A 140,410-nucleotide genomic window follows, 5' to 3' on the forward strand; every position below is an offset into this window, starting at 1 on the left:
GGGGGTTGAACTGAATAGATTCCAGTGAGTTCACAGCGGCTGAAACAACTTGTTGACAGTTATTCTTTAATCTACACCACTTCGTCTATGAGCTTCTTGTAGAACATAATGATTTTTTCCCCTTTAAAGCAACAGGTTGTCCAGCACAGAAAACACTCGATTTATGTCAGTTCCTCATCACACACCAGAGAAACAGGTAATATGCTTCATTTGCTGAATTCAACTTTTTATCCTTATAGTGAAACTTGGTTGCAGTATACTTAGAAGCAGTATTATCAGTATTATCTGATCCATTCAGACTTTCCATTTTGAGTCTTTACTTTATAGTGTAATATACTATCGTTACATTTTAGATGATTATATTTAAATTTTACACTACATATATGTTGTTTCTTGTGTGTTTGAAGAAGTATTCTACATTAAAATAAACATTTCACAGTTATACATTAATAAACATTAAACCTGTAGATTGGATCCTTTTTGGCATCACACAAAACAACGGGACCTGTTTCCTGTTTTCTCTGTGAGCTGTTAGCAGTTGATTTTAAGATCAGTTGAACAAAGAAAAACGACTGAAAATATACATTTGTTTGTTGGAGGTTCTTTTCATTATTTTTCTCTTTTTTTCCCTTCCCCATCAATAGGTTCATCTCAGATATATGTTGTGAGGCATTGGAGGGGGCTCCTCCTCGAGGTTGAGGACCACTGGAATGAGTGGTAATGTATTATAATAATTGTATATTAGTAGTAGTAGATGCAAGGTCACATCTACTGACAAATTGATATTGTGGAATATATTAGAGTTCATTTATAATGAGTTCTTCTACTATTCAATCCACCATTGTATGAAAACTGCTAAAGCCTTAGTTGCTTCTTAATGCTGCCAGTCCTCAGATGTCTCATCTCTGGCAGTAAAATAATAACTTGTGACTTATGACCAACAAAGTTCAGACTATTATTACAGTAATGGCTTTCCAGATGTATGTCTACTGTTCATCATACTTTGATAACAATTACATTACATAGCTGATATTCACACTATTACAGAATGTGTTAGATTAATGACTTCTGGCTCTGCAGTGTAATATAAGACTAATAGGAAATCACATTGTGAGATATCTAACAAGGAATTTGAGCTTCCATACATTTTTAATAATACATGAAAAAGAACCATATTGTTAGAAAAGCATTGTTAACACAAGGTTAGTGTAGTTGCTCTACAGGAGCTTTCAAACCTATAATATGATCTTTTACTGGTTCTTCATGCTGCCTGCACTTTAATGTTAAACATGTTCACCAACCTGTTCAGTTTACATCTTTATATCTTTTTTTACAGTTTTTATTTTCAATGTTAAGTCAAGCAATGTCATTCATCTCTATGGTATCTTTCTGGATCATACAACATATGTTAAATGTATACCCATTATAGAAGTTATGGTGAAGAAATAAAACTGAGATAAAACCATGTGCAGGTGATGAACAGGATTGAAAACAAGCACAAGGTGACGTCAATGTTCAAATAGAGTGTGTTTGAACTTGCTGAAGTTTGACACACACATTTATAAATAACACCTTGAGTCCTCTTGACTTCCGGATTCTATGTTAATAAAGTTCGGCAAAGACAGCAATTTAGAATCACAGCAGCTTAACTGCACTCATTAAGAAAACCTAATTAAAAGACTTTGTAATCAAATCCACGGCTTTTAGAGCGTGGCAGTTTGAAAAGGTTGCTAACTTGAGAGAGAGAGGGCAGCGGTGGTGCAGGTCTGTGAGCGGAGAGAGTGCATCAAATGAAGTTACTCTGGTAAATGGATATGACACAGAGATGGGACATGAGACATCCAGCACCATCACACGACCGTCTCTTAAAAGCAGCCCAACTGTCTGGCACGGTGTCACGTGACTTGTCGTCTGACTGAAGCTGGGAAATGTTGAAACGCAGATGGTTGGTCCGATAACTTTCTGTTTCTGCTCACCTCATTCACTGAAACAATGAGTTTACATGTGGATGATGTATTTCTCTTAATTTTCATTCTTCACATTCCTCCTCATTCAACATGTCTTCTCATTGCCAGAGCTGGTGCAGAGTAAACAACCAGTTGTGGAGAAAGGTTGGTTGCTCAGTGGGGGGTCCCCAGGGGCCAAAAGCAACATAACAACAAACCATATAGCACTGGCCTTCTCCAACATACAATCCTGTCAATCTGCATTGGCACACGCAGGCAGAAGAACATCAGACTGACAGGAGCCTCCATCACATGCCCTGGTGCCTGATGGAGCACGTCGACTCCAATCACACACGGACATGTGCATGTTGGCCCTGCACACAGTCTCTGCTGACAGGCAAACAGACACGGCTATGACACAGGATTATTATTTCTAAACTGGTGACTGGTTTCATTTGAAGCACCTTTGAAAATGTTTTATTGCGGAATATTTTCTATGTATTTTATTGGCCCAGTATGTTTGTTGTAATTTGCATTCAGCAGTCGCTTCAATGAAATAGAACATTTGAAATGTTTTATTTCTGTTTCAAACTCAGTATAAAAGTGTATATATACATTTGATCTAATAAAAATATAATATGTAATAATAATACAATATAATAATGACCTGCTCATGAATGACCCCCTGCTGACACGTGATGGCATCACATTGATAATCGTGTTTTTTTGCTGAATGTTGACTTGTAAATAAATGCTGTTGTTTATGAGCCTTGAACAGACAAATACACAAGCACATATAAATAATGTTGATTTTCTTTTCACCAAACAACTGATGGGAAGCTGGTGAGGGGCTCTGGCGCTGCTGCTTACTCAGGCAGAAGCCTGGTGTGGCATTTAACAAGACATGTTATTACTTCAGATTATCTGCAAAGCTATGAGTCATCCCACTGAGGGAATCCTAGAATGAAAAGAATGACTGTCAGGAAAAAAGGAACAGAGGAGGAAAGAAGGGACCGAGGCACAGATGTTATAATGAAGCCACTGAAGAAAGACGCTCCGTCCTCTCAGATAGACACTGCTAATAGCCTGCTGCTTTGTATTTTAAAGTCATATTTAAAAAATCTCTAAAAATCTCAAATCACAACTGAATGTTTGATTAGGCTAGTAACTTTTTTCACTGTTTTCTGGTTTATTTATTTGTTTATGAGGTTATGCAAAAACTAATAGACACATTTTCACCACACTTGATGTGGGATGGGACCTGAGTCTGAGCAGAGGAGAACCCATTACTTTTTGGTGCAGGCGCAGACAAAGAACTGTATTTTTTGACACATTTTATGACAAATAATTATTACATTTCTCAGAGCACTTCCTTTTTTCTTTTGCATTTCACCTATAATACCTTTTTGAAAATAGGAGAAACTCAAACTCAGTCCCCATCTTAAATACCCACAATCTATTTTGACCAACTAACGTGATGTATCATAAGTTATCAGCAATCCTAAATATAAACATATCACAGTAAATGTCATCATTAATATCTACAATAACTGAATTATTATAGCCAGACAATCAATATATATATGTCAAATAATTCTACACAGGGCCGGCTCTGGCAATGTTGGCACCCTAGGCGAGATTTCAAATTGGCGCCCCCCCACATACACACGCAAACTGTCATGCATCCACAATAACTTTTGGACTGTATACAGATGCACACACAGACAGACAAAATTGTAAGCTATAAAAAAAACAATAAAAATATATAACAAAAAATATAAAGAGTCTGAAATCACTTGTACTGATAGCATATTATGTCATGTCAACAAAAATAAACATTAAGTATGTCCACAATCGGGGTGATTCTTACCTCTATAATTCTTTCTTCTCCTCCTCTACTTTGCGGTCTTTCTGAATTGTGCACCTGATAATTTAATCTTTTTTTGAGTCATCTTTGACTCTAACCGCAGTCTGTCACCGCAGCGTGGCTGTTCACACCGGGAGCCCATCCAGGAGGATGTTTTAGATGCTGGCTTGCCTGTCCACGGAGCTACGGTTGGTGACATCAGCAAATGTCCCTACTATGCTGCCGAAATGAGTAGGTTTTTATACTTCTCTTTGTATGCATAGTGCTGCTATGAGGAACTGTTGTGAGGTTGTTGTTGTCAAGGTTTGTTTTTCTCTTTTTGTGCATCCAGCGGCGTCGAGTGGAACGGCATATGCCAGTCAACTCGCCATGGCCGACCTCCAACACCCAACGGGACAGGTTTTGTTTGCAGCTTGGACTGCTGCTCTGGCTGGATTCCCTGCATCTGATGTGATCCCACCTCCAGCATACTGCATGTGACTATGCAGTATTCTTTCATTAGCAAAGCTCATTCAGGACAACAGCTGGAGTGCAGCTGTTTGGTCACAGCCATGGAAACCTAAGTAATGATACTGATGTGTTATGCTTTCTCGTTTCTCAGGTTCCTGCTTCAGAAAGATGGCAATATAGTATGTTGGGCATGGACTGCCTGATATACCCCTGTAGTGTCCATGTTTAATTCATTTTCATGCCAGTTTTTTTTTTTTTTTTAAATGCTAAAAGTGTTTTTGGAAATACAGAAGGGACACATACTTGAATTCCATTGACGCAGGTTGAGTAAAACTTAGTGTTACGTGGGGAGGACTAATTTGTGTTTTGATTTTGAATTCTCTTGGATTTTCATTAACCTCAGTTCTTATATCCCTTTGTGTGTCTAACTGAACAGAGCTTTTTTAGTAACTGAAGAGATTAACCTTCATGGTATGAGAAGGAAAAAAATCCAGTAGTATGTCCTGCTGCCAACGGTGAAATGAAACTCCCTTCTTTTTTTTCTGTTCATGCTGAAATAAAGTGGATTCACTTGGTCTGACGTTTTCGACCACAGCTTTATAAAACACCTCATTAGCTTCACACTACAAACCCTGTGGGGGGGGAAATGTTTTTTTGAGAGAGGATTCCAGATTCATTCACTAGACTGGCACTCAGTAGAGCTCAACAGAGCCGTACAGGTTCATCTCTGATCCATGCAGCTTCCTTCTACCAAGTTTTGTGGTAATTGGTCCAGTAGTTGATTACATAATCCTGTTGACTGACAAAACAGAGGTGAAAACATAACCTTAGCAGAGGTAATAAAACCTCCACACATTTATCAAGGAAATGTCACTAACAATATTAATAAATAGAAACACAGCAGGAAATTAAAAGTAGAATTAAATGTTTCTAGAATATCTAAATAGTTGACGGGTAATTTTCTGTTGGTCGACTTATCAATTAATTTATTAAAAGCTCATTTTCCCCTGCTACTTAGTCTATAGGGTTTTTATATTGTGTTTTATTTACATTGTATATATTGGTTTATTTTTGTCGTGCCCTGGTTGCTGGTTGTACATCAAATTGCCCTTGAAGGATAATAAAGACTTTCTTTTATGGACAGCTTTAGTTAACCACAAGCTGCACAAACCAAGCAAGAGCAGCAGAGGAACCCAGCAGCCAGCAGGGGGCAGCAGCAGCAGACTGTGATTCTTGTAAGGCGTCAGAAGACATGTTTGGAAACTACTAATGTTAAATCCTCCAGTATCTAAAATCCAAGTGTGTATAAATAAATATATTTAAAAAGCAGCATAGAATGACACCGACACCGACACACACACGATAATTTGTCAATGTGTGCTTAGTTCCTCATGGGAGTCAGCAGGCGGTTTGGCCTAGTAGGTAGAGTAGTCGTTCTTCAACACAAAGGTCTCTGGTTAGATCCCCAATCTTTCTTATCTTCGTGCCTGAACTCTTAAAATTGGCAGGATTTCAATCACCTATTAATTGCAAAATATATTACACTATGTAAATTTAAATTAATTAAAGATAAAAAAATTAAAAAATTACATTAAATTAAATGAATAAAAGAAAAAAAAAGAAAAGAAAAACAACTTACCCATCAGTTCGGACCCAGCTCCTGTGTCCACTGGTGTCCTGGTTCCACCCATGGCAGCGTAGTGGCGTGGGGCTGGCTCATCCCTGCGGCCCTGGGAGCGCATTTCTCAGCTGGTTCAGGGGTAAATGATGCTGGTCTTCACAGGTGACTGACCTACGCAAGCCTGTAGCCGCCCCCCACCCCCCACAGGAGATAATGTGCTTGTGTGTGTGTGTGTGTGTGTGTGTGTGTGTGTGTGTGTGTGTGTGTGTGTGTGTGTGTGTGTGTGTGTGTGTGTGTGTGTGTGTGTGTGTGTGTGTGTGTGTGTGGCCGCGGCGCTTCCCGGTTCTTCCCGGCATTACGCTGCCGGTACGAACATGGGCGAGGAAATGAGGCGGACCGCTTTTCGCGACGCTTCTACCTCCGGTGCGTCCCGGGGTTAGAGGATGATGGTGTGACGTTAATATATTATTTTACATTGCATGTGTCACGTCATGATAATTCAGTCTCTTGTGCCGCCCTCTCGGCATTTTTCACCGCCTATGTCGCCTGTACCAGGAGCCGCCCCTGATTCTACACATGGTCTTAATGTGTGATTCTGAGATTTAAAGTGTTTAGGACAAGAATCAAGAATCATATCTGGACAGCTTGAGAATTTCACCGGTATTAAAAGGGAGACACGATGAGAGTTTTATGGAGCCTGCTCCTCTCAGTCTGTCATCTTGTGTTATCACTCGCTCCACCTGATCTACCTGACAGCTCCGTCCTCCAGGCAGAGCTGGACTTACAGCCCCAGGACTCTGGTGCACTGAAGCCTCCCGACTTACTCCAGCTGACTCACACTGTGTTTTTCTTGAACATGATCACACTAATATGCTGCACACAAGTGTGAAAACTTGTTTCCATATTTCTATATAAAACCCTAGAAATTATAATCCGTATGGACACATTGATTGTTTTTGTGTCTAGGGCATTAGGCAATAAAAAATTACAAGTTATCTGTGTTTATTAGGGGTAAAGTTTTAATCATGTGTGCCATAAAAGAAAATGGTTAAATCTTATCGTAGATTTATAATTTTGCGCTTTTATACAGTTTTCTTCAAAGGTGCTGAACTTAACTCAGCTCATCCCATCCCATCCCATCTTATCTTAACTCATCTCATCTTATATTATCTTATCTTAACCAAATGGAAGGTCAGAAAAAAACAAAATAAATTTTAAGTTACTGTATTTGCAGATACCTCATCTGGCAGGCCGAAAGGTGTCTCTGCATCTTGACCACAAGGTGGCGTGAAGACAAAACATTTCCATGTCAGGGAAATTCAACTCCAACTCTGACATCCACCTCTTCTGAGCACATGCTTGTTTTCAGCTCAACAATATAAACATACGTATTTCCATAGAATGATTTCATTGGAAAAATAACACACCAAGTTATTATATACTGTACATCTATACATATACATGAAATATACATCAGTGTTGTTCTTAATAGCATAATGTAATAGCAGCGTATATGTGTGGATATAGCATTGTAGTAAGAAATATATTTAGCAAAGAAAGAGAAAGTGTGTGCTCGCGCGTGTGTGTCTGTGTGTGTGTCTGTGTGTGTCTGCGTGTGTGTGACTGTGTTTATGTGTGCGTGTGTGTCTGTGTGTGTGTCTTTAAGGGGCGGGTGTAAAGCGGAGGTGTAGTCGTGAGCCACATCTCTGCGAACAAGCGCCACTCAGCTGATGGGAGGGGACCTGCTCACAGGCTGGAGACAGGATCCATGGCAACAATCATGGCAGGTGGGAACAAAAACACACATTTAAAAACCTGTATATCTGTAAATGTCTGTTGTGTCGTGGTGATCAGACGGAGTCAGAATGTTAAAAGCTGTACGTGCCTGTGTTCCAGAGGCAGAGACTCGTCAGAAGCTGCTGCGCACCGTCAAGAAGGAGGTGGGTGTTTCTATCGACTTGGAAAAACAAACACTTTGCTTCATGTGAACCAGCGCGGTTCTACGTGCACGCGCACAGGCTAGTTCCACATGAGCCATAACATGTGCGAGTGCTGATCTTTACCACAAAGACCAGAACACAAGGTTGCACTAGATACAAGAAGAACAGCAGAGATCCAGTGCGGCTGAGTGTGTTAGAGTCATATGTTAGAATGTGTTTAACATGTTCTTTGTGGTCAGTGCGTGTGTTGGTGCAGCAGCTCAGTGATGATGGTGGAGAAGGAAACAGATTGTGTGTGTTGGTGGTGTTTATGGCACCGGAGCAAACCACCATCATCTCTCTGCCAACACACAGACTGTGTGCGGCTCAGGTTTTACTCATGTTATAGGGACCTGAACCTGTTTACACAGTCACATTATGGGGTCCTGTCTTTCTGATGTGGACTAAAAGCATGTCCCAATAATGCAAATCATCAAGGTGGATACATGCTGGGGGGTTAGGGTTGTTTAGATTTGGGTTATGTTTGGTTACATTAGGGTTAGGTTTAGGTTAGGCTTTGGTTAAGGTTATGTTATGGTGTTAACTACGGTTAGAGTAAGTCGCCATGAAATCAATGTAAGTCAAAGTAATGTCCTCTGAAGTCATGGAGACATGATTGTGTGTGTGTGCGTGTGTTTCTGTATTTCTTTGTGAGGACCATTTAAAGCAAAGACCCTGCAGAGTGAGGACAATTTTGTAAACTAAAGACATCTTGACCTGTCCTCACTTTATCAATGGGCTGTTTGAGGGTTAGATTTGGTTTTAGGGTTAGGTTAGGTTACAATTATGGTTGGGCATGTTAAGGTTTGGGTAAGGGGCTAGGAAATGTGTTATGTCAATAGGGTTAGGGTCCTCACTAAGATATAATTACAAACGTGTATGTTTGTGTGCGCGTTTGTGTGTGTGTTTGTGTGGATCAGCTCTGGAGGTTTGTTTATTTGTGTTTTCAACACTTCATTATTTAAAGTGACACACACGAGATGACCTGAGTTCAGCAGAGATCAAATCCTACATCACTGCCTTTAATGAAGAGCTGTTCATCCCTGTGGACGAAGAGCTTTTTACGGGAGGTGTTCATGGTCCGCTGTTTGCTAAATGACACACAATTAGTGACAAAGATCTCTGACACATCACTGACTGTTTGGAAAGGTCACATAAGCCTGTCATCGTTTCACATGAAGGAAAATGGGGCTGATGCTAAGATCTGATACAGGGAAGGAGATTGACTGAGGAGTAATTTGTTAACTTCTAATGTCTGATTGGATTTGGATTTGTAAAGAAAAGCAACATAAAATCCAACATTTAGACAAATGCAATTAATTCACATAACATTATAGGAGCTATACACAGTTTGAATCGTGAATAAAACGTGAATACAGACAACAACTCCCATGATCCTTTGCTGCTTCACGACATCATCACTCTAGGTTTTTTTGTAATTGTTTTGATCGAGAGACTCTTAGCGGCCGGAGTTACATATTGTACATGTGATGAACACAAGGTAACTAGTCAGGTTTAGTTTGATTCTTATGGTTTATGTTTGCAGCGATATGGTTGGAACTTATAGCTGGTGCTGTAAAACACAATTAAGTTTCCATAGTGATTAAGATATTGAGTATTTATAGTTAAAGCAATATATTAGATAGTTCATTCATTGTGAAAGGAAAGCTGAAGACCAGACTCCATTGTTTCTCCATTGTTCTACAGTGACGTAAAGCTTTTCTGTTTCTCACTGTTTGTTCAAGGAAGGTTTTCTCAATATCACCAACACTTCATTTAACATTTACATTCACAGTATCACAGCTTTCCTCTTCCACTGCTGTTGGTCTGAGTCAAAAGCTCATTGAAGCAGAGCAACATCAATATTAGTTTAACTGGCTCAGACAAGGTTATACTCCTTTTCTTTTCCCCTCACTTTTCTAGCTTGTTCTGCTTTTTAAAAAAAATTAGTTTCACCTCCGATTGCCTCGTAAATAACAGGACTTTAATTCTGTCAAGCAAACACGTAAAAATCACATACTGGATCTTGTGAAAAGAGGAAAGTAGAGACTTTGTTCTGATTTGTTTTTCCTCTGAGTCATGTTTGCAGTCTTATCAGCAGAGACCAGACCCTTCCCATGATTAAACCTGCTTCCTGTGTGCTGGTACGGCCTCGCTGAGATTCATTCACCGGTGACTGTTTCACTGTTTTCCACAAATGCAGCCTGATGATGGACTCTGCAGATGGACTCACTTGGTCCGCAGATAGCGCTTCTTGAAAATCAACATTTTATATGAATTTTTTTTTTTTTTTTAGATATACCGAAGAGATATAGAGAAAGATGTTGTTTGAGCTGGTTTCCCGTTAATTTATGATTATTATAACTTTGCGTGGGTTCCAGCATATGGCGTCTCGATGCTGTGTGTTCTCACACTCTCCTGGTCCAGCTGGTTATGTGCCACCTGTCTGCTCAAATAGACTTGGATATAGGTCAGTATCCCGAGAGAGCGGAAGGCCTGTGGCAGCAGAATTACCTTCTGGTTTGGAGGAAATTTCCTATTTACCTCGGCTTTGATACAGAACCCATCTCCGTCTGCCTCTCTCTCTTTCTCTCGCTTTGATTGTGCGCCTCCCTCTGTCTTTGTGTATATCACTCACGCACTCGAACGCAAATACACATCTGTGTTTGCCAAAGGAGAGGAGGTGGGGGTAGGAAACACAAAGGCCACAGGGATCAGAAGCATTTACTTTCCAGTCTCACAAGGTTTCAGACAGAGGAGACGGAGATAATCCTCCAGTCTTGTTCTGTGTTTTCTGGTTTATAGGTGTCATAATTCATGGTCATTCCTAGAAAACAGGGTGGATGCACATTGCAGGATAAGGCTGCAGAGAGATCATTGTTCTGTGAGTGAAATAAAACTTCACAAACTCAAGCGTTAAAAAAAATACATTTCTGTCCGACACTGGCATTGGGTGAGAGATGGGAGACACACTAGACAGTTCGTCAACAAACAGAGTAAAACATCAATTCACACAATTTAGAGTCTCCGGTTATCTTAACTCCAACATCTGCATTTCTTTGGGCTGTGGAAGGAAGCAGGAGTACCTGGAGAAAACCTACAGGGAGAACATTTATCTCCAGAAAGACCCCAGCCGAACTAGGATTCAAACCGAGAACCCTCTTGCTGTGAGGCATATCGCAGAAAAAGAGAAGCCACACCCCTTGCACCCATAAAGTTATAATAAAACAATCATCTGCAGCCTGGACAAACAATAACCAACAAGGGCTAAATACTACTTTGGCTCGTACAACAAGAATTCCATAAAGCACTCAGAGATACTGTTAATTTTGAACATCTGCATTTCCGTGACAAACGGGCGACTTCTTGTGCAGCCGAAGATAATGTGATAACGATCAAAAGCTCCAGAAGAGCGCCTGAATAGACCCTGTGGGGAGACTGTGTAGTGGTTGCATTGATTTTGTGCTTCTTGCCGTGTAATAGTCTGCTCGTTCATTATTAAATCATCATTCAAACAATGGAACCGTAATTCAAATAGATAGCCTCACATCAGAGCTGAAGCTCCATGTGTGCGCCTGGATTCACATGAATAACAGTGATGAAGATTTCGCTTCTTTTTTTCCGCGCTGTGTCTTCCTCCCTTCATTCATCAGTGGCCACACAGACGATGAATAATGAAGGGTGGGTGTTAATGGATGTGGCTTTCTCTCTGCCTCTTATTTCTTGCCTCTGCTGTTGCAGGAGTTAATTGGAAATACTCTGAAGATCTTTTATCACCCTGTGATGCCTCCAAGCTGCATTGGTTAGTTAGAGTAGATTCAACATTAATGACTGTTGTCACGTCACGCACATCGATAAAGTCCAGTGAAAATGTATTGACCATTATGGATTTATATCTTTTTGCAAATGAACAATACCATATTAACACATTAAGTCTCTATATGAAGCTGGAGATGGAAATGATGGAGTTGGTGGAGTTAAAGAAGCCGCAGTTCTTTTTGTTTGTTTCCGAGATGAATGAATATTGTTGTCGCATCCTCTTAGGCGGAAGTGATCCACTGTGCGACACGTGCCGTCTCCATGGAAACACACAGGTTGTCAGTGCTCAGACACCTCACCATATGAATTCCTCAGAGACCTGATCTGTCACTGAGAGGAAAAAATATCAGTAGTCTGCAGCTTCAAGTTGGCAATCAGTTCTTTCTGCGTCAGGTGCACGCAGAGAGAAAAGCAGTGGATATTCATCCCCTGTACGGCTTTTCCATAGGTCTGTTCATGTGCCTGTGTGCCACGTTTGTTAATAACAGTCGGAATGAGGGAAGATGATGTTGTATTTATTGTGTAATAATACAATTTATACTGAGGTATAACATCTCTCATTTCAAGATCTCTGGTTCTACGAGGTTTTAATGTGAAATTGAGGAACTCTTTCTTTCGATTATTATCCAGAAACAGATCTTCACAGCTGTTTTTTTGGGGGGGATGGGGGGGATTATTGATTAAACTTATTGGTAAAGAAGGTCAAACTAATCTTATTACTTACATTGAAATGCAGCTTAGCAGTGCATCAATACAAATCTAATCTTGTGTGACACTGTGAAAGAGCCCATCCCTCTGAATAATGATTACTTTAACATTTTAAAAGACATTGTGATTCTAATGCCCCTGTTATGAATGGATGCTTTAACTCATTTATTTATCACTGTTACCCTTCCGTTGAAATGTACACGTATTATAATCCATCTGTGACCAGCCAGTAAACCAGATATCAAAATGATTGGTCCATAAAATTGAGCCGTAGTGGGAAATTAGATCTTATTTTAATTTATCTCTTGGAAAATTTTATGATGAAGCTGTAAATATTAAACTGTGAAAACTGATATTGCTTGACAGCTGGTGCATCATGAACACTGAGCTGGATCACAGGGAAAAGGCTGAACTTGGCCGTGTGGTGTGGCCACAGTGGAGAGACACATCTCAGCAGGAAATTAGAGACGTCTGCACAACTCTGTCGGAGGTTGATAGTCCCCATGCAGATCGCAGAGCGGTGCCCACACATGGGGTGTCTCCATAGCTACAGGAAGGATTGATTAATCAGTCATCTTTAACTATTGGTTTTGTCGCTGCTGTCAGGTCACAGTGAAGAAGCCTTGACAACCTCACCCCCCCCCCCACACCCCAAGCACCCTCAAATGTAAAACCTCCATTTCCCAGAAGAGCTGGTGACTCATCCAGCAACTCAACATGCACGCTCCCCCCCCACTCTGGTGTGTTCTTCTGCCTCTTAACTTTTCCCCCCCCAGTCCATCCCTGATTCCCAGACGTGCTTTAATTAAATAACTCTCAGAATGAATCCGTCAATCACATGTATCACTCTGTCACCAACAGAGTCATCACAGATGATGTGTTTGAGTGTGTGTGTGTGTGTGTGTGTGTGTGTGTGTGTGTGTGTGTGTGTGTGTGTGTGTGTGTGTGTGTGTGTGTGTGTGTGTGTGTGTGTGTCAGTGTGAGACAGACAGTCGCATATTAATGAGTGACTCATCCAGCATCTGCTCCGACATTGACAGGTGAAGCAGATTATGGAAGAAGCCGTGACCAGGAAATTTGTCCACGAAGACAGCAGCCATATTGTATCTTTTTGTGGTGAGTCATCAAAAACACAAATGGATCCCTCATTCATTTGAATTTTCAAATTCAACAACTCTGCAACACCCTTGTTGTCTCTTTTACCTGATGAGCGCTACTGTTACTGTGATATTTTCTTTTCTAATACATGCCCATATCAGGAGTCAAAGGAAATGTTTGATGTTTCAGCCATATTCTGATTTAACCTTATCAAGACAATAGTCTTGACAATAAACTAAAAAGCATGTATACATTTTCAATCGCATTCTAAAGACCTTTTGGAGTTTTCACAGCATTTTGGCAAAATCAACATGTGCAGCAGTTACCAACTGCTCGCTGTCACAATCAGACTATATGTGCTCTGTAACATGTAAACAGGAAAATAAATTGCTACATATTATAGTATATATATATTATATGTCATTTGGCGGACGCTTTTATCCAAAGCGACTTACAGTTAGTGTATTCCACATCTATGAGGGGCCATTTCGGGGTTCAGTATCTTGCCCAAGGCCACGTCGGCATGCATCTTGTTCAGACTAAAGTGAATAATCAGAATATTGGTGTCCACTGTTTATTTCAACAGTACCACAAACAAAGAATTACAGCTAATTATTCACAATTTTATACATTTATACAAATAGAAACACTGGCAACAGTAAGAGGTACTGGGTATTCAGTATATCTCCTTACGAAATAAAGTTGGTGGTCCATATTATTGGTCCTTTTTTCGTTTCATAGTGATCTTTGTCCAACATCAATAATATATTTTAAAACCTCTTTAATCAGGAAGGAAGTCAAGATTTACGCTGTTACAATAAAACAGGGAGTTTTCTACTGTGGTGTCAAGAGCTCCATCATCGGCATAAAGTGTAAAATTGAATTTATGGGTTTTCAAAGATAAATATTTCACCCAACGTTACTTTTTTCATCTCTTAATGGCACTTATAGAGTGCAGCGTGACTATTGTGAGAAACAATGTGATTATTTTGAGAAACACAATAATCACATGCAGACGCTCACACTGGTCAGATGTGACGAGCTGTAATCGGCGGTTCTAAGATTTATTTCAGACTCGCATGAGGTCAATAAAGGCAAAAGACAATAAGAGCAGATACTTCTGCTAAAGTCCAACAGTCTCATCAAATTCAATCAAGTTGCGCATAATTCAACACACTCATAGATATCAGGTCCCTGTGTCAGATTTTTTTCTTGGGAAAACTGATATATTAAAGAAAGTAAGAAAGAAATCCTGGATCCACGCCAAAATATAATGGGTCCTAATTATTTTTGTTTGATTGTCCTCACAGACAAACTGCAATCAAAACATCTTTTGGGGGATTAACAAAACAAAATATTGTGAAGAGAATAAAATGTCCCAGTCAATATAATGTACATAACACGGCCTATGTGTTGTGCTTCACAGAAGTAAGATCACAATCTCCTCATCTGCTTCTCACAGTGTGCAGAGAATTTGCAGCGCAGCTTGAAAACCTTATTAAACCAGTGAAAGAGAACGACGTTGCACATCCATCCCACCCAATAATCAGCTTAGTCCAAACCTCTCTTTATTCTTTTGTTTTTCTCTGTGAGGGTTATGAAAATAATTTGTCACAGAACACAGACTTTATTTCTTATTACAGTGTGATACTGGGCCATATCATTTCCTCTTCTGCTGTCGTACCTCCCAGTGGACACGTAGCAGCTCCGCTCAGGAGGACCCTCTCCTCTCTTTGCTCTGTCGAACGGCCGCAGCTTCCTCCTCCTCCTGACTCTCCCTGTGATCCCTGCAGTGGCTCTTGTTACTCCACGTCCTCTTGCGGCTGTGGTCTGTTCACAGCCCAGACTGACTGAGTGATTGAGAGAGTGGAGGATGGGGGATGAGCTCGGCCGGCTCACCAGGGAGCAATTAGCCTCCACCATCTTGGCTACTTTGATAAGCTGCTCGGGCAGAGTAAATGAGAAATTGCAGACGCTGTGGAGAGGAAATCAGATCGCCGCTGTCAAATTTTGTTGTGAATCAATGAGAAGTAGCTCAGCACATACATGTGAGATACAGCTGTATTGGTGAAGCTCTGTTTAATGAATTTCTAGCCCTCGCTTCTTATGCTATATGAGCCGTGTCACATCACAACAATTCTCCTGAACGGCCTCTGTAGGAGCAAACACAGGAAGGTTGAATAATAAGAAATAAGATGATTATAGATTAATACACTTAATAAAAGTTTCTAAGAATGATTTCTAAGTATTTATATTATCAATAACTGATCAATCTAGTGATTGCTTTTGGCAATTAAGTGATATTTCTTTCTATGAAATGTCAAATAATTTACTCTATCTCAGGACACCCGAGTATAATTAAAGGCAAAAAAAAACGTTTTTATTTATCCAACTAAATTAGAACATAGCAGAAGCTGTATGATTTAAATAATACAAATGCTGAATTGATCAGTAACTTATTGACTTATTGATGGATCCTTTCAGAAGTGTCCATGTTAAGACCTTGTGTTGGTGCCTCTTTGCGGCTCTCAGTGGAGTGAGGCGACTGTGGCTTTGTGTTAATGCACTCAGTTGCCACAGATACAGGATGATTAGAGATAATTTACTGTTTTTACCAGGAGCGACAGCACAAAGGGCTGATCCCGCTGATATGAGGCACATTTTCCTCACAGAACATTTACACACTCGCTGGCTGCTGTTTGCGACAGATAAAACATTGAATCTTAATATGTTGATGGTCTCGTATGTGGAAGACTCCGGCCCCTCGTCTCTCACACCTTCAAGTTTTTATCTATACGTTCCCCATGGCGACTAAACAAATTTATATAATAATTATTATTTTGAGACGACCACTGATGCTGCTGTTCATTTCGTTTGAAGGTTCTTTGTGCAGACACTGTGGCACACTGGGAATTAAAGTTGTTATCTGTGTCTTAGAGCCGAGACATTAGCTGTGAAAAAGGTGTGAAGGTTTGGGAGCAGATTTCTCTGCATCTTCCTCGGCCATCTGAGACTAGTTAGTGGTAACGATGACAGAGCAATGGTGATGAGCTATATCTGAGACCTTGTAACGTTACGCTTTGTTCTGACATTAAGCTTCCTGCTCTTACATCATGTGGAGAAAACAGGCAAAAAAACTCTGTGAGGGAGAGGGAGGATGACGAAGGAAACGAGGAACTGTAAAGGAGAAAAGATTTAATTAAATAAAATGAAAACCACACCTGAAAGATGATGGTTTGGATGACACTTTTATTGTCTAGCTTGAGGTAAAACCGAGATGATAGTGAGAGCGGTGACAGGTTTACAGAGCGATGATGGTGGCAGGAGAGAAGGGAAGCAGTGTTTAAGGGAGTATGGATGATGGAAAGAGATTGTGATGCTGATGAGTCGTCGCCATCCCTCCCTCCGCTCAGCTCTCCCAGAGCTCGAGCTCTCCATCAACGGGGGTTGCCATGGTAACCCCAGCCTTCCCCCTGACCCCATGTGAGCAGAGCCGCAGGATTAGCCCTGAAAGAGAACTCAAATGTCAACACAGCTCCAGGCCCTGCCACGTAGGCCTGAGAGCGAGCAGAGCAGAGGGGCGACTGTTTTTCTGCTCAGTAAGATGATTGTGCAAATGTGTGTTTTCCTGTCACAGACTTACTGGATAATCTAAGCTCATGCTAAAATGATTACGTGAAGATATGACTTCATTAAAAAGTGGCTATCATGCACATTGAAACACAATTCAGAAAATTTGATACAAAAAATAATTAAATGGATAAAATATGAAAATAAAAAATTGTGAAAATACTGTATCCCAGAAAAGTGAAGTTAACATTCATCGTTAACTCCCTGTATATTGTCACTGAGTTGACTGTGCTAAATTTAATTGTTAATTTTTTCTTTATTTGATTAGATGTAAATGTTATGCAACTTATGCAGGTTTACCTCAAGTGATACAAATAAAAGCGGTTCATATTATGTGTATATATAAATTTCCTTCAAACAACAGCTGAAATGACCACAAAAGGTCTATGGAATGCTTTTGTGTTTGAGCAATTCTTTTTTCCTGATGGAAACTGAGCTAAAACAAATGTTTGCTAATAGTCCCCTTTGGTGGATGTTTAAGTAAACGGATGTTTACTTAAATGTTAGCAAAATGTCAGTGTTGTGTTTGCTCCCAGGTGGCCAAAATATTTGTTATTTCTATTTTAATTTGTAGTAATATAGAAATTATATGTTTTAATTACACAAAGGTGTTATGGCAAGAAAACAATTTTTTTTTTGTTCATTTTGTTTTTCAAAAGGATTTTTGCTTGTTTCCAAACAGCTGCGGTGGAGGCATGTGTTCTGCACGGGCTGAGGCGACGAGTAGCTGGTTTTCTGCGCAGCAACAAGATAGCGGCACTCTTCATGAAGGTGGGGAAAAGCTTTGCTCCTGCTGAGGAGCTGTGTAGGAAGGCCCAGGAGCTCGAGCAGATCATCGAGACAAAGTGAGGGACGCACACACATCCCAGTTCCTTCTCACACATTGCACCAGACTTCAAAGCCCACATCAAAGCTTGTTTGATTGTACCAGTGAAAAGCACTGAAAACAAACGGCCGTCCACGTGTACCCGAAGGACTTTTTTTTATTGTGAAATGCTTCTAAATAATTCATGTTTATAATCTTTTATGAGTCACGTTGCCATTAGCTTCAAGCACATGCAGTTTTACTTAATGGAAATTTAAAAAAAACATGCTGAGTTTTTCTCTGTCGCTCTGCAGACGAAGTCAAAGCTTGCAGAGTCAGGACAGCATTCGTAAGATGCCCCGGCTGCCCGGCCTCGGCCCACAGGGAGCCAAGAACCTGTGGATCCGGGCGGCTCTTTTTGAAAAAGTGCTGGACAAGATCGTTCTCTACTTGGTGGAGAACAGCAGGTAGAGTGAGAGGAGCCAATGATCTTCTGTCCAGCTGTTTGTCTTGTCAGAACACTATGTCCTCTCAAATTTCCCCCTCTCACGTTTGTCTTCCAGTAAATACTACGAGAAAGAGGCTGTTCTAATGGACAATGTAGATGGACCTATCCTTGCCTCTTTGTTAGGTAATTATGTGCCACATTAAGCAAGTATCTGTGGGATTTATTGCAATCATCGAGCATTGAGCTACATACTGGTTTGGGCTCAAAATGTGAGATTGTGTTTTTTCAGGACACACTCTCACCTGTACAAGGACATTATTCTGCTCTGTACTTTCTTACAGGGCAATTTGGTTCCTCTGCCCTTTGTCCACTCAAGAAATATGTGCCACCAAAAAATATGCTTTCAATCAAGAGTCTTTTTCTTGGTATATTTTTTGCGTTATTGGTTGACTTGAAAGGAAAAAGTTCTAACAGGCTCAGAAACAGGAACAAGTGATCCCTCACTGGCTTCCCACCATTGGAAAGTGACAGTTAGTTTCAGCGGAGCTAAGCCAGGACTGGGTCTGAGGTTTGTGAGACCCAGATGTCTGCATCAGAAACCGTTTATTGATGCTGGATGCATAGAGAAAGAGAAGGATGAGCAATACAATTCAACCTTGAGTTATTCCGCCCATTTCTGCAGGCTTTCCATCATAGGAAGAACTAAACTCAACTATCCTGCCATGCGAGAGACTTGCACTTTTTATATCAATTTCCTCTATCCCTAATCTAGGTCCTCCTAATTTTGGGTGCAGAAGTGAACTATAGGCAAGATACTGAAACCCAAATTGCCCCTGAACGGCTGTGTGTGATGTGTGATAGCGAAAGTGCTGCACATAGATGCACTGTTTGAATATGTGTGTGAACGGGAGAATGAGTGTAAAGCACTCTGGGTGGTCAACTGGACTAGAAAACCGCCACATGAATAAAGACCATTTACCATAATCAAGACAAGAAAGCAGGTTCTACCTTTTTCTATCCTTCTCTTTTCATTTTGATTGTGAGGAGAATCAAGTGCCCATCATTGGTTAGCAAAGCCATCAGCTGATGTCTGCAGAACCTGACTGTGTTCTTCCCTTCCGACAGTCGGACCTTGTGCTTTGGAGTACACCAAGATGAAGACCGCTGACCACTTCTGGACCGACCCGTCCGCTGACGAGCTGGTGCAGAGACATCGCATCCACGGTGGCAACTGCCGGCAGGACTCTCCCACCAAGAGGCCGGCACTGTGTGTAAGTCATGATCCGGTCACACAGTGCTCCACCATGCACGCTCTGTTTATTTCACCCCCTTGTGTATGTGTAGTACACGATTACTAGCACATGTGCAGCGTTTTAGTCGTGTATCTGTTTAATTTCCATTCTCCTGTGGGTCTGATGAAAGTGGACCTGCTGATATTACCACATGAAGTGAAGCACAATGTGTCCCAGGAGACACAATGAGTGTACAGAGTCTTCTTGTTCAGTCCTCAAGTGAACAATGAAATAGGTCAACAAACCACAGTAGTTCTTACAGTTGTGTATTAACTCACAAAACGAAGAAGAAGAGAGGATGCATTGGTGCTTATGAATGAATTTCATATCTCTTCTTCAGTCTTATGAAAGATGAATTTGCTTTTTTCCTGTAAAATATTCTGTGTTGTGATTAGCCAGCTGTTATTCATAGTGCAGTGCATTCACCAGTTGACCGCTGGCTCACGATGTTGGTGATCTGATATGATGTGTTGTGTGTCTGCGTTTGGGGAAGTTCCAGAAGCGGCACTCTAGCAGCAGCATGGACGAACGCCCTTCCCCCTCGCCGTCTGCTCGGGAATATGTGGAGTCACTGCATCAGAACAACAGGGCGACCTTACTGTTCGGCAAAAACAACGTGCTCGTGCAACCGGTAACTGGCCTCACTTCTCTTAAACACTCACACATACATAACATGACTTTCAATTTAAACCATGTACAGAAGGTACAAATATGATTGTTCTACCAATGTCAGCACACAACTACTTAACTAATATCCATGACATTTTGTGGAGGGGTGCGGCATGAACCAAGAAATAACCTTTTGTTTGGTGCGGATCCACATCGGGGGGAAAATCTTGGGGAAAAAATGACTTGCTTAATGGGATGTTTTTTTTAAAATGTTCATTGATTTATCTGATTATAATTAATGGATCTCAATGAAAGGGAAAATAGGATAATATGAATCCAATTTGGTGCAGATCCAAATGAAAAATCCAGGTCTGGTGAATTTAAATGTGGTTTCATAAGTAGACTGTTGGGCCTTGGCAAACCAAGCCCTCTCCTGAGTGCCATCCTAGTTGTGTATGTGCAAGCAAGTATATTAACCTGTTGAAACTGCCTCCCATGTCTGTTTGACTCATTTAAATTCATGTCAAAAAAAGCTAATAAGAAATCTGGCACATCCCAGACATCCCATGCCTGCTCTAAAATAGCAATACAGAGACAGGCTAATCCAAAAACCTTATTTTCTTCTTTTTTTTACTACAAAAAAGTGATATCCTTGTTCATTTGTGTTGGTACACGCTCCTTTGTGCTTCAGGCTTACAAATACTGACTTTTACTGTTCATTGCATCTAATGAAAAACATCCATCCTCGTTGTTGTTGTTTCAGAGGGACGACATGGAGGCTGTCCCTGGTTACCTCTCCCTGCACCAGACTGCCGACATCATGACCCTGAAGTGGACTCCCAACCAGCTCATGAACGGTTCTGTTGGAGACCTGGACTACGAGCGCAGGTGCAGAATTATTATGATTGCTGTGGTTGCTGCGGCGGCGGAGCCTGCACTTGATAATATCAGTAATCCTCCTCATGCCAAGAATATCTAACATGTGATGTGCTTCCTCAAACGCAAAGAAAACACTTGTGTAACACTCGGGTATTACTGAATAATTCAGTGTGTTTGTGTGTGTGGCCCAGGGGCTCGGTGTGTGTGTGTAGAGGAAATGCTGTTGATCTGATGAGGCTTCTTTTGAGCAGCAGCAGCAGCAGCAGCAGGAGGTTTATTGACGGAGACACTGTCAGACATCTCTCCGCCATGTCATGCTCCTGTGATCGTGCACGGTTTATCTCACCAAATAAAATGGAGAGTCACAGTAAGCAACTCCGCGCCTGCTAATCTGTGTGCACGCTCTCCTGTACTTTATTTTATTAGCCATGAACTTAGTGTTACTTAAGATTTTGATTCATTAAGATAATACATAAACATTCCCAATGGATTTGTTTCTTACTTTTGGGTGTTGATCCTATGGGTTGTTATTACCTCCACCGAGGAGGTTATATTTTCACCATGTCAGGTTTTTTTTGTCTGAAAATATTTCCACAAAACTTGCTGGAAGGAGGCAGTAAGGACTTCATTCAAATTTGGTACGGATCCGGATAATTTTTTTCGTTGATTTCTCAGAGAATAATTCATGGATCTTGATGAAAAAGAAAATATATCTTTAAATAATGTTACAGCAACAAGAGGGCAGTCAAAGATTGAAGACAGTGAAGTAATAATCAATAAACAATAAACATGGAATACAAATACAAAGCCAGATCTAGTTAATTTAACTATGGTTTCATAAGGGAACTGTTGACAGAGGTAAGTACTCTACTGAGAGCCATTCTAATTCTACCGACTGATTTAGATTTTATGTCTTTTAGTGTGTTTTGGGACTATGCCATGACGATTCCTCTCGAGGAGATAGTTTACTTGCACTGTCATCAACAAGGTGGGTCCACTCCAGCCTTTATTCTGAAATCCAGCATTTTACACACAAATGTAATTATTGTCCAGCAATACGTCATCATGAATAGTTTGATTATAAAGGCTTCATTTCCTGTGCACTTCCTGTAGTGGACAGTGGGGGGACGGTGGTGCTGGTCAGTCAGGATGGAATCCAGAGACCTCCGCTGCGCTTCCCCAGGGGAGGACACCTGCTCCAGTTCCTCTCCTGCCTGGAGAACGGCCTCCTTCCCCACGGCCAGCTGGACCCTCCGCTCTGGTCCCAGAGGGGAAAGGTCAGAGCAGGAGGTCTTTGTTATGGCTTCACATCCAGAGCACAATGAAATCAATAAATCAATTTAAAAACTACATTTCTATTTGAACATAAATGCACTGACTCGTTGCAATATGGGTCCGAGGGATGCTGATGAATATGCGGCTTAATGTTCTCTATGCTCCACCACACAAAGTGTCTATTTAAACGAATGGATGTTTTTGTCCGACTGTTAATAGCTGTGAATCTGCAGCTAGGCTGAATAATTAAAACCACCCACACACGCTCAGCCAATATTAATAGGCTCCAGCCTACAGACACTTATCATCTTTAATTCACAAGGATGGTTTAGCCGGGGTAGAAGGGTTTAGCAATTTTTTCTTGTTGGCATTATTTTAGTAACTCATTATTCTCTTGCTGCAGGGGAAGGTGTTTCCGAAGCTGCGAAATAGAGTTCCTCAGGGATCCTCAGAATCGGTCTCGGATAAGGAGGAGGACGAGGCCACGGACTATGTCTTCCGCATCCTCTTTCCAAACAGCCAGTCAGAGTTTGGTGAGTTTCGCTCCACATAAAAGCCAGTTAACACCTGTAGCACCCATGGGTATGGAGGCTGAGCCATCTCACACAAGTGCGTTAATGGAAAACACAAATGCAGAAACTACATCACAACTGCAACAGACACAACAGAAACACAATCTCAACGGAAGTGAGTGACAACGGATGTTGACAATGAAACAAGCTCAGTTGCTTTCTGTGCTCCAGTCGTGGCTGCATGAGGCAATTGAGCCATCCGTTGTCATTCACATCCATTGAGTTTTTGTCTCGGCCACCGTACATGGCCCTCTCCAGATTGTTATGTGTTCATGAAAATGTTGCTCATTGTTTGTTACAGTGACTGTAACTCATCCTCCTCACCTGACTTCCTCCCACTCCCTTCAACCGAGTGGACAGCCACCCTCCAAAGTGGGGACCCTGGTGGTCCCCAAGAGGTCCTGCAGCTGCCCTGAAGAATCCCCCTCACTCACAGGAAGCAGCTGTAACACTGTCACACCTCGGCTCGTCTGTCGGCTTGCGTTGCTTTAATTCCCTTGCATCTAATACGCCCTGCACCTCCGGAAACGTTTATCGACGTGTCCCCTTCTTAAAGCCCCCCCTCGCTCCCTGCCACCTTCTGCCTATTTTTACTGCAGTACAACACAGTAACCTTTTAATGGGCGATGGGCGGACAGCTGAGTGATTGAATGTGGCTACTGAACCAAGAGAGGCTATTGTTCACTTGATCCTTCCCTCTGTAATTCTGTAATTGAATGATGACTTTGTGCTGTCAGATTGTGCATTAATTCCATATTGCATCAATGTCTTTTATGTGCTTCATCTTTGCTCTAGCAGAAATCTCGCTCATACAAATTGAAGCACTTTCAGCATAATTCTGCTCACGCATTAGTGTTTCCCACTGACTTCAAATCATCTAACTGCAAATGTAATTGTTTTTTGAAAGCCTGCGCAGCCTAATGACTTAAGATGATAATGCTGGTGTGTGTGTGTGTTTGTGTGTGTGTGTGCCGGTGCTGCAGTGACTCCTCCAGACTTGATGGATCAGGGAGCTACGATGTGGCATCCCACTCTCAGGAAGGCCTCGTGTTCCTCTTGTTCTCAGGGGAGCTTCTCCGAGGGAGGGACACCCAAGGGCTGTAACCATGAGAGGTGAGAGATAAACACGCTAACTGGACTGAGCTGTGTTGGATCATGACGGGTAAACTGCTGAAGCCTGCAGAGACGCGCCCACTCGCTCTTTACCCCTTAATGCCAAAACCAGAGATCCTCAACAGTAACGAGGAAACCGTAGCAAAGATGCAAGAAGCTAGCAATTACCCAGAAGACAATTATTTGACATTTACCTCACTGGCATGAGATTGTGTGGAAACAATGAGGTGATGAGACAGATAATGTGGGTGAAGGCTATTAAAAAGGCAGGTTAAAATTTGAATAATAAAAGGTTAGCCCCAGCACTATTGTTAAGTCTACATTGGAGAGATGTCTGTGTCTCATATACTCAACACAATATGAATAACAAGAATCATGAACTAGATTTTTTGTTTAATAATAGTAGCACAGTAGAATTATGTGTGCTCTCTCTTCCTGCAGGGCTCCTCTGAAGCTGCTGTGCGACAGCATGAAGTATCAGATCATCTCTCGGGCATTTTACGGCTGTACGTGATTTCTCCCTGAAAAGTCTTAAATATCAGAATTTGATGATCTTCTGCAGAGACACTAATGAATGAACTGTTCTGTGAACTAGGGTTGGCCTACTGCCGTCACCTGTCCACTGTGCGCACACATCTCTCTGCCCTCGTCAATCACACCATCGTGGCGCCCGACACGCCGTGCGATGCCTACAAAGGGCTCACCGCCGAAGTGTGGCAGACGTTCCTTCAGGACTGCACAGTAAGCATCAGCGCGGACAACGCACTGCAACACTTCACAATATGGTCCTAGTGTGTCTCTTTCAATCCTGCACTGTCTCATCCATATTCATCGCCTGCTAATCAAGTGACTCACACCATTAGTTTCACAACAGTTTGCATGAAGTGCAACTTATGACCCGTCAAAGTCCACATCCACAGTTTATATGGACATTAAATCACATTAACCCGGAGTCACATAGATTTTCACAACCAAATATTCTATATTTACTGTGGTAGCTTAAAAAATGTAATACATCTCTCTCGTCCACTTATGGGTAATGTTCAGTTGCCATTGAGAGGGCTCTGTTGACATTACATGTACTAAAGCAAAAAAGACAAGTGGTTAATTAGGAGGACCCTTTTAATTGTTGTAAACAACTATGCTAATCATTTATGAAGAGAGGAGAGGTGGGTGTAAAAGAGGGGAGAGAAGAGAGAGAGGAGGTGGGGATGAGAGGAGGAAAGAGAGACGGGGAACACTTCGGTGTCATATTTAAGAGTCAGACTGGTTGTTATAATAGTGATATTTATCCCCTCCCCCTTTTGGTGGAAGTAAAAATCCAAAGATTGGTCAGAAAGCAGCTACATGTGGAACCTGTCTTGTGCCTTCAGGCCTACAAGGAGCAGGAGCTGCTGCGTCTGGTCTACTTCGGTGGGGTGGAGCCCTGTCTGCGTAAAGAGGTGTGGCCTTTCCTGCTGGGTCACTACCAGTTTGGGATGTCAGAAGCTGAGAGGAAGGAGGTTTGTCCTTTCTATGATTCTGTTTTTTAGCTTTGCCTCCAGAGGCATTTTCCCCGGAACCACTGACCCCTTGATGGTTGACCCCCTCCCCCAACCACTCACCCCCCCCCCCCCCTCAGGTGGACAAACAGGTCCGAGAGTGTTACCAACAGACCATGCGTGAGTGGCTCGGCTGCGAGGAGATCGTCCGCCAGCGGGAGAAGGAGCAGCACGCCGCAGCTTTGGCCAAGTGCTCCTCTGTAGCGAGCGACAGTTCCATTCAGAAGATGATCCATCACGACTCCACTGTGAGCAATGAGGTGAAGCAGTGATAAGTAATGTTTCCCTATTACAAATAAAGAGATTTACTATAGCCAATGTTTGCATTTTTGGAACCTGACCCATCATAGGGACTTTGAGTCTGGACTATTGACTATATAAAGATGGACGACATGATGGCTCCCCAAAAGTGAACACCCGCCTCCTCCATGTTAGCAGATGAGACATCAAGTTCATTTTTTTCTGTGAAATTCGGGTGTTTCATTTTTTATATTTTGGTTTCATTTCTGGACAGTAGGAGGTACTGGAGACACGTTATCTATCTTTATAAAGAGTCTTGGTCTGAAGTGCAAATAGTGTCTCTTTAATAGGAATAATTAATATGTTGGAATGATTGTGTTTTATAATCCAGTCCCAGTCCTCCCAGAGCTCAGACCGACAGAGTCTGGCTCGCCTGCAGAGCGACTCAAGCAGCAGCACACAGGTATCAACATCTCACCTTCAAACACTTTGTGTAGAAAAAAATATTTTCCACAACCGATCAGCTCTGTCACTCCTTAAATCATCATCCTTCGCGCAACAGTTTCTCAACACATGGGAAAGTGTAATCCATGTGATGACAATATTCTGCATCCCTGCATTCTCTCCCTTGCTAGTTCTTCACACCCTTCCACCTCTTCCCCTGGAGTAGTCTGCTTCCCTTTGGCTTGTTCTTTCAGGTGTTTGAGTCCGTAGAGGAGGTGGACCAGATCGAGACGGAGCCCAAGACCGAAGAGGCCAAGCAGGTGCCGAAGATGCCCAACGGAGCTCTGCAGAACGGGACCTGCTCTCCCGACTCTGGACACCCTTCCTCCCGCAACTTCTCAGTCACCTCTGGCCTGTCCGACACTTCCCTCAGCACAGACGACACCGCCGCACCTGACGCAGCCCCGAGATCTGCTGCTGTCCCCCCGGCATCACAGAGCTCGGTCAAACCTGCAGGGGTAGAGGGTGAAGGTTTAACAGAGGAAACGATCAGCCAGGAGAGAACCGAAGTGAAGGACGAAGAGGAGACGCTCGGTGTGACCAAAACTGCAGAAGATACCAAGATTGAGGTGAAGGATAATGACGTGATTCAGCCACTGGAAGAGGAGCAGGTGATGACCGACAAAGAGACGTGTTTGCAAACTAAAAGCCAGGAACATGTGGAAGAGCCAGAATCTACTAAAACAGAGGGAACCAAGTCTGAAGATACAGACATTCAAGGAATTCCATCTTTAAATTCAGGAGAAATAGAAAGAGATGTGTCCGATCAGGATACTGTGAAGGTATCAGCAGCTGCTACAGAATCCAAAGAAGAAATCGTGGAACAGAGTCTCCAGAAAGACGTAGAAGTCAGAGACGAGGAAACGACAAAGCTCGAGGAAAGGATTGTGGAAAAGATGAAGGAAATGGACCAATCAAACACAAGTGAACCGCAAGAAATTAGTTTGAATGAGGGGACAGAAAAAATGGTCCAACCTCATGTGGCTGCTGACATTGAGACCAACCTCCTATTCTCAACAGACACCAGGGTGTCGAGAACGAGAGAAACTTACTGCGCCCCTCAGAAAGAGGAGCCTCAGGTCATGACTGAATCTGACGAGTCTCCCTCAGCCATAGAGATGGAGGAGATCCCCAAAGCCAAGGTTTCCATGGTGCCTCGGAGCAGGAAGGGACGATGCGAGCCCTCGTCTTCCTTTGAGGACTCGGCCCCTCACGCGGAGGAGGAGCAAGGAAAGCACACTCCGGTGGGCCCAGAGTCCGTCCCGTCCGAGGAGCCGCAGATGGAGAGTCTGTACCCTCACTTTGATTCTCTGCCCGGGTCTGGAGACACCAAGAGCAAAGCGACCTCTCAAGGATCTGCTGGGAGTACCTTCTCTGTAAGCTCCCATGTATCTATATATTCATGTACGTTCATGCAAGTCATCTCTGCTATGAGCTTGCTTTATTCATTGTCATCACTTTGTTTGTTTTAGCAAGAGCTGCTGGATTTGTACACGTTAAATCTGCACCGCATTGAAAAGGACGTCCAGCGCTGCGACAGGAACTACTGGTACTTCACTCCTGCCAACCTGGAGAAACTGCGCAACATCATGTGCAGGTAAAACACTGACGGCAGCAGGAAGAAAATGAGTTGTATTAACAAGCAAAACATTCACAGCTTTTTGTATCAATAGAAAATGATTCATCTGCTTTTGGAGGTTGATGGTGTGGGTTTGTTAGTTTAGATAAGAAGACATTAATCACAGGGCTGACACACCGAGACAAACAACCAATCACATTCCTACCTTCTGTCACTAGAGTCCTGAGAGATCCAATCACAAGGTCAGCGTTCACTTTGTCTGCTCACGCCAGGAATTCAAATGATTCGCGAATGTGTCTACTGGGACCACCCGTGATCGAATCTCACTTCCTTGCTCTGTATGCAAATAATCAAAAACGTAATTTGTGTTCGCAAAGACCAAATAATGTCGTTTTTAGCCGGTCTCAGTTTCCGATGACGTTATCTTGTGCAGACAAGATCATTTCCTTGTGGGGACAAGTTAATTTTATGTGCAGCAAATGATTCCCGCTGATGACAATCAGGAACAGCCAGAATTCCATTGTATCACATTACAAGGTGAGATTAAAACTTGATGAGCTGAGTTCTCTCCATCTCGGTGGCTGTGTGCATCTGAAGTCGTTAGAGACGCATATTCATTATTTTTAATTGTCTTTTGCGCTCAAGATAATTTACCTAAATGAATAAAGGGCGTAAATATCACTGCTTTGGATTTTAGTGTTTCTGATGATACTATGATCACAAACAAATCAACATATTCATATTCTGAGAAGCGTAAAAAATATGTTTGATTCATTGTTAAACTGTAGTGGGTCAGAGGACATCGGCTGTCCATGGCCCATGACAGATTAGCGTTAACACAGAGATTTGGATACGTGATCCGATCTCAGGACACATTGAGGAACATTGCCGTGCGTTAGGACCTGTACTTGTTGCTGACCACGTGTGATTGAATAACTCAGGATGGATGTTTATTACCTGAACACTATCACAGAGTCTCTAGTTAACCGAACCCCAAAGCTGCAAGTCTCCACACAGAAAGGTTTTTGGGATTCAAATCGAGAATTTCCGTGGTGTGAGGCAACAGTGCAAATCTCTGTGCCACACTTATACCTAAGAGAGAAGTTATTATAACCTCATTAATTATATAATGCCATGTTTCAAAACCCATACCTTCTGCATTAAAGAAAAATGTGGATTTCCCTCTCGCAGATGCCAGATATAAACCTCGCTCTCTCTGTTTGCAGCTATATCTGGAGGCACCTTGACATCGGCTACGTTCAGGGCATGTGTGATCTGCTGGCTCCGCTCCTAGTCATCCTGGACGATGGTGACTCAACACACTGATGACTCACTTCCTGTTCTCCCCTCTCCCCTGACACGTGGTGTATTTGTACAGATATTGACGGAATGACAGAAAAGAGTTTTCCCACTCACTTGCTCTCTCTGCTTGCTGCTTTCAGAGGCCATGGCCTTCAGCTGCTTCACTGAGCTCATGAAGAGGATGAATCAAAACTTTCCCCACGGAGGCGCTATGGACACTCACTTTGCCAACATGCGCTCTCTAATCCAGGTGACGCAGCCACAGTAAAGTCTCTACACACACTGTAGCGACCCAGTAAATCCATTTGTTTCTCACTTTTCTCCCAACACCAGACTCTTTATTTATTTTCCTGAATCTCCTCTGATCCCCTCTCTGAGTAGATCCTGGATTCTGAGCTGTTTGAGCTTATGCACCAAAACGGAGACTACACCCACTTCTACTTCTGCTACCGCTGGTTTCTCCTGGACTTCAAGCGAGGTAAACTGGCAGAAACGCTGTGACAGACTTGGTGCCAATTAAACGAAGCGAAGAGATACTCTCTTTGCCAAACCAATCTGGAAAATCTGGCCTTGAGAGTTGATGATTATATAATTGTCATAAACTGTTTTTATATTGCTAAAGACTGACATAGGATATCCCTGTTTTGTCTCACAGCCTTTCTTAATATATCTTCTTCTTTTTTGTTCTTATTCTTGAAGAGCTGGTGTACGAGGACGTGTTCACGGTCTGGGAAACCATCTGGGCGGCTAAGTATGCCTCCTCTAGTCACTTTGTCCTCTTCATTGCTCTGGCGCTGGTAGAGATCTACAGGGACATCATCCTGGAGAACAACATGGACTTCACTGACATCATCAAGTTCTTCAATGGTAAAAGGGACTACTTCACATTCTTATACTCTAACAGTGAACACTTTTTTGGAAATTTAGGGGCATTTTCTCATGTAAATTCTATCGAGATGTTTGTATACAAGCTTTTAGAACTGAATTCATTTTTTTTTTAATAGCTGAATGTATTTTTGAGTCTTCCTCTGTCTTTCAGAAATGGCTGAGCACCACAACATAAAACAGATTTTGACCCTGGCCAGAGATCTCGTGTACAAGGTGCAGATGCTGATTGAAAACAAGTGATGGCGCTGTTGTTCCTCTTTTCCATCCATGTAAAGCGTGAGCAGCTGTAGCATCACAAGAGTTACACACACACACACACACACACACACACACACACACACACACACACACACACACACACACACACACACACACACACACACACACACACACACACACACACACACACACACACACACACACACACACACACACACACACACACACACACACACACACTCTCTCTCTCTCTCTAACACTATACAAAGCCTTTACAATCACAGTTTGCTGCTTTGAGCCTTACTGACTGTATCCACGATGTTATTTGTGTTGTCAACAGTTGTATGGGAATATTACGCTTAATATTTGTCAGTATGTTGGACTGAAAACAAACGTAACAGAAAATAGCCGTCATTTCGAAATATTTTTGTCCGACATCCCCCAAGTGTTGATCTAATTCCGAGTGCACTTAATATTTCAACGAAATATGGAGAGTTTAATTGCACATTTCAAACCAAATGCAGAGCTGAATTCAACCAGAGACTATATTTATGAGAAAAGTATGTTGTGATAATAATTTATAATATGAATTATTTTAACAAAGCCTACAAGTTTACATTTTTAGATATATTCCCAACCTTTAAGATGGAAAGAATGTACACCGGGTCTTAATTTCATTAAGTAGCACACACAAGTCAAATTATTCTCCACTGATAACTACAGTTACGTTTAACACACAACATTAAGAATATTTTAGCTTTCAGCACCATGCCAGTGATTTAGCATCTAACAGTGTTTTCAATGTTCGGAAACTGCCTTGTCTACCAAATAGTATGTCTTAATTTGTTACGTGTGAATTGTACTGTACTCAGAGAAAACTGTGTTAGATTGTTGTTGTATTATGAGGATTATATTCTGTTAAACCGTTGTTGACTCATAATCTGATTATCTTAGTGATTTATGGAGGTGTGGGCAGAGGTTTATATATGAGGAAACATGCCTGATTTCATAGTCCGTTTGAATTATTTTATTCAGTGAACCACTGTATCTTTATTTTGTAAATTGTGCAGTTTACTCCCCTTGATTTTTGTATTGTCTTGTACTGTCTGGCGCTTATTTGTTGAATCCAATGTTAATTTCAGCTTGAATATGACTTTGACTTTGAAGATCTGACGAGGCGGTGGTAAAATGTAATCGCAGGGATCAAATGACAAGTTTTCTCGTTCCACATGTTATTTTAGGGTGAGAGTGTCTTATCCAGAGGCGTGACAATGAAAGGTTAGGTAGGAAAGATTTTAAATATAAGACCGTTTAAATGTTTTGGCGCATTTAAGGACGTACAAAATACATGTTTTAACCCCTTAAATGAATACTTATATTGGTCTCAGTGACTGATATTCATGCTTGTGATCCTTTGAAACGTCACTCAGTTGTACTTCAAGTGTTGCTTCATGAATGTGGTACGGTGAATTGCATTTAATTTTGTTGTTATTTTTTTTGTCAACACTAACTGCTGTAGAAAACGTCTTTATTTTAATTTGTTGTAACGTTTATTTTCCAAAGTATTTATTTATTTATGGATTTATTTATACATGGCTTTTTTTCTTCTTCCAAATGCTGCCTTGTTTGTAGCTAATATTTTTATTTTGTGGCCAGGTCAACATGTGTATTGTAAAACAATCAAATTCTATACTAAGAGTTCAATATATATATAAATATACATATATACATACATATATATGGTATATGTTCTTATAATAAAAATTAAAATGGAATTATAATTATTTTTCCAAAAAGATATTGTAGTGTGAGTTTTACTGGACTGAATCATACGGTGGTGAGAGTTTTCAGATATGATCGGGGAAGAAGCAGAGAAGACAAAAGTACAGCAGATGACTGTACATTAGTTTGACAAAGACTATGCACATCTGGTCTGGTGTTTGTATTTAGATAATTGATACATCAGAATCAGAATTCTTTTATTTGTCAAGTATATTTGCACATAGAAGAAATTGCCTTGGTGTGGTTGGTGTACTATACATAAAACATAACACAACAATTGGACATAAAACAACAATTTATACAGTAAGACAACAATTTGTGCAGTAATCTGCAGTTAAAGTAATTCAGGTCGTTTGCAAGTTTGAGGTCTTCCACGGAGTGGGGGGGATTTGGTTTTGCAGCCGGTGAACACCTGAGGGCCTTTCCAGATTGAGGAGGAGTCGTTGGCTGCAAATTGTTGTTCCAGCTTTTTGGAATACTGTCGTTTGGCCTCCTTAATCTCCTTGCCAAACGAGTATTTAGCCAGTCTGAACCTATCCATGTCCCCGCTCTTGAAAGCCACCTTTCTCCAAATGGATTTACATACAGTAAATCCAAAGCCTGGGGGAAAAAAAGGTATAGAATAGAATTTTTAAAAATCCACATCACACCTCAAGTAAAACAGATCTGGATAAATCATACAAAAATAAACATTTACTAGCTGTTGTTTTGCAGCAGGGGTGATGGGTGGTGATGCTGAAGGAACTGGACAGCTGGAGGTACTTGGGTGGACAAGGGAAGAGCTAGCAGGAAGGGCTGCTGGTCCGGGGTTATATCTGTGCGCTGTTACGCAATCTACAAATAAAATGGCATTCAATTTTTGCCTTTTTCACACTTTCATGTATTTATTCCTCAGATTTGTATTAATTGCCTTTTATATGAGGCTGTATCTTGTGAAAATACATTTTCACAACATAGTTTACCTTAAAAGTGTGAGCAATTTTAACTAAATAATATAAAAACAGTTCAAATTTACAGTCAGCGACCGCAACGTAAAAGACGAAGAGCAGACTTCCTGATTGGCTGTCAAAGACGGAGAACGGACCCACGGATTGGCTGTATGAAACTGATCCTGGTGCCTGTCAGATGTTGTAGGATGCATTTGTTATTGTATTAATTAGAGTAATATGACCAAAATGACACTTTGCTGGAGTATGGCATAAACAGCTGTGGATACAAAGGTTGCTTGATCAATTCCCGTCAGCAACATCTGTCTATTTACCCAAACTGTTACCTATTATTATGAATCTCTTAAATGTCTCTTAGTTACTTTATATTGGTCAAATGTTCAAACATTGGGTTTGTAATGCTTGTAATACTTGCATAGAGCATTGGGAGAAATAAACAATATAGTGCTGTACAAAAAAGTATATATATTTATTATAAAAAACACTGGGTATCTTGACAGAGAACCACAAACAACAGTAACAATGAATGAATGAATGAATGAAATAAATGGACCAACAAACAGACTGGAGGGGAAAATTACCTCTTTGTTGGAGGTAAAAAAAAATATTTAAATACAAAGGATCAAAGAAATCCTCATGTATTGGCCAAATAACATAAAAAACAACTCAAGCCACCAAAGCATTAGAAGATAAAAAATACTGAACTATTGCAGCAACACTTTCTTTTAAAACTATATACATACATTATTTACACTATTTACAGAATGAAATCATTTCTTTGCTGCCCTCTTCCTCCTCATGTCCTCCAGCCACTGGTCATGTGGTATGTCAGTTTTAAAAGGACAGTATATATAGCCATAATATTGACGATGGCCAGTTTCCTGTACCCGGGGCTTGTGACACTGACCACATTTGTTTTTGTCTCCTGTCCTGTACCGTCTTCGGGCAGGAGTTTGGATGGGGAGGGGGCCAGCGGGAGCAAGCAACCTGAATGCAGGGACTTGTGGCGGCAAAAAAACAAATGGGCCACTGAAAGGGATGGGTGGGGGGACAACGGGCATAGGGGCAGAGGTAAGTGGACGTGTCTGCTGTCTGACCAACTGCCTCACAGAAGGCAATCCGGGGCAGATAGCCTTTGGAGGATGAGGGTGTACGGGTGGAGGAACAGACTTCCTCTTGCCCACTGCCTTTTCAGGCAACACCCTGTTCGGAAAATCCAAAGCCTGGGAAACAAAAAGAAATCGAATAGAAATAAAAATCCTTAGCATACCACAAGTATAACAGGTTGTGTGGTAAAACGTACCAAAGAAACACTCACCCGCCGCTCTACAGCAGGAGTGACTGGTGGGGATGCTGATGGATCAGCCTTTACAGCAAGAGAAACAGCTGCTGAAAGCCTGATGGAACTCGGGAGTAGAGAACCAGCAGGAGGGGCTGATGGGCAAGTGGGCATTTCTGTGTCCTCAGTCTTAATCTAGAGATAAAATGGCATTTAAGCAGAGTGTATTATGCTTTTATAAATTTGTTCATTCTCCAGATTTGTATTTATTGCATTTCATTTTTGTCGGTTTCTTGATTGCACAGCTACATTTTTTACTGTAAGTGTATTCATAACACGATAAAAGACATTTGAATAGAATATTACCAGATGATGCTCAGAAGCTGCTGCACTGGAGCTACATCCAGGCCCAGGAGGAGCAGCAGTAGGGTGGAGAGAAGAGGGAGCTGAAAAGCTGGTAGGTGACGGATCTGAGGACAGGTCCAGCCGCTCAATGGTCGGGTCCAAGACAGCATCCTCAAAGCCCTCATCTTCCAGCTGTTCTTCAGCGCAGACATCCTCCAGCATCTGGTCGGTCTCCTCAGAGTCAGGACGTACATCCTGCAGGGGCCTTCCGGTCTGACGGTACAGGTAATCAATACCTATTAGCTCCCCTGGGACAGACAAAAGAAGAGGAAAATTGGCTTTCAGAAATTTAATCAAAGAGGTTATTATATTTCATCGATATAAAATATATCACCTCATCCTGATGGAAAGGTTAAACTCACCAGTGTAAACAGCAGGGGGCTGAAAAGAGGGCACAACTTTCCTTCCTTGCACCTTGACACTGTTGGTGTTGACACAGTGAGGGAGTTCCCCTGAGGATCTGGGAGTCTTGCCTGCCAGGGATGCAGCTTGACGGTCCTGGTTCCACCGATTAAGCCCTTCCAGGAGGTACAGCTGGAAATTAAGGCTGTTGGCACTCGTCCCTTAAGAGAGAGACAATGTGAGAAATAATGTTCAGTGTAGTTTTGTCAGTGTTAGTACTGTACAGGATAATAGTAATAATAATAATAAAACGTTGAACCCTATATATTTAATCTCATCAATGTATAGGGATTCATACAGACCTGGAATGAACCTGTTCAGGTGTAAGTGGAAGGACTCAACTGATGTGGACCCTCGAGCACACCTGTAGTTTGGCAGAACAATGCCCGCTTTGGTTGTGGTGTCCGTCTGGGTATAGAGAAGCACGCCCGGTACATCCTGAATGCACTTTACATGCCTCCTCTGGACATGCCAAATGTGCTGCATCCTCTCCTTGTCCAACAGAGGGACACCAAGAGAGTCTTTGCCCTTCACCCCCATCAGCTCATTGAGCAGGCATTCAATAGAGGTGATTGTCTTCTGCTCTCCTCTTGTCTGCCTTCTGCAGTGCATGGCCAGTTCCCCCTTGGTGATCTGAAGGTCTACCATTTTGTCAGTAATGCCCGGTACACCTTCACGTACCAGCTGTGCACGCTTGGCTCGCCGCAGCAAGGCAACATCTCCGCTGTCCCACTTAAAGATGCAGCTGGACAATTTGGCCATGAAGGTGGGGTGGAGAGGATGAGCATCCTTTGTACAGCCAGATGCCAGTCGCTTCATGAAGTGGTAAATGTCTAACCTCACAATGAGGTCTGGCCACCCTCCAAATCGTTGTTTTAGTTTGGTCTGTACCGTGCCCTCACGACAACATTCAGTGTTGACATACAGTAGCTGAGGAGGGGCCACACCAGCATTGCTGTGTCTCCGGATGAGATCAGCTGCCATGATGTCCACAGCTGGACCCTCCTGAGCAGTCAGCACACTGATGAGGATTTGGCCCACCTCATTGCTCACAGATGTAAGCCACAAGGCCGTCCCCTCTGCCAAGCCTGACAGCTTCTTGGTGATCTGTGATGCAAATAAAGGACAGTGAGTAATTAAATATGTTGTATATGTGTGATGCTAGTATAATTCAATTAGGTTTCTTTTCTTGAACAAAGCATTGTTATATTTCACGTCTGTACTACTAATGTTATAATTTCGACAAAGTGAGGTTATAATGTAGAATATTACAGTGTTTACAGTCAAAAATATTTACCTTTTTGGTGGAGTCCATTTTTAGGACACTTCCAAAGGTGCATGTAATTTTTGCTTTGATGAGGTCCAGCCTGTTCAAAATGTCTCTGCCATACACAGTTAGCATCCACCTGTGAGAGAGGATAGCTACTGGCTCAGGCGGCTCCTGGAACTTGACAGGGAGCAGGCATTGTCGGTCAGCAAAGTCTGTGCATGCAGCAAAGTACCGGTAGAGGAACTTAATCCACTCCTCACTGTGGTCTTCCCTCAGCTGCCTGACCAATCGGGAGGGGCTGGTACCCAGGGCCCTCTTCTTCAAAGAGCGAATCACCCGTATGTCACAAGCATATCTATAAAGAAAACAAGGGACATGGGAGACAAAAATAAAACCAAGAATTTTGAAGTGTGTCTCAATGACAAACAAAGACGTTGCATAAGCAAAATAATCTCAGTATAATAACCTTTGAGTCAGGATCAGTCTGAACTCCAGCCTGTGTGGCATATCTAGTTGGTCCAATATTGGCTTGCTGGTGGAAATGTAACTGGTGTCGCATGCACTGCACCACAGGGTCTCAGTTATCAACAGGTAAAAAGTGTCCACATCCAGAACCTGGCGGGCTCTCTCGTGGGCTTTATAGCCTGTGAGCTGTTCGCTACAAACAGGACAGGACAGCCTCACCTTCCACAGGTGGTAGGGCATCCATAGGAGAAGCCGGTGGGTAAAAAAGCGCTCTGGAGTGGGGACCTGATGATAAATGAGCGCTGGTGATGGTGGCTCATACCACAGCTTCAGGTCAGAGCGCAAACGATGGTGCTTCCACAGAGCTGCTGAAATCCATTTCTGGTCCTGAGCTGGTATAGTTTCCCTCAGCTTTGCAGGCAGCCAGCCAGGCTCTGAACCTACATCAGCAGCATCAGACACCTGATGTCCGGCCAGTGACTCAGGGTCAGGGCTAGGATGGGCTGAGGGACCAGCCACAGATGTTGCAGCAGAGGAGACACATTCATCAGAGGCAGAGTCCACAGGGGCAGGAGGAGCAGAGGAGGTATCCAAGGAGGTGGCAGTTGACACTCTCTAATTTATAAATCACAAAAAGGCAAATACATAGACATGATTATAAGCTACTCATGAAGGAGGCTTGTTTCAAGTTTAATAAAATATCGGTGTGAAGAAAACAACTTGAAGGAGGAGTTTCTCACAGCTCCAGTAGCAGCCGATGTGACTAAAGAAGAGGAGGTGGTTGAGGACACAGTAGAGGGGGGAAGAGACAGAGGAGAAACAGTCTGAATATAGTGCCTGGAACTGTGGCCAGGTGACGGGGGGGCCAGTTGTGAACTAATTGAAGAAGAGGACAGTTTACACAAAAATAAATAAAGTATTGTGTCATAATTAGTTATAACACAAAGATATTAGAAGACTAGACCATTTCATCATATCTGTAACAAAAGAAAAGGATACTACGTTTACTAAGCTGCTGTCCTTATAATACCTTGAATCCCTGCTTCCCAGCCAAAGACAAGTTTGGCTGTGCATAGAAAAAGTAACTGTATGTGTAGCCGTTTAAAATGTAAACATATGATAAATATAAATATTAGCTTCAGTATATCCTCAATACTTACTGATGCCAAAGTCAAAGTGGGCTTGTGTGGTGGCTGCCCAGGGGTTATGGAGGAGGATGCAGATGAGGGTCCTGGTTGTGGTTTCACCGAAGATGACACAGAGACTGATGGCTACAGGTTCCAGGAAATGAAAATGAAATTCAATAATATGTAATACAACACCAATGACATCTTAATATTATGAAAGACTTCTGATACCTTCTTTATATGGAAACCACAGTTACATGTCGGTGTCCCTCCAGACAGAGACCATTGACCCCTGAGCTGCATTGGGCATTTCTTAATCTGCAATATTGATAGTGAATTATAATATTATTACTTTGCTTTATGGGCAATGATTGTACACAGATCACTTCCTTCAAGTCTACCTTCAGAAACAGAGCGTGCCACTCTTTCTGGCGTGGCGCTGGCCGGTTTCCTGCCTCAGCGGGCCAGACCCCTTCACCAGCAAACCTACACAGACGGGACATCCACTCCTCATCATCCATAGCTCTGTGTTTTTTGCCTTTGGAAGCCATCTGACAACAACAGACACATTCAGTTCAGACAAGTATATATACATGTGAGAGAGACAAAAGAATCAGCAAACTTATCAGCAAATTGTAACATATTTCAGCTCATTGTATAATATAGAAGTATTCAATAACTGCTTGTATTACAGTTTGGTTACATACACGTTTATACAACTTTATTATTACTTGATGGACATGCAAACGTTAAACCTTGTGTTAAATTATAATGATGTTATACTCTACTGTAAATTTAATGGATTATTTCAAATCCAATCAGCAAAACCATATTCAATCTTTCTATTTAAAATGTATAAAAATGTACAGCATTATGAGGCAGAGCTAAAATTGGCTGCGTGAAAAGCGCCAAATGCGGACCTACAGCGGGAGTATGAAAAGTTCCAAGTTTGAACGGTGAGTTTACAAACGCGAATGTTGAACCCGGTGTCATGGCCGTTTCTCGGTGTAATAAATTAGCTTACTAGCTAGCAGTCTGACTAAGTGAAAAGACATCGGCGGCATCTTACCTTTCCGGTGTAAATCCTCAAAGTGACGGAATTCAGACGGTGGAATTTAAAGTAAACATCCGCAGGGAGGGGGGAGGGTTCCTGTGGCTGCGGCGAAAGTGGACGACAGGCCATGGTCATTGGCTGAACGGTTGGCTTCGAACGTGCGTCACTGTCGGGCGACGTCGCTTGAAAGGTGGACTCACTGATTGGCTGTGAGTGACCGGAGAACAGACCTATAGCGTCACCCAACGACGGAGAGCGGACTCACTGATTGGCTGTGGGTGATAAAGATCAGACCCACTGATTGGTTGTCCCCAAATGATTGAAACGGTGCGACGTGATCTGGCAGCGTTTTATTTTATTTACCAAAGTATTTATTTATACATTAATTTATTTATACATGCATCTTTTTTTCTTCTTCCAAATGCTGCCTCGTGTGTGGCTAATATTTTTATTTTGGGCCGGCTCAACATTGTAAAACAATCTAATTCTAATCAAAGGGTTAAAAATAAACAAAAACAATAGGGCCAAGCATATGGCACCAGTAAAGCCACCATCATCAACATATATACCAACATCATATATCGAAGCCTTCTCAGCAGCTGCGACTGAAACGGGTTTGAAGTCAAGCTTCCTTTGTTTTTGGACCATGAATCCTTTGATGCTGATAATACAGGAGTGGCTCAGTATCAAAGGATTCAACGTCCATCCATGTACCCAAAATACACAGAACCTCGTGTTTTGATAGCGTGTAGTCAAACCAAGCTACGGTCACGACGTGTGGGGACAGTTCCATCGGTAAGGAAGAGAGAATACAGCAGGTGATTGTGCACTAGTTCTTTACAAATACAATAAATCACATATGAACATATGTATAATCAACCGCACCTTGTTGCTCCGGTGATTGTCTGTAGTGACCCTGATTCAAACAGGAAAAATAACACGGAAAATTTAAAAAGTGAGCTTTTCGCCCGAACAGGGACTTGAACCCTGGACCCTCAGATTAAAAGTCTGATGCTCTACCGACTGAGCTATCCGGGCGCTCTGAAACGTGTTGGTGCAGAAGTTCATTTTAAAGAAACAGTATTGCATGAGAAAATGGAAGGTGACATTTCTCTGTTATTACATAGACGTGTCTACGCGGACGACGGCATTCGACATATGCATTGGCGGTTCATTATATCACAATATTTGTTCAGTAAACGTGCTCTTTACGAATATCTGCCAATATATGTATCTCATAATCTACGTGGTTATGTGGCTTCATTTTCAAGAAACGCTCTTTGTATACAACTAAAGCCCTGAACTGAGCTTAAACGAAGGAGGAAGTACGTGGAGGTTACATCTCTTGTTTCTCTTAGGCTAGCTAGCACCGGGTCGTTAGCATCCGAGATTATAAGCTGGTTAAACCTGCCTGGTTAGGTTAGTGAAGACTGAGGAAATGTGAGATCGTTTTCTGTACATCTCCAACGCAATCGTGAAGGGAACAGTGTTGAACATGTCAGTGTTGAGCCTCGCTGCAACGCGCACATGTCGTGGTTTGTCACTGAGAAACATCAGGCCTCCACTGAAGCTAGCAAGCCCAACTGAAGCAACAAAGTATGGACACTTGAACCTGCAGATCTCCACTGGAACACGCGGGTTCAGCTCTGCACCACACAACCCAAAGGTTAGTCCGTGCTAGTTTGTTAGACAAGGTCCAGTTTGTAGGGTTTATGTGAAAGAGATATATTGGCAGAGTTGAATATAATATAATTCCAGTGATGTTCTCAATAGTGTGAGATCATCTCAATCCAAATTGTTGTTTATTTACTTAAATTACTTAAATACCTTATATTTATGTTGGAGCGGGTCCTCTCTATGGGTTTTTTACAGTCAATAACAACTAAAGGCTCCCATAAGTGTTCATGTTTAGAAGGGGAGGTGAGTTAAGGGATATTCAGGAGCCACATGCAACTTCAGGTCAAATCAAATTTTATTGTAAAGCCCATATTCACAAATCATAAATTATTTAATAAGCTCAACAAGGTGCAAAATCCACTGCCCTTTACCCTCAACAAGAGTAAGGAAGACCTACCAAAGCTTTAACGGGACAAAAACGTAGAAACCTCAGAGAGAGCCCCGTGTGAGGGATCCCTCTCCCAGGCCGGACAGATGTGCAATAGATGCAAGAGTAACTGAGAACATCAGCAAATTAACAATATTTACACCATTGATGAGAAAAAACAGTGTGTAGAATAATATAGAAGTGTGTCTAGCCGAAAAAGTTTAAGTATTTTTACATAAGAAAATGTCTGGAAGAGATGAAGGGAGCAGCTTTGACAAATGATTTGAGGAGTTATTGCCAGTAATGGTACAATCATGATCATGATCCATCACCACTAGATGTCACTTAATACTACACATTGAACCTCCAGTTCAGGACATTGATTCACTGTTGGTCTTGTTTCCTGGTTGTTCGTCTCTGCTCCAGGTGCCTGAGTTTGCAACATGGGAACCAGTGCCAGAGGACCAACTACCCCCGGTAATGTGCTCATTACTTGGTGCTTGTGATGAGTATGAAATTCATGCCTGTTTAGTTTGAAATCCCAGGTTCTGCTTTCTGTTATCAGCCATTTTCACACAGGTATGTAAATGTAATGTAAAATATAAATTTAAATATAAGTTTATCTGTAGCCAACATGAGACAATGTGTTATACTAACTGCATGGAAGCCCATGTCTGCCACTTTGTTAAAAGGTCCCGCAAGTTATTAAAATGAGAAATTCTCAAAAAATAATGACTTAGTTACTAAACATCATGTCTCAATTTCACGTGTTAGAAACTCATAATCACACATTCATAAAATGAATGAACATGTAATAAACCAGCAGATTACCAAAGGTCAGACAGGCTGGGTCATGAGTCATGGAAGTGTTTGGTGATTAGACATTAGTAATGGATTTAGCAGTTTTATTCATGGATTAAGTGATGGTGTATTGTACACATTTCTCACCAACCCCTCTTTCATTTTGCAGCCCACACAAATCCCTGCAGACCTCGTGGACAAACTGGAGCGACTGGCCTTGGTGGATTTCCGGACCAAACAGGGTCTGGCCTGTTTGGAGAAAGCAATACGGTTTGCAGATCAGCTTCATGTGGTTGACACGTCGGGGATTGAGCCCATGGATTCAGTCCTGGAGGACAGGTATGGTACACTTCTGACAAGGCCTGCACATACCAAACGTTTTCTGTGATGTCGGCCATCTCATTGTTTTATCCAAATTGCATAATTAATGAGCAACAACCACAGCTCAATTTAACCTCTTGTGAAGCCCACTGTATGATTGTGTTTATGTTTTATCCATGAACAATTCAGGGCTCTATACCTGAGGAATGACACAGTGATGGAAGGGGACTGTGCTGAAGAACTGCTTCAGCTCTCCAAAAACAAAGTGGAAGAATATTTTGTGGCACCACCAGGTGAGAATACACCTGAAAACATTAGCGTTGATTCAGTGATTTCTTGTAAATTATTGAGATGATAATTCAAGTAATTTAAAGATAATGTGTCATCAATGTTTTTGCTTGTTATTGGGAGAATTAAGGAAAATTTTCTTCCCACAGGAAATATTCCTTTACCAACGCGAGAAGAGAGGGCCGCGTTACTGAAACACTCAGAGTTCTGATGTCTGTGGTCTTTTCCTGGATTTCATTGACATTGTTTTTTTTTAAAAATGGATTTGTCTTCCAAGAATTGCAATATATGATCAGTCGACTAAGAAAAAGACTTGGTCAGTGTGCTGCTTATCTGCAGCCAATAACAGCTATCAAACAGCTTTATCAGATATATATAGTACAGTGCATGTTCTGGAACAAGAAAAATAAAAAGCTGCTGGTCATTTACTTTCATTTTACACTATTTTTAAGTTTCACTATCCTTTCATCAAAATGGTGAGTGAGCAGTACGTGTGGCCAAAGAGTATAATAAGGATATTAATTCATTTGATTATATTTATTAGTAATGATTGATTTATATTATATGTGTGATGTTTTTCTCTGTATTGTTTACCTTTAATAAAAAACTTTTTATCGATCCCTGTTGCTGCATAAACATTTAAACAAATTATTAATATGATCAGATTGCACAGTCAAATGTTGTCAAAAGTTGGGTGAACATTCCTATGGCAATTGTTTGCTTATAAACAAGGAAACCCCCTCCTATGATTTCTTCAGCCCCACCCATTTAAAACGTCATAGTCAGGTGGTAAAAACTTAAACTTGCCCTGAGGCTTGTGACGATGGCATCAAAACAACCAATGAACTGTGTCCCTGCTATGCTGGAGGCGGAAGTTTCTAGACATTTCTAGAACCCTGAGGTGTACTCCACCCAAATACTTCTCTCTGTGTTCCAATTCAAAGGTCAATGAGAGTTTTGTGTTGGACAATTTGTGTGATTAGCAGAATTAGCTCAATTAACCACAACCTCAGAAACGACGTTTGACCTCATTAGGACCCGTCTTAGGTTCCCTTGAGGTCCGCTGGTCGTGATACGGTCAGTGTATATGCTAGAAAAGGTCCTAGAAGTAACCAAAACAAACACCCACACACACAGTGGAAGTCCCTGCATCACCTCCAAACATCCATGGGAGGAGAATTGAAACGGAAAGTTAGAGATGGAGAGAGGAAAACGAATCTTACCTATAGGGGAGGGAGCTGACGCGCTGGGCCAGCCTCTATATAAAGTGATGAGTGGAGTCTTCAGCTGTTAGTGTTGTTTTTGCTCCTGAACATCACCGACTTATCTGCAGTTTACTGAAGATCAACTTTTCCTGCGACGCTTCGTCTTTGAATCAAGAGGTGAGGGAACTGTTTTATTCTTGCACTATTCTAAACGTGAATATTTATGCCAAAGAGTTTATTACAGACTTGTTTTAACATGTTTTAATTGTGTTTCAGACATGGAATTAATCATCACTATGCTGACCGGGAAGTCCGTCACCCTGACGGTGAACCCCCAGGAGACGGTGGGCAGCCTGAAGCAGATGATCCAGCAGAAACTGCACGTACCGGTTCAGAAGCAGAGGCTGCTGTTCGTCAACGGCCAGAACACCGACCTGAGCGACGACCTGCGGCCCGTGGACTCCTACGGGCTGCACTCCGGCTGCAGGCTGTCTCTGCTGGTGGTCGAGCCGGCCCCTGTCCAGGTGTTCCTGAAGAATTTGAAGGATATTGCGCCCAACACCTATGACATCACACCCGACGAGACCTTGAGCGACTTCAAGCGCAAGGTCCAGGAAAGGGAGGGAGTGCCGGTGTCTCAGCAGAGGCTGTTGTACCAGGGCAAGCAGATGGACAACGACCAAGCCAAACTGTCCGACTACAACGTGGTGGCCCAGGGCACCATCGAACTGTGTATGCGTCTGAGAGGAGGAAACTGACCATCATCTGATCATCATCTGATCATCACATAGCCTTAAACACAGTGCTTCCTAGTTATTTTTTTATCTTAATAACACATTCCAACTTTTACATGAGAATCCATACATTCTTTTTAGGTGGGGAACTTTTTCTGTAAATCTGCTCTGATCTTATGTGATTATTATGACTTGTATTTTTTTCTAAATGTTCTGTTTTGTTCATTTCATTAAGAAGCCTGTTGTAAATATTTAAATAAAGTGAGCTTCAATGTGAATTTACATGTCTCTTCATTTCCTGTTGTGTTTCTAATGCTGCAAGTTTCAGTGCTCAGGGGTTGCAGAACCCCCTACTGGCAAAGCGCTGTAACTGTAAAGGCTCCAGTATGCTTCTACGAATCCGTTTCGCGGAGAGGGACGCACGGAAACCAGAGAGTCTTTTTGATTTTTACTTGTCCGACGACTGTACGTTTGAAATCAATTCACCGCCAAACCCATAGGTGGCCCAACGGAAGACGAGCTCAGAGAAGCCTACCCCATTCTGGGAAGAGGAAGTCCACGTGTGTCTATTTACCTCTGTCGGCTTGCCTCCCACACACTGAACCATGGCAACTAACAGAACCAGTGGCGATTTTAGCCTGAAATTTCTGGTGGGGCAATTTTGTATGACGTCATGTCACCGTCACAAAAATAGAGGTAGCTGATTATTATAAGCAGTAGGCCTATATAGACCAGTGAGATATACCATGGGCTACATTTTGAGTGCCAGCAGGGAGCAGAAATCCTATTTCAAATACATTTCACATGCTTTAGCGCTCAGCCCGACACAAAGATGTTGCCTATAATACAGCATTAAAGTAAAATGATTGCAACAAAGTAAAAAGATTAGACAGACACATAGCTCAAATAACTTGCATCATTTATTATTATCAACATGAGGCAACATGCACCAGCTTCATCTGCACAACACTTTGTGTTTTCCTCCCCAACTAAAGAAGGCCTGCAACTGTTTAGAGTTGGCAGTCATTGCTAAGTGTCATGGATAAAAGAGTTTATTTCTAATTTCATTATATATTATATATTCAAATGAACACTTATTAGAACAATGTTTATCTTTTGCTTCTTGATTTGATACACTTTAGATAAGAACCCAGTGTTTTCTTTTTCTTCTTTGCCATAAGAGACAGAAAACGGTCAGCACAGCTGTGTCCTTCAGGCTCGTCCATCCCTAATAAAATGATAGGAAACATAAAATATGGCATTATTGTAAATGGCATTATTTTCTGTGGATATTCAACTACTGATTTTGAATATGGTTTTGGATTAAACTCTGCACTACCAAGACAATGCATGTACTGTGTGGAGTTCTTCCACATTATTAGTATTGCATAGCTTATTCTCCAAACACACTCATCCTCATAAACTAACGCTTCTCTCTGCTGGGTGGCCCGGATCATGTGGCTTCATGTCGGTCAAAATCTCCGTAGGCTATGGTCCCGTTAGCATCGCTATTACTGCTGCTGGCATGTCTGCGGGCATGAACAATTCAGGGCTCTATACCTGAGGAATGACACAGTGATGGAAGGGGACTGTGCTGAGGAACTGCTTCAGCTCTCCAAAAACACAGTGGAAGAATATTTTGTGGCACCACCAGGTGAGAATACACCTGAAAACATTAGCGTTGATTCAGTGATTTCTTGTAAATTATTGAGATGATAATTCAAGTCATTTAAAGATAATGTGTCATCAATGTTTTTGCTTGTTATTGTGAGAATTAAGGAACATTTTCTTCCCACAGGAAATATTCCTTTACCAACGCGAGAAGAGAGGGCCGCGTTACTGAAACACTCAGAGTTCTGATGTCTGTGGTCTTTTCCTGGATTTCATTGACATTGTTTGTTTAATTTGGAGAATGGATGTGTCTTCCAAGTATTGCAATATATGATCAATAACAGCTATCGAAAAGCTTTTTCAGATATATATAGTACAGTGCATGTTCTGGAACAGGAAAAATAAAAAGCTGCTGGTCATAGATTAAAAGTCTGATGCTCTACCGACTGAGCTATCCGGGCGCTCTGAAACGTGTTGGTGCAGAAGTTCATTTTAAAGAAACAGTATTGCATGAGAAAATGGAAGGTGACATTTCTCTGTTATTACATAGACGTGTCTACGCGGACGACGGCATTCGACATATGCATTGGCGGTTCATTATATCACAATATTTGTTCAGTAAACGTGCTCTTTACGAATATCTGCTAATATATGTATCTCATAATCTACGTGGTTATGTGGCTTCATTTTCACATGTCGTGGTTTGTCACTGAGAAACATCAGGCCTCCACTGAAGCTAGCAAGCCCAACAGAAGCAACAAAGTATGGACACTTGAACCTGCAGATCTCCACTGGAACACGCGGGTTCAGCTCTGCACCACACAACCCAAAGGTTAGTCCGTGCTAGTTTGTTAAACAAGGTCCAGTGTGTAGGGTTTATGTGAATGAGATATATTGGCAGAGTTGAATATAATATAATTCCAGTGATGTTCTCAATAGTGTGAGATCATCTCAATCCAAATTGTTGTTTTATTTACTTAAATTACTTAAATACTTTATATTTATGTTGGAGCGGGTCCTCTCCATGGAGGCCGCCATGTTTTTTACAGTCAATAACAACTAAAGGCTCCCATAAGTGTTCATGTTTAGAAGGGGAGGGAGAGTTAAGGGATATTCAGGAGCCACATGCAACTTCAGGTCAAATCGAAATGTTATTGTAAAGCCCATATTCACAAATCATAAATTATTTAATAAGCTCAATAAGGTGCAAAATCCACTGCCCTTTACCCTCAACAAGAGTAAGGAAGACCTACCAAAGCTTTAACAGGGGACAAAAACGTAGAAACCTCAGAAAGAGACCCGTGTGAGGGATCCCTCTCCCAGGCCGGACAGATGTGCAATAGATGCAAGAGTAACTGAGAACATCAGCAAATTAACAATATTTACACCATTGATGAGAAAAAACAGTGTGTAGAATAATGGAGAAGTGTGTCTAGCCGAAAAAGTTTAAGTATTTTTTAAATAAGAAAATGTCTGGAAGAGATGAAGGGAGCAGCTTTGAAAAATTATTTGAGGAGTTATTGCCAGTAATGGTACAATCATGATCATGATCCATCACCACTAGATGTCACTTAATACTACACATTGAACCTCCAGTTCAGGACATTGATTCACTGTTGGTCTTGTTTCCTGGTTGTTCGTCTCTGCTCCAGGTGCCTGAGTTTGCAACATGGGAACCAGTGCCAGAGGACCAACTACCCCCGGTAATGTGCTCATTACTTGGTGCTTGTGATGAGTATGAAATTCATGCCTGTTTAGTTTGAAATCCCAGGTTCTGCTTTCTGTTATCAGCCATTTTCACACAGGTATGTAAATGTAATGTAAATATAAATTTAAATATAAGTTATAGGAGTAAACCTGTTGTCAAGATGCACAAACATGTATTCAGCAGTTTATCGGTAGCCAACATGAGACAATGTGTTATACAAACTGCATGGAAGCCCATTTCTGCCACTTTGTTAAAAGGTCCAGTAAGTTATTAAAATGAGAAATTCTCAAAAAATAATGACGTAGTTTCTCAACATCATGTCTCGATATCACGTGTTAGAAACTCATAATCACACATTCATAAAATGAATGAACATGTAATAAACCAGCAGATTACCAAAGGTCAGACAGGCTGGGTCATGAGTCATGGAAGTGTTTAGTGATTAGACATTATTAATGGATTTAGCAGTTTTATTGATGAGTTATTTAAAGCTTAAGGTTTTTTTAAGTGATGGTGAATTGTACACATTTCTCAACAACCCCTCTTTCATTTTGCAGCCCACACAAATCCCTGCAGACCTTGTGGACAAACTGGAGCGACTGGCCTTGGTGGATTTCCGGACCAAACAGGGTCTGGCCTGTTTGGAGAAAGCAATATGGTTTGCAGATCAGCTTCATGTGGTTGACACATCGGGGATTGAGCCCATGGATTCAGTCCTGGAGGACAGGTATGGTACACTTCTGACAAGGCCTGCATATACCAAAAGTTTTCTGTGATGTCGGCCATGTCATTGTTTCATCCAAATTGCATAATTAAAGAGCAACAACCACAGCTCAATTTAACCTCTTGTGAAGCCCACTGTATGATTGTATTTATGTTTTATCCATGAACAATTCAGGGCTCTATACCTGAGGAATGACACAGTGATGGAAGGGGACTGTGCTGAGGAACTACTTCAGCTCTCCAAAAACACAGTGGAAGAATATTTTGTGGCACCACCAGGTGAGAATACACCTGAAAACATTAGCGTGGATTCAGTGCTTTCTTGTAAATTATGAGATGATAATTCAAGTTATTTAAAGATAATTTGTCATCAATGTTTTTGCTTGTTATTGTGAGAATTAAGGAACATTTTCTTCCCACAGGAAATATTCCTTTACCAACGCGAGAAGAGAGGGCCGCGTTACTGAAACACTCAGAGTTCTGATGTCTCTGGTCTTTTCCTGGATTTCATTGACATTGTTTTTTTAATTTGGAAAATGGATTTGTCTTCCAAGAATTGCAATATATGATCAGTCGACTAAGAAAAATACTTGGTCAGTGTGCTGCTTCTCTGCAGCCAATAACAGCTATCAAACAGCTTTATCATATATATATATATATATATATATATATATAAATTACAGTGCATGTTCTGGAACAGGAAAAATAAAAAGCTGCTGGTCATTTACTTTCATTTTACACTATTTTTAAGTTTCACTATCCTTTCATCAAAATGGTGAGTGAGCAGTACGTATGGCCAAAGAGTATAATAAGTATATTCATTCATTTGATTCTATTTATTAGTAATGATTGATTTATATTTATGTTATATGTGTGATGTTTTTCTCTGTATTGTTGTTTACCTTTAATAAAAAACTTTTTATCGATCCCTGCTGTATAAACATTTAAACAAATGATTAATGTGATCAGATTGTACAGTCAAATCTTGTCAAAAGTTGGGTGAACATTCCTATGGCAATTGTTTGCTTATAAACAAGGAAACCCCCTCCTATGATTTCTTCAGCCCCACCCATTTAAAACGTCATAGTCAGGTGGTCAAAACTTAAACTTGCCCTAGGGCTTGTGATGATGGCATCATAACAACCAATGAACTATGTCCCTGCTCTGCTGGAGGCGGATGTTTCTAGACATTTCTAGAACCCTGAGGTTTACTCCACCCAAATACTTCTCTCTGTGTTCCAATTCAAAGGTCAATCAGAGTTTCGTGTTGGACAATTTGTGTGATTAGCAGAATTAGCTCAATATCAGGTCCAATAAAGATGGAATGACAAGCACAAGCTGTAATTTGAATGGTTGTGCAGAAAGAAGAAATGAGATGTATTTATTTTATATAATAAGAATTATTTTAGGATTCAATTTTTAACACACACACATTTTGCACAGCTATACTACTATTGGGACTTTGTATTAACTTCCATTCATTGTGGACAGCCTACACTTAACCACAACCTCAGAAACGACGTTTGGCCTCATTAGGACCCGTCTTAGGTCCCCATGAGGTCCGCTGGTCGTGATACGGTCAGTGTATATGCTGGAAAAGGTCCTAGAAGTAACCAAAACAAACACCCACACACACATACAGTGGAAGTCAGTGCATCACCTCCAAACATCCATGGGAGGAGAATCGAAACTGAAAGTTAGAGACGGAGAGAGGAAAACGAATCTTACTTAGAGGGGAGGGAGCTGATGCGCTGGGCCAGCCTCTATATAAAGTGATGAGTGGCGTCGTCAGCTGTTAGTGTTGTTTTTGCTCCTGAACATCACTGACTTATCTGCAGTTTACTGAAGATCAACTTTTCCTGCGACGCTTCGTCTTTGAATCAAGAGGTGAGGGAACCGTTTATACTTGCACTATTCTAAACGTGAATGTTTATGCCAAAGAGTTTATTACAGACTTGTTTTAACATGTTTTAATTGTGTTTCAGACATGGAATTAATCATCACTATGCTGACCGGGAAGTCCGTCACCCTGACGGTGAACCCCCAGGAGACGGTGGGCAGCCTGAAGCAGATGATCCAGCAGAAACTGCACGTACCGGTTCAGAAGCAGAGGCTGCTGTTCGTCAACGGCCAGAACACCGACCTGAGCGACGACCTGCGGCCCGTGGACTCCTACGGGCTGCACTCCGGCTGCAGGCTGTCTCTGCTGGTGGTCGAGCCGGCCCCCGTCCAGGTGTTTCTGAGGAATGAGAAGAACGTGATGTCCACCTACGACATCACACCCGACGAGACCGTGAGCGACTTCAAGCGCAGGGTTCAGGCCAGGGAGGGAGTGCCGGAGTCGCAGCAGAGGCTGTTGTACCAGAGCAGGGAGATGACTGGAGGCAAACTGTCCGACTACAACGTGGCGGCCCTGGGCACCATCGAACTGTTAATGCGTCTGAGGGGAGGAAACTGACCATCATCTGATCATCATCTGATCATCACAGTGCTTCCTAGTGTTTTTTTTATCTTAATAACACATTCCAACTTTTACATGAGAATCCATACATTCTTTTTCGGTGGGAAACTGTTTCTGTAAATCTGCTCTGATCTTATGTGATTATTATGACTTGGCTGAAAAGTCAAGACTAAGATTTGTGTTAGAGGGATCTACTGGCAAACGTTTCATGATGATGTTTTCATATGACCTGAATGTATGAAGAGTTTACGATAATTGTAAGTGTCACTAAAAACCGAACAATTAATTTATTATTTTCCTTGTGACAATTTTATTTTTTGCTAAATGTTCTGTCTTTGTTCATTTCATTAAGAAGCCTGTTGTAAATATTTAAATAAAGTGAGTTTCATAGTGAATTTACATGTCTCTTCATTTCCTGTTGTGTTTCTAATGCTGGAAGTATCAGTGCTCAGGGGTTGCAGAACCCCCTACTGGCAAAGCGCCTTAACTGCAAGGCTAATACAAAGTTGATTAAACAAATCCAATAAAAAAATCAACCCTTTGGAGTACCACTTCGAGAGTAGCATAGCAGGAGGCCTAACATTTTTAACTTCATAATTTCTTTAAATATCTGATTGTTACCAAGAGTATTCAGTGTATATATCTGATGATAGTGGTGGTAATGGTGGCTCATATATTTTTAAAGATTTCCATTGATATGAAATGTTGGCTGCGGCACTGATAAGATTTTATTAAATGGACCTTTTCTCAGCACCCCCTGCATCCTTGGAACAAACCACAAGACACTGGCAACGCATAGTTAAAACTGACTTTGATACAATTGCTCCTTTGTAAGAATCCGGTCTGTTTTTGCAAGTCTGTATTATCAGCACCTGTTCCAGCTCACAACTGTCTTCCTATCAGGTTGACCTTCTTGTAAACTCACCTCCCTACCGACTCTTCCTTTCACTGTCTGACCTTGAGTGGATACACTCCCACCACACACTCATACAACACTAAGTTTATGATCTTCATTTAAATTTTTCACGAAACTGACATTATATATATATATCAAAACTTACTATGACGTCTGTATATACACACTTAAATACATTTCCCATATTATAACACTCCTTCTTACCAGAAGTGCCTGTTGAGTACTTAAAGCTTTATGTACTAATATCTAGATTTTTGCTGATGCTGACAGGGCTTTGTAAAATTGTACATTGATTTAAATGTTCAGATAATATATTATTATTTTAAACTCTGAGAAGAAAAAAAGATGAAGGATTTGCCAGATTTGAACATTGCTGTTTATCTGAAGAGAAAAAGAAAAAACAGATCAAATAGTCCTGATTTATACTTATTCGGCATCTATTACTATTGATGTAATGTCAGCAACAGTTAATAAAAATGATGAGTGGGCAGTGTGTTGGGACAGAGGATGAAAGTCACTGTAATGGCAGTAAATTGTTTCTTTTACGTGATTCACATAATTATTTGTCACGTGTCCTGTTTCCACTATAGCGTTTATCTGTAATAAAAAAAAGTATTTCTTTGTTTCATTTTTGTTTCTCGAAAAATTGTAAGAAGTTCAAATGAGACTCGGACGTGTGACTCACAAAGGTGTATCTAATCTCGGCCACACCTGTTTGTTAAGCCTGGATCACCATCTGGTTCATTCCAAACATGCCTCAACATGTTATTGTCTCATCTGAGTGATGTGCGGAGAATAGAAACTGAAAGTAATCAAGTCAAGAAAACGGAAAATGACATAATAGGGGTGGATGTTGATTCGCTGAGTCAGCATGAGCATAAACTGTGATGAGTTGAAAATATATCGGACATCAGCCCAACTACAAACCAATCAGATGACTGGGAATGACAAGCATAATAGATCCATGAACCAGTCATCATTCTACAGGACCCTGACAGGGACATGCTTGAAAGGAAAGTCCCAACACAAATGGACATGTCTCTCCCATAGACTGTATATAAAGCTGAGCTATAACACATTCTTTTATTGAATTTGTATTGTTATTTCAAAAAATCAGTGCTTTATTTAAGCAATCAATATCAGTATTGCTATTAAAACAGACAGCTCTGGTATGATATTTGTATTCTAATTTATACAAAAACAATTGTTGCAATTCGAAACTAATACAACATAGTACATTCCATTAACTGGGCACTGTGAAGAGTGAAATGAATAGGAATTGACATCTCTCTGATATTCCCTGAACCTTTCTTGCACAGACCACAACAAGAAACAAGAAAGGCCAAATTAAGGATTTCATATTTAAAACTCATAATCAAACAACCTTTCTGATCATACAATTACAGATACTATAACATTTTACAAGATAGGGTCTTCAGTCCTCTGTAAAATAATAAATTAATTATAAAAAACATTTAGTTTTTTCTGTTTTCAAAATATCACAGACGCCTGTAATAGATTAAATTGATCATTGCCCAGGTTTGTTACGAGTTCCTCAGAAGATCTTCAGTATGTGAAAATTATAATCCAGATTAGGATCAGGTTTACAGTCATATATAAAGCAGCCTGGTTAAATTGTTTTAGTTCTTTGAAAACCACAGAGTCTCTGTGAAGAAGCCGTTTCCTCCTGCTTTGTGTTCCGGTGGTGTAATCTTCAGAAGCATCATTTCCTCACTGATGCGAGGTAGGCGTACCAAAATAAGGCGATGAAGTTGGAAAACAGCACTCTGAACTGAGAGCAGAAACAGACACAGGAGCACAATCCGCAGAGGAAAAAGAAGAACATTGTGGTGTCAGTGTGAAACCTGTCGTGTCTTCAACGACAGGATTTTGAGTCAAACCTTTACAATTCTGACAATAACAAGTGAGTAAACCACCATAAAAAGGTACCGGTCTTAATGGCCCTGGTGAAATACAGACCTGAACAGGCACAAAGTTGATATTGATGAACTGAAAGGGAGTCCACACTTTCCAGTTCATCTTCAGAGCCGTCCAGTAACTTCCCCGCATCTTCTTTTCAAATTCATTCAACCCTTTAGCCTGAAAACAGAGTGGAAGATACCATATAATGATGTCCTTTTGGAAATTTGCATACCCCATCTCAACCCATGATCTCAAGAGCCCAGCCAGAGTCATCTTGGTCACCTTTCTCAGATTTCAAAATTTCTGGCGGCCAGCTCTAGGAAGATTCCTGGTTTTTCATTCCACAGTTATGGAGGCCTCTGCACCCTTTGGAACCTTCAATACATGCTCTGCAAGCTGTTTCTTCTTCCTTAATGCTAGCTTATTGACGTCTTAGACTCAGTGTCAATAGCTTTTATTAACGAACACTACAGTGTTAATACAGAACCTCCACAAATCATATTATCTGCTCATCTTGATGAGACCGTTAAGCATGTCTGACATTGTCAAGACATATATTGAATACGTCTTGATAATGTTGATAAAACTAAAGATTTTGCTTAATATCTTTCATGCTTTAAAATTAACCATTCAAAATAATATGTTGTAAAATGTTTTTTTCCCCAGCAGACCCTCATGACTTTTAGATAACTGGATTTAATTACTTTATAAACAGTTTTTATACTGTTGACTTATACTAGGGGGGCAAAAGTCCCGATATCTCTTCCTCTGTTGCAGCAATTTTGCTATTTTTTGTCTGTCCCATGCATGGGATTTTACTTTATGGAAGTGTACAATCACATTTCTGGGGTCCAGCTTCAGTGAGAGGATTAGGTTTTTGAGATGACTCACCTCAAGGATGTTCATAACAAAGTAGAAAATGAGGAGGAAGCCGGGGGCGAATATAAGGCGATCCACTAGCAGCCGTTTGACTATACAGTACGGGTCGGTGGCGGGCATCCACAGCTCCATCAGCTGGTAGAAGTAATGGCTCACGGGTCCTGTAATAATCAACCTGCAGAGTGCATAAGAATTTCATAAAGTTTACAAAATATATGGTGATGAGGGCAGAGTGAATTTTAAGAAAGAAAATTTACATTTTATTTAATTTGACAGTAAACTATTCATCAAAAAATATATTGTTACATAACTGGTAAGACACGATCCACACATAAATACACAGAGATTTGTATCTTATCTACATATTTAATTTGTACACGATCATTCTCAGAAGTTTAACGAGTGAGAGGCATGCTGAGGAAAGTCTTATTGACCTCTGATGTGTGCTGATGATGTCATCCCTTGTCACCTTGTCTCTTTATAGCTCTGGCTTACAGCAAATTCTCAGAGTATATCTAAGTTATGGCGTGCAGTACGACATTCAATTTAAACCTTAAAAAGTGTGTTGTCATGACTGTTGAAACTAAGGAGGATCAGCGGCAATTTTCGACTGAAAGCGGATTTACAATCGATGATAAAGGAGTTGAATGGAATAAGAGAAACGGATATGAATATAGATTTGAAGATAAAGGTCACTCTTATATCTGTGCATTCTGGACTACAAATTCCGTAACTTTGTTTGTGAATACTCATTTAACACCACATGATCATGTTGCACAATGGCTGACATATTTTTGATGTCGGTCTGTATAAAGTCTCACCCATAAATGGCGTAGCGAGCAGCTCCAGCTGTGTCAATCTCACCGAGCGGGCCTCCATGCTTCAACTTCTTTCTTGCCTCCAAAATCTGAGACAGGAGATTTCCTAACGCTGAGAGGATGCCACTGAAAATATCAAAACACACACACACACACACACACACACACACACACACACACACACACACACACACACACACACACACACACACACACACACACACACACACACACACACACACACACACACACACACAAACACACACACACACACACACACACACACACACACACACAATCACACACACACACCTGTTAGTGTGTAACAGGTGTACGCAGAACATGGCGCTGAGATGAAATATGAATGAATCATGGGTCATTATAAGGGGAGGATCTCCGGGCAGATGCTGATTGGCTGAAGCCAGAGTTCAGACACACATGAGCAGTGTAAACAAAGTGATCCACACAAGTGAGAGTAAACTAAACCGCACTGGTTTAACTTTGTAAGTCCTTCAGTAAATGAGATTCTTGAATGTTTAAGAGTAACACAGAGGAAACTGGGCAGAGAACCAGCAGCAGGCAGCTCTGCAGAGAGACACAACCCGACCGACAGAGCCACAGACCTGGTCACAGACTTGGTGAGGATGGGGTATTTCTTCAAGAGAACCAGATACTGCTGGAGGAGGCGGAAGTGTAGGAACGCGTCCCGGACGGGTCGACTTTCCACAGGCATGATCACTTCTTCTTCTTCTCTCCCGGAGCAAAGCGAGCAAACATCCCCAGACAAACAAACGGTTCAGGGGCGAAGTTGAAGAGGGACGCCCATTCGGGCTTCCTGGCTGCGTCATGGCGTCACCACGCCCACACGGCGACGTCCCTTACAGTTACGGTTTGTTTCTGTTTTTTTAATGAAACCATTTTAAGTATAAAAACCCTTTACTGCTTCACAACCAGTTTAACAGTTTTATATGTGGAACAGCATCGATATGAGCAGTAACAGAGGAGATCATATACGCAAGGCTGATCAGAATAATAATTGTGTCAAACTGTTATGTTGGCCTGCACATTAACTCTTATAGCTCTGTGAGGATGATGCTGCTATGCTCAGGATTAGTAAAACTCATGGTTGTATAAATGTGTTCTAAGGTCGTGCACTTGATTACCTGTGACAAAAATCATAACTCAATATCAAGTAGAGGATATTAATTATTGTGAAAAAGTTACATGTTATGTTCACTCTTATTTTTACAGTATCGCTCCCACTTATTCTAATTTTTTTGTTTGTTTGTTTGGTGCTCGCAAATCCACCAAGCCGATGACGAAATTACTGTGTAGACAACACCTGCAGAATGATGGACATCTAAGGAAGTTACCATCTTTCAGATTCAACCTCAATGGGCAAATTCAAAGACATTACAACACTACTTTGAGTTTAAGAACAAGTTTAATGGAACCAACACAGTTATAAAAAGCAAACTTGAATGGCTGAACTAAAAAAAACATAAGTGTACACATACATATTTACAACGTAGGAACTGACAAATGCAGATGACACAACTATGTACCACAGCAAGAACAATGAAGAAAAGTCGGGGTACAGATCAAACAAACTCTTTCATTGAAAAAGAAACATAGTTTTGCTGACACATGAAAATTTGGAAGCTTATGTGTTTGTTTTTGATTGTAGTTAATGGTAACACATGTTAGTAAAACGGGCATACACATGCATAACAACTTAAAGTGCCTTCCAGTCTATCGGAGTCTTCCCAGATTTCGCCAGCAGCTCGTTGGCCTTTGAGAAATGCTTACACCCGAAGAATCCCCGATGAGCAGACAAGGGAGAGGGATGCACGGCCTGCAGCACATGGTGGCGTTTCTGTAACAACAGTGTGAAAATTAGATGCGTGAACAAAATGAAAAGCTTCCGTTTAAATTGTTGTAAGAAAACTACAGTGTCCACCCACCCTGTTAATAGCAGCTCCTTTCTTGTGAGCGTATGACCCCCACAGCATGAAGACGACGCCCTCCATGTTATTGCTGAGCCACTTCACCACAGCGTCAGTGAAAGTCTCCCAGCCTTTGTCTTTGTGAGAGTTGGCCTGATGCGCTTTGACGGTCAACACAGCGTTGAGCAACAAAACACCTGAGGATTGAGGTCACAGAGGGAAAATATGGCAGCTCTATCAATCAATGAATAACAGCTCTCTTGTTGTGTAACTGTGTGTAAACATTAAGGCTGCTCTGGGGGTTTTAAGTACCTTGTTTGGCCCATCCAGTCAGGTCTCCGTGTCCTGGGTGCTCAAAGCCGTCAATGTCTGAAATCAGCTCTTTATACATGTTCGCCAAACTGGAAATGAGAAATTTAACAAAACATGAAATCTAGAAAATGTCCCAACCCAATTTTCTGGACATCTCCTGTTATCTTTCACATATGAAGAATGCAAGAGGCAGGACATGTCATAAATTGTACTGTGGACATCATGTGTTGACACCAGCGTCTCCCCCCACTCCAAAACCTCTCAAATCTCATTAACTTTCCAATTTACCATCTTTTTCTGCCTCTTTGACATGTGAAGATCCTCATGTGAAGAACCTGATGTTTGTATTAGATTAGTTTTTCAGTTTTGCATCTGTCCCGTGTTAGCAACGTCATCGACACACCACTCCGCTGGGAATTGTGCGGCAATCTTACTACTGTACTCTCACATTAGCCCCACATGGACACTACTCATGACAGAGCTGAGAGACTCTGAGGAAGCGTCTCACCTGGGTGGAGGAGGAACTGGTTTCTTGACACTGAAGCTCAGTCCGTGGGCTTGGTTTGCACCATGATACGGATCCTGGCCAAGAATCACCACTTTGACCTGGAGTGAGAAACAGATATTTTTTAGGATATTTAATATCCACACAGAAATAAACAGTCTAGTATAAATCTGATGGTTTTCTAAGGAATGTTGCGAAGGTCACCCATCTTGGATGTACTTTCTTACTGTCCCAAGCAGCCACTGGTTCCTGTTAATTTCTGTACTGTGTCAAAATCTGTTAGCACTCAACTTTAGTAAGTGGTGTAATCCAGCAGTCATCTCTTTGACAGTTTAAACGCAGATTTATATATCTGAGGTCCCCACAGCCTTAATCAATGAAAATAATGTAACTCAAAAGTCTAAAGAAATGCAGACAAATGTACACTGCACCAATTATCCAGCTGTTTCTATTAATTATACATTTCCATACAATATAGAAGTGTATGGATACCTTAGTAGTTATGATCTGATATATATATATGTATACCTCTATGATGTATACACATATACTTGCTTTGATAATTTCCTCTTGCCTTGGCAGTTGTGTTATGAGTCATTTTAGCCTAATTTATAAAGCTGACCAGAATAAAGTGTTTTATACTCTAATGTCAGGGCACGTTTCCCAGGCCAGTGTTTCACTCACATCTCGGATGTCACACGTCTGAGTCCAGGCGAAGACTTGCTCATCAGGGGGAAACACCGTGTGACGTTTCCTCTCCCCAGAGACAAAGTCCATCAGCTGTGACAGACATGTGAGGGGATGTTAAACTACAGACAGCAACAACACAGTGTGCAGCGGTGTGTGGTGACATCATCATCCTCTCACTTGTTTGAAGTACTCTTTTCCAAACTCCGGGGCCAGCTCCTCTCTCCAGCTCTCCCCGAAACCAGGAAGCGTGTGGGCCGAGGCCAGTCTCTCCAGCGCGACCCTCTTGTTGCGGGCGATCCGGTCCTGCTGCTCCGGGGACAGAGGGGTCTGAGCCGGGGAGGCTGCAGCAGATGAAGGAGGACTGGGAGAGTCGGAATCCACCGCGGAGGCTTTCCTCTTCCTCTGCATGGTTGTGATATGTTGAGTGAAACACAGAGCGGGTAAGGGCAGCTTCAGGATCCTTCCACAGCGGAGTAAACACATCGTCACGCAGGGGGAAGCCTCCGCGTTTGCAGCGGAGAGGTTGTGAACGCGGCCCGGATGACGCGGTTCGTGTCAAGGGAAACTAAACGCTGCAGTAAGGTACCGTTACATCAACTTTACATGTAAACATCACGAAGTTTTCACTGTGCGAACCTCCCGCATGCGTGCTGTCATGTTAGCTACAGAACCGGAAGCGTCACTCACCGCGTCATTAGCTTCATCTTCGGTTTGACTTAAATCCTTGGAAATACGCTTTTTGGAGACGGGCGAAAAGAACGAATGGATCGTTTTCTGTCCAATCATCTTGTTGAGGTGCAGTAAAATGATGAAATGTCCCTGAGTGGTGAACAGGAAAGATCAGCAGCTGCAGGCTCCTCTGGAAAGACCTAAACTTCAAGTGAATGGGAGCTCGGTATTTCGCGCCAACACAGAGGTACGTCACTCGGGTTATGATAATGAGCAGGGCTCCGTTCAAGAACAACTGCTGTGAAGGATGTTCACCACTGTTCTGAGTCAGCTGCTGCATTTAGCATGGAGATAAATGTACAACTAACACGGTGGTTTTACGGTTATACAGACGCGCTGTTGTGATTGTGTTCAAGTCTTTGTTGTTGACTCTGTTATGTGGATGATGGGCGATTATTTGAGTGATTAGTCAACAGTTAATTTGATCATCCTTTGACAATTTTTTCAAGCAAAAACATGGGCCGGTTTTTATTTGTTCCTGATTCTTAACTATAAAAATGTGAATGTTTTATTTAGTCTCATGTGATTTTGAATTGAAACAGTTCATAACGTTGGCCTCTGTGACAGGTATTTTCACGATTCTATACAGATAGATACCAAATAACACTAATCATCCAAATAGTTAAACTGACTGATTGTTAAAGGAAACAGTTAGCTGTGCTGGGTTACTGGGTTCATTTTTAACAATTTTTAGAGAATATATATGAGGCACCATCGATACGATACCACCATCTTGCCCATTTGGAGCCAGAGTTTTCGCAGTAGTGATGGTGTCAAGGTCTCCCAATACACTGAGACCCATACTTAGTCATGAGTCAGTCTCAGCTGTCAAGCCTGACACTTCACCCTGATGTCATAGCATCAAATTACTAATACAACCAAAGTTCCTGGGGACAAGAACCCTTGAACATATGTGATTTGGTCCATGTCCCAACTGAGGAAGCAGGGTTTATGAGCCATACTGCAGCCAGCCACCAGGTGGTGATTGAGAGGCTTTGGCTTCACTTTTGCGTGGTCGTCACGTTGTCTATCCTAATATGCAGTCTGTGACGCTAACCAACACTGAAGATGCTTTTGTCACATTAGATCTGGAAATCTGTGTTAATGTTTGATTCTTCTTTGTCTCTTCCAGATCTCAACAAGTAAAATCCAGCTCCTCAGACACGAAACGGGTTCCTACAATGGATACGTTTGTGGCTCAGACACAGAATAAACGCTCATGCACCAGTGATGCCGTAACAAGAAGAAGTCCAAGGAAGAAGATCAAACTGTTGGAAGAGGCGAGGGTGAAGGAAGAGGAGGAGGATGAGGAGGAAGAAGATGAAGATGCAGCTTTAGCAGGGTTCTCTCATCCTGTTCCGTGGCAGAAAATAGAGGCAGAGGGACTAGACTGTGATTATGCTTTACTCTTCTCCAGAGAGGAAGCCGACCAGCTGTTTGAACAGTTGGAGGAGGAGGTGGAGTACTCTACAGGTACAACATCAACAGCACTATTTTTGTAATGTTATTGAAGTTGCTGTTGAGCGGATGTGGCTGTTTCTTTTCCAGGGGAAGAAGCAAAGGTCCACGTGTTTGGAAAGCTGTACAATATACCCAGAAAGCAGGCGACACACGGAGATGCAGGTTTAACCTACACTTATTCTGGGGTGAAACGTTCAGCCTGCCCCTGGACTCCAACCTTGGAATCCATCCGGGACGCTGTCACAAAAACAACAGGACAGACCTTTAACTTTGTCTTGGTAAACAGGTGAGAAATGACTGAGCAAATGTTGTAAAGGTCACAGTTTGATGCATCCCCCTGATGAGAGTGCTCTTCGCTCCACCAGGTACAAAGACGGGCAGGATCACATGGGTGAGCATCGGGACGATGAGAAGGAGCTGGACCCACTTTGTCCCATCGCCTCCGTCTCTCTGGGAGCAGCACGAGACTTCATCTTCAGGCACAGAGACGCTCGGGGGAAACAGAGCAGCCGGCAGATAGAACCTGTGAAGCTGGAGCTCACTCATGGGAGCCTGCTCCTCATGAACCCACCCACCAACACTTTCTGGTACCACAGCCTTCCTGTGCGCAAGAGGGTCCTTCTGCCTCGCATCAACCTCACCTTCAGACGCATCGGACTGGACAGCAAGAAATGAGAGGGAGCCATAGAGCGTATAAGACAAATATCACAGATCTAAAACGTGTTTCTCAATATTGTAGCTGAACCTGAGTGACAGAACGGAATCACACGGTGAATGCGAGGAGGCTCAGCTGGGACTCTGATTGAATCTGTGGTCAAATTTCTGTCTCATTCAAGTTCAAACTCCCACTGAAACTATGAGTTATATTTTTTATAGTACCTGGCAATGTTTACAATGAGTCAACAATGATAAACACTTCAATCCTCTTGAATAATCCCGGGATCTCATTGATTAGAGCAGGCCGGCTGTATTTTGACAGAGCAGTGAACTAATGGTGCCCTGATTTTAGATTAGTCCTTTAACATATGTGGGGGTAAAAGGAAAGATGACTATTATTCCAGATATAGGTTAATTGATCAGACTCCAAATTTAAATGTGATAACAACGAAGTGAAGAGAGTGACGTTAATCTGATCTGACATTTAAGGATTTCAAAAGGTTTCTGGAGCATCTGAGATCATTTTGGACCTTGGAAATAGATGTTTGACCTAATAAAGAGAAACAAAAAGCCTTTTTAAAAACATTTTCACAATTGAGGGGGAAAAACTGGAGATTTAGGAAATTTATGCGCGTGTGAAATGTGGTGCATCTTGATTGGTTTGTTCATGACTGAATGTCATTCTAGTTATAATCTGTCTGCCTATGTCACGTTTACCCTGTGAAATTATGTATTTATTTATTCTTTTGAAAACTACTGCTCGTTTGTTTCTTCTGTGCATATTTGGTCAATATAAAGAATATTCTCTGACTTGTTGGAGATTCAGTGTTGTCTTCAAAGATACTTGAGAAAATGTGGTTCTTGATTCTAGGCATTTCTGATCAATTCTGTATCTGGTGTTTCAAGCTATCATATATTTATGTTGCTTCAATGAATCTAGAGAATGCACATTAGTTTTGTTTTTAATACCTGAAAACAATCACCTTTACAGATTGCACACAGATACACACAATCTCACATGAATATACATTTGTGCAAATCGCAAACACTAACCAGGAGCGTTTTTCTCACGGACTGGTCAGAGCAAACAAGGCAGTTATAAGTTACACAGAATACAAAATTATTCAGGATAACTCACCCAAAACACCTGTGGTTTTCCTCTGGGTTTATGAACCAAAAGCAGATCATTATGAATTTGTTAGAGCGCGGGTACATCCTGTTTCCATTAAGAGATCTTATGTTATGTTCACATCAGCTGCAGCAGACGTGGTTTGAATCCACGTCCAAATCCTGTGCAATAAAGACCACATGGCACTTGAACCTCAACTGTGCAGCACTGCAAAACAGGACAGTGTAAGGATTACTGGAAACATAGAAAAATATCAAATTCAACAGCTTATGAACTGAGTCGATCCATTTCAGACTACGTACACTGCTGGGAATGATTAGGCAGATAAGATTAGACAGTGGAGAACCAGAGTTATGCCAGAATATGCAACAAGTAGCATCTCTATGAAGTCCTGATGAGTTACCTCTGGTGAGCTGAGTCCACGCCTCTGACAATCTCAACAGAAATAACACTATGGACTTCACACATGAACATTGTGATGCAGGAATCTCACCATAGAAACCACAATATTGTCATGTGTTGCTGTTTTCTTGTCCTGTAGAAGCCACATTGACAGAAACTGTGACACGTTTCAAACGTCCGACAGGTCTATCATCATTTGGATTTAGAGCATCCTACTATCAGAGCAGATGCAAAAGTTTCCGCTCATGGAATTCATGTCAGAAAACGTTATCAGTGATATTCCACACGTTGCTGTGATCCAGGAAGTAAAATCACCTCTTTTACAACTGCATGATTGCTTTCCTCTCGGCTCTCTAAGTCCTAAACTGCCCGTCGATAACAATGTTGTAACTGGCACATGCAGCTGTGACATTTTAGTCGGAAAGCCTGAAGTGACTCAGGCTTCGAAGTGGCAAGCGTCCAGTTACTCCTCGGAGCGCAGAGCGAGGTCCAGCCTTCGCACTCTCTCGTAGAAGAGCATGTAAGCGTTGGAAGACAGCACCTCGTGCAGGCTGGCTTTTCGCACCGAGTCGTCCGACACCCAGAGCCACTGGGAGCTGAGGGGGGAGGAGGGGCTGCGAGGCGGGGAGGGGCTGCGGCGGTACGTGACGAAATGTCCTGAGTGCATGTCCCCGTGGTGAACCAGCACGGCCGTGAGCTGGAAAAGGTATTCTGTAGAACTGGAGGAGAGAGTGTGGTCACCAACATACACAGACTGGTTACAAATTTGAGTAAAAAGCAACACAAATAGTAAAGCGTTGAGCTAACATAGGGCCAGCAGTCGACTGCAGGTGACTGTGAAGGCGGATCCTTTTCAGAAACGATTCTTCTATCACACCAAGCATACTTTGGCTATATTTTAATTGATCTGGTTCTCTCTCAACATTGTGCTATGCTTAATCAAAACTGATTATGGATTATTCAGAACCAGCTCGGCACATTATAAGCTGAAGCCGCAAAGAACATTAACGTAAAAGTCACATCTTTCTGAAAAATCACTTAAACAGACAGATGAAGGCAGCAATGGTCCTTATTCCGAGTCTGAAAAAGGCTTTTGATCACCCCCACCACACTGAGTAAACTGATATGTGTGAGTTCCTTCTATTGTTGCACCGTGATCGTTTGCTTTCGTCGAGGTTACCTGTAGTCATACCTGAGGCCGAGCTGTGGGTTCACACCAGGGGAGTGAAGAAATAAAGATGAACAGGTTCCATTGGAAAAAGGTTTGTTGTTGTTGTGATGTTCTGCATCTGGAAATCAAATTACACCAAATATGATGCACTATAAAAAGATCATATAAAGTAGAATGGTATTACAGAGACATATTCAACATACCTGTGCCGTTGGTGGTGACATCATCTGTATTTTCTGCTTTCTTGGGCTTTGGTGCACATGTGAGCCGCTTACTTCCCTGCATGGGAACTTTGTGTTTGTAGCGGTCCATCCTTAGATACTCTGAGAACTGCACATGCTCCTGTCTTTTGATGGGGCTTCCTTCACTGGACCATGTCAGTCTTTGTAAATGGATGCAGAGACACTGGGGGAGCTGGAGGAGGGAGGGACACATCAGACACAGACAAGTTTCCAAAACAGACAAAACATTAATACATAAATAAATAATATAAAGTGACAGTTACCTTTCCCAATTTTAGCTGTTTAACAAATGATGTTTTCTGACTTTCCAGAACTTGTGCGATGGCTGCTGACTCTTGTTGAAGCTGAGGACAAATGATCCAAAACCACAAATAAACAAAATCAGCAAAATAAACAAGTCACATGAATGTAAATGTACTTACCATAATATTCCTGTCTATGGTTTTCAGTGAATTACTTATTTAATGAAATGTTTTATCAGAATTTGCCTCGGACACTGTGGTGAATGTACCTTTGTGCAGTTTTCACACACCACTTCTCTGATGGTTTCTGAAGAGATGAAATGCTGAAGACACTGATCGAGAGAGACAGGTTGACCCTGAGGACACACACAGATAAAATTATGAGAATCAGTGCAACAACCAAAACAATGTGATAAGTGATGGTGTAATAACACTCTGATGTTTTTGCTCACCCACTGAGGTAAAGGGATGGACAGGGAGAGACTCTCAAATGAGTCATAACGCAGCGGACTCTGTAAAAAAACCCAGAGGAGAGTTACAAATCAGCTCAAGAAGGTAAAAAGTCAAATAACACAAACTTACGTGTTATTCACTTGACTGGCTACAAACAAACAAACTCACCTGTTGCTCACATCGCTTGCAAGACATGTTGCTCGTTAAACGGCCATGGAAAGGATGACGGCACTTCCAAGGACTTGGTATTGGATGAAGTGGGGCTGCAAAACAAGAAATTAAAAAAGGTAAAATTATTATTACGTGTGGTTTAATAGGCTATTATTAGGGCCCAAGCACCGATTTTTACTTTGACGTATTTGTCATCACAACAAGATGGAGATAAAAACTGATTGAAAGACCGATTTTTCATCACATCCTGTGACCGTGGCTTGGCGTCAGAGTTTGATTAAAAGCCATCAAAACACAAGGTTCTGAATATCGGACATACATCGTCCAATCGAGTCCAAACTAGACATGTAAGACAAGAGTCCCGGCCTGATGACATCTATACAGAAAGTATGACTTGAAATCACAGCGCCCCCTGGTGGCTACAGGAAGTGTCAATTCATTGGATCATGGTCAAGATTGTGACATTTCCTCAAAGCGTGTAAACATTGATGTGCAGTGAAGGATAGTCCTTCGCCAAAGGACACCATGTTGTCATAACTCCACTCTGCATTGTCCTATCACTACCAAACTTCTGTCTCCTGATTAGCGTCCAAGCCTGAACAGCTCTATGTGTCAATATTTCCTAGTGTCATAGAGCCACCTACTGATTCGCCATGAAACAAGAAGTACTTTGTTAATCCACTCTGCATTATCTAACTGGCTCAGAACTACTGACCTATGATCACAATCCTGATCTGAACAGCTCCATATATAAGTATTAGTTCAGGGCCATAGCGCCACCTACTGATCAGTGTGAAAATTAAGTTGTGCAATTGACACAAAATTGCTCACGCTTCATCAGAGCGCCTACTTGAACAGATCTATATTTCTGTACGTAATAATAGTGATAGCGCAACCTACTTGCAACAGGAAGTAAGCTTAGTTTTACAACTATCATTCTATTTATATACAATTTTCACAGTGTGATGTGCAATTGATAGCGTTTATCCTTGCCGCAGTGGACAAAACGCATGCAAAGCGGAGACGTGCACTTGGTCATTGATCGCTTGATTGATCTCCACCGACCACAACAGGCTTCAACGTGCGGGTGCTCGGGCCCTAGTTAATAATTGCTTTATTGTCTTACCTCGACTTCTGCAGGTCATAGAATTATCATCTTGATCAGGGAGACTCTGATAAGAAATGAAGGCATACACACAGAACAGTTAGGAGGGCTGTACCAGATTTGTCATAACTCTCTAACACTGGCTATGGTTCACATTAAGAGACAGAGAGATATAGAATGCAGATTTAGTGTTAAAATGATGTAACTACCCACCTCAAGACCACACATGTACTTCAAAGTGATGAACTGAACTATAAAACCTATGGGATTCATGTGACACACAGGAGATGATAACTTGCCTCGAGGGACTGCATGTCAAACAAGTTGGTGACTTTGGGTTGACGATCCCGTTCCTCCTCCAGAGACGCTGTGAGGACATGAAAGAGTTCATGTGCATCCTTGAAGGAATAAAGCAACACAACCAGAGAAGATGTTAATGTCATGGCAATTTTTACAATCCCACTCTACCAACGAGGATCGAGACACAATTCTCTTACAGTATTGTCACACCTTAATGCTCAGAGCATGGTGCATACAACAAAGGTTAGTTTGTAAGATGCACACCGATGGGAAACAGTTCTTTGTCTTTATACATTTGGCCATCAGGCCACGATTCATTCAGTAGTACAGGATACAGCATGATCAAGGTTACATTGTATGAGATTCAGTCATGATCAATCAAAGGGGAAATAAACATGATCATATTGTGCTCAAATGTTACATTTCCCTTACATTAATTAAACATTTCATAATATATTTTGCACAGAAATATAAAGCCAGATACCAATCAACAGCAAGATGACCGACCTGCTCTTCAAATGACCTAATGTGCCAGCGGTACAGTCTGAGAACATCCAGGAGGCATCCGGCATCGAGTACGTCTTCCTCCCCAGGTTCCTCACAGGACAGAGCTGTTGGTGCACAAAGGTCAGAAATATGAATGAACCATTCCTCTCTAAAGATTAATCTGACAGACTGCGTTCACATACCTTTGAGTAGCTGAAGCAGCGTGTTAGACAGACGGTTGTCTTTGCACGACTGGATCATAGGCGAATTCGAAAACTTCTCCAGCCATCTAAGGAAAGACGGACATGCCGCCAAACCCTGAAGCAATGAGTTGAGGAAGCAGGTGTTGCCCAAGTTCAACAGACCGGGTACCATACCTGAGAGAAAAAACAAGTTATTGTTTGCTACTACTGTAATAAAGCAAATCTATGTATTCATGAAGGCAAACCAAATCTCACCTTTCTTTCTCTTCTTTCTCTCTGTTATTGGGCCCCACACAACGTAGACTCCAGCTGCAATCGCAGCAGCTATTCCACCGATGACACCCCAGTTTTTAATCATCTTGTTTCTGAAAAAAAAATATACAGACAGATGACAAATTTAGTTTACAACATATCTGTGATCTGTCATCTCAGTTAAATATATTATTAGTGTGTATGCATGTATGTGGAGATTCACAGTTGTCCAGGTCATCTTATATCCATGTGCTAAAAACGGGTGAACTGGACTTAGTTAAATTAAACTAACTTCATCAACTGCTCATCAAGACTAGAAAGTACCATATAAATACAGACATTTTAACATTTAATCAACACTCAGTTTGAGTCAAGTTTTTTACACAGTATTATTTTTCTGTGTAGAATATAGTTATATGGAGGTCGTCGGTGGTTTTGGACGATTGTTTTAAATTGTTAGGAAACCCACGTGGGTCAAAACCATTGTTTTTCTTCTTCTATGTTTTTATTGATTGCACTCTGCTCTGAAAACATGGAGTAAACAACACGTAACGTGAAGCAAACTAAACTAGGGCTACGTTGTAGCACTGACCGGCCCGAGCACACATTTTGAAGCCTGTTTCGGTTAGTGGAGAGAGCGATCAATGACCAAGCACACGTCTCCGCGTTGCATGTGTTTTGCTCACTGCGGCAAGGACAAACGCTTCACTTCCTGCGTCTGTCATGCACTGCTGGACCACGCTCACTAATTAGTGAACACTTTATCTAAATCGAATTTAGTTTTAAAACGAGACATCAAAGGATTCTAACATCACTGACACAAATAATTATTTGCTTAATGAATTCTTTGAAGTGTTCTTTTATATAGCTCATTTGAGCTGTATATTGTAAAGCAGCCAAGAGCAGTTCATCGAAGTTTAAAACATGTGAATTCCTGTAGCCAGCAGGTGGCGCTTTAATGATGAGTCAATATTGATATGGATCTGATCAATGCGGGACTGTGAATGTGTGATGAACTTTGACGCCACGCCCCTAATATGGCGTTGGACGAAAAGTCACAGTAATCTTATGCTGATGTGAAGAGGAGGAATACTTCCAAGTGTAAGATGTTCCTCAAACAAGACATTTCCTGTTGCCACCAGGGGGCGCTGTGATTTTAATTCATAATTTCTGTGTAGATGTAATCAGGCCGGGACTCTGGTCTTACATGTCTGTCAGGTAAGTCTGCGATAAAATGGCCAATAAATCCAAAGTCGCGGGCTTCCTGTTACGTTTTTACCATTGCACCCATAGACTTTTTTTGGTCTCATGGAAGTAGGCATGATGCACCTGGGCTTCGATTTTTGTGAAGATCGGTGAAAGCTAACTTAGGGGCTTTACTTTGGATGGGGCTGTTGAGCCATTTTGCCACGCCCATTTCAAATTACTCCAGAATACAATTACTTTTTGGGGTTTTGAATTTCCTGCAAACTTTGGTAAGAATTTCAGCATTTCTATTCCTGAAAAATCCCAAAAGGGAAATACAAATCCTTCGAATTACAATAGGGCCTACCACTGAATGAAGGACACGATCCACAGACAGGTGTTCCAATAAGTTTACTGTGGAAAAACAAACGCATTTAACAAAACAACACACCCTAGTGGTCCTGTGAGGAAAACACCAACTTGTTTGTTGATGTTATTTAATAACATATAAACGAGATCGAATGGATCGAGGTAGCGACACAAGCACCCCCAAAAAACACAAACACACACACACACACACACACACAAACACCACATGCCCCTTCTCACAGCTGAGGGACCATGAAGCACCGTGTTAGCATCGGGTTAGCTTACCAACAACACCGAGGTCAGGCTGCCCTCAGTCAACTACGTCGCTTCCATTCATAACTATTCAAGCTGTCATCTTCACAAACAGGAAACTTAAATCGTATCTACGTTCCACCGGTAGCAGCTTTACCGACAGTTCACGTTAAACCGGACCGTCCCTGTGTGTGTGTGTGTGTCTGCGCATGTTGCTCTTTAACTCCATCGCACGGTGACGTCGCGACCCGCCTGCCCCCCCCCCCCGGCCCGGTCCCAGCACCGGCTCAGCTCCGGGCGCTGCTGTTCGCCAGGTGGAGAGATTTTACCTGACGACGCGTCCAGTGCCAAGAAACTCTCCGACGAGCTTATCACAGGATTCAGGTCTGAACCGAAACATCCTGCTCTCCTGGCGGAACTGTGGTCCGCCGCGGCGTGTTTCAGCACGGACCCGAGGAAGAGGAGGGGCCGGATGTGCTCACACAACACACTCCGACATCCCAGTGTGTGTTGTTACCCTCTATGTTACTATAGACTGGATGGTTGTTGCGCACACTTGCTTTTAAACATACTGTTCTTTATAGCAGAAAGATGACATAAGAGATATAATACAAATATATGTGTGTGTATATACATACATACAGTAATAAAACATTTTAGGGAGAAAATAGACAAAGAGGATATTATGAAGAAAAAATATATAAATATGTATTCACACAGTCATTGTAAGACATTTAAAGCAGAAAACAGACAGGAGATATTATTAAAATAGATGTCTAGGTGTATATATATATTTATATAGATGTGTTACTGATATTTGTTCAATTTTCTGCCCATGATGTACTGAGGTTTGAGGTAAAATTACAAGTTTGACTACTACTCTTAGATCTGATTATGGTGAAATGTATTTTCACCATCAATTCTGGACTGGGGTCCTGAGTAAATAGACAATAATACATATCATACTATACTTACGTCATATTAAGAGCCCATTGTAGTCAAGTCCCATTAGTGACTGTGTAGGTGTGACCTAACCTTCAAACTTGGTTTTAAGGTTAGTCATAGAATAAGGGTTAGGGATGTGAGTGTGTGTGATTTTGTATATATGTGTTATGCGCACAGGTCTTTCTATAGTTATGAGGCCAATTTTAAAAATTTTAAACCTTTGAGGGTTAAGATTTGGTTGTAGGGGATATAATTAGGTTTTGGTTTAGGTTAGGCTTAGGGTTATGGTTATGGTTATGGTTATGGTTAAGCATTGAGTTGTGATGGTCTGTGAGTGTGTGGGTGTGTGTGTTAATGGACCATGTGTGGACCGTGCACCATGGATCCTCGCGAGCTCATAATCTAGATCCACGCTCTCGCTCCCGCCGTGTCGGTCTCGCGCTGTGCACGGCGGGCTGTGATTGGCTGATCGGGACGAACACCGGAGCAGGTCGGTCGCTGTCCTCGGTGCTGAAACCGCAGCTTGTCGGGAGCATGTAAACGGCGATGAGGCCAAACGGAGCTTCAGGACAACACACAGCAACATGGACGAGGATCTGTTCCAACTGAGGCAGCTGCCGTGAGTATCACACACCTCAGTCTGCGCGTCGACGCCTTCGTCTGCGATGTCTTTTGTTGCTCCTTCTATTCTCAGCGTGTTTGTCCGACGCGACGCCCTCTGTCAGCCTCGCGTCGTGTTTATTCCTTCAGCTCAAACAGCCTGACATTCCCCCTAAGCACCAGTCACATCCTCACAGCACGTATCCAGTCATATCCCCTGACTTGATCTCAGCCTTAGGAAATATATACAGAAACCAACCTGGCCCGTTAAGGCTGCTCCTTGTGGTGCAGTTTGTTTACAATCCTGGCGTTTCCCCAGAGGAGACCATTACTGCTCCGGAAGCTGCTTCACTGTGATCTCTGCCTGATAACTTTTCCATCCTAACTTGTAATTGTGTTTGCTGTCATGACTCAGTGGCTACAACGATATATAGATTCAACCCTGCTGCACACACATGCAGCTCAAGGTGGGCCAGTGCAGACTTGCACAGCATCTCTCAAAAACACACAGTTCCACAGTAATTTCTAATCCTCCCCCTCCCAAAAAAATAAGGACATAAGGAAATTGTTCATCATCTTAATGTCTCAAATGCTATAATGAAAATGCAGGTGATATTTTCAAGGGATTTTTACAGTATAGCAAAATTTTTATATAATTACTTCCTGCTTCAGAATTCTGTCTAAAAAGCTTGACAGTGAAAATGTGAGTAGTCTACAGTAAAATAGATTTAAGCGGACCTGTTGTTAACTCATCTGCCAGACAAGGCACTTTTATTTATACAACATATTTCATATTCAGATTCAAGGTGATTTACTGGGACATTACAAACAACACAGAGACAACATTTCAATTAATAAATTCAAAATCAGAAAACACCGTTACAACAATTTTCAAGGAAATTAAGAACGATTAAAAACAGCTGGATATGTAAAAATTTTTGCAGCACCAATACTTCCCCTGGCATGTGGGCAGTGTTATGTAATTACAGTGTTCAGACATCACTGCCTCTGTTAGAGTTCTCTTACAGACTTTCATCCTGTAGAAAAGAACCAGTATCTAAATGTGGGAGAAGATTACACCTTCTGTCTGTAGCAAACATGCATTTCTCTGGGTAATTAGCTGTTATAAGGTTGCCAGAGCAGAGCGTGCTGTGCTGTCAGTTGGTGTAACATGGTTTACCCATGGGATGCCAATTCCACCCATTCACAAAATCAGTACCAGAAAAAGCTCACATCACCTAGGCAACAGCCTCCGACTCTCTTTTTTATTCCGCTTTGTGCCTTGAGGGCATCAGACCTCTGATACTCCTCTGGCAGTCAAACTGTAGAAATGTACATCCTCACACCCTCTAGGGAGGAATTTTTGGGGCAGATAGAGGGAAAGTAACCCCACCAATAATCAAAACTGGCCTGTACAACCCCCCTATAATCATAACATCACACTAAATGAAAAGATATGACCATATTCATAAATGATAAAGTGGTTGGTTTTCTTGATTCCATTTATTTCGCAGCACAAACAAAACTTTTTCCCCCTGCCAATGTAATGGTAGCTACTTTGGCTGCTACTATAGCTATTATCTGCCAAGTATACCTATAAATAGAAATAATTTCTAAGGTACATGTATATCAAGCTATTACTTATTGGTAAGAAATTATAAGTTTAGAATTTATCCAGAGCATTTGACCTCAACCCCCCCTCCCAATGTCAACCCCACTTTACCCCCTTGCCCACATTGGATTTTTGGTTTGTTTGTTTGCAGTGTCGTTCGCTTCCGTCGCACAGGTGAGAGCACCCGCTCCGAGGATGATGGCGAGAATAGAGAGCAAGTTATCAGGATCGCAGAGCAGACTGATCTGGAGTCTGTGGCTCTTACAGATGGAGCTCCAGTACCTCGGGAGTTCGCCAATCCGACTGATGGTGCAGTATAGCACAACTCCACTTTTTCTCACACAACTTTGTTTACACCTTTTAGACTCACACATTAGACTCACACATGTCTCACTCCTTCAGACACGTTCATGGTAGAAGATGCAGTGGAGGCCATCGGCTTTGGGACGTTTCAGTGGAAACTCTCCATCCTCACTGGTCTCGCCTGGGTAAGCCCTGCTCTGTTATTAAAAAAACATATAAGGAACTGTCTGCAAGAATTCTTATTTTTTTATTTATTTATTGTTTGTTTGTTTGTTTGTTTAGATGGCTGATGCCATGGAGATGATGATCCTCAGCATCTTAGCCCCACAGCTCCACTGTGAGTGGAGACTGCCCAGCCTGGAGGTGGCGCTGCTGACATCGGTAATGGCGCTCTGATGTTGTAAAGTGCCCTTGCCTGCAGTGCCATGTGACTGCCCTGATAGTTATTGATTGAGTGCTTTGGGATGGTTTTAAAATAAGTGCCTGTATTGAGCAGTGATGACCATGTGGCAGCAGAGACTAATGGTTATTTAATGCCTTTAGAAATGTTGTGCAATATTTGGATTTTAATGTGGACCAAAGCCATATTTACTTTTAGTATCTTATTCAACAACATGAAAGCAGATGAACTAAAGTTAACAGAAAAAGCCCATTCTAACCAAATCCATCATTGACACATACAACATACATTTTTACGGGAAAATATTCTAATTAAAACGTCCCATTCTTTGAAATTTGTGGATTGTGGATCACACCAATACAAAAAGCTACAGTTCTGTTTGCAGTGTTAAAGTATGTGAGACAGGCCTAGCATTATATCAGCTCTGTGCAGTAAAACTCATGTGACATGAACGTCATCTCCAACAGACCATCAGGCTTCGGAATTCTTCTCAAATCATGTCCAGTATCCATCTACCTCACATCTACCTTACTTTTCTTTTTTAAATTTTCTATGACATTGCTCTTCTTCCCGAGCTGACCTTGTGCATAAAACGTGGAACTTGTAATATTTAAGCTGCTGTGACATACTCAATTCCATTATCATTTATTTTCATTACTGCAGGCTGTATTTATTGGGATGATGATCAGTTCTTCTCTGTGGGGAAACATTTCCGACAGATACGGCAGAAAAACAGTAAGTTCTAATAACACTTCCATTTGTAATAGAGTTGATATCTGTTTCCTCATTCTGACTCTGTCATTGTGCAAAGTTAAGTTTAGCTTTGGGTTTCTGAGAGAAAGTGATCAATATCAGACATGTCGACATGTACTGGATGTGATGAAAACTGTTTATCAAGCAACCAGGTACGTTTTCTTCCCGTGCACACACAGGGTCTGAAGATGAGTGTGATGTGGACAATGTTCTACGGCCTGATGAGTGCATTTGCACCTGTTTATGGTTGGATCCTCGTCCTCCGAGCGCTGGTGGGCTTTGGCATCGGAGGAGCCCCACAGTCGTGAGTAACTTCAATTCATCTCGCTATTTTGAAGCAATACTAAAATGAATGATTTGAGTTTGGATTAATTAATTAATTTCTCCTTATAAGGGTGACACTGTACTCTGAATTTCTGCCTATGAAGTCTAGAGCCACGTGCATCTTACTGATTGAGGTATGGAACACACAACTATCCTCCAGCTCACTATAGTGTTATCGGTGTCCAGAAAACATGCAACTGTACCTGCACTGCACTGAAAATCTCTGTGTTATAAGCAGAGTTTTGTATAATTTTGACACTCGATTCTTTTTTCTTTTACAACTTGTGCTCCTTGCGGTTGCTTTGCAGATATTTTGGGCGCTGGGCACTGTGTTTGAGGTCCTCTTGGCGATCCTGGTGATGCCCACTCTGGGCTGGCGCTGGCTGCTCGGCCTGTCTAACATTCCTCTCTTCATCTTTGCCATCCTGTGTTTTGTAAGTAAGGTGTGATCAGTCTAAGACATAAAAGCAGATTACAGATTCTGCAACTGACCTGCCTGTTTTTTGGGGGTGTGTTGGGAGCAGTGGCTACCTGAGAGCGCTCGATACGACGTGCTGACAGGAAACCAGGACAAAGCTTTGGCCACGCTGAAGCGCATCGCCACGGAGAACGGAGCACCCATGCCACTGGGAAAACTAATTGTTGCCAGACAGGTGCAGTCAGTCTCTACAGACCACAAATCCTCTGATTTTATGATTCTGAAATTATCGTGTGTCAGTTATTATGTTTGAATCTTTGATTTCATGTGTCGTTTTTTTTTTTTTTCATCCAGGAGGATCGTGGGAAGATTCAAGACTTATTTTCATCCGACTTTCGCTGGACCACAATTCTGCTGTGGTTTATTTGGTAAATGGAATGACAGGAAATGGCATGCAGTCATTATTAGGGCCCGAGCACTGACAGGCACTGACAAATCAATCTTTGACGCCACGGTCACACCGTGTGACGAAAAATCGATCTTTGAGTTTGTATCTCCATCTTGTTGTGATGACACTCATCTCAATTTGAAGTTGATCTGATGTAAGCCCTGCGACAAGTACCTCAAAGTAAAAATGTGGAATATGGCCAAAATGGCCTCTAAATGCCAAATAGCAGGCTTCCTGTTGCGTTTTTCAAATTGCACCTATAGACTTTTTTGTTTGTCTGGTCATGATACACCTGTGTATCGATTTTTGTGAAGGTCTGTCAGAATAATTTATAATATAAAATAATAATAATAATCCTTACAATTTAAATAGGGCCCACTGTCTGTCAGTGCCTGTCAGTGGTCGGGCCCTAAAAAATAGAATTAACATAATTAAATTAAATTAAATTAATCCTGCGCGGAAGCGATCTGCGCACCTTCTGCAAATTAAATTTAAAATTAGTGCCCCAGAACTGACAGGCACTGACAGACAGTGAGGCCCTATTGAAATTGTAAGGATTATTATTATTATTATATATTATAAATTATTCTTACCAACATGGTAACATGTAAAAAATAAACATGGTAACATGTTGGTAAGAATAATTTATATGTTCTTATTAACCGATCTTCAAAAAAATCTATACACATGTGTATCATGACCAGACAAACAAAATAGTATATTGGTGCAATTGGAAAAACTCAACAGGAAGCCTGCTTTTTTGCATTTAGTGGCCATTTTGGCCATATTCCACATTTTTACCTTGAGGTACTTGTACCAGGGCTTACATCAGATCAACTTCAAATTGAGATGAGTGTCATCACAATAAGATGGAGATACAAACTAACTCAAAGATTGATTTTCCATCACACGGTTTGACCGTGGCGTGGCGTTTGATTACACGCCATTAAAACACGATGTTCGTGGTCATACATGGACCATGAATCCTTTGATGCTGAGCTGTAAACAAACAACTCCACTCCTGCATTAAGAGCGAGCGAAAATCAAGGTGTATGCCTCAAGCGTTCACACTAGGTCTATAGATAGATAGATGGTGTATAGCACTGCGTGTCGGTCAAATTCCCACGTTAACTTAAACTGTACATTTGAATGTGGAGATTAATAGCAAGATTATTCACAGTAACAATGATTTAGCAATGAAATGACACCTCACTCACACACACACAGTGTCAGTACATAACCTAAACACACATTTGCTCTTAAAGGAGCTCACTTCAAGATCCCGTGCTTCAATGGGAAAGCTGCGCAGTGCGTGAAGTCATATGTAATTAAGAAATGCCCTGAAGGGATCGCAAATTCCATCACAGAGTCCTATTGGCAGATTGAAAGCTGGTCTTTATTTACTATTCACTGGGTTCCTTTTTTTTTCTTATTCTCCAAAACTGTGCATTCTAGTACAATAGACATAAATTTGTGGATTTCTATTGTTTCATTGTCTCTCTCTCCCCAGGTTTGCAAATGCCTTCTCTTACTATGGACTGGTGCTTCTGACCACAGAGCTGTTTCAGGAAGGAGGCGCATGTGGAAGTGAGTCACTGCTTCTCTCACACACACACACACACACACACACACACACACACACACACACACACACACACACACACACACACACACACACACACACACACACACACACACACACACACACACACACACACACACACACACACACACACACACAGTTAATACTAATATTTTTTACATTTACCAAAATTGAAAAACAGAATTTGGGACAGATAAACATAAAATAAATCATCCTTCAAGAAATCAGTAGAAATATAAAAGCCCACGTGCAGCAGATCACTTTAACAATGGCTGACAGGCACTATTGATGGAACTGTGCTGTCTTGAATGTTTTCAGTTCCACCTGTGCTGCTGCTGATGTGACAAATGCTTTGGGGTTGTGCGGTTCATGTGCTGGACTCGTCATGTGTTTGAGTTTGTTGTATTGTGCCTCCCTCTAGTGTCCAAAGGTAGTAGGAGGGAGCTCCGGTGCAACTTGGAGTGTAAATATCTGAACTCCGATGACTATAAAGATCTACTGTGGACGACGTTGTCTGAATTCCCAGGTAAACGTTACTCTTCCCCCAAAAAATGTATGAAATAATGTAAGTTATGTTTGGTGGCTGGTTTGTTACTGTTCAGTATTTACAGTGATAATATGGAATTAAATTCTTGTTTTATTGTACCTTTGCATTATAACACAAATATATACCTGTTACTGGAAAAAAGAAAGATGGCTGAATAATAATGCTAATATCAGTAACATATATATAATAATATACATTAATGTTCATGGTCTTTCTGATAGAGGACACACACTCATTACTGGCTGCTTCCATATCAGTGTATAAGGCGCTTGGGGGCGTATAAAAGCCACATATTAACAAAACACAGCATTAATCAATAACTTAAATTAAAGGTATAAATTGTTTTCTACATTTGATAAAAGTTAGGTAAGTTAACTGAGCTTGTTGTGTAGGACTGCTGGTGACACTGTGGGCTATCGATCGACTGGGACGGAGGAGGACCATGGCGTTGTGTTTCCTCATCTTCTCTCTGTGCATCATTCCACTATATGGTTGTGTTGGGAGGTAACGTTGTCTCTGATTTATAAAGCATTTGATTAATTCTGGACTCCATGTTTATCTACTCTGATGGTATTGGTTGGTCTCTTGCAGGACATCCATGACAGTGTTGATCTTCATCGCCAGAGCCTTTATTGCAGGAGGATTCCAGGCTGCCTATGTGTACACTCCAGAGGTTAGATGTCCAATACATGTGCAATTTCTTTGCTTTATTGTGTAAATTGCAAACAAGTATAAGCATAGATACAGATACAAATTAATAGCTGAGTAAATAGAGCTATGATCTGAGTAAGGCTGCCTCCTCAGTGTTTTCTGATCTCTGCAGGTTTACCCAACAGCAACCAGGGCTTTAGGCCTGGGAACAAGTAGTGGAATGGCCAGAGTTGGTGCCCTCATTACTCCGTTTGTTGCACAGGTAACAGCCAGCAACCATGTTCTCATTTTAGGACAGAACAGAATATGAAAGAGTAAAGACGCCCGGTTGTCCTCATCCTACAGGTGATGCTGGAGTCCTCTGTGTATCTGGCTCTCTCAGTGTACTGCTGCTGCTGCCTCGTCGCTGCCGTCGCCTCCTGTGCGCTGCCGATTGAGACGACAGGCCGCGGCATGCAGGAGTCCAGCCACCGTGAGTGGGGCCAGGAGATGATGGGCCGGGCCTCTACCTCCTCCCACAACTCAGAGGGAAACCCAAACTCAAGCTCCGGCTCCCAGGGCTGAGGATGTCCTGTGACCGAATGGTGAACACAGAGGAGAGAAGAGGCAAGGGGGGGGCGAGGAAGCTAAACAAGCTCCCACCCTATGACCCTACGAGCCAGACAGCACAATATTTTTACATGTCACTGTACTTATAGTCTTCAACCGCCATTGCTGTCACAATCTCACCATTGTACGACTGCAAACAGGGTGACTGGGATGACCAAATGAACTGAACAAGTGCATAAACAAATGGTGGAGTCAATGGGACGCGGTCATGAAGAGGTGAGAATTCAAATACTTAGAGCAAAGTATCTGAATCCGCCTTTTCTAATGTAAGAGAAGCATAGGGGAATACAGAGGGTGTCGGGAGTTACCTTCAAATATTTTTCTCAAAGAGCCTTAAAACTACCTATTCAGTTTGTCGTTGAGAGACCTGCTTCTAACCCCTTGAAAAAGCTGCTTCTATTTGCAATAATGGAGAATTATCTTGTGAACACAAGTCAAAATACACAAGTCATAAACTCAGCTTTATCAAAAGTGTATCGCTGTAGTGAGGAACAGTTCAACCAACAAATCATGAGATGATTCGGTTTAATTAAAGTGACTTAATGATTCACACGTCGAGGACGTACTGTGGAGTAAGTCCCTGACAGTACGGATCCTTTTTGAAACTCCTGTTATGAATATGTTCATCACTATTATTTCACATTTGAATGTGAATGACATTTGTTTCCTGCTGAAGAAATGAAGAAAGGACGTGATGACTGTAGTTATTATTCTGGTAATAACCAAACGTCAGCCTCGTGTCTCGGTCGTTACGTGGCCATTTATTTACAGCAGGTGGACAAATCTGCCAAAGTCTCCAACAGAGCGAAATAACATCCATGACATCATACAGTCGAGTGCATTTCATAGTAGTAGCACAAACAGATCGAGTCCGCAGATCCTGAACATTACGTAAGTCAACATTAAAGTATAAGGGAATTAAAATCTGAGTATTTAAACAAACAAAAGATTCCTCAGCTCTCGTTAAAATAGAGGAGAATTCAATAAATCAATAAACTGCACACATTGACCTTAACAAACATCTACCAGGATGTTACTTTTTGTCTTTCTGTAAATATTGTATCAAAACCTGGTTTAGTTGTTGTCTTTGCTTTTGTTTGTGACAAAGGATGATGTGGAGACAGATTGTTCCCAGTCTGATTCTACCAGTAACACACTGATTAAAGTTTTGTTAAATTTTTTTTTTAAAAAAGGGTATTAACTGGCACAGGTCTGGTAAAGCTGAGCCAGTGTCTGAGATAGAGAGCTGCAGTAAATGTCTTTGTGCACAGATTCATGTCAACTCACTGGATGTAAATGTGTATGATACCATAGTAAATCATCTTTGAAAAAGTGCAGTGTTATCATGTTGTTCTTTTAAAATTTCCATTTCATTTAGCTGACGCTTTTATCCAAAGCAACTTCCAATAAGTGCATTTGACCAAGAAGGTACAAACCCAGAACAGCAAGAATCATGTAAGTACATTAACTACAAAGTGCTACAGTAAGTTCAACTTGACTTAGACCATCTTCTTAGCCAAGGTGTAGTCGGAAAAATTGTATTGTCCTGATGTCAACATGGAGCTCGTTCCACCATTTGGGAGCCAGGACAGCAAACAGTCGTGATTTTGTTTTTTAATCATGATTTTAATATCTTTAAAATCTAGTGATTTTATAATTTAGAATTATTATTAGTAGGTTTGTCTGCTATTGTCTATATTAACTGAAAACCTTTTTATATTCTTTTTTAATTTCTCAAACCTCAAATAGGTAGATGCACAATTTTACCTTAAATCTCCTGATTAATACTGGATTAGAACAGCAATAATAGTCTCTTTTTTCACATACACGTTATATTGTCTTGCGTTTGATTTTGATGTGTGGGGTAGACAACATCTGGATACAAGGCACTGATTTATTCCTTTTTCCATTACTCTGGGGCACAAATTTACAAGCGAGCTTTTGGACCTTTGCCCTTTTGTTCTACGATCTGACCGAAGAGCCTTGCTGCCTCCTGGGCACAGCCTCGGTGAATGGTGAGTCCAAAACCTCCATGGCCGTAGTTGTGTATCACCTGAGAGAGAGCCACAGTGTTTTAGAGGTAATGATGTAATTATATTCCTGTGTTGAGTCCTGATCAAGAGTTGTGGTTTACCTCTATTTTCGTTGCACCAGCCTGTAAGGCCTCCCTCTCCAGTCGGACTTTACTGCGAACAGGTCTGAGGCCAGACCAGTCCTCCACGATCCTGGCATGCTGAGGTTACACAACAACACATAAGCTGTGAACTTTTACCATGTGTTGAAAGACTAAGAGTAATGTTATTATCTCAAAACCGAAATGTTATGACTATCATGTTTAAGAGAACAATTATTTAAAATAAATAAACTGAAACTCTTTCACAAACAACATATGAACTGCCTTCAGACCTGCACTGAATTCCCGACATTTTTCTTAAATTTTCCAGCAACTATATGTGTGAACGCAATAATCTAAGTCAGATGCTCTGGACGATTTCCAGAACCTGTCAGGTTGCCAGTCCCGCGGTGGAATGTTACAAATATGATCATGTGAGCCCATGTGAGAATACAGCAGGAGTGGGCCTGTTGACGTATCGAAATGTTCCTGTCTGAAAACAGCTTCTGACATCACCTTACCTTGAGACTGGGCTCCAGCTGGCAAGCTGCTTCCCAGATTTTCTTATGGTCAGCAGAGTTGTTATTTTCACTCCAGTTTCCTAACTGGAAAACTCCACCGACAGTCACAAGACGACTCCTGCAGACACAGACACTCGTGGGATTAAGACAGGAAAGCAGCTCTGGTTTTCTGGCCACTAACAAACTGATGTGTGACAGCAGGCATCAGGATGGTAACAGGACAATAGTCCAAACTCTGCAACCACTGCTGTATTTAAATTAGATACACTGTTATACAGCCAAACTTAACATGGGGCAAAGTGAAATAAACTAAAACTGCACAGCAATGAGCATTACTTGTAGGACACTGAGACCTCCCAAGAATAAATCCAGTAGTGGCAGCCAGGCCTATAGAAACGGTTGGAAACATGAATGTGTGCTGCTGCAGGTCAGTGTCACGAGCATTATACCCTGGAATGATGTACGGTGAATTGTAGACTCCCGTATCGAAGTTGTGGGTCAGAATCCAATGTTTTAACCACGGAGCCTCCACCTGAAACACAGAGGAACAACACGATTCATCCGCTATTGACCCTCTGCCTTTAAGATGGCTATAAAAACTATAAACAGACACTTGATTCCAGTTCACTCTCACCTTCACTATCTGACCGCGGCCTGGTTGCAGGTCCGGGTCAGGCTGCAGCACCCCTGATCTCATGCCAGTGCAGTTTATGATAACGTCTGGCCCAGTTTCTGCCAACTAACAAAGATAAGAGAGAACAATACGACAAGAGATAACATTGAGTGACTGCTGCAAACTTTATCAGGATTCCTCGAGTTGCCAACTAGATTAATTTGGACTCTAAGACCTGTTTGAGATTATAAGGTATTAAATTTAAGAACAACGTCAAGTACAGCAGATATGAAGGATCATCAGAGTCCCGGAATGACCTATACAGAGACAGTATATGTGCTAATATCTGCATCATTGAAAAGAAATACTAGCATGGAGGCAGTACAAACTATGCAGAAACATTTCTTTTTAAAAAGGCTTACAGTTGACTAATTTTACAACACATAGGAAGTAACTTTAAAATATATGTTAACATAACTGGGTCTTAAATGTGTTAAGTATTATATACTTGTTAAAAACCTGGACAAGTATTATGTACGTTATACCTTTAAGTATATAATACTTAATACATTTAAGACTTTAAGGACAACAATTATTGAATTTTATACTTGTTTAGACTTTCTAAAACCTAGTGGGAAACTTATTTCATGAAAACATACAGTAAATGCAAGTATGATATTGAAAAGCCATCACGAACCTCCTTGAAGGACTCTATTTTCCTGTGGTAAAATTTGACCCCCCTTTGTTGCAACCTGAAAATAACACAGAAACCAAATCTTCAATTGGAGCAGTGGAGTAAAGAATCAGTTCTGCTGAACATAAAAAGACATCTGGCAGGTAAGTGAATAGCAGGTGTCCAGGTTTGTCTTTTTTCCTTGTGTATATGCATGTCCATGTGCACTATTTTCATGCATTAAATGTGAAAGATAAGACTAAGTTAGTCTCTAAAGGTGCATAAGGAATTTGAAATAAAATCAATACATTTATAAAACCAGCAGTCAGTTGTTTGCTTTCATCTTTTTATTTGGTAATAAATGTTGCAGGCGCCACAGGAAGACGTCCAGAGTTCACTTCAGAGTTGTTAAGTTGAGTTATGGTTTAAAGAAAATGCTGACACAACAAGTCCCTTCAGAAGTATGCCAATTACTCACCAGTCCATGAGCCAAGGTAAGTATGTTTTACCTTCCACCATGAGAGCAGTGTTAAACCACCCAAACCTGGACATATTACAACAGACAAATAAAAAGGTTGAAAGTCACAAACACAAAACTATCCATACCTATACTTACTTATCCATTATTACGTATGTTTTTGTATCTTGTATTTGGAAGAAATATATTCAAATAATGTTTTAACCCCTGTTAAGGTGCTAGATATCAATAGGATATAAAAATTCCAAACATTTAATTAAGTCAGTTACTAGGAGGAAGCTTGGGAGTAATGAGTGGGCAGGTTGAAGATAATGGTATAATCCGTTTTTAAGCAATTATTTTCCTTAGGCCTGCAATAAAACAATATCAATTACAGAACCCGTCTGAACTGGCCCAGGCAAACAGCCTTGTTCTCCTATATAAGATCCTTGCATTTGACTGTTCTCTTATGTACAAGTAGATAACTTTGGTGTTTCCAGCCTCTTGTATTTCCAGATTTCCATCACATGTTTGTCATTCTCTGCCCATAAAGAAGAGTTAAAAAAAACACAACTTTCACTCAGAAACAAAATGTGACATTTATCATGATAATTATCAATATCGACTGATATGCACATTGTTATCTTGATGTAATTCCTGGCCACATCTCTCAGCCCTAGTTTATTTTCTTTGCAGGGCCACGTGTATATTTGGAGGAAATGTATTTGTAACTTTCCTTTATTTATATATTTTTTTATATGTTTTCCTCTTTCCCGGGAATAACCTACTTGTATCCAGGGAACATCTGCAGCTCTCGTTCTGTGAGCTCTCTGAAGCCCAGGACAATATCTTTAAAGGAGGGATCCTGCAATTCAGGAATACACAAGTTACTATGACAGCACACGGGATGCAGAAGCCCAGATAACCCCTGAGTGTGACCCCAACCCTCAGTGAGGCCTCTCTGATGGTTTTCTGCTTACAGGGCATACGACAGATATTGATAGTATAATGAGTCTTTGAAGTGACATTGTCGTATTGACATTTTTTAATTCAGCTTGTTCTCAGTTGTAAAATGTTTTGAGAATAACTTCATCTCTGAAGTAAAGGAACCAAGGTCTACTCACCGGGGCTGCTGCAGTGCAGATGTTGTAGCCAGACTGAAGGAATATCCCCATGTTTACAGACTCTGATGACTTGAGGCAGCTCAGCAAGTAGTCAAATGTCTCTTTATTCCATTTCCTGATGGTGAGGGAAAATACGGTATAGTGATGCTCCATTTTTGTGGTCTAATTTAAGGATGGAGTCAAAGCCTGCTCAATGAGGATGCACTTACGTCTCCTGGACGTTGCCCTTATCGTACAGGTAGGGCTGCCAGAAGCCAGCGGCTCCATCACTAGTGGTCAGCGGAGTGAAGCGGTCTGCGTACACCTCGATGGTCAGCGGCGTGACGGTTGAGTGATACTGCTCATAGATGCTCTGAGCTGTTGACAGACCAATGACCCCGGCTCCGATCACTGCCACCCGCATGTCTGAGTTAACACAAGACACCTACATGTAAAGGGACTCTTGACTCATAGTATTCAGATACACCAGATTACAAGATATTTTCTTCCATAAAGAGTGAATTTGGTGACACGTATGAGAGGGATATTGATTAGAGTGGGAACATTTTTTAGAAAAGACACAAGAAGTCACAGCCAACCAACCAGGGCAATAACAGAAATGTTATTATAATAATTGTAATATATGTTGATAACATGGATGAAATTAAAACAAAGATAACTTTCTCAGACTATTTGCAGGGCTGGCTGAATAATGCACAAACAACATTGCATAACCTTTATATCACTCTGCAGAGCTTCAGTTCTGTTCTTAAACATTAACTAAAGGAGAGTAGCCACAGTGTCATATAAGAGATAAGGCCTATTTCAACTTTATGCTAACTGTTTGAGGAATTCTGTTGTATTCTGATAGACCAGAATAGATATTATCAGACCAAACAATGCAATTATTGATAAAGGGTTATTGATTAGAGATGAAAAAAAGAAAAAGAAAACACCCAACTATTTAGTCCTTGTAACAGAAATGTTACAAAATTAAAATTAATTGTCTACGTGTGTGCAAACCTGCTGAACAACTATCTCAGAGTGTTTTCAGGTTTGGCTGCATCATGCAAATCAATGAGGAGAGCTTCAGTTCTCTCTGTAAACATTAACTATAGGAGAATACTATTATTATCTAGGCCTGATCAAATGACCATATACATGTTAACTGTAATACTATAACAATATTATTATTAATATTCAACGATTTTGGTTGAAAATATATTTTTTATATTAACATTAAATTAGTGTGAAAAGTTGAGAGACGAGAATTGAGTATTAGGGGAAAAAAGGAAATTTACTGCATTATAAGTCACAACAATCAGGTTATGAAACAGAAATGTTACTCTTGAATATCAGACTCAGTGTTGACTGAATCCTGCATTGACAGCTGTAGTATAACTTTAACAATCTGAAGATCTAGCAACTCATAAACATAATCTTTAGGAGTAGAGGATATTATACGAGAGCTATGAGATATGTAACGGCGGCAATATGTCGGAAGAAAGTTCATCCCCTGCCAGCGAATCAGCGCTTCACAGATCGCTGAGCTGGAAAACGTCCGACTCTGTGCAAGTGCTGCATGGAAACACAGATCAGATGCAGACATTCCACAGATCAGCAGCTCTAAAGCGGATCTGTGATGTTTGTAAAAAAGTTTGACTTTACCTCCAGTTTCGTGTTAGTCTATGGTTCAGCGGCAGGAACTGTTGAAGTCTGTCACAGCAACAACTCGGGGTGCTGCAGGGACGAGGGGCGGAGCCACACACACACGGTCCTAGGTCACCAGCAGCTGTCAAGTTGTGGTCGCCAAAGTGAATCCAAAACCTATCGAGCTCCACCTGGTGGCTGGCTGCAGCATACGTCATTAACCCTGCCCCCTCCATGTTAGTGGATGGAACGCGGAGAAAATAAACAGTTGATGTACCTGTTCAATAACGTTTTTGTCAAAGATGCTTCCTGTTTTTAGGTTATCATCACACTTACAAAAGAGCAAATTTTCCCTGTAAATTTGGTTCTAATTCGTTATTTGATGCTATAAAAACTGGGTTAAATATCATGATTGACTAATAAGACTGACTCGTTAAAGGTAGAGCGCACGTATAGTGAGACCTTACTACTGATGGCAGAGTTGCTATCTGGAATATTTTAGCTTCATTTCTGGATAGTGGGAGGAAGCGGATAAGCTTTGTCCAGCTTTACATAAGCTCCACACATCTGGACAGGGAAACAGCGTTAAATCTGTATTATTTATAATGGCCAGAATGGGGCGACTCCACTAAATGCAAGAAAAGATTCCGTTTGTGTTGAAGTTGATAAGAAATGTGTCTAACCTCAGCTGTTTGATTGCAATAAAAGTTGACTGTTCACTTTTTAAATTATAGGTTAAGTCACTAATATATAAGACTGTTTTCGCTTGACAAAATTAGCATCTCACACATAAGGTACGAATGCACATTGCTAATCATATCTCGTGTTGGCTTGTTAAGTAAAACCTTGATTCAAGGAATAAGTTCTTTGTGACTGTTATAAGCTGTTGTAGTGTGTTAGTCATGAATCTATGTCATGAATGTATTATGAGGCATGTATAAGGCATCCATGGGCTTTGTAGTCCATCAATGTAATACCTGCTAAACTTATCCTCTGGTGAATATTGTAACTGCACCTGGACTGTCAATAATTACTGCTTCCAATAATCTACCTATGTGCCTCAAATAATATCTTATTTTTGTCTGGATTTTTTGTTAGTCCATAATAACCTACTTTCCATCTATTTGTATTTTTTTTCTGCATTCTTCATTTATTAAATACTTTTCATGTAAATCGTTGCTCTCATTTGTTTGAATGAAGTCTAATATGACATTAAGTATTTACACATGAAGTGGCGCGGCCTCTCTGTCTCTCTAGTTTGGAGAGTAATGATTATTTTATGACCCTGTGAGCACAGGTGCCACCTGACCAGGGCGGCACTTCCTGCACAGAGAGCTCCTGCTGCAGGACACCGAGCCTCCCCCCTCCCTCCCTCCCTCTCTCCCTCCCTGCCTCCATCCCTCCACCCGTCAGCTGTGTGTGTCGCTAGCCCTGCAGCTAGCAGCTAGCAGCAGCAGCACCGGCAGCAGCAGCTCACCAGGCCACATCGGCCGGCCGGTGCATCTTCCCCAGCTTCCAGCCATGGCGTTGGTTACTCTGCAGAGGTCCCCGACCCCGAGCGCCGCTTCCACCGGGAGCACGGCGACCACGGCGGCGGGGGAGGTCAGTGTTGTTCCGGGTGAACGGAAGCGATGCCCCGGTCCAGGGAGGGTGTTGGTGGAGTGGCTGGGGGGACGTAGCTGGAGAAAGGCCCGCTGAGTGAAGCTACATGATTAGCACCGTTAGTTTACGTGTTATGCTAGTTGGTTAGCTAACGGTAGCTAGCCAACGTCTCCGTTAGTGATAGCCAGATATGTGTGTGGCTACCACTTATGCTAACACTTGTGTCTAATGTGTGATTTTTTTTTTTTTTTTACAATATAGTTTCATTATAAGAAAAACCTTATTTCTTTAAATGGCATGAAGTCAAATTTAAAACGTTAGCTTATTTGGACAAGTGCCTTAAGAGTGATATAAGCTGTAGCTACCGTTAGCTGTTCTGTGATGTGGCTCTCTGACATTGAACATTTATCAAATCTTGAACATTAATAATATTTGAGGGTGATTTACACACCAGCAGTACGACTGTAGTAGACACTGCTGTCACATCCACTTACTACTGAGATTTATATGATTGATTGTGCTGGTTTGAGTTGGGGGGGGGGTCCTCTTTGATTCAAAACAGTAATCTTCTCTGAATATTTCCATTTAAGTTTCCATTGTGTTGGCATGTTGGTGCTTTTCAGTAATGATAGTAGGGAAGTATGAGCTTGTCAGCCTCCCAGTCACATGAAGGGACAGGACTGAACCTGAAGGCTTGTTTCTCTTCCTTTGCAGCCACACAGAGTCACACTTTAGCTTGGTGGTTTCTGAACACTCACTGCCAAAAAAACAATACATTTTATACCTTACAAACAACTGAAATCATTCAAATATAACTTCCCTCCTGCCATTTTTTAAGTGCAGCCATCAGTTGCCAGATGGGGGCGCTAATTACCAGCTATACACCGCTAAAGCACCTTGCTCTCTTGTGTATGACCACATCAGAGAAACCAGGGTTGACATCTACGGCTGCATTTATTTACAACTTCAAGTTGATGAGCCACTGCTGCAGAAAAGTATGCATGTCTTAAAGGTTTTTACAAAGTAGTAGATTACTGCAAACCAATTGTTTCTCTTAAGAGTCAATGATGGTTTTGCTGGTTGACTGGGTTTGTCCCTCAGTGACCCTCTGCAGCGGGTGGTGTAGTCCTCCAGCAGCAGCAGCAGCAGCAGCATCACAGTGAGGTGTGATAGATAAAGCTGGCAGGAAGCTGCTGCAGCTATGATGTCATCTACTCATGAGGGGCGGGTGGGGTGGAGGGATACTACTGTAGGAATGGGGGGAAGAGAGCGGAGTTAAACAGGGATTTATAAGATGCACGCACAAGGTAGTTCATTTGTGGGATTATTCTCCCTAATACACGACCATGCAGGTTCCTAGTTATGCATGGTTGCATGCTCCTCTTGCAGAGTAATTTCCTGCCGTCTTTCCTAAAAATGGTACTCTCTATTATTATGCATGTTCTGCTGCACATCGGTACAATTGTCTCATCAATAGTCAGAGATACTGCCAATTTATTTACCCTATTTGTTTAATTCCACAGCTGGGGTTTTGTTCCTAAATCATTGATCCAGTCTGATCATGACTGTTACTGCATAAACTATCCAATTTGAAGTTTTAAGTATTTAGTATGTTTTATTCATCGTGAAAAATGTCTGCCTCTTCATAGTTAAACACAGATTTGGATTTTCTGAAAATGGGTCAAAGAGGACTTTGTGAATTTTGGAAAACCCTAATCATGATTAATGTATTGGGGTCTCCATAAAAAATCAAGCGAGATTGATAGCACTCGTATTTTATGGCAAAACCACCAAACTCAGTGCATCAACTGTAATTTTCTATTTTCCACTCTCATCCCTCCCACTATACATATATATATATATACTGGTGGATTGAACCCAAACATTGTTGATTTTTCTTTTGTCTTCAACTCGCAAAAGTGCAAGATTCTGTTCTTGATTACAGTGGTGTGTAATGTCTTGTCAGCTGAATTAGTCAAATATTTACACAGCCATGTCACCAACCCCTAATACACATGATTATTTTCTTGCCATGCAACTAGTTGTCGATTGTGTTAATATGTGTGGGGATAAACACGCTTATAATATGTTGATTCACTTTTAAGTCAGTTCTGCTCACACAGCTTGTAAGTTTGTATCTCCAATGTGTGTTACCTTCTCAAGTGTATTTCAATGAGTTTGTTTTTGATCAAATATAGACAAACCTTCTATGTGCTCTACTGCTAAGTGTTTGTTAATAATTCCATCAAAATTGATGGAGTGTGTTATTCATTTTTTTCTGCTATCTATGTTGCAGGATTTTGGGAGTGACGATGAACGGCGAACAAATCAGAGGTATGTTTATTTCAAGGTTAGCCCATCTGTTGCTTGGTACGTGGCATACCAGGTCAAATGTTACTCACAGGTGTTCACTGAGTGGTTGCATCTGTGTTTGAGTCATTCAGTGAAACCTGGAGTTGGGGCAGATTATCAGGCATTAACACTGGAGAACAACTGAGCATCAGTGTAGTTAAACACCTGTCTGTCTGTCTTTTTGGCACAGTCATTCATTCCTAATAAACAACTGTAAAATCCTTCCTTTATTCCCAGTAGTTAAGTAATGTGTTAACAACAGTGTTTCCCGCAGAGTTTGATCCTCTTATGTGTGTCGGTAGCTGCTGGAGCAGGTGTGTGTGCACATGTGTGTGTGTTCAGTGAACACGTACTAGAGTGCAGCTCAGGCGACATTTTTCTGTCTGAACTTGTCCAAAAAAAGGGGAAAACTGGCCAAGCCTGACCCAACCCCAAACCCTTTTTATGTGTCTGGACCCGACCAGATGCAGTTAATGTCGCTGCACTCAGTTTGTGTTACTCATTCCCTGACACATATGGTTACTGTTGGTTTTGCCCCATTACAGACACGTGTAAAAAAAATCAGCCCAGTCAATATGACTGACCTGATGTCGAAATTTTTGCCATTCCGGCCCGACCTGATGGTGCAAACAGGATTCGGTCATGTACCCCCGCTCTAACAAGAATCTCAATGTAGTAAGAGAACTGGTGTATGCTCTTGTGTTCATTGAACTAGTAATGCGTGTTTGTGAAACACAGTTGTGTTTAAACCTTATAAGGCGGTGGACTAGTGGCAGAAACTTGGACTATGGGCAGAAAAGGTCTCTGGTTCGACTCCACGGAGAAACAACAAAAAGACGAACCTGGATTGATCTGTCTAAAAAGATTCTCCCTACCCTGTCTAGTGCCTGAGCAAGGCACCTTACTCCCCCAACATCTGCTCCCCGGGCGCCGTACATGGCTGCCCACTGCTCTGTGTGTCCTGCACCAGATGGGTTAAAAGCAGAGGTTAAATTTCCCTCCTTGCATGAGTGTGCTTGTGCATGTGTTTGGGACAAATAAATGTATTTTAATCTAAAGTCAGTTTTCTGTCAAAAGCTGTAGCAGTTTTGAAGCTGTAGCAGCTGTTTTAAAATAGAAAGAACTGAATATTTGAGTATTAACAGGAATATAAAGCTAAATTTTGGGCAGTTTGAACTTCAGATGATGGTAGTATGTGTATATATATCATCCAGTGCCCATCCACACTGAACAGACTCAGATTAATCCACTTAAATGAAATGACTGAGAAACTACTAGGGTGGTGGTGGTGTGTACGAGAAAACACAATTGCTTCTGTTTTACTTTTTGTCTCTACATGTGTTTGTGTGTTAACAGTGAATCTCCTTTTCTGAAATATTATTTTAGCAAACGTGCGTGTGTGCATATAGTGTGTATGTGTGTCAGTTTGAGTGAATGATCTATTCATGATGCAAGTCTTGTCCTGCCTTGCCTCAAGATAGCTACCATTGTTTGAGATGCTAGTAAGCCATGTTATGTTGCAATTATGCAATTACGTTGCCAGTAAATTCATGTTTCATAACATAATGGCACATTAAGTTGACTTTTATTTGACAGATAATATTTCTCATTAGATGAGGCCATACTGATCTAGAACACTTGATCAACGGTTACATCTGTTGACACACAGCTCTGTAAGTGCCGACTGGAAGTATTTGCGCTCGCTGTTCCAAGCTGACCCTGATAACGAGGACGAGCCCAGCGGCTTGACGGAGGCCAACATAAACATCATGCAGGTGTTGGTGGCTCTGATTCAAGGGTGATTTCATCTCACCAACTTGTGCACACAGCAACGTTGGGCAAGAGGCAGAATTGGGAGAGATGCATGTGGATGTGCTTGCTCATAGATTCAAGGTGCAGTGTTTTGAATGAGGAGGGATTGGGTGCACGGTGATGGAATAACCCCGCAATCAGCAGAGACACAAACAAGGATACAATTACTTCTAAATGTGAAGTTCATTTAAACTCACTTTCTTATGACGGGTACTTGGGTTGAAATCTGAGTCCAATAATTATGTAAGAATGCTCCGTCTGGATTTGAATGAGTGTAGATAAGAGAATCGAAGGATCTATCCATACCACAATGTGTGCGTTTGAAAGCGCACAACCTCTGCTATGGATAAGCCTGGCGTTCAGACTACTCCGGAGTTGTAGAGCGTCTTAAAAAGAGAAGATTGAAAACGTTGCTGGCCTCGTTTTAGTTTGGGCCGCTTTTTTATTCTGGACGGGCAGAAACTGAGATGTTTGGAAACAACGAAGTAGACACTCATAACAGCTTGCTGGTTGGGTCTTTCGGTCACTATTTAGCCTTTTCTGATTCGTCAGGCTCCTATCACATGACCCTCTTCTGGAAAAGAACAACTGCCCCTTAGCCTCAGCTACTAGTGCAAAAGGGACCACAGATTATCAACTCCAAGCATTGCTGACCCTGTTGCCCTTGCTACCTGCTGTTGTGCTGTTAAATTCTGTATTTTACAATGATACAACTGCAGACATGTGTAGGAGACGAGCTGTTATTCGAGCTATTCCCGTTTACAAACTGCAACAGAAGCAGCAGCTCTAGGTGTTTTTTTTCCCTCAGTAGCAGGATGATGTCATTTGTTTCCTTCTCGGGCCCTCCATGTCTCCACAGACACCTGAGGACATTTGCTCCTCCCTGTCCCTCCTCCCTCTCTGTCTCTACCCTTTTCAATGGTGTCAGTGAGAAAATGCCAGTATTATACAACAGACAGCCCTAAGAGGAGTTTCTTCCCCTCATCGTTTTGATGTGTGCTAAACACACCGAGCCCATGAATAAACCAGACTGGTTGCTGCGTCTGTGTAGCCTCTTTGTATTGCTTCCTCGGTAAAATCAAGTGTACCTCTCTCACATACCACTCCACCTCGTGACTTGGAGCAGTGGCTTAGAGGACATCTGGTCCTGTTTGGCCCTGTACAGGTCCATCTGGCTACTGTTGCAGCAGCAACCCATACCTTAACCTGGTGACATGCCATCATCCCTGCCTGCTGCTACTAAAGCTTGACCTCCTATTATAAAGTAGTAGCTCAAATATCCAACCAGGTCACTGCACTTCTCCATGCACCTGACACACGGAGCTATCCAAGTTTCCACCTGGGACAGAATGAATACACATCAGAGTGTATAGCACACTATCTGCTAGTGGTGTTTAAGAAGTTGTGCTATCGAGGAGAAGAATATAAGATTTAGCTTGTTATCTGTTTCACAGAGCTACAGGTCATGTCTGTCAGCAAATCCTCCCAGATTAACATTGTTATGCTGTGTCTTTGTGTACTGGTGGACGGTGGGGGTCAATGCTTAGTGAGAGAGGAAAAGTGAGAAAGGAAGGTATAGCTTATAATAGTGTCACGCTCACAAACATATATGAAACTGCAGTCTCAACTTGCACAGTTATTTTCAGAATGGAATTTCATTATCAAACCCTATAGTTGCTTTCATTATCACTGTATTTAACTTTTCTTGTTTGTATCTACAGTGATCAGTTACTGCTGATGCAGAGGCTTTAAACATAAAGGTTATTTTATCCTTAACATGCCATTGTGCTCTCTAATAATCAAACACACCGGTTTGTTTGTGGTCCATTTGAGTGAGTGACAGCCAGTGCTGACCACTTGAAGGAGAGAGAGACAAGATAATCCCTCCCTTATAAACCCTGGTATAATGAGATTTGGGAGATTTGGGATCTTGCCAGTTCTCACTGCCCTTTACGCCCATGCTTGGCCCATGAGTTAAGCTCCCTGGAGGCAATACCTTGGATGCTGCCCCTAAGGTGGCATGCACAAGGAGACATCCTATTGGAAGAGTTTGTGCCAAAATTCCTCAGCCTGCTTTTTTTTTGTCTTCCTCCAATTGTGCAAGTGGTCTCCCTTTTCTCCAGGAAGACAAAGAAATCCACTGAGTGGGTTTTAAAATGTTGCTGGTTTATGATGGTTTCTGTTGAACAAGTGGACGAGGTTTGCTCTGGCTAAAGAGCAAAACTATTGTTAAAGGTAAAATATGTTACAACCTACTATTATACATGAAGCGTTGTAGTGTCACAGATAATCCTCAGCCTACAGTCATCTCCAGATGTTAGGGAACATGCCTGTTTGGTGCAGACCTCAGGAAAATCACATCAACATTATTTGCTAACTTTTCCAGTGAAAATTTACATTTCCTACAAAAAATTGCTTTTGGGCCTGGCCTATTTGACTGAGACAAAAGAGATGGTAGGACGGGAGACAAGCCCAGTTGTGTGTGTGTGTGTGTGTGCCTGAGGCAGCGGGTTGAGGCTGCAGCACGTCCCTCCAGGCAGGAATCTGACTCACACTCAGAGTCGCTCAGATGAGGGAGGAGGAGGTGGAGGAGGAGGCAGCAGAGAGGGAGTGGCATCTGAGCAGACAGAACTTCTTCACTGAGCAGCACAGATGAGTGTAGACAGTCTGTCAGTCAAAGGTGGTGGGCCAGCGCCTGAAGCCTACCCACCACTGACTCTTTAGCGCTCCATTCAACAAGATGCATCTGGTTGTAGAACCCATTCAAGAGGTCGTGATGAAGATGATACCATATTTTGTGGAGAACGCTGTGTTGACCCAGCGTGAGATAAACCGCATGTGAGTGTAGACTCTCCTTTAAAAATATTTTTTTAATCGTGGGAACAAGATCCTACACTCGAGACTTGAGATCAGACACTTGACTAATGTTTGGATTTCTTGCTCTCAGTTGTTTTTAGTTAAGTGTAAGATTTTACACTAGTTTACGTTATGTCATTTCTGATCAATCACTGAATGTGTCCATCTAATATGATAGTGAATCCTAATCCAAATAAGTTGTCATTCACTGGCAGCTGAGGCTTATTATATTTGTGATATTTCTGTGACCCGATGTGTTGGTGTTTTTTCTCTCTCTGTCTGGAAAGGAGGTAAAGTTACTGTAGGTTGTAATCATGGAATCCATGCAGCAATCAGGTCAGCTTTCCTGTCATAGTCTTTGTTTGCTTTGATAGCAGATGTATTTTTAGCCCCAGTGTTTGTGGAGAAACTGATGGAAGGATGCTGCAGGGCAAGAGCTAAGGCCATTTAATTAGGATGTCTGAGTACGGCCAGTGAGGCAGTGGGACAGCACTTGATTTACATGTGAGGACAAGTTGCACACATTCTCTCATTTCACCAGTTTCAGTTTTTTTCTTGTATGAAAGTATAAGAACTTTGGACTTAAAGTTGTGTTACAAGCTGTAATAGGAAAAGTGAACACTGATGAGTGATGAGGCTATGCTGCTCTTCTAACTCTTACTTTTGCCTCTTTTCTCTGACACTATCCATCATTTTCTGACATTAGACCGTCCTGATAGCCTCATAATTCTCAGAGCACGAACCAAAGCAAAAATCAACAAAGTGAGACAAAGGCCTTTGTTGAGAAGTGTCCACCCCCTTCTTATTCACTGTGGAACTTTGTTTCTGCGATGCTGGGCGCAGAGAACATTTGTTGTGAGGTGAACAAAACAAAGTCCATTGTTCCCACAAAATCATCTGTTTGGCCCAGTGTTGCGCTTCTGAACGTGGGTTTTCAAAGTGTGATCAGAGAGAGCTCAGTGAGGAAGCAGCTTCAGAGCCGGAGTGTTGTTGCTTTTTGCTGTCACTCATCCATTCTGTACTTCGTAATGATGTCCTGATTTTCCAGACTGCACACACAGATTACATTGTGCATGTGTCGCACCTTGCTGCCAGGTAGATTTATGAGCGGCTTGCTCTCGTGGTTTTCCACATAATTGAATTTAGCCTGGAGGAAACACCTCACTTCTTTTTTATTGCTGTTCCTTACTAATGTAATCTGATGTCATCTCTAAAGCCTGACCGGAAAAATCAGGTGTGGTACAGACAGGTATGAATTGATAATTGCAGCTTTTTGGTACTGGTGGAAGTCAAGCATCACAAACAACCACAGCTAGGTTAATTATTGAGGTTTGTGTGTTTTTACATCAAGTCAGCAGAGACCTGACAAGTGGAGTCTGAGTGCAGCCCACGCAGCAGGAAAAAGACAGATAAGCATTGAGGATCAAAGCTTGATTCATGGCTGCTGCAGACCTGATATCTGACTTTATAACGTGGCAGCTGGGCTTTCCCACTTTGCTGTTAACTTAAATCATCGGCAGCAGAAATACTTTATTCTCATCTCGCAGGCTGCGTCTACTGAACTGAACTATCCTGTTAAAACAGAATATTTAATTTGTCTCCTGTACCACTTCTTGCCCCATGGTCCACTGAACAAGCCAGAACAATTTGCTGATCTGTTGCTCTGCAGTGCGGTGTGTGTGTGTGATGTGTAGTGTTTATGTTTCAATACATGTAACCTCTCTCTCCCATTTGTTCTGCAGCCTGAGTGAGAGCTTCTTCATGGTGAAGGGTGCTGCCCTCTTCCTGCAGCAGGGGAGCAGTCACCAGGGCCAGAAAGCACATCCTCCCCACAAACATGCAGGTGAGAACCACAAGACACACACAATACACACACCCTGTGATCCTCATCATTTAGCTAAACTACAGTTTTAATCTCATCTGTCTCCTCATCAGGTTTCTTGTCCAGTTTATGTTGAATGTTTGTGTGATGAGATCATTGCAGCAGATGTTTGTAGTTGAGGTGTGGAGGATGTTGGCTGCCTTGTTGATAAGCATGTTCCAGACATATAGCTTAGGCAGATTAGTGTTTAAATCCAGGACATGGTAGAACTGTGGAAAAAACCTCTGTTGGCAACTAAAGAAGGCCCGTATTGTTTGCATTACCTTGTGCTCTCCATCTTGATTACTCTGCTAAGTATAGAGAGTAAAGGGAACATGAGGTAGTATGCAAATTAACATTCTCTGCTAATGCTCGAAGAAGTTTTTTCGACATATTGTAAAAAAAATGATTTTCAACTTACCCTTGATGCAACTCGTCTTGGATTCTTATGATTTGAATGACTGAGCATCTAGTTTATTTGAATTATTCATTTTTACCTGATTGGTCTCGACAATGAACTTGTCAGTGCTCTCAGTACACAGCTCGTTTTAAAATGTCCCAATTCAAAGACACAATTAATTGCTCTAAGGACATAAGTCTGACCTGACAGTCCACTGGCATGATGGGGCTTCAGCTTCAGCCAATACCCAACATGCTGCCAAGTCTTTTGGCAAGTCAGTGCTGTGGTTGGAAACTTTGGCCACTCCACCAGCCACTTTGTCAGGTAACCCATATTTGCTGGTCCTGCTTTGTTCTCAAGAACATTTGGCCGAGGTACAATAGCTGGGCTGTTTTGCCGTTACTGTGGCTTTCAATAAAAAACAGAAAGGAGAAGGTGACTTTTGTAAAAGGAAGCAGGAAGAATCAGTTTGTTCTCGTAAAAAAAAAGAAAAATGTTATCCAGCCTTTTTGAACAATTTTAATTTAATTTCATTCATATTTACAGGACGTTTCATTTTGGTCTCATGTGACTTTCTACTACCTGTTTATCCGTTCATTTATTAAAAACATTCATTTAGAAAAAAAATTAGTTGGTAAATTTAGCGTAGGAGAACAGGTGTGGATTTTATTTATGCATATTATGCAGAATTTGTGTCTGTCTTTATTTTCTTTGGATCCTTTTTACGTTTGACATAATTTAGTTTCCCAACCTTTGGCTCCCCAACCTGACCCATATATGAGACAATTTAATCATCAGAACATTATGGAGATAATGTTGCTTGAAGCTTTTTTCTTTCACTTTGCATTGCTGTTGGTCCACGTCCACACCTTGTTTTATTATCCTGCCTCACTGACATGTCTCTGCACTGGAAGCACTGAGGGAAGTCAAATTAACCTCAGACCAGTTCTTGAATAGTAGATGTGTCGCTGATGATTTCACTCATACAAAGATGGAAAATATATCTTGAATTAATTTCAGTTGAATCAGTTACAACATGTCAGCTGATAATAGTCACTGAGCAGGTTGTATGCTATTGTTGCTAGTTAAACACTAGGGAGCAGTGTTACTACATGTGTCTGCACTGGAATACAGCAGAGCCTTTAATTAGATAAACTCTTTGTGTTCCCAGCATGCATTATACATCCATACATATTCTCAGCCAGTGTTTTCAAAGTAAACGTGTCTTTATCAGTGTTCTATCTTCACTTTCAAGTTAAAATGTGTCAGTATGACGAGGTCGATTTTTAAACTCACACTTAACAGCCTCTTCTCATCGTTGATTCGTTTTCATTATTATCTCTCTCAACAGGCGATTTACCTCAACACCTGCAGGTGATGATCAACATTCTTCGCTCTGAAGACAGAATCAAACTGGTAAGAGACTAAAGAAATATGTGCCTAGATCAAAATAAAAACCTGCACTCCTATAAAGGCCACGACTAACAACTTGGCATAGCAAAACATCCAGAAAACGTTTTATTGTGCACTTAACACGCTTATGTGCTTACTGTAATTATTAGCTCATGAGAGCACACTCAGGAGAGCATTACCAAATGTTTCCATGGTGTGTATGTGTTGGTGTGAGCTACTTCATTTTTATGTTCACCAGCCCTGTGCTCTCACACACCCCGGGGTCATGGTTACACTATTACACGTAGTTTGTATACCAGTTATCCCAGCACACACTTTGTTACACACAGATTTTAGCAGGAGGGTCAGTGAACTTAATCGGCCATTTGTTGCTTCTCTAGATTGTTTGCTGTTATGTACAATCAGAATTGCCCTTGCGCAAAGGAAGGATGTATTAATTAATCTATCTTGCGTAATAATTTTGTGTTGTATTGTCTGTACCTTGTGCAGGCGGTGCGTCTGGAGAGTGCATGGTCCGATCGGGTGCGGTACATGGTGGTGGTGTACACCAGTGGGCGACAGGACACAGAGGAGAACATCCTACTGGGGATCGACTTACCTAGCAAAGACTGGTACTAACAGGCCCAAACACTTTTCATGATCACTGTAATCACCTTTTCAAGTTGAATATGGAATATTTCAATTGTGTTAACAACTTAGCTCATTTAATAGAATCGTAGATGTTTCCTCTGTTTGCCATGTTTTTTAATTTTAATTCTCACTTTCATCCTGCCAGTAAAAGCTGTTCGATCGGCATGGTGCTGCCTCTGTGGAGCGATACAAAGATCCACCTGGATGGCGACGGGTGAGTTTTTCTCGGTGTTTAGTGACAACAGCTGCAGCATGGAAACCGGTTATATGTGTCTGCTTTTCAACACTGCATCCTCACTATGTGACACTTGAAAAGATTTTGATACACACATACTGTTGCCTCAACGTGCTCCAGCTCAGTGAATGACCATCTGTTTTGTTTGCTCCTCAGGGGCTTTACTGTGAGCACAGCAGGTCGGACTCATGTCTTTAAACCCGTGTCGGTGCAGGCTATGTGGTGAGTAATAAACAACCTCTGGAGCCATGGTGGATGTTGACAGCACTGTAGCTTCATGACACACCATACAATAAATCTCTTGATAGACACATTGTGCTGCAGTGAGATACCAGATTGCAGCCTCGCTAATTCAATCTGCCACCTGCTGGCATGAAGACGCATGTACACAGAACTGCTGAAAGCCAGATTGTAAACCCTCCAGTTATTTGAACATCTGTAACTTTAACCTTTACTTTCCCACCAAACAACCATGTAGGTCGGCTCTGCAGGTGATGCACAAGGCATGTGAGGTGTCACGCAGGTATAACTACTTCCCTGGGGGGATTGCTCTCACTTGGATGGGCTACTACGAGAGCTGCATTGCTTCAGAGCAGAGCTGCATCAACGAGTGGAATGCTATGAAGGACTTGGAAACCCCACGTCCAGACTCGCCCACCATGTTTGTCGACAAGTCAGTAAAAACAAAGCATCTAAAATCAGAATCACCTAAATTAACTTAACGCCAGTTGTTGAAATAGCTCGACATTTCAGGAACAACCGTTTTAATCTTTGTCAGGCCTTCAGAGAGAGAGAGGACAGAGTGCCTTATTAAAGCCAAACTCAGAAGCATCATGACGTGCCAGGATCTTGAGAATGTCACCTGCAAACAGGTTAATATCAATAATACATTTGCACACACACAGAACAAATCCTCTGTCCATTTCCTTCTTGTTGTTTTGTGGTTGCATTCACATTTATTGTATCTATAAGTTATAGTGTAAAAGTTTCTTTTTAGATTTTTTTAAATGTTCCAATTGACCAGATTCTAATTTACACTATTAAGATTATAAATAATTGTATGTTTATACTTTTACATTACCCGGAGACATTATTTGATGCCTAGAAACAGGAATGTAAAGTAGCACCCACCAACAACAACACAAAAAACCCTCCATACGCTAATTTAATCATTCTGTGTAAATGTTCTTGTCAGATCCGTACAGAGCTGGAGCAACACATGAACTGCAACCTGAAGGAGTACAAAGAGTTCATTGACAACGAGATGCTACTGATCCTGGGCCAGATGGACAAACCCACTCTCATCTTTGACCACGTCTACCTGGTGAGACAACTGATGATGTCTCTTACATCAACAGAAACATGCTGTGATATACTTGTTTTTGGAGAAAGAACCGTCTCACCAAGATTTGAAAATACACTCCAAACTGCACAGTCTAAACAGTGTTGTCTCTAATTTGTTTTTAGGGATCCGAATGGAATGCATCTAATTTGGAAGAGCTGCAAGAGACAGGGTGATTTGTTTTATATTATGGGATGCCAAGATAAGACATATTTTTTCTGATGATTTGATCACGAAAGAATGTTGTTGATGAGTTAACTTGATCTTTCCTCCCCAGGGTGGGCTATATCCTCAACGTTACACGGGAGATAGACAACTTTTTTCCAGGCACATTCAGTTATCACAACATACGAGTGTATGACGAGGAGGCCACTGACCTGCTGGCTCACTGGAATGACACGTACAACTTCATTGTTAAAGCAAAGTGAGTCCTCAGTGGAACAGTAAACATGTAGCTCATGTATTCAACTACAGACTTCTTATCCTCACATCATCTTATCATCACTACATAGTACCTCTAGGATGTTGGAAGAGAAAACAAATATCACATTGGATGGTAACTGAAAAAGTAACCGTCCACATGTTGTAAAGTTATGAAGAGAATTGTAATTTCTATGACTTGTTTCAGTATCTATTCAGTGTTTGATAAAATCACTTTAATTTAGAAAATACAGCTATGTTTTAGCTTTAATGAAATCCAGGGTTAGAACTAACAAAATAATCCTATAACGGCTGAATTCCAGTGTTATTAATGTGTGTGTGTTTGTGTGTAATTCTCACAAACAGAAAGAACCAGTCCAAGTGTCTGGTTCACTGTAAGATGGGTGTCAGTCGATCTGCCTCCAGTGTCATTGCTTACGCCATGAAGGAGCACGGCTGGTCATTAGAGAAGGCGTACAACTTTGTCAAGCAGAAGAGGAGCATCACACGACCCAATCCAGGTTTCATGAGACAGCTGGCGGAGTACGAGGGCATCCTGGACGCCAGGTACGGATTCCAACATGGCCTGAACTGTTGTTTGGTCATTGTGTTTTCTCAGTGGACCTGTATTCTAACTACTGCTCTCCTTCTGCACACTGTATGTCTGTAATTCCAGTAAACAGCGGCACAACAAGCTGTGGCATCCGGATGGAGACTGTGAGATGGCAGAGGGACAGCAGGGGGGGGCTCATTGCTGTGGAGGTGAGGAGGGCGGCCACCGTACTCCTGAGCCAGGCATGTCCCCCTGCTGTGAGGAGGCGCTGTCTGATAAAGGTGCTGCGGGCCCCTCCTCGTGCAGGACTGTTTCACTGGATGTTGACCCCGCCTACAACAACTACTACTTCCGCCGGCTTTCTGACTCAGCGCTGGATAGCGAACCGTCAACACCAGTGCGTGGCCCCCCTCTTATCGGCATGGAAAAAGTCTTTATAGAAATCGATGATGTGGAGCGGGACGCTCTGTTGGATGATGAGGCCTTCGATGAACGCGAAGGCCTGCCCCTCTCCCAAAGTGGAGCCACAGCAGAGGGAGCTGCTGCCCAGACCAGTAGTCGTGGCCCTGAGCCACTGGAGGAGCTGCGCCTGAGGCTGGAGTTCAGCACAGTGGAGGAAGAGGATGAGGAAGAGGTGCAGAAGGAGGAGGCAGAGATGGAGGTGCTGATGCAGCCAGATGACGGAGGGGGTGGGGAAGGAGGTGGAGAAGAGGAAACGCAAGATGTGGAGGTTGAGGGGGATACAGAGGGTAATGGCATGGACCTGGCATCTCTGAATGAGAATTCCAACAACAACAACCACTTGAGTCCTTCATGGAACCACAATGTAAGTTCGATTAATATGAGTAACACAAATCTTAGAATGAAAATGGTGTAATCCACTTCACATGAATCCAACTTGAAGGAATAACAAGGTTCCCCTGTCTTTATTTAGGAAAAGCCTTCCTCCATCCTTCTTCCTGCTGATGCGTGTGCACTCTCAATGAGGGACTCAAAGTCCAATCAGAAAGAAGATTCTCCAACCCTCTCTTCTAAGCTTTGCCTTAAACCCAGTCCTCCTGAAGTTCCAAGAGCTTCATTCCCACAGTCCTATGTCTCCTCTGAAGGTGTTGCATCTTCAGTGGGACTGCTGCGTCCCTGTGGCCCTCTGTGGGACTGTGCCAACTGTGCTGCCTCCCCGTCCACAGCTCCCCTCGTCAGAGAGGAGCAGCCAGGAGAATCGCTGCACCTACTCCAGCCTGAGGACAGTGGTGATGTGTTGGAAGGAAAGACGGAGCCTGACAAAATGCAAACTGCAGCTCGCTCAGAGGCTCTCCCTGAGCTGATGAGAATAGATGTGGAGGAAGATAACCCTGCAGTGGCATGTCAGGTCGTCCAACAACAGGAGACCCTTGTACAGCTGCAGAGATCTGGGCTGGTCCGCCGCCGTGCCGAGAGACTAGAGAGACTTTCAGGTTCATCTCAAGAGATCCTGCAATCTCTCAAGCCTTTGCACGCTTGCCAAAGGTCCGAGAAGAGCCCCCTTGTCCCCGAGGATGAGGAGGAATTCTGCAGCTTTACCAGGGACTTCACTAAATCTTCAACGCCTTGCCAAGTGTGGTTAGAGCCAATGGTGATGCCACTGACCAATGAAGGCTTGCTGGGGGTGGTGGGGCCTGGGCTGCTCACTCCCACCTCCTCGCCTCATGGCTCCACCCTGACACGCAGCTCCAGCATTGACAGTCTGTGCAGTGTGAGGGGTAAACCTGGCCTCGTGCATCAGAGGGCGCAGGAGATCGAGACCCGCATGCGGCTGGCGGGCCTGACCTTGCCCTCCAGGCTAAAGCGGTCCAACTCGCTGGCCAAGTTGGGCAGCCTCAACTTCTCCTCTGAGGACCTGTGCTCGGCCTGTTCCTCAGATGCAGGAACGCTGCTGCTCCTCTCACTGTCCCCGGAGCCAGACACTGGCCTGGAGTGGGACCCCCCCACCACCTCTGCTCTGCCTCGGCCATACAGAGACTTGCACACTCCAGAGAGAGCGCTGCCAGGTGAACCCAGAAGCTGACACATCACGTGGAGGTTAAAAACACTCCACCCTGAATTTCATGTGTCACCCTGTGGAGCTGGAGAGGGATGTACAGATCCTGGAAAGAGAAGAGAGTCGAGTCTGAGGAAGCAAATTATATAAAACAAACAAACAAAAGCAAACAATGCCAACTGTTGTAAGGAGTGTACACTCCTTTGCCACATTGTTTCTCAAACTGCTGTTCACAGTGATTAAGTCATATTACTGTATCTGACAAGTGTGTAAGCCATCACCTCACCTCTGACATGGTTTGATTCATGGACAAACAAGTGCCTTACCTATGAGACCAGAGGCACATAGTTGTGTTAGACTGCAGGATGAGACGGTACAGGATGCTCTATAACCTTTAACTTCACCGCTGTTCGTACCTGATACGCACCAAATTATAGTATCCATCGGCACTTGGATTATTTTTACTTAGCCTGTGTTGGTGAACTTGAGTCCCTCAGTGGAGCTTGACAGAGAGCAAAGTGTTCAATATATGTATAGTTGTTTACAGCACAATTTATGTTTTAGATGCTCGATAGTTGTAAAAAATGAATGGTTACCTCATGTTGCATTCATGACGCCCTTTCTCAGATGAACACTGGAGTTTGATTCAGTTCATTTGCTGGTGTCGCGTTAAAGTGAGGAACTCGGTTTTGGACAAATTTTAATGCAGAGGTGTGTGTTAGTGCGTTAATGCTTAACTATTTGTGAGTCTCTGAGTGAGCGTAAGGGATGAATGCTGGGAGAGGAGGGTTGCGTCGTTGTTTTGCCAGAGGCATGCTCACTGTTTTCAACAAACAGAACAGAAACGTTTCTGTGTTTGTTGTCCCTTTGCACTGCTTTTTTTTATTGAGTGAATACTGGTACACAGCAAGCTATCTTCCAAAATAACATCAGAGTAATGTTATTGACCTCATCATTCCCTACAGTGTACAATGCTTCTGGGAGAGCAGAGTGAGGAGTCACGCTGCACAGTTTGGAAATCATACTACAAACATCTGTTGTGACAGGAACTGAGGATTTATGGCAGTCAAATGATACAATGTATGGTTTTTTTCCCAAGCTAAATGAACCTTAACATTTTTGACAAGATATAAACAAAAAAAGCACCGAACCCGAACATTTCTCATCCAAACCTTCTTTACCTTAAATTCATTCCTGAGGGTTGCCAACATTTTAAACTCATTTGTGCTTTTTAAAATGTGAAAGACCAAAGTTGTTTGGCTGTCAACAAATTGGAAGCACCACTGATGCTGTACAAAATATGTGAATCATTATGTCAATCATATACGTATTTTAAAATGCTGTCACATCTTTTTGCACCTTTTGGGAGAAACAAGAGAGACTCGGTGGAGTCGTCAGGCTCATAGCTGTTTATGCTCATATCATCGGTGAGTTTGAAAGCTTTTGTCACAATGACGTGACAACGATCACAATAGGTTACTTCACAGTTTTGTAACCATTTTCTTTTTATATTTAAGTATGCAGTAACTTTTGTACTGTACATTGCTGTAGTTCAAATGCATATTGCACTTTTTATGTTGGTCAAAAAAATGTACTGTATGTGTTAAATATGGAAATAAACATTTCTTTTACATAATATACCGTGAATCCTGTTTTGCTCTTCCTCATACTGTGCATAATTCATTCCAGACTGCTTGTGCTGGAAATCGTAACAATACTCTGGAACAACAAACAAGGGTGGTGATGTGGTAGAGTGGTTAGCAGGCAAAGAACAAGGATCTGATTCCAATCCCAGTTTGACTGGTGTCTTTCTGTGTGGGGTTTGCGTGTTGATTGGTCTTTATTTCCTCCATCCACCACTGACACGCTTATCTTTTTGAGCCAATCCCAGTAGACATGGGGCGAGAGGTGGGGTACACCCTGGCACAGTCACCAGCGTTGGTTAGGTGAATTAGAGACTTTAAAATGTCTGTAGGTGTGAATGAGATTGTTTGTCTTTGTATGTCAGTCCTGTGCTATGCTGATATGCCTGTCCTGTGTGTGCCGCGCCTCCCAGCCAAAGTCAGCTGGGATCGGCTCCTTATAAGATAAGCAGAAGAGATAATGGGTGTGCTCTGAAACAATAGATTAGTTAAATGTAAGACAAACGCTTTTATACAGAGACATAATGTAGAAAAAAAAAAAATAAAGGAGGCAAGTAGGATTTCATACTGTAAGTTTGCTGAATTTGTAAACAAACAGTCTCAGATATCTATTCAAAACGTACTAGCTGTGCCCTGACTCCACTATGACGGTGTGTGTGTATCCTGACATGACATCACTGCACCCGTCTGTATACTTTGGCAGGAGGGCCATTTTCGAACTGCCAGCTTATATAACATTTGGCTTCCCGGCACTGTTTGCATGACATCAGTGAATTGCCTAAGTTGCACGCTCTTGTTCCTCCCAGCCTATATGACATGCCTGTTGAGTGAATGGTCGGCCCTGTGTGCACCGTGTGGTGGTGGGGGGGAGGGGGGCCCTGAGGCAGCAAAGATGTGATCTTGTGTGTGAACTGAAACTTGTTTTTTTTTTTGTAAGTATACGTGAAATTCAAAACTTTTGTCCAGAGATGTCAAATGGAAGTTTATAATATGTGACTACTGTACAATCTTGGCTACTGTGCCAAGAGGCCCGTGGGGTTTGCTGACTTAATGATTACAATTTAGTGAAATTAGTGACTGACTTTAGCCTGGACGAGAATGGCCTTTACCACTTTTCAATAAAAAAATTAAAAAAGTGGAGTTGGGCAGAACTGGAGGACTGTTCGATGGCTGTCGGTCAACACAGCAGCCTTCGGTCTGCAGCGTCTGGGTGTGGGCCGACCCCTCTTCCCCTTCTTCTGTCGGGGAATTCTTGGCTACCACCACTTTTGTTTTATTATCTGAAGACGTATCCTGTTTTGAATGTTGCTATAGAGACCAAGAGAAACAAAAGTAGAGAAAAAAAGTCTGAGCTATTTCTTCAGATCATTCCCAACACTCCTGGACATCTCCAGGTTGGCGACTATTGAGCTAATCACAGACACAAGCATTCAGTTACTATCTCCTCATTTAGAACTGTGCAGCCCATGTCACCTGTGAGCAAACAGTATTAAGTAAGATTCAAACAACATGTTTATATTCACTCAGGGTCTGCACTGGTCATGTACTGTAACATCCAGTTATGTACTCATGTCATTCAATTAGACACAAGGTGAGAAGGCTAGCCCTCATATTTTTTAAATCACTCAAAATACATGGAAAAAAAGAGATGGAGCTCTGAATGACAACCTCCCCAAGGTTTCTCAGGACAGAAAAAGTAGAGCTGCAAGACTGAGATTCCCCCTGATTGTATTAGTCAAATGCGCTGTGACATCACATGGATGTAATATAACGCTCCCATTGCTTGCGCATTTAAGGGAGGACTGAACATCTCCAAACAACCAACAAAGAGCACTCTGTCGGTCCAGGGAGAGCGATTGACTCGGCTGCAACTTCTAACTGGTAAGAGTCAGCTGTCACATATGATCGGAGAGGAATATTATATCTATCAGGGTAGAGAGGGCTGTCACGAGCCAGGCCTGTGCCAGGCAACATGTGGTTGTACCAATCAGAGCTGGGATCTGAAAGAAAAGAGAAGTTCTTCATTTTTAAGATGCTTAAACATTTGGTTTGCGAGAGGGTCCTAGTCCACGGTTTTTGAATTCCTGTATCTCTGAGTATGTTGAGGCAGCAGAGCACATGGTGATCAAGTGATCAGCTTCAGGCATTCATGAAGGATGAAACAGGATAATGGAGCGGTTGTTACCAGGGATGGACTGCCGTGAGGGAAAGGGTTCCCCACACTATTCGATTGAACAGTTTGTGGTTAATCACTGGACGCAGATTCCACTGGGCTCTGACACTGGCTTTAACCTGATGAGTCCACATGATCTGAAGAGAGGAGACGGTACTGTGACTGATTTTACTGATCCCCATTATCTTCTTGCCTTTAAAGTCTCGTTTTATCACTTATTTTGGCTCTTCCTCAATATCCCAGTGTGAAAAACACTGGGATATTTTTTTTATCTTAGCAACACAGCAAAGCTACTGTTGTAGTGTGATACCATTAGCTCCCTGAACCGTGTGTCCGGCCAGTGTGTTGGCCTGTCAGATGATAAGACAACAGCAGTCATATGTTGTCACACACACACACACACACACACAAGGAGAGATGAGGGAACGGACAGGAAGCAGACTCATGGTCCAGGTCATTGTCCATTGTGCTTCACAGTCTTCTCTGCTTACTGCTGCAGTTTGGTGAAAACATATTAAACAATTAGACAGTTTGAGAGTGTCAGGGAAAGGTTGTTATTTGCAGCACCTTGACTTATACTGTGCTTTTCCCTCCTGCTGCAGCTTCTACACTCACAGACTATAATTTTTCATGAGCATGATAACCATCCAGATGAGCAATAACTGCAGTCAACGGCACAAGATAATGCTGCTATGTGATACATACATTCCTGAGAGAATGTGAAGGGTAATTGCCTGAAACACCTTCTAGGCCTATCTAACTAATAACTTAAATATCTAACTTAAACATAGTTTAACACTGTTGCTACTTTAGCAACAATTTATGCCATAAAAACAAATCTACTACACACAGTCTAAAGCAGTTAAAAACATCTTAAACATTTTGGTTTAGTTATCAAAAGACAAAAAGGGAAAACTATCACCAATCAACAGCAATATACAATATAAAAGGCCATATGACAAAAGAATGTGGGAAGTACATATGGAAAATTACAGAAATAATTATCAATTTTTATTATTGTTAAACATGTATATTACTGATGATATTAATTGCATTATTATTATTATTTTTATTATTATTATTATCATCATTCTCAGTGATTGTGTGGTCATTTTTAAGCCTGCACAGTATAAATAAAATGTATATCAGACCAAAAATTTCCATATCATTCTTTATAGATAATTATGACTCATTTTAAAGTAGTTTTTTTATCCATAATAATGACAAATAGATCAAATAAAATAAAATAAAATAAATCCTGCGCAGTCAACTTCTGCACATTTTTGTTTTTACTCAAGAGTTTCTGCACAAAGTTTAATAGATTCTCATCATCTCATTACATTTATCTTGTATGTTTATTATGTTAATGTCTGACAAGCGACTGAATACAATCACAACTTTTCTTGTTTAATCTATTTGTAATCATTAATCTGAATCTGCAGCATGACTGTGATTAAAGACCGTTTGTCAATATGTTGATGCTGCATTGACCCAGAGAACAAGTGACAAGGCTTGGACTCTGATCATGAAGACAGAAGTTTGGTGGTGATAGGACAATGCACAGTGGAGTTATGACAACATCCTCTCCTTTGGCGAAGGATGAACCCTCGCCGCACCTCAATGTTTACACGGTTTAGGGAAATGTCCCAATTCTGAGAGAGACAAAGAGAGAGACGTCACCTTTGCAAGACATAAAGATTCCCTTGATCTTTGATCTTTGACCACTGACACTGCAGGAGTGGAGTGGTTTGTTGGCGGCTCAGATTCAAAGGATTCATGGTCCATGTATGTCAGGGATACAGAACATTGTGTTTCAATGGCGTGTAATCAAACTTTGAAGCCAGGCCACGGTCAAACCGTGTGACGAAGAATCGATCTTTGTGTTAGTTTGTATCTCCATCTTGTTGGGATGACACTCATCTCAATTTGAAGTTGATCTGATGTAAGCCCTGGTACAAGTACCTCAAGGTAAAAATGTGGAATATGGCCAAAATGGAAAAATAGCAGGCTTCCTGTTGCGTTTTTCCAATTGCACCTATAGACTTTTTTGTTTGTCTGGTCATGATACACATGAATATCGATTTTTGTGAAGATCGGTCAATGTGAACATGTTCCGGGGGTCTCGGGGGCACCGTTGAGCCATTTTGCCACACCCACTGAAAATGACTCCAGAACACGTACATTTTCACCACTTTCTAATTTTCTGCAAATTTTGGTAAGAATTTGAACATTAAAAAAATAAATAATAATCCTTACAATAACAATAGGGCATCACTGTCTGTCAGTGCCTGTCAGTGCTCGGGCCCTAAATACAAAGCTTACGTTAGATAAATGTTATGCACGGATAAGTAGATATTCAAGAAAACAAGTTGTATCAAGATACTTGGATGAGCAGAGTTGCACTTCTTCATACCTGAAACATGTTGGAGCATGAGGGCCTGACTGACTGGTGCCTTCAATCAATTAATTGCATCACATGAAACCAAATCAGTTAAAAACAGATTCTGACGCCAAAAACTGTGACAAAATGGTTTTGAGTTTTAAAATGCAAAGTGTGAGGAGAAGACTGGCTGTCGGACTGTCATAAGACTGAGTTGGCCTTGAGGGCTGAATTGATTTCTACAGTATCACTATTTCTGTTCTCCACAACCGCTGTGACGCTGATTTAAAACACTGATCACAGATTTTTTAAATCAACAATGTTGTTTTAATGATGAAGCTTTACGTCTCAGTTCACTTTAAATGAGTGATGACAGTGAACATTACATTAAGTGAATGAGGAATGTTATGCTCCATAATCACTTAACAGGCCAAAACAATGGATTAACATTCAAAATTCAGATTTTGGCAACATCATGTGTCTGTGATTTGTCTCAATGTTGAACTGGCGTTGACATTGCAAGTGCATTAATATCCCAACTGAGCAGTTAAAGCAGTTAAAGTCATAAAATACACAGATTCACCTCTGTCATGAGAACACTCCTGTGTGAGCGAGTTGTTTGCTACATGCTACGAAGTCGTTTCCCCTGAATATGAGTGTGGATGCTCACAGAGGCTGCGGTAGAGCACAGATCATTCATGGGCTGCAGGCAAAAGAAAATACTTCATTGCTGGCATTCCTAACACTTGGCATGACTTTATATTTTGTTGTGGGGTTAACACCATGTTGTTCTCCACAGACCAGCATGGGACAAAACCAAGAGAAACTGGAGGGGGGAGAACAGGCCTGCGGTGAAGGATCGGAGGAGACGAGGCCGTGCCCTGACCCTGAAGGTGCAGACGGTAATGCAGGTGATGTCATGGAGGGAGAAGACTCCTGTGAGGAGGAGGCTGGTAATACCGGGAAAATTTTAAGGGAACCAGACACACAGGATCTAGACGGGCGCCCCGGCCAGGAGCCAACGACACCTTCCAGTGAGAAGCAAAAAAATGTGTGGGTGAGTCCTATTGCCATACAGGAGGTAAGGCAGGGAGTGGCTGCAGGAGAGGAGGGAAGAGGAGGAGGAGGAGCAGACAGAGGCAGGACTGCTCCAGTGGTTCACCGGGAGACAGACAAGAACCAAAAGAGTAGTGCAGGGATTGAGGAAAGAACCACAGCATACAAGCTGATCAACCACTTTATTAGCGAGGAGAGGAAGATTCGGCAGGAGCTTCGGACATCCTCACAGATCAAGATGGAGTATCAGGACAAAGGAATCGGCCCTAGTAAGGACAGACAAGAGGACAACTTCTCAGCTGAAAAGTATGGCCTTGCTGGGGAGCTCTGTGCAGGAACAGAAGGCAGCTTCAGGCTGAGGAAGGAACCGCCTCCCTCTCAAGCCCAACATCCTTTGAAAAACAATCTGGAGAAAGAGTCTCTATTAGACATGAGTGATACCATTCATTGTGGACGTCCGAAAGTGGGACCAGTTTCAGGTTTGAATGAGTCAGTGAGGCCTTATCTACAAACTGACACAACCGAAACAAACACATATGATTCAGATTCAGCGTCAATTCCAGTCTCGTCCAGCTCTATTTTGGAGAGACTACTGAAGAGGAACAGAGAGGAGGTGATCCCAGGATGCGTTTCACGCTCTTCTGCTGATTCCATAAGGAAACCGCTTAAACCAGGCCTTGCATCAAAGGATCACCACATTAAAGACTCGAGTGAAAGAGCATCATGTGAAGAGAGTGTGATCCCTGAAGAATCTGGGAACGGCAATGGTACTGTGACAGCTGTGGTTGGTCGCTCAGAGGTCCAAACCAGCATCAAGCAGGATCTGCATATGACACTTAACACACCAGACCAACCTGACAACAGTACTGTCGACGACGAAGGTGACTGCGTCTTAGGGCGAGAAAAATCATCCAACACTCCCATATCTAGGCCTGTGTCTGAACTCATAAAGGAAACAATTCAAATGCACGAAAAGCTGCAGCAACATGACCGGCCGAAGCCAGCTGAAGTCAAGTGTGATGAGCAGGCCCAGTCGGTGAAAGTGGCACAGATGAAGGCTGCTTTTGACTCGCCTCAGAAATCCTTGGTGAAGGCGATCGAGAGGAAGCCATCAATGAGAAAAGGTAAGGGCATTTAAATCTCATTAACTCAAATATACTCATTATCTAATAAATAGAAACTGAAGGTTGTGCCGAACACACAGGGAATAACAAGACAGCAGGTATATTGATCACTGGGTCATTTGTGAGTGATAAAACAATTAACTGATTAAGTTTTGCTTTTGTGATACATTGACCCTGTCAGGTCGGGTTGACAGAGCCACCGTAAACGATTACGTCATTCCTGATGTGCAGGACTGAGGGAGGGTGAAGGAAAATAGACTGGATGATGAAGTACAGATGTTTTTTTCTGCTGACAAAAATGCTGGATTTGTGAAATAACGCCATCTTGTGGTGCTGAAACACACGTGTGGTACATTGTGTTCTTCAGGAAAATTGAAATATATTCTTTTTGTTATTGTAAAACAACACCGAGGCAAAGAATGGCATATTTTTTTCATTGTGTATAATCTAGGATATAATAATTCGTAGTAATGGACATTAGAAGTAGCCTTTGGAATAAAAATAAAATAAAAGAGGTTATTATTTAAATTATTGCTGTTCTAAAACAAAGAACAATTGAGCCTCATACACTTTGGATTGTATCCCTTTATTTAGTATCCACATATTTACACCCTCATAAGTCACATATTCATATATAAAGCCACGCTACTATTGTACATGTTGTGCTTCACCGTAAATATCTGTTATATTATGAATCATTCAATTAGCAGTAAGGCTGTAACATGAGCTTATGAGGTGCATGTGTCAACCTCTTAGAGAAATAACAACATAACTCCTATTGTTTAATGAATAAATGGACATTTGTCGTTTTATAAATGAAGTGGCCATGATATAACAGTAGAAGAAGACAATGGGCGGTGCACAAAGGGAGAACATTAATATGAAAGCTGATTAAAAAGCCTCGACAGACGCAAAAATGAAGGTGATTCTCTGTGACTGGGAACCTGGAGGAAGGAGGCCCCGCGGTCTGCTGATCTAAACAGCCATTGGTTGAGGGAGCTGTCCGTCACCTGCGGCCGCTCCACTCACCGTGAGCCAGGCCGAAGAAGGGGGCGGGGCCAGGGTGGGAGTAGGGAAAGATCGCAGAGGGAGAGAGAGAGAGTCAGCGGCGGAGGAGGAATCGACCCGGTCACACGTTGGGCTGCGTGTTATATCACTCGCTTTTCTGGAATACTTCATTTCCCCCCCTCAGACGGTAAGCGCACACACCACGCTGGGGGACACGGGGGTCTTTGGGTCTGTATTAAACATGGCAGCGGCTTGGTTTGTCCCTCGTCCCCCCTCCGGACGGAACAGCCCGGGACAGGGAAGTGCACACGCTAGCTAAAACGAACCAGGATATAACGTGAGCTGCTCCTCTCTCTCTCTCGTTTATTAAGCTAGCTGTAGCCTTCAGCGGCTAATGGCTATCTGTTAATGCTGGAAAAGTTATTTTGACGCCCAGCCGGAGGGGTAGGGGGTTTTTCCCTCTCCGTTGGGGGGATGAGTTGAGGGAAATGTGCTGTGGCTACACGGTGTGGAGCAGGGAGCGGGGTGGGGAGCGCAGCAGGGCGGGGTAGAGCCCTCCATAGTGCGGCAGGAGAACTTCCCTCCGCAGCGGTGGATCCACACAGGCGGAGGTGCAGAGCTGCACAACCGCGCCCTGGCCCCTGGCATCCTGTCCCGGGCGGAACGTGCTCCCCTCACACCGAACAATCGGCCCCACACATCCAAGAATCACCCCCTGCCATTCTGGATCTCTTGTGTCCAATACCCCCCCCCCTCTTCCCTCCACCCCATTCTTTTTTTTAATTTAAACCCAGTATCGATGCTATTAGGTTCGGATTTGACCCACTAACACACTGGTATGGAAGGAAAAAAGGGTCCCAGCATAGACGTGATCGCAGCTCAGTTTCATGCATAATTGAGTCCCCCCCTTAGTTTGACTGTGTGTATACAGTGTATACTATACACCAAGTGGGAAATTGCTTGTATGAAATTAAACTCAACCTCCATTAGTTGCTGTAGTTCTTGCCAATGAGGTCAGACAGGGAAGTGTCATGTCCGGAGTCCAGCAGCTTTGTGTTGACAGCTGTTTCGGTTTTTGTCTAACTTTGTCAAATTAAGATGTGGTTACTTTATATTAAGACACTTCGTTGTCCGATTATTTTGGTCTGCCTTAATATTTAGCAAAAACGTTTCCATGACCGGACCACGTGTGTTGTAATTAAAATGGGGTGTGCTCAGTGAGTAGTTTGACAGGGAGTGTCACAAGGAGGGCTGCAATAAATAGCAAAGAATGTTTCCATTATTTACTGATAATAATCTTGTCTTTCAAGCCTGATGACTTGGCCCTGTCTTTAACATTTAGCTCGGTTCTGCCTTGGAGCTACAGGAAATGCAATTCCCAAATACCAGTACAATTTTGGACGAGCCCTTGTGCTTGGAACCTGATCATAGACTGACGGTTGTAGGGAGGTCATTGAAGACTTAATGGTGCTTTCCTCCTCACTTGGCAGTCATAACTAGTCCCAAGTCAAGCACTAATGACTGGGTGATGATCCAAATAGTCCCCTGTGTGACCTCTTTGTCTGTATGCCACCACTACCAGCTCATTTGCCTCCTCATGACATGAGGGCAGTTTGATTTGTAATGGGCATGGTTGGTGTGCCAAAAGGGCAGCATGATTATTTACATATTAAGTCCTTGTATTGAACGACTTTACTCCGCTCCTATGGTGCAATCAGCTCCGGGGTTTAAGGAATTTCCCTCACTATTGGTTGCAGAGCAGGTGTAGGCTGAGGGAACGGCCCCAGGGTTAACAGTCAGCATAACTACAGCCGTGTTTGGGCTTGTTCTCCATTCCAGACGCACCCAACTCTGCTGGTTGTGCGGCACTACAGGGTCTTTAGAAGAGAGATGCCTGCCTTCCTGTGCCTGGGCTGAAAGAGGAAGTGGGTCAGGAAGCAGAGGGAAACTAAGCATGAGATGTGACCGGGTGCTCGGTTCCTATCTGCTGTGGAAAGCCACTCTTATGTGGGCTTTGGTGAACTGTGGAGTGCATTTTCAATTGGTCACTTTAATCTTTGTCAAGGTCTGGATAAGTCCACCTGTTCTCTGCTGGCCATCTCACTGTTCATTGCTGTGCAGGTTTAGAAGTAGCAGTCCGAGCTTGGGCTTTCTTTTGCAGATTAAATAATATGTATATTGAAGAGAAAATAATATATCCCTCCTGGTGGTTAGTTCTCACATCGTTTTGCAGGAATCAGCATCCCATGGAAAGCAACCTTATGTATAGTCAATAGCTTGGTCTCTGCTTCTCATTTGGAAACATAGATCCCATTCTTCCAACATGTCCGACATACCTCAGTTTGTGTTTGGTCCTGTCTGCACAAGATGCTGTTATCTCACAGCATTTTTCAAGAGGACTTGACAGGACAGAAACCTTCAGAATGAAAAACTACAGCTTGTAAATTCCTACATTTTTTGGTTTTACTTCAGCTTCATTTACCCCCACACATAGCATTCTTGAGTTTATTTTAACAAACATGGAAAGAAAAATCTCATTATCTAACCACCTGCTTAGCATATTAGTGTGCTTATCTGTTTGTTTTTTGTTTGTACCAGCCCGTTGGCTGAAGAGGATCACATGTATAAATCTGTGCCGCTAATTGTTTGCACACTGACACAACCCACTGACCGTACCGATAGACTAATCGTAGTGTTTTGGGAAAATCACATAAATAACAAAAAGGAAATGACAAAGGCATCAAAAAACCTTATTGAATAAAATAACGAAAATGTGACTCAAAAATAAGCCAATTCCCTTCATTTATTAAACCACAAGCAGAATGTATACTCATTGAAGTTTTGTATTGATTGATCCAAGTTAATCTTTTGATACCAGAAAAAAAATTGCTGGATTTGCTTGAACTCTCAATCATTCATGAAGTTCAGATGTCCTCTGTTATTTTGAACGTCCCCTTTTTTAGCTTTATAGCTAAGCAATTCCAGCAGATTCATGCAGACGCACTATTTCTTCCACTGGTCATTCCTACCACAGCTGACAACATCTGTTGAAATGGAGCAGTGGTTTCTTCTTTGCTCTCTGGGGGAGGGGGAAGTAACTGATCAGGAAGAGGAAGGATCATGCTTTGTACTCTCACGCTGTAATGTTTAAGAGTCAATGATTAATAATCCGTTTAGTCAGTGTCTGATAGGAAGGCTGCTTGAAAAAAAAAACAGGCAGATGTTAGGTTTGGTTTGAGTGGATGCATATATTAAAGTAACTCTACACACAAACAATCCTCTAAACTGAGCTTTTCCTGTTGTGAGTAATTTTATAGGATTTTAAAGTGGTCTATTAAACTTTGACTTTTAAGCAGGATAAGAAGTTTAGGATTTAGCGCCTTAAGTCTCACAGCACTGAAAGTGATAGAAAGTTGAAAAAAGGGGTTAGTGCTCAAGCACAGGTCAAGGCATGAACAGACAGTTTCTGACAAGTTTGTGTTTCCATATGGGAATCTGAGGGGTCGGTTTTTTCCCTGAAGTTGGCAAAACCTAATCATTTGACTTTTTCGTCTGGTTATGCCTGGCACACTTGCATGCTATTGATGCTGTTGATTGGAGCCAGTAATTTATTGTCTATGTTTTACGAAGCTGGATGTTCAACCACATTATTCTCATGTCTGCAAATCTCATTTCCTCTACAAAGTACCACATACACATACAGTGGTGCATAATGTATTGCGTTCGAGTTGCTTTTTAACTGAGCAGACCGCAGACTGCATGATCACTTGGGGTTGGAAAATGGTGAAAAAACTGCACCTTATCTCATTGTTGCAAAATGCACTGGAATGTAGCTGGAATCTGATTACAATGGTGGTCCGTGGCCTTGGTTACAGGAAGGGGATTTAGGTGGCGTCTCATGCAGTCTTGGTGACAAAAGGCAAAAAGGCAGCCAGTGTATGGAGAGCAGTGAGGCGACATCGCTGGTGTGTGGGGGCGAGGGCTGGCGTGGGTAGCAAAGTGTGGGAAAGAAAAGTCTGTGACCATCAACGACGGTTATGTCTCTAAAATAACACAATTAAAGCATCTGACATAATGTATAGTGTATAGAGCTGATCCAAATTCTTGGAAAGCTTCAGTCCTTTCCATCGTAATCAACATCTTAATAAGTATTCTACTTATGTTGAAAATTATTTGAGTTGCATATGCATTAGCACTACAATTCTAACTTGCCCATGAAATGAGGAATATTAATTGGTCATCATGCATCACCGTTTATTGTTATAGTTTATTCTCAGACAAAGACAGTTCTGTGCGTCATGTGACAGTCATGTTAACTCCACCAACACTGGGAAAGTGCCACCTGAATAAATTACACCCAATTCAAGATGTGCCAAAAGTCACAAATCTTGATCAAACTTCACATTACGCCCAAGCAGTCAAGTCCTAAACTGTTTGTGCAAACCTTCTGAAATCTTTACATTAACGGCTGAACTGTCTTTTAATTACTGTAAATGGCTGATGTTGGTGGACAAGCATATGGTAGCAGTAGTGTAGTGATTAGCCTACCTTTGTTGAAAAGAGTATTATACACGAATGGTCAGCTGTAGCTACCAAGATGACGCTAGCATTGCAGAAAAGGCGACGACAACCACTATGAAAAGCACAGACAAAGGACTTGCAAAGTGAAATGCATAGCAGATAAGACCTGTTGCGAAACATGGCTGAGCTTTTTTTTATTTACTGATTGTGTGTGCCCGCAGAGGGCTTTACACACGCCAATGACCTCAGCTTCAGGCTGCAGCTTTAAAGAAAAATGGCTCCAGATGAGACAAATTTCAGATTGTGATCAACTTGACAAATAAGGTAAAACAACTTGTTGGAAGTGTTTATCCCTGGCTGCACTGACAGGCTGTGGGATGAAGAGTGGGCCTCTGCCTAGACCAGTTCAACCTGTTTTAAAGGACAGGTCTATTTTCTGTAAACATTACAGTCAATACCGCTCTAGGTTAACAACCTCAGGAATAACCGCACTGGGCCAATGAAGAAGTAATAGACACTTCATGCATATACAGTAGGGCTGGGGCAATATTATTCTATACTATCACTCAAGTTTGGTACAATAAATCCCTTTTTCCTAAAAGCAGTGCACATCGCACATCAGTCAATGTTTTAGAGTTATATTATAGCAACATCATTTCCACAAACCCCTTGAATCTGTTTTAAAGCCATGCTTAAATATTAGTATGACCGGTTAACAGGTCTTTAGGCTATAGGGCTCAGGTTAGATAATACAATAATATATTATAATAAATCCACCATTGAATATGAGGATTTATTCAACATGACTGTGACAAAGCTCCTGTTGAACAAACCAACAGCTATATAATTCCCCCGCTGATGCTAACAGGCTAACCTGCTAGCCCTGGCACTAACCTTTAGCTGCTAGCTGTTATTACACTACGCCAGACAAAATAATAAATATCGATTCGGGAATAAATGTTGTGATGAAAAAAATCATTAAAGCCTCTTTGTCACTCATAACACAGAGTATACAGTAGTGGTACACAGCATATAGCAGTTTTCTAAAGTAACTGCTTTGGAGACTGTTCAGAGGCTTTCAGCTCTAATTCTGCTGCCCCTCCCTCTTGTACATCCGCTCATCCTGATTTGTGGCTGGGATTTTCATGTTATGTCACATCTCACTCATCAAAAACATTATAAAACACAACATCAGGGATAGCTTTGCTCCCTCAACATTATGGTGGTGAAAAATTTGACTTTTTAGACTTTGCATTTAAGAATAATGTTCAAACTTGTCTAGTGTTCTCTTTTTAGTTTCTCAGAACTGTAACAGGCAATTGGTTCTAATTTGGGTTTGCGGGTTATCTGCCATAGTGGAGAGCTGATAGTGAAGCAGTTTAGTTAATCTCATTCTTTTCTAGAGTTCTCTTGGATGTGAAGACCAAGGTTTGTCTTCTGACATCTTTGTAAGTTGTCTTTATTTTGAGGTTGGGACAATGAAATGTAATAATATAGTGCAAGCCTGACAATGAGAAACCCGTTGGAGTACAAATATCTGTTGGCAGAATGGGGTGGCTCCATGTCGTAATTGGAATGTGTGAACATAATTGAACGTGGCAGGGATAGGCAGCATTAAATGTCTCCTATTTCTGAGGATGTGCCATTAAGTCGCTTAAAAAGGGTGGATACCTCAGCTTTAAAGACTTTTGATGACTCAGTAACACGAAGGAAGCGGAGAAATAAAGACTTTCCTGGAACACAGTCATCTTCAATAGCTTCATTGATCTTAGTGTTCTGTTAAAGAGATGGATCTTGGATCAAGTCACTGAAAAGATATTTGTTCTTCCAGTAACAACAAATGTTCTAGGAATTACATTCTGGCATACTGGCCAAACATGAACCCTCAATAATATTTTTTTTTCTGTAGCTGCTTTGCAGCCTTATGTCAGAGCAAAAAGATTTTCCGGTGATTTAATGGAGGATAGCAATCTGTTCTGTGACTGAGGTACAAATGAGAGGCAAACCTTCCATGGCCTAGCAAAAGAGTTCAAACTCAAGGATGAAAGACCCAAATTCTGTTGTTCATTTGTCTTTTTATACTGTTGTGTAGCTGTGTACAATTGTCTGTTATTTAGATTCAAAGAAAACACAAGCACAACCAAATGTATAGAACTTAAATTTAGCAAAGTAACACATTTAATGTAAAACAAGACTTCTTTCTGTAATATTACAAGGAGATGGAAAAACCCATGAAAGTGAGGTACAGCAGTCTGCTTGCCAAAGGACCCACATTTCCTAAACAGAACAATCAGATGTGAGTTAAGAGAAGGATATATAAGGAATACAGAAAAGGATGCTATAAACTGTGTCACTCCGGTCCCTCGTCCTGTTGTCGTTTCCTCAGGCTGTGGGGTCCTCCTTCTGTCTCTGCACATCAGAGTCAGCTCCACTGGTGGAAGAGGCAATAAGGTACATAGCTTCCTCTCATCCGATTTGCCCAACAGATACTTGCGGTCATTTTGCTTGAATTAGAGCTTGATCAGTGAGCTGTAAATCTCAGGAGAGTGCCCCAAGGTGAGTCTGTATGTGACGTGCTTAGTTAAGTCTGTCGTACTAGGGCCAGCCTTTCAGTGCTTCACACAGCTCTTATTGATGTGGTTACATGCAGAAGTAATAATCATTTTCTTATGGTTCTTATCTTTTGAGATGACGATGGGTAATAAAAACAACAGATTTTAAGCAATCACTGTTGAGTCCTCGGCTTAGTTCTTGTAGTTATTTTGAGGTTTTCTTTATCATACAAATTTGCTTTTGAATCTGGACTTTGTATAGTAGCTGCAGGAAGCTGACTGGAATGGGGTAGTTTAGGGTGAGGCCTCCGCTTGTGGTCCTTTTTGTATCTGTTTCCACAAAATCTCTGACCAAGCTTTTCACCTGTATAGATTTATCTAGGATGATATAGGATATAAACCCACATAGAACTCGATAGTGATGTTCTTACGTAAGAGTCCTGTGGAATAAGGGAGTTATTGGTTTGGCATTTGACCATTGGTTAGAGGTTAGGATTTACCTTTCCCAGGCAGGGTGGTAAGATGCGTTTGAAACCATGGAGAAAGTTCTGTATGGGAGGCTCAAAACAGCTCTTGTCTTTTATAGCTCTAAGGTTTGAGTTAACAGATCTGTTATTAAAAATGATTTCAGGTTTATGTTGAGCCTGAAGCTATTGGCATTTATACTTGAGTCTGATTTGAGTCCTAGTCCATGACGGCAATAGTTTTATGTCCAAGTACAATAATGCTCACATAAATACAGTATAAAAAAAATGCTTTCCTTCCAAAAGTGAATTTGGATGTAATTTTCCTTTTTTCCTTTCCTTCATTCACCAAAACCCAGTATTGCATAATCGGCTGCAACCCCACCCAGTCCGCTCTGACCTGCAGTGTGTACGCTGATACAGCCCAGCCCTCTCCATAAAGGTGTTATGTTTCGGCAATCTAGTTTATGCACGGCTATTCTTACACGTTGTACAAAAAGTTCAAACAATGGTTAGTCACTCCGTTCAAAACTAATTCAACTTAACTTGTGTTCCTATTGAGTATATTTCCAACTTTTGTCGGAAATCCTGACCTGATGTCTGGTTTTGTCACTACCTCAAAGGTCACATCGCAATTCGGTATTGTTTTTCAGCATATGGGGGTAGAACTAGTCCTGATCTTTTATCCTCAGAGTGGTTGGTTGTTAAAACGGTAACATATTGATATTTCCTGCTGTTCGCCTGGCTGACGAATACTGGGGTTTGAGATCTTTCTGCAGGCCCGGACACATGTCAAGAATGCAGTGATTGTTCTGCCAGGGCTAGCCACAATATTATGGTAATAACACGCCTTATATAGCTCTCCTGCATCTATAACATACATTGCAAGTTAACCAATTATGTTAGCATTTCTTACTTTGGTATTGTGTACTTTTTGTCTAGTTTGATGTTTCCCTGATGTTGCTAAGCAGCATGCCCTGTAAACAGATAGCAGCCAAACAAACACCAATGCAGTGTTCATAGCATGAAGTGGACTTGGGCTCTACTAAGCACAACATTCACTATGATATTCAGCATGCCTAAGCCATTCAACATCTTGCTGGATATCTAGAGATCAGCATCAGACATTGGCTAGCAACTTTCCATAGTTCCTAACTTTCCTTTTGTTTTTTTTTAGAAATGAAAGAATGAAGAATCTTTGTGAGAATCAATTTCTTGCTTTCAAAATGAATCCAGTGGTTTTTTTGCTCTCCCACTATAGAAAGTATCTATAAGGATTCCTGGAGATTTTATAATTGGATGTCAGTCAGCTGCTCTTGGTCTGCGTCAGCCTTTCCCGCAGTAATCAAAGTCAGTTTCCTAGACAGATGCCCTTCTGATCCAGATAAATTGAGGGGAGGATTTACAGAATCTGATGTAACTTCTCCTGGGTTAAGAAAGATTAACAGTTAAGTGCCATTAACTGCTCGATCTAATGTGAAGAAATTTTTCTTTGAGCCCACCGGGTTTACAAGTCTGAAAAGGTAAATGGTTGTATTGACTGACTTATTTTACAAACATGTCTAGCTGGGACACGCCCACATCCCAACAGGAAGAACTTCCTGCTTGTTTTGCAATCTTGTGCTGTTGGAAACACGACATATGAGCCTTTCTTGCTGCACTTGTGCTCTCTCTCTCGCTCTCTATCCCTCCGTCTTTTACACAAACACATACACACAATGGAAAACCACCTCCAAATCATGTCTCACATCCTGTGCTGGGCTTTGGTCATGTTGGAAATTTAGTCTGGGAACTGTTACCATGTGCTGATTCCAAAAAATAAAATAAAAACTTTTTTTTCGAAGGTTCACAATACTGCTAAAGAGCTTTAGTCTTCTCGAGGCTGTAGATTGGACCTTCATTCTGACCAGTTATCTGGCCAGCTTTCCATTATCTTTGGAAGTGCTCTGTTATTGTAAGCGGAGTAGTGGGACTTGTAGCTTTTGAATGGGCTTGTTTTCTAAAGCTCTCCTGTCTGCCAGCAGATTCTTGTCTTGTTGAGGATTTTAGCTGAACCAGCTACAAAGTCTGTTTTTGTTTGGATTGGGTATGTCCTATTTTCCTTTGGAAGTGGCTCTATCTAAGTGTTGCATAGATAAAGCATCTTAGTATTTCAGATGTTTACATTTGGCACAATGGAAGATGAAAAAAAAGTTTTAAGTCATTTGAAATCTGTTAGTTTACGTATATATTATAATTATATATGATATTATATTATATTATATATATAGCTGTATCTTTAAAATCCCAGGGAGACCTGTTGGAGTAGTAAATAGGAAGGGTTTGTTGCAAAACACCCTCAGAGGGAGAGAGTCAAACACATCTGGAGGGGGAATTTGTTGTGGAAAAAACAGCACATGATCTTGTTCTGTTACATCATTACTTTGTATGGATGAGATGTTAACTGTTCTATCAAGTTGCTAAAATACACATGTCTGTTCATATTGCTGGCTTTTGTGCTGTATACCTGTTATCTTGTGACTATTTGTGGTTTTAATCCTATTCTCTGTTCCTTCCACAGATATGAAACGTGGTGTTGTACGGTCGAGCAAATTCCGTCACGTCTTTGGCCAGACGGCGAAAAATGACGCATGCTACGATGATATCCGGGTTTCAAGGGTCACATGGGACAGCTCCTTCTGTGCAGTCAATCCCAAATTTGTTGCCATAATCGTTGAGGCCAGTGGTGGTGGAGCCTTCCTCGTTCTCCCCCTACACAAGGTGAGTTTATTGTTTATCATGTAGTAATAAATGCCACTGTGAATAATCACTGGATGTTATACAGAACACATCAGACAACCAGATGGAGAGAAAGAGGATCTGTAAGCAGGAATGCATTTACTACTTCTGGATAGGGCTGGGCGAGATGAATTTAAATCAATATCACGATTATTTCAAACTTTTACCTCGATTACGATGAATGACTGAGTTATCACATTTCAATGAATATAAATGTCAGTTCTTACAAGTGGGAGAGAATTGAAATTCAAACTTGCATTGAAGACTCTACCTCTGACGAGTAGGGTTGCTGCCTCTACATGTCAGTCTACCTTAATGTTACCTGTGAGCCGCTTCACACACCCTCATTTGTACAACAGAAACTCGTCCAAAGCCCTGGAGTGAAGGATTGCCTGATTCAAACATCCATATAAGGAATAACTCCACTTGAACTAGAAAGGCTCTTGGGTAGGGCAGGGCAACATTTTAAGAGTGTTAGGTTGTAAACAAGTAAGCTTTGTGAATATGTTCCTTCCTTTTTGTTTTAACCCCTGCTGTCATAATTGGCCTAATTAAGGTGCAATAGAGGCCAGACTGAATCTATCCCAGGACTCTGGCACATCCTCCGGTGAGCCCCTGGGTGCCATTATGGTTGATAATTGTCAAATGCTGGCTGCTGCTGTTTCTGTTTATCACTCCATCCGACGACCAAGTGGCAGGTCCTGACACTGTTAGTGGCATAAGTATTGCAAAACTGATGACAGATCCAACCTGGGCCTGTAATTAGTGTACACCAGTACACTGCCATGTCATCGGAGAAGCCTCTGGCTTAGGGGAGTGATCCTTCGGCCTGTCATCACACAGATTACGCCTCTCAGCACCTCATTCATACTGAGCTTGTACTGGAGGTGAGCTATGAGCTTGACTTGTTTCACACTCCTCTGTGTCTGTGTTTGAATGAGCTGCCCTCTACGGGCTGTGTTCCAGTACAGTGAGTCTGCTGAACAAAGTCTACTTTCACTACTGAATTAAGAAGTGGTGTGAGACTGAGGTCTCTATGTGCAGAGCAAACCTCGGGCAATTTCCTCAAGTGACCGATTAAAGAGACCTTCATTTTTTTTTTAGATCTTCCCACATTCGAGCTGGCAGGCGTGACACAGACTAATCCTCCAGATATAGTGATTTCCTCATTTCTACAGGCCACGCATTAGGAAGCTGGACCCGAAAGGGAAATACCACGTTATTTTGGAACTGTAGTGTGCTGTGTACAGTCTAACTTTGGACAATGCGACAGTATATATTGCAACCAAACCAATTTTGCAGCTTAGCATAAAGGAGAAATTACATATATAAACATTATTTTCAGATGTGAAATTAAGGGGAATCTTAATTTTCTTTTAACATCTATTTTTTGAATGTATCATGTTTTTTTTCAAATGACTTTTTCTGACCAGGAAAGTCCATCTGGAAATCTCAGTATAGCCTCATCTGGCAATGCAGGTCTTGAAAGTGGGTGAGTCTGAACTAGACTTCACTGCAGAGGACTCTTATTACATACATACTCTCAGTGCCTGGGATGATTTCTAATAAACGGACTAAAACAGATTATGATGTTCCTGCTTACTCAAACTATTTTAACAGTTTATGTGTAAATCAATCGGTGTGCTTTTCCTTCTTATATAGTTGCGACTTTGTCTGTTTTTACTTTATCATCTGACAGACTTGGCTTTGCCTTGGGAATACAATTCTGCTTGATTTGAAGGACAGTTGAAATCTGAATCGCTTGGGTCTCATTTAATTTGGTTGCTCTGACACACATCCCATAAACGCCCCCTCCCTCAAACCCCTTTCCATCCCTAATGTGGGAGGGCATCTGTCCAGCTTATCCATCTGCCTGTGCTGTGTTGCTCACGGTCTCTGTGGGCAGACAGCTGCTCAGGGCCTTTGTCCCACGCTTACTCCCAGCACAGCCCTTTGTCATTACCACACTTCGACTGGGGGAGGCAGAAGTGTGATGATGCTCCCTCCCCCTTCACAATTGAACCATATGCAACTGTGCACCATAATTGCTGTAGTGATGCAATAACTATAGGATAATGGTTGAGATTATAAGCCCTCAAAAAAGTATTGTGCTCCTTCTGCTTATATGCAGGAAACTGTACTTTGTCAGAACTGTGTGTGTCTCGAGATGGATGGAAAAACATCTTCTGGAGGTCAGAGGTTGCTGTTGTGGGTCTTTGACCTGACCTGAGGTCTGCACCTCATTTAGGGTCATCAGCTGGTGGAGCTGTGGGACTCACTAGGCTGAGGTTTGCGTGGCACGCTGCCGTGACTCAGCACAGCCACGGGTATTGTTGCTTCCTCTTGTCAGAACACAGGGATTTATAGAGAGGGCATCAGATGTCCAGCTCAACACATGTCAGTTCCTTCCCTCATGCTTTCAATCTCCCCCTTTCTCTTTCTTAGCTGGATGCCTGCTAATTTATTCCCTGATTTCCATATGAAGGAAGCAGTGGGCGTGAATGCAGCTAGCAAGTATTCAGTGAAAAAAAATAAAATCCTTATAATTCCTCTGTCTGCTCAGCGTAAGAGAAGGGAAATCATTCACAGCTTGCTGTGATTTAAATCTTAAACTATAGATTCCTTATTTATTAAATAAAATAATGGTTTTGTTAAATGTTATATGCTCTATCCTGTGTTAGTCATCAGCATCTTTATTTTCTGAGTGAGAGTAACTTTGAACTATCAGTATCTTTGGTCTGAACATCCAACCTTAACACAACAGTCTATTGCCTAAGGTTGAAGGCATGTTACACGTTAGTGCTTCAAACGCTGCCTCTGTGCAGAGAGGACGATCAGATGTGAGTTGTGTTTGATTTGGATTCAACCCTTCAATGCACCATTCATCCAGCGCACAACCTTTGCAGTTTGTAATTCCTGGGTCTGTGCACAGTGACACATTATTTCTCTTCTGTCTTCAATACACCACTGTGGCTGCTTTACTAAGCTGCACTTCACACAAAAATGCACTGCTTGTGCATGATATCTGGGGTCTTTGACCATACTTTGGTCATTGTGTGTTCCAGATCTCTATACTTCTCCATTGCCTCTGCCGCTTCTGCCGCTCAGTCCTGCTGACTGCAGATTTTACCATATATGGTCATTCACTGCTCCCTGCCTGACAGCCTTCCAAGACCATTTCCTCGCTGCCCTGCCATTGGCTGCTTCACGCAGTGTCGGTACACATGTGAATTCTGGGATAGGCTGAAAAATGAGGAGCGGTTAAGACAAGAGAACTGGGTTGAAGTCAGATGTTGTCTCTGTCAAAGAGTCATTCATTGAATTCTATGGCCATATTTAATATATTTGTTTTGTAATTTTTATACTAATACAGTCAACAGATTATTTAATCATTAATCAATCTGGATTACTGAATAATAATAAGCTATTAATATAGAGCTGTGAGAACATGAAAGCTTTGTTAAATAACCTTATTTTTAGCTGGGAACCTTTTTATTAAGAGGTGATTTGTAAAATGCCACTTTCAGCCATTTGATGCATTTGACTGCAGTTTATTAATAAAATAACTGTGGTTGCACAATTCAGTGAATTGGCAGATGAAATCAGAAAATAATCTCTACGGGTGGGCCGCCTTCGATTGGTTCCAAGTTCTTTTCTAAAAATGTATTTTCTGTCATATGTGTCGTGCCTCTCCACCTGATAATTTATTTAACGCCACAGGTGCTGGACTGTATCACAGCATGCACTGTGGAGACAGTAGGAAGATGTGAAAACACTTGAGACACAGGCAATCCTTAACTGCATGGGAATACAAGGTCCATTCAGAGTGATCTCACCAAAGAGATGACAGGAGTCAGTGACCCACTATAGGTCCTTGTATATTACAGTACGTTCTTGAAGCTATTGCTATGACTATAGACATACTGGATAATGTTTTGTCTCTGTCATCTGTTATTAGTAACCAGCCACTGGCTAATCATGCTTTTATGAAGAATCCATCATGTTTTGTTCCTGCCTAATATTGTGCTGCAGGAGCACTTCGATAGAACTCTGCCTGCCCCAAATATTTTATAACTTGCAATAGTTGTCTCAAATATTTTCAGGAATAAAAGACACAATTTCAGGGATTCATCTTTTGACCAAGATTATTTCATTAGCTGTGTACCAAAAGTGTACTGTACTGCAGTTTATCTGTGTATAGGTTAGTCTACTTGATCTCTTTAGCTATATAAAGCTCATGTTTCCGCTCAGACTGAAGTGTGCTGAGTTGTATTGTTCGTGCCTAAACATTCAAAGGTTGTAAATCTTAAAAAAAAGTTCCGGAAGAGATGGCAATGCTGCTGCTACTCCCTCAGCTGTTTGTCTCAACCATACAGACTTGTTCAAGTGGAAATTTCCATGGAGCTGTGTGCAGCACTGGGCAGCAGACATTGTAGGCCCTTTAGAAGTGTGCATGTGTGAATCACATGTTGAGCTGCAAGGAAATGAAGTGTGCTGGCGTCTTGTGTGAATGAGAAGAATGTCCCCTCTTGCCTTGAGGGAATCTTGTTCATCCATTTTTTGTGTGCGTTTCATTGTTGTGCTTTGTATCTATCACTGTGTTTTTTCACTCATTTTCTGCAGTCTTACTTGTTGCTATGCAACCATTTGTTTTCTAGGCCTCAGACATTCCTCTCGGAGGATACAGATGTCTGTAGTGTGGTTCTGGACATGTTAGGTATTCAGCTGCTGTGGTTAACCGTATGCCATTGGTGTGGGTGTTTTTTATTTTTTCCCCTTGTTCGAGACAAAATGATGCTCACTTATATATATTCCATGCCTTACTGAGCACGTTTCCTGTACCTGGAGGATGGTTACCATGGAGATGATTCCTGCTTGGCTCGTTTGTCTAGTCTAGTTAGTCTGTTAAAGCCCACTATTTGCTGTCATATTACTACTCACTGCCAAGTAGCTGTAGGATGAGATATTTCATATTCTTCTCAAGGTTCATATAGCTACAGACAGGAAATGAACAAGTAGCTCATTAGCATTAGCAGTCATGTCAATTCTGATGAACTGAGCTCGATAACATCAACATACTTTTAGATATGATTCACCCTAAAATAAAACTTTAAGATTTAAAGTTTAAGATTGAATCAAGTGGAGAAACAAAAGAGCTTTGCAGTAAGACAATATTTGGCAAAAGTCTACCATCTGCTTTGGATGCTACTTTTTGTGGTTCAGATGCTAATAAGTCTTGACAGCAATATTGTTCATCACTTGAACAATGCATCATGTTCTTCCACAAGGGAATTTAAAAAAAGGCAACACAAACATGGAGGAGAACATGACACAGAACAAGGTTTTATAGAAGAGGAGGAGGAATCTGACCAAGACTAAACGCGCTGCTCGTACCAAAGAGGGGCAACCACTGTGGCATAGACCAAACATGGTTTGGGTATGAATAGTCTGACTCACATCTTCTACTACCTACAAAAAATCATGTCAAACAGCATGGAGAGCGTCCACAGACGACGACCACAAAAGTACTGTTGAGTCCTAAAAACCAAAACCCAAACTTAGACGTTACAAGAAGCTTTTGCCTGTGATATATGGCACAAAATCACAAAGATGGCAGGATCTGCCACGACATCAAAAGACACGCAAGGGGCAATGAGTAACGATATGTGGGTGTGTGTGTAGATATCTAATAGAACCCATGACGCATTCTAGCACACACTCATCCAACAGTTGATGACTGCCTATGATACTCCTGTAAGAAGACTATCCCAACACATCACTTCCCAGACTTTAAATCTGCAACTCTTACTGAACCATCACTGCTGAACCACTGAATAAAGTTTCAGTTGAGTTTGGGTAGACACCTCTTTCTTGTGCAGTAAATTTGCTTTAAAATATCAATTACATTACTTTTTTTTTTCAGCGAATAACACCTCTTAAATTGATGCTCTGGGGTTCAAATCAAAACATTGTTTGGGGTTATAAATATTAATGGAGATATGTTATTGCAAAAGAAACCCTGATAACCTGACCTGGCTCGAGGAGTCTTCATCCCCTTGTGATATCACTCCATACGCCTTGTGTATCGTGTTGTCAGATGCTTGATCCAAGATTCACTTGTGTTGGTTCTTAAAACCATGAAATTCTGTATCATGCATATCAGATACAAACACCATTATCACCTCAAAGGGTGCTGTATTTGACACCCTGGCAGCCCTTTGCTCTCATTAGCCATACACATACCAGAAGTCCCTGGGGCCGAGGTGTGGAATGTAAAGAACGCGTCTCTCTCTGGTCGAACTGTCGTCTCCTCTGCCATGCCTGGGTTGATCAGGAGGTCGAGCTCCACAGCTTAATTCAAGTGTTACTGGGGCGTCATGGTTAATTGAAACAAGTCATCCAGAGCAGATACGATTTAATTCGTAAAGAAAGGAATTAATATTGTTGAGCTAATGCTGGTGATTCAAATGTGTTGATAGATAATTGTGGAACTGAATCCAATGTAAGAGGTCATTTAGAAGTCTTTGTTGTATGTTTGACATGAGAGATGTGCTAGGAAGTGTCAAACACTGATACAATAGGTTGTCTAAGTGTTTGGGTTCTGACATTCAGGCCTCTGCAAGGGCAGATATGGAACATGAGCATGTGCTTATCAGCAATTTTATGTTTACACTCTTCTAATTACATGCAAGAAAAGTATTTAACTCGTCATTGGTAATAAAGCTCACATTCCCAACACCACAGTTTGAAATCTGAGGTTTAGATGAATGAAATGTGACTGTTTGTGTTGAGTAGACAGTGATAATATACTAAAACTCTCAGGGTCACAGTCTCCTCCTTTTTTCTGTTTTACAATAACTATAACATCTGCTAAAACATCAGCACAGTTGTGAATGTCAGTTTAATGCCTAAAAGCAGCTGAGTGAACTTAAAACCAATGTTTCTTTAATAAATGCACCGTCCACCCCAGAGACAAGTACACAAACACTCGTTCTCATCAGAGAAGACAAAAGGGCACAACACCAACTGATGTTTAAATGATAGTAATTGTTTTACATTATAGAACTGGAATCTAATCAAATACCAGTGGCATTTTCTCGGTGTCAATAATATTATGCATCCGTTTATTTTGTGAAAATGCTGCTATTTCAAAGTAAGTGCATTATTAAAGACAATTAGATCAGTTTGTTTGACGTTTCTGTTAACACACCTACTTCCTGCTTTAACCCTGATCCTACTGACCTCAGTAAACCAGGTGCAGGAAAATTATTAACTAAGCTTTAATATACATCTCCATGTGATTTCATTGATATGCACTAATAAATTATTGGCCTGGAAATGCATACTACTTGTAATATTTAATTATGGTCAATGTTATCTGATGCATGATGATTGCTCATAGATCCCCATTGACAGCAGTGTCAAAGTCTGCTTTCTTTACACTCAGCTTTAGGGCCGATTTTCAGGGTGTGGTTAGCAGTCCGGGTGCGGTTTAGACAAGATCTTGTGATTTTTCACATACTACACGTACACACACACACACACACACAGAGTTCATTCTCACATACACCGGACTTTGATCACTAAACTTGGAGCTGGAGTATGTGTCACAGCCCTGACTCTGTGTCAGTCAGGTGACTGGTTACCGGCCAAATATTTTCATGGAGCACAGAGTCACAGACTGTGATTTGTATGTGGGACTATACTGATTTAGAAAGCCAGTCCATCTATTCTGTCTCACTGAATAAGACTTTTCAGTTATGCATCATGCTATATGGAGATATCCATGAGCTTGATCTGTTTGGAACTTGGGGACAATCACTTTACTCACATCATTAGCTTTACCTTTTTTTTAGAAAAGACTTTGTGAATAAAGCTCCTGCAGCTGTGGTTAATTCACCACAAGTCTGTTTTACAAATGCAGTTACTTATTTTGCTGTTGTATACAATATCACAAATAAATACTGGTATACTCAAATCATCATCATCAAGTTTGTTAACCACACCAGGTGGAGGATCTGTAAGTTGCTTTGGAAGAAGACCTGATTCAGAATTTGAAATGGAAGGCCTGTGAAGAAATGCAAACGATTGCATAACATGCAGTTGCAGGTAACAGCGTGTTGTGGGTGGTGGAAAAATGCTCAGAATTTCAAACTTGTCTGGCGAGCCAGGACACTCCATACCATATAATACTGCTTCTCTGTCAAAACATGTCCTTCTGCTTGTGTGAATTCCATGTGTTTTTAGTAAACTGACATTGTAAGTCTCTGAGTTGTACTATGTGACTATGTTCTGCATAATAAATGGAACTGGAGCGTACATCTATTGTTTTGACCAACATTAGTAATTGTCGAAGGTTACATTCTTGTGAGTTTAGGGTTAGGTTCTAGTTTTGGTTGGAGCTCTTACTTTCTTCAATATACTGTTCTTAATGTTACTACTTGGGCTTAAACAATTATTGTAGCCATTCCCAAGATGATGGCAGAATAGCTGTGGGCAGTGAGTTATTCTCTTTCTCTTCTCTTTTTTTTGCATAAGGGAAACCATTATGCTTAAAATAGGGCTGCTGCAGCACAACTCTTTCCATAGTAACTGACATAATTTCTCCATCCCTGTGGTGCTACAGACTTATCACAGACCAGGGCGTGTCTCAGACACCGCAGCCATTACAGCACAGGTTTACCAAGTCACCTCACCATGTAGAGCTCCAGGTTGTCGTAGTTCATAGGGTTCAGACTAGGTTACATTAAGCTTCACGTTGGTTAGAGGAGGATGCACAGTATAACTGAGTGAACTTTGCGTGTTTACATGTTCTTTTTTGTGCGTAGAAGTTTATTTGAGTTTCGTCTGAGTTGTATAAGCAGGTTATGTAAAGAGCACAATTTAGTGTTTGATCCAGGGTTACCATTTTAAAGTAAGGAGATGGTGTATAAAACCAAGCATCTGCTGGCGTGTGTCTACTGTGTAACGATGCCACAACTAATAACTTTCTTTAATTACTGTGGGTGGACCAATAGGGGCTCAGTGTAATCTCACTTTGCTTCTGTGTAGCTCCAATACAACTCAAGCCTCTCTTTTTGGCTAGGAGATGGTGTGGCCAACCAGGGTTGATCTTTGGATTTGGACACTAAGATCTGTTCCTCTCTGTGCTCATAATTGGGAATAAAACCAGACTCACAATTTAAAATTCAATTTCAGAATACATGCTAGGCTTGAGCAGGATTTGTATTTTCTATCAAAGCTTGTGACTCAACACAGTTGATCTTCAACGAACAATGTTCTTAAAACTTGTAATCAATTCAAAAAACCTCCCTGTGTGTATGTATAAATATATAGATATAAATATATTTAACTATATATATATATATGTATGCACTTGTGTTTAATTTGTAGGTGGGCTTTAGGATTGCTTAGGATTATACTGTAATTGTCTTGTTTCAAAACATGCTCAATCCTCCATCAGACGATGTTCTCTAAGCAGGACCAGACTAAGACTAATCTCATTACTTTCTGTTGTTTATCTTTTGTCTTACAGACGGGACGCATTGACAAATCCTACCCCTCAGTGTGTGGACACACAGGCCCCGTGTTGGACATTGACTGGTGCCCCCATGATGATCATGTCATTGCCAGCGGCTCTGAGGACTGCACAGTGATGGTAAAGTTTGTCTCTAGACCTTAACTCGGATCACTTCATTTAGGGGAAAAGTACATCACACACACTCTTGAGCTAATAAGTGACAACAGACTACATGCTTTTATTGCGAAAAGCCAGACTGTTGTAACCCAGGGATGGGTGCAGACCTCACCCTCTGGATTAGATTAGGTTAAAATATGTGTTGTAAGAATCAGAGCTGGGGAATGATTTAGCTGTTTATTGAGCTGAGGTCACAGACTTTTTTGAGACTTTAGTTGTACGTGCCTCCATATGTCCTTATTTGGGCTGTAAATGGCTGAGATTAGACTGTTGCCTGTTTACTTGGCTACCACGTTCTCACCTGAAAGTCCAGATTTCCTGTTAAACCCATACTGAAACAATGTCATATTTATTTCATGTTTGCAGAGGAGACAACAGCCATGAATGCTTCTGCTTCTTGTAACAATGGGGCTTCTATTAACTATATATGTAAATGGTCTAAAGAGCATGTTGCAAATATGTTGAGGGTGTGTCCAAATCCCCTTTCGCTAGTTTAGTAGGAGGGAAAAAGGTAATTGTGCTGGGCGCATGGTTCAAAAGCAATATTCTTAGTCTCTTAGTTAATCATAGGTCTGGTTTGGGCACAACACACAGTAAACCAATTGGATTGCCATCTCCCATTCCCTTGTGCCCTTGCACCTTGCTATATAAGGGCGTATCAGGTAAGAGAAGACATTGTTTTACAGACCATCTTTGAGTGTGTGTATATTACAATCAGTGTATGGTTGTTGTGCACCCGCCTATGTAGGTGCATGTTTAATAATGAGCCGCACTAAGAGACAGCATTGCACCACCAATGTGTCTGGTTTTATTTTAAGATCATGTACACACTGATGGGAGTAAGTGCATTAGCTATTAAAACAACATGGATGCTGGCTGGAAAAATTACAAATACATTTATCTGAAACTGAAGATTGACCCCTTTCTATTCTAGGCTCAGACTGGTCAATTTGTAAATCAAAATGTGTATGTTGCTAAACCAGTTTTTTTCAGTAAAGAATGAATTTTACTCACACTTCTCATCACATAAAGGTCATTTAAAATGAACCTCATAAAGCATATGCATGCTTAAAAGTGGTTGGTCGAGACCTATCTAGCAGATAGCACTAAAATATTACTGTCATAGTTTGGACATGGATTGATCTAAAGAATGAATGTGTGATGTCAGTGCATAGAAAAAGGTAGATAAACTCTTATTATTAAAGCTTAGGTTCAGGTTTGTAAAGTAACTGCAGCCTGCATATGGGTTATTTTACCATATGTCCCTTATGTCATGAATCACATCCTGTTGTATGCCAATGAATTCTTAGTTGCTGCTGCCCCCTTCAGGTCTTTTTTGGTAACTACAATTCACCAGTAACTGTAAATTGACTTCATTTCTGTCTGCTCTCTGTTCCTGACCTCTGTCCTGTTGATGTCCTCCACAGGTGTGGCAGATTCCTGAGAATGGCCTCGTCACTGCTATGGCTGAGCCTGTGGTGGTGCTGGAGGGCCACTCCAAGCGTGTTGGCATCATCACATGGCATCCAACAGCACGCAATGTCCTTCTTAGTGCAGGTAGCAACTCTCTCCATGTTCTCGAACCTGTGACTTAAAGTGCTCTGAAGTCCTGCTGTTAGCCGTCACAGCCTACCAGAAATTAAGTTTTAGCACTAAACTTCAAGCTACAACATACCATTGTTGTGTTAGCTACTTTAAAGACCAGATGCTGTGTGTGACTGGGATGAGCTGCTCACCTTGACTTCACTCTGTCCCCAGGTTGCGACAACCAGGTCGTCATCTGGAACGTGGGCACAGGTGAGGCCATGATCACCCTGGAGGACATGCACCCTGATGTCATTTACAACGTGAGCTGGAACCGCACCGGTAACCTCATCTGCACCTCCTGCAAGGACAAGGCCATCCGTGTGATTGACCCCCGCAAGGAGAAGATTGTTGCTGTAAGCAGATTTAAAAGATTTCTCTGTAACATTTTATTTTTATGCTTGACCTAAGATCACCATTTAAACTAAACTAAATTATGAAATAATTAATAGTTCAGGAAACAGTCAGTCTTGTGCTCAGGAAGCCGTGTTGACTCCTAAACTCCACTTCACAGGAGAAGGAGAAGGCTCATGAGGGCGCTCGACCCATGAGGGCCATTTTCCTGGCTGATGGCAACATCCTCACCACAGGTTTCAGTCGCATGAGTGAGAGACAGCTATCCCTGTGGAACATGGTAAGCTGCTTCATGAATGCTGACTGCACGAGATATGTTCAATGATTATGTGACCAAACACTGGGATTAAGAGAATAAGAATGAGTTCCAATTGAAATCAACAGCAGGGCTTTGTTTGGATTTCTGCAGGGTTAGGCACTATGGTGGTGTGGGCGTTGCTAGCATGCAACTATTTACTACTGTATTTTGGACCAATATGAATTTAACCAGTGTTTCCTCTAGGATTGTTATTATTATATTATTTTACACTTAAATGTTATCAAGAAGTAAACACAAAATGAAGCTCAGTGATGAAGCCCATGTTTCTAAGTAATCATCACATTTTTGTGAGTGGTACATTTTAAATGCATTTTCCTCACTCTCCCATAACCACCTTATGACATAACAGCGTTTGGCTGTTTTAATGGATTATTTGTTTGTTTGGACAAAGACAGTTCACTGACCCAGATTTACATAGTCATCTGACTTTTACTGTAGCGAGTCGATTATTTTCTCTGAAAGTTATAACATTTTAGACGTCAGTGTTTTTTAGCTCCTCTTCTGTGACGAAGCGAATTCTTGGCAGTTTCACAGATTTCCCCCGTGGTTGATTTCTCCTCTAAAGATATCAGGAATAATTTTCACCTCATTTTGTCAATTTATTTCCTCAATTAAAAAAAATCTCAGTTTCAGAATATAAAACATTTCTTTTGTCTTAAAATGGTAAGGAAACCAGTGAGATTAACCGTATAACCCTTAAAAATTTGCCCCATATTTACAAGTTTATTAATATGGAATCTACCACAATATTCACAGCTATTAGAAGTCCAACCATTTCTTCCTTTTGAAGATAGTGACCTTTTCCTCTGACCTACATATACAACGTTATCATGACACTTTTTTCCACACAGGACAACATGGAGGAGCCCCTGACTGTTAATGAAATGGACTCCAGCAATGGAGTGCTCTTGCCCTTTTATGACCCAGACACCAACATTGTTTACATCTGTGGGAAGGTAAGATCCCCTTCAGGCACTCAACCCTTAAATCAAGCATAATTATGTATAATTATTTAATACGAATTTTGGATATTATGAGGAAATTAGATTTCCACTTTATTGGCTACAGAAGTAAAATGTATGATTCCTTTTCAGGGTGACAGCAGCATCCGTTACTTTGAAATCACAGATGAGGCTCCATATGTCCACTTCCTTAGCACCTTCGTCACCAAGGAGCCCCAGAGGGGCATGGGCTATATGCCCAAGAGGGGCCTTGATGTCAATAAGGTCGAAATTGCAAGGTAAGCTAAGCTATTCATCAACTGAACCAAGAATTTGTTTTGAGTTTAGAATTCTCTGCTGTGGAATTCCTAGTTTAACCACTAGGAGGCAGAACATAATCACTTACCTCACTGTCGACATTTGAGTTTATTTCTGTTTAATAATGTACTGACCATTTGGTATTTGGTTTTAATTTGTGTTTCTAGGTTCTATAAACTGCATGAAAGGAAGTGTGAGCCTATCGTGATGACTGTGCCTAGAAAGGTGAGTTGTCTTGGCACGCGTGTGCTCCACCACTGTATTCTGCAGGTTGAACAATCAGCCTTTTCTTATAATGAACTGGTTTTAGAATTTTCCTCATAGCATGTCACTCTTTCCCTCTCCTTCAGTCGGACCTGTTCCAGGACGACTTGTACCCTGACACAGCCGGACCAGACCCTGCCATTGAGGCTGAGGAGTGGTTTGAGGGCAAGAATGGAGAGCCCATACTCATCTCCCTCAAGAATGTCTATGTTCCGACCAAGAACCGTGAATTCAAGGTGTTCAAAAAGAACATTTTGGACAGCAAGGCGGCCAAGAACACAGAGAACTCGAGCCCTGCCATCAGGTCTGCCTCCCCAACTCCAACAATTGTGAGTATTTACTTTTTCTTATCAGATCATTTCACATATCAAGAACAACCCTGCGAATCTCAACCAAATAAAGCCCTTACATGATTTGAATAATGGACAGTTAGTACTGTAATATTTAGACAACATCAGACATGGGAGTCTGTCCTCCTAACTCCCGCCCTCAGTAAGGCCCCTCTCTGGACCTCATGTTGGTAGACAGACACATTTTAAGTGGAAGAAACAGAGCTGATTGCTGGCTGTGCTCCTGGGGTGGTTTGTAGAGGTTGTACAACCCACTCTACAAACTAAGGGGTCTGGTACAGCTCTGGGCGTCCTGCCGCCATGCATCCATGCCTCACCCACAACACAGCCACCCGCCTTGGGCCCAGCCCATGTGTCTCTCTGCCATACTGCTCTGTAATCACAGCCCACTTGGTTCCAATGCTGGAGCAACATGTTAAACCTCAGAGACCCAGGTCCTGCCAGGTGGCAGTGCAAGACTATAGGCAGTGTTTCACAGGTTGTTCTCTGCCCTGTTTTGAAACTGACGTTTGCAGCAGAATGATGACAGAAGCTTATACAAATGTGCTAAAAGTTCTTGTCCTTTGTCCTTTGTGTCTCCCACAGAAGTCTGAAGCCAAGCTGGAGGAGATCTTGAAAGAAATAAAATCCCTCAAAGATCTGGTCAGCAGTCAGGAGAAGCGAATCATCAAACTTGAAGACCAAATGTCCAAAATTGCCATTTAATGACCCTCTTCCCGAACCCGCTACAATTCAGGACGTTCCATTGGCTGGGTGGTGGGCAGGACCGGTCACTGTTGATCTCAGTTCGTCTGAGTCCTGCCCAGCAACGATTCCTAGCAACATTCCAGATGAACTTTTCTTAGCCAGCCCCCAACCCTCAGTTTAACACAGGTGGAATAAGAAGGAGGTGTGGCAAATTTAACAGAAAATACTTTTTGCTTTTTGGTGACAGAGGACTCCTTTTATTCTGTGGCAGACATTTTTTATTATCTTTTTTCTTATAAAACAGTCGTACACAATTCTTTTTATTTTAGAGTAATGACCATGCAATTCCAAAGTCAGCAGTTCCCATTGGCGATTGTATACCCCAATATTTTTTTGAAGTAGGCATCAGTGTTTTGTGTTGCCATCCCCAAAATATAATGTTGCCAAATTTAACTTTTGTTTACACCTCCTTAACAGTATTTCTTTATCTTTCTTGTGGGAATATTCAAAATGCAAACAGGGAAACTCAGTGCAGTAGACTGATCGTACAAAGAGAAGAAAGTACTCATTTAATCTGACATAGAAATTGTTGGGAAAAGAAGATTGACGATGCAAATAAATTGAGATTGAACACATTTTTCTGCCACAGTCTACATCAAGGACTATAGATAAATCAGCATTGCTGTCTGTGTTGGAGCTGCACAAATCAATACCTGCCTTCTGCTGTTTCTTTTTCATTCCTGTCGCTTTTCATCATTCTGACTGTGGACACAATAGTCCATGTAAACATGCATTCCTCTCTAGCTTGCTTCATTAACATCCACTGTTTGCTTATTGGAGAAAAAAAAAAATACATTCCACGAAATCCGATTGATTGGCACTTGTTGATGTGGGGAAGGATCCTGCTATAACATTCCTCCTCCAGTCAACACTCTACTGTAGTGACTCAGTTACACTGGTTGGCTGGTCATTGTGGTATTTTATGTGCTGCCCACAGACAAACCAGCTCTGTGCATTTCAGCCTCTCTGCAGAAAAAGCGTCTGTCAGCTCGGGCTTTGTGTTTTTCTCAGAGGTTGAGTAGCCAACCTCCATTCACGGGTTAGCTCAACACACATAGTCAAGTGTAGTGGGATTGTTTTGTGTCAATGTTGCATTAAACACCATCTCAGATCTGTATCTTAAAAACAGGGATTGATGTGAAATGACACCAAGTTATCACACATTGACTTGACTATTGAAAACCATCTGGTGATAAAACTGGAGATCGTTTCAGAAACTGTTCACAATCGACCTTTGAGGCCAAGATTGTGTGTGAAAATGTGCCTGTGTCTTTGGCCATTTTGGTTCCTGTCACTCAGGATGTTCCTGCTTTGTTTCGTCTTAGTGGTGGTGGTGTTATAAAAATGGATTTACAGTAGATCATCCAAGATTTGTCTCAAACCTGGATGAACAGAATAGTTCACTGTTAATTTGTATCCTGTTTCTTGTTCCACTGTGCTTATATCCCTCTTAGCACTTCCACTCCATGTTTATTTTTTTTAATGGTTATTTCTCAGATGCCCCCCATCGAGTATAGTTATTCCGAAAAACCATGAACCTTTGGAATCGTTCAAGCTGTTCTGAGCTGTTTTGCTACGATAAAAGCTCTATTTTCTTGATGTTGTAGATTTGCTTCCCAGTGGGAAGCTGAGACGGGTAAAGGTTCAGTCTGTTGTTTGCCTTCACTAATTGTTACCACTGTAAAGACCTGAAAGTGCCATAAGGGTGACCATGGAAGTGTTTGTAGGGGACTGTTGTGTGAGTAGATTTGTGTAGGAAATGGAGGAGTTGAGAGGTGCCCACATTTTGAACCACTTTGAGGTGCTACAAGGCTCCTGCTCATTTAAGTACTGTATCTCAGCCACATAGATGACATCATCCCAAAATACACCAGGTGGCGTTTTTTGAAACCGTCGACTTCAGTACAGGTATTTAAAACATCGTAGAATGATGTCAAACCGATCGCGCAGCTTTTTTCGGTCATCGTGGCTTCCAGATGTAACGTGAGCAGCGAGTCCTGAAATATTAGTGACAGAGAATCTACAGGAGCGCTGATCTGACACAGATTTTACTGCCCCATCTTGAATGTCAGACTGCCACTCTATAGATCCGTCACAGCACTGTCGGCACGAGAGTTTTGAGAAGGCGTAGTAGTGGATTGTGACCCAAAGGGAATCTGTAGGTTGGAGAAATGTGCAGTTGAAAGATAGATGTATGTTTGTAATTAAGGTCTAGAAAAATGAGTGGAAGCTGTGTAAATAACATGACCATATTTTCTGTATTCTTTTTTTTTTTTTTGGTTTGTGGTTGTGCTCAAGAGGGTATTTTTGAGGGAGGTGGGTTATAAATGTTTCCCCTTGTCTGTGTTCCCTGCACCTTGCCATAACGCATCATAAGACAACTGAGCCTCTGTTGTACTGGAGGTCGTATGAATATCGAGAAAGAAAACCAGACCAACACGAACCCGGATGACGCCTCATGTCGAGGTCTGCTCAACATTTTTGTTCATTAT

At 41.7% G+C, this 140,410-nt stretch overlaps 14 protein-coding genes and 1 non-coding gene across 21 annotated transcripts in view; 9 read left to right on the forward strand and 6 right to left on the reverse strand.

The window, feature by feature from the left end:
* Positions 1-7,620: 7,620 nt before the first annotated feature.
* sgsm1a (small G protein signaling modulator 1a) lies at positions 7,621-30,464 on the forward strand. Its single transcript, XM_061071542.1, has 26 exons — positions 7,621-7,671; positions 7,781-7,824; positions 13,431-13,506; positions 17,801-17,963; positions 18,238-18,390; positions 18,487-18,554; positions 19,497-19,642; positions 20,157-20,294; positions 21,036-21,160; positions 22,072-22,139; positions 22,265-22,428; positions 22,830-22,959; positions 23,300-23,443; positions 23,982-24,111; positions 24,553-24,617; positions 24,707-24,852; positions 25,485-25,613; positions 25,733-25,912; positions 26,284-26,355; positions 26,591-27,772; positions 27,869-27,993; positions 29,202-29,284; positions 29,418-29,527; positions 29,659-29,755; positions 29,977-30,144; positions 30,317-30,464. The coding sequence occupies exons 1-26, from the start codon at positions 7,653-7,655 to the stop codon at positions 30,403-30,405; spliced, it is 4,014 nt and encodes a 1,337-aa protein (XP_060927525.1). The 5' UTR covers positions 7,621-7,652; the 3' UTR covers positions 30,406-30,464.
* Positions 30,465-33,789: 3,325 nt separating this feature from the next.
* LOC133001557 (uncharacterized) lies at positions 33,790-39,244 on the reverse strand. The gene is made up of 11 exons (XM_061071163.1): positions 39,131-39,244; positions 38,463-38,612; positions 38,293-38,379; positions 38,095-38,205; positions 36,936-37,549; positions 36,497-36,824; positions 35,502-36,306; positions 35,160-35,360; positions 34,759-35,045; positions 34,432-34,587; positions 33,790-34,336 (listed from the first exon to the last, which is right to left on the reverse strand). The coding sequence occupies exons 1-11, from the start codon at positions 39,242-39,244 to the stop codon at positions 33,884-33,886; spliced, it is 3,306 nt and encodes a 1,101-aa protein (XP_060927146.1). The 3' UTR covers positions 33,790-33,883.
* An 836-nt stretch (positions 39,245-40,080) lies between these two features.
* trnak-uuu (transfer RNA lysine (anticodon UUU)) lies at positions 40,081-40,153 on the reverse strand. Its single transcript has one exon. It is a non-coding gene; the product is annotated as a tRNA-Lys (tRNA).
* Positions 40,154-40,248: 95 nt separating this feature from the next.
* Positions 40,249-43,188, forward strand: LOC133002094 (glutamyl-tRNA(Gln) amidotransferase subunit C, mitochondrial-like). Its single transcript, XM_061071850.1, has 5 exons — positions 40,249-40,781; positions 41,586-41,636; positions 42,130-42,299; positions 42,471-42,574; positions 42,719-43,188. The coding sequence occupies exons 1-5, from the start codon at positions 40,611-40,613 to the stop codon at positions 42,778-42,780; spliced, it is 558 nt and encodes a 185-aa protein (XP_060927833.1). The 5' UTR covers positions 40,249-40,610; the 3' UTR covers positions 42,781-43,188.
* A 661-nt stretch (positions 43,189-43,849) lies between these two features.
* LOC133001393 (uncharacterized) lies at positions 43,850-44,786 on the forward strand. Its single transcript, XM_061070962.1, has 2 exons — positions 43,850-43,951; positions 44,051-44,786. Exon 2 carries the CDS (start codon positions 44,053-44,055, stop codon positions 44,530-44,532), a length of 480 nt encoding a protein of 159 aa, XP_060926945.1. The 5' UTR covers positions 43,850-43,951; positions 44,051-44,052; the 3' UTR covers positions 44,533-44,786.
* Positions 44,787-46,420: 1,634 nt separating this feature from the next.
* LOC133001558 (glutamyl-tRNA(Gln) amidotransferase subunit C, mitochondrial-like) lies at positions 46,421-49,182 on the forward strand. The gene is made up of 6 exons (XM_061071164.1): positions 46,421-46,437; positions 46,834-46,951; positions 47,772-47,822; positions 48,385-48,554; positions 48,726-48,829; positions 48,973-49,182. The coding sequence occupies exons 1-6, from the start codon at positions 46,421-46,423 to the stop codon at positions 49,032-49,034; spliced, it is 522 nt and encodes a 173-aa protein (XP_060927147.1). The 3' UTR covers positions 49,035-49,182.
* Positions 49,183-50,338: 1,156 nt separating this feature from the next.
* Positions 50,339-51,406, forward strand: LOC133001394 (uncharacterized). Its single transcript, XM_061070963.1, has 2 exons — positions 50,339-50,437; positions 50,536-51,406. The coding sequence occupies exon 2, from the start codon at positions 50,538-50,540 to the stop codon at positions 51,006-51,008; it is 471 nt and encodes a 156-aa protein (XP_060926946.1). The 5' UTR covers positions 50,339-50,437; positions 50,536-50,537; the 3' UTR covers positions 51,009-51,406.
* A 1,590-nt stretch (positions 51,407-52,996) lies between these two features.
* pxmp2 (peroxisomal membrane protein 2) lies at positions 52,997-56,361 on the reverse strand. Its single transcript, XM_061070766.1, has 5 exons — positions 56,171-56,361; positions 55,551-55,673; positions 54,742-54,904; positions 53,908-54,027; positions 52,997-53,719 (listed from the first exon to the last, which is right to left on the reverse strand). Exons 1-5 carry the CDS (start codon positions 56,278-56,280, stop codon positions 53,651-53,653), a joined length of 585 nt encoding a protein of 194 aa, XP_060926749.1. The 5' UTR covers positions 56,281-56,361; the 3' UTR covers positions 52,997-53,650.
* Positions 56,023-62,686, forward strand: alkbh2 (alkB homolog 2, alpha-ketoglutarate dependent dioxygenase). 5 transcript variants are annotated; one of them, XM_061070765.1, is made up of 4 exons: positions 56,023-56,436; positions 60,862-61,202; positions 61,278-61,476; positions 61,556-62,686. In XM_061070765.1, exons 2-4 carry the CDS (start codon positions 60,911-60,913, stop codon positions 61,863-61,865), a joined length of 801 nt encoding a protein of 266 aa, XP_060926748.1. In that variant the 5' UTR covers positions 56,023-56,436; positions 60,862-60,910; the 3' UTR covers positions 61,866-62,686. The 5 variants fall into 5 exon arrangements, with proteins under 5 accessions (XP_060926748.1, XP_060926747.1, XP_060926744.1 ...); XM_061070764.1 differs by having other exon boundaries at positions 56,023-56,430; XM_061070761.1 differs by lacking the exon at positions 56,023-56,436 and adding an exon at positions 58,927-59,916.
* LOC133001241 (uracil-DNA glycosylase-like) lies at positions 56,973-59,870 on the reverse strand. Its single transcript, XM_061070760.1, has 6 exons — positions 59,178-59,870; positions 58,995-59,090; positions 58,314-58,411; positions 57,806-57,894; positions 57,512-57,690; positions 56,973-57,423 (listed from the first exon to the last, which is right to left on the reverse strand). The coding sequence occupies exons 1-6, from the start codon at positions 59,481-59,483 to the stop codon at positions 57,283-57,285; spliced, it is 909 nt and encodes a 302-aa protein (XP_060926743.1). The 5' UTR covers positions 59,484-59,870; the 3' UTR covers positions 56,973-57,282.
* A 105-nt stretch (positions 62,687-62,791) lies between the features above and the next one.
* Positions 62,792-70,210, reverse strand: usp30 (ubiquitin specific peptidase 30). 3 transcript variants are annotated; one of them, XM_061071409.1, is made up of 13 exons: positions 70,139-70,210; positions 68,007-68,116; positions 67,752-67,925; positions 67,570-67,673; positions 67,062-67,160; positions 66,784-66,829; positions 65,655-65,749; positions 65,486-65,545; positions 65,303-65,389; positions 65,055-65,135; positions 64,753-64,963; positions 64,571-64,667; positions 62,792-64,097 (listed from the first exon to the last, which is right to left on the reverse strand). In XM_061071409.1, exons 1-13 carry the CDS (start codon positions 70,207-70,209, stop codon positions 63,842-63,844), a joined length of 1,491 nt encoding a protein of 496 aa, XP_060927392.1. In that variant the 5' UTR covers position 70,210; the 3' UTR covers positions 62,792-63,841. The 3 variants fall into 3 exon arrangements, with proteins under 3 accessions (XP_060927392.1, XP_060927391.1, XP_060927393.1); XM_061071408.1 differs by having other exon boundaries at positions 64,559-64,667; XM_061071410.1 differs by lacking the exon at positions 70,139-70,210 and adding an exon at positions 69,843-70,013 and having other exon boundaries at positions 64,559-64,667.
* A 1,128-nt stretch (positions 70,211-71,338) lies between these two features.
* On the forward strand, positions 71,339-78,977 carry svopa (SV2 related protein a). Its single transcript, XM_061072149.1, has 16 exons — positions 71,339-71,373; positions 73,118-73,275; positions 73,369-73,454; positions 73,552-73,650; positions 74,333-74,404; positions 74,602-74,726; positions 74,817-74,880; positions 75,055-75,180; positions 75,271-75,399; positions 75,519-75,592; positions 77,123-77,199; positions 77,637-77,741; positions 78,155-78,266; positions 78,354-78,435; positions 78,586-78,675; positions 78,759-78,977. Exons 1-16 carry the CDS (start codon positions 71,339-71,341, stop codon positions 78,975-78,977), a joined length of 1,653 nt encoding a protein of 550 aa, XP_060928132.1.
* Positions 78,978-79,762: 785 nt separating this feature from the next.
* LOC133001322 (D-amino-acid oxidase-like) lies at positions 79,763-86,278 on the reverse strand. Its single transcript, XM_061070868.1, has 11 exons — positions 86,171-86,278; positions 84,733-84,928; positions 84,524-84,638; positions 84,188-84,264; positions 83,421-83,486; positions 82,967-83,021; positions 82,291-82,395; positions 82,106-82,188; positions 81,657-81,774; positions 81,157-81,255; positions 79,763-81,075 (listed from the first exon to the last, which is right to left on the reverse strand). Exons 2-11 carry the CDS (start codon positions 84,924-84,926, stop codon positions 80,950-80,952), a joined length of 1,038 nt encoding a protein of 345 aa, XP_060926851.1. The 5' UTR covers positions 84,927-84,928; positions 86,171-86,278; the 3' UTR covers positions 79,763-80,949.
* A 1,395-nt stretch (positions 86,279-87,673) lies between these two features.
* On the forward strand, positions 87,674-105,222 carry ssh1a (slingshot protein phosphatase 1a). The gene is made up of 15 exons (XM_061071520.1): positions 87,674-87,754; positions 90,051-90,088; positions 96,517-96,617; positions 98,387-98,451; positions 98,938-99,059; positions 99,224-99,292; positions 99,470-99,535; positions 99,792-99,986; positions 100,092-100,185; positions 100,509-100,637; positions 100,781-100,827; positions 100,933-101,079; positions 101,442-101,642; positions 101,752-102,454; positions 102,563-105,222. The coding sequence occupies exons 1-15, from the start codon at positions 87,674-87,676 to the stop codon at positions 103,670-103,672; spliced, it is 3,168 nt and encodes a 1,055-aa protein (XP_060927503.1). The 3' UTR covers positions 103,673-105,222.
* Positions 105,223-113,114: 7,892 nt separating this feature from the next.
* coro1ca (coronin, actin binding protein, 1Ca) overlaps positions 113,115-140,410 on the forward strand; it is a 27,356-nt gene continuing 60 nt past the window's right edge. Inside the window, exons 1-11 of the mRNA XM_061070861.1 lie at positions 113,115-113,216; positions 123,127-123,326; positions 132,880-133,002; positions 134,469-134,598; positions 134,800-134,981; positions 135,140-135,259; positions 136,150-136,254; positions 136,393-136,538; positions 136,725-136,782; positions 136,908-137,150; positions 137,757-140,410. The exon at positions 137,757-140,410 is cut by the window's right edge and continues 60 nt beyond it. Of these exons, the coding sequence (XP_060926844.1) occupies positions 123,129-123,326; positions 132,880-133,002; positions 134,469-134,598; positions 134,800-134,981; positions 135,140-135,259; positions 136,150-136,254; positions 136,393-136,538; positions 136,725-136,782; positions 136,908-137,150; positions 137,757-137,876 (1,425 nt within the window). The 5' untranslated portion in view covers positions 113,115-113,216; positions 123,127-123,128 and the 3' untranslated portion in view covers positions 137,877-140,410. The remainder of the gene's footprint in view (positions 113,217-123,126; positions 123,327-132,879; positions 133,003-134,468; positions 134,599-134,799; positions 134,982-135,139; positions 135,260-136,149; positions 136,255-136,392; positions 136,539-136,724; positions 136,783-136,907; positions 137,151-137,756) is intronic.

Source organism: Limanda limanda, chromosome 5, assembly GCF_963576545.1.
Source record: "Limanda limanda chromosome 5, fLimLim1.1, whole genome shotgun sequence".
Lineage (NCBI taxonomy): Eukaryota > Metazoa > Chordata > Actinopteri > Pleuronectiformes > Pleuronectidae > Limanda > Limanda limanda.

Bases quoted from the DNA above. Each gene is read 5' to 3' on its own strand.
- LOC133001393 (XM_061070962.1), top strand. From the start codon at position 44,053: ATGGAATTAATCATCACTATGCTGACCGGGAAGTCCGTCACCCTGACG.
- ssh1a (XM_061071520.1), top strand. From the start codon at position 87,674: ATGGCGTTGGTTACTCTGCAGAGGTCCCCGACCCCGAGCGCCGCTTCC. The intron at 98,452-98,937 runs GTAAGAGACTAA...TACCTTGTGCAG, and splicing joins CTGAAGACAGAATCAAACTG to GCGGTGCGTCTGGAGAGTGC. The intron at 99,293-99,469 runs GTGAGTTTTTCT...TTTGCTCCTCAG, and splicing joins ATCCACCTGGATGGCGACGG to GGGCTTTACTGTGAGCACAG.
- LOC133001241 (XM_061070760.1), bottom strand. From the start codon at position 59,483: ATGTGTTTACTCCGCTGTGGAAGGATCCTGAAGCTGCCCTTACCCGCT. The intron at 59,091-59,177 runs GTGAGAGGATGA...TGTCTGTCACAG, and splicing joins GAAAAGAGTACTTCAAACAA to CTGATGGACTTTGTCTCTGG. The intron at 58,412-58,994 runs GTGAGTGAAACA...TTCTCACTCCAG, and splicing joins AGACGTGTGACATCCGAGAT to GTCAAAGTGGTGATTCTTGG.
- svopa (XM_061072149.1), top strand. From the start codon at position 71,339: ATGGACGAGGATCTGTTCCAACTGAGGCAGCTGCC. The intron at 74,405-74,601 runs GTAAGTTCTAAT...GTGCACACACAG, and splicing joins ACAGATACGGCAGAAAAACA to GGTCTGAAGATGAGTGTGAT. The intron at 74,881-75,054 runs GTATGGAACACA...GTTGCTTTGCAG, and splicing joins CGTGCATCTTACTGATTGAG to ATATTTTGGGCGCTGGGCAC.
- LOC133001557 (XM_061071163.1), bottom strand. From the start codon at position 39,244: ATGGCCTGTCGTCCACTTTCGCCGCAGCCACAGGAACCCTCCCCCCTC. The intron at 38,613-39,130 runs GTAAGATGCCGC...TGTTGTTGTCAG, and splicing joins TGAGGATTTACACCGGAAAG to ATGGCTTCCAAAGGCAAAAA. The intron at 35,361-35,501 runs GTCTGTATGAAT...CTCTCTCTTAAG, and splicing joins CCTGAACAGGTTCATTCCAG to GGACGAGTGCCAACAGCCTT.
- sgsm1a (XM_061071542.1), top strand. The intron at 13,507-17,800 runs GTGAGTCATCAA...GTTTCCAAACAG, and splicing joins CCATATTGTATCTTTTTGTG to CTGCGGTGGAGGCATGTGTT. The intron at 29,285-29,417 runs GTGACTCAACAC...TGCTGCTTTCAG, and splicing joins CCTAGTCATCCTGGACGATG to AGGCCATGGCCTTCAGCTGC.
- pxmp2 (XM_061070766.1), bottom strand. From the start codon at position 56,280: ATGCCTGTGGAAAGTCGACCCGTCCGGGACGCGTTCCTACACTTCCGC. The intron at 54,028-54,741 runs GTGAGTCATCTC...CTCTGTTTTCAG, and splicing joins TTGTTATGAACATCCTTGAG to GCTAAAGGGTTGAATGAATT. The intron at 53,720-53,907 runs GTCTGTATTTCA...TTCTGCTCTCAG, and splicing joins TCAACTTTGTGCCTGTTCAG to TTCAGAGTGCTGTTTTCCAA.
- LOC133001394 (XM_061070963.1), top strand. From the start codon at position 50,538: ATGGAATTAATCATCACTATGCTGACCGGGAAGTCCGTCACCCTGACG.
- LOC133001558 (XM_061071164.1), top strand. The intron at 46,952-47,771 runs GTTAGTCCGTGC...TCTCTGCTCCAG, and splicing joins CTGCACCACACAACCCAAAG to GTGCCTGAGTTTGCAACATG. The intron at 47,823-48,384 runs GTAATGTGCTCA...TTCATTTTGCAG, and splicing joins CAGAGGACCAACTACCCCCG to CCCACACAAATCCCTGCAGA.
- usp30 (XM_061071408.1), bottom strand. From the start codon at position 70,209: ATGTTTCGGTTCAGACCTGAATCCTGTGATAAGCTCGTCGGAGAGTTT. The intron at 67,674-67,751 runs GTATGTGAACGC...GTGCACCAACAG, and splicing joins GCTGCTTCAGCTACTCAAAG to CTCTGTCCTGTGAGGAACCT. The intron at 65,546-65,654 runs GTGAGTTTGTTT...GTTTTTTTACAG, and splicing joins GCAAGCGATGTGAGCAACAG to AGTCCGCTGCGTTATGACTC.
- LOC133001322 (XM_061070868.1), bottom strand. From the start codon at position 84,926: ATGCGGGTGGCAGTGATCGGAGCCGGGGTCATTGGTCTGTCAACAGCT. The intron at 83,022-83,420 runs GTGAGTAATTGG...TGTTATTTTCAG, and splicing joins TTACCTTGGCTCATGGACTG to GTTGCAACAAAGGGGGGTCA. The intron at 82,396-82,966 runs GTTCGTGATGGC...TATCTTTGTTAG, and splicing joins AAATAGAGTCCTTCAAGGAG to TTGGCAGAAACTGGGCCAGA.
- LOC133002094 (XM_061071850.1), top strand. From the start codon at position 40,611: ATGTCAGTGTTGAGCCTCGCTGCAACGCGCACATGTCGTGGTTTGTCA. The intron at 40,782-41,585 runs GTTAGTCCGTGC...TCTCTGCTCCAG, and splicing joins CTGCACCACACAACCCAAAG to GTGCCTGAGTTTGCAACATG. The intron at 42,575-42,718 runs GTGAGAATACAC...TTCTTCCCACAG, and splicing joins ATATTTTGTGGCACCACCAG to GAAATATTCCTTTACCAACG.
- alkbh2 (XM_061070761.1), top strand. From the start codon at position 59,885: ATGGGAGCTCGGTATTTCGCGCCAACACAGAG. The intron at 59,917-60,861 runs GTACGTCACTCG...TGTCTCTTCCAG, and splicing joins TATTTCGCGCCAACACAGAG to ATCTCAACAAGTAAAATCCA. The intron at 61,477-61,555 runs GTGAGAAATGAC...TCGCTCCACCAG, and splicing joins AACTTTGTCTTGGTAAACAG to GTACAAAGACGGGCAGGATC.